This window comes from Anopheles ziemanni, chromosome 3 (genome assembly GCF_943734765.1).
Source record: "Anopheles ziemanni chromosome 3, idAnoZiCoDA_A2_x.2, whole genome shotgun sequence".
Taxonomy (NCBI): Eukaryota; Metazoa; Arthropoda; class Insecta; order Diptera; family Culicidae; genus Anopheles; species Anopheles ziemanni.
In genome coordinates, this window is record NC_080706.1 from 15,270,382 (window position 1) to 15,403,115 (window position 132,734).

Genomic DNA, 132,734 nt, shown 5'->3' on the forward strand with positions numbered 1-132,734 from the left:
AGGGGAAAAGGAAACGATGTTGCTGCTGTTGCTTTCGAAAACGGGCGACCAAACAGCAATAGAAAATAATTTCCCGTCAGATCTGAACGACTTACGACGGTAGGGTCGGGTGGAAAGTGGGCAGGAACAAATATGAAACTTCTGAGCAGTCGAGAGTACAGCGAACAGGGTATATTTGGCGAAGCACGTCTCCACGGGGTATCAGGAGTTGGTTCAGTGAACAAGTGTGCCAGGAACGATACGAACGATCACTCACGAACGTGTCTGATGGGGATGCACCCACCATGCAGTTGATGCACTTTTAGATTAAACTGTTCAATTGTTCCAATTTGTCTTTGTTTATGTTCACTCTTCAGTCGAAGAAGACTATTCAGTGTAAGAATTTTTCAATGGATTTCTTTGTGAATTACTTTCTAAAGAAAATTCTTTATGAAAAATTCTTATCGTACATGCATTTTTGAAAGTCATACAATGAAAAATGAAGCAATATTCAAATTTAAAATGCAAGGCATGATTCATATCAGATTGTGCTACATATTTGATGCACGTTGCTTCCCTCCACGGTCGTGTTTTTACTTATTCAATTATACTTCACTCACTCGGTGAGACAGTATCGGTGGAAAAACTGCCCTTTGTACTTGGTAGAGTTATATCCATCAAACAGACAGGCCTGTTTTCATATGGAAATTCCCCCATTGGAGCTCGCATTCAAATTCTTCGAAACAAATCTCTCCGATGGAATTTTTTCTCCCTCCTAATCCCTTGTGCACTCGGGAAAAGCACAATATCGCCAAACTCAAACGAACAAAAAAAAAAGAAATAGCCGCCGCCTTTCATCTTCCGACATCGTTCGAGGTGGCAACATTTTTGGAACAAAATGCAAATGGTGTACGCCCGGTTCGTTCTGATACATATTCGAAATCAGTGGCACTCATTTGATCATCATCATCACTTCCCGACGGCATCGTCGTCGTCGTCGTCGTCGTCGTCGGAAACAAGTTACGATAAGCCACACGGGAACGACGACCCCGTTGAGAAGGCGACCTGCCGATTAAGGATACGACCGGCACTGCTGGATATGGGGTATTTGAGGAAAATTCCCCAACCCATGCACCACCGAAAGCGCACGATACCAGATCACTTCCGTTCCGTAGGTTGGGCCATGGGGGAAAGTCGCACGACCGGATGTAGTCCGGACCGGATTTTGGAGCACCTTTTTGCGCACATTCCCCAGGCACATCTGATGAACGAGGGCTTTTGGGGGAAAGCGGTGGGGTAGGGGAAGGCAGGTAGGTGGCAAAGGAGACATGCAGTGGGAGCATATTAAAATATTCATATCAATATCGCTTTAGCTTATGCTTGTGTCCCTTCCGTTAGTTTTCCCGTCACCCGGGTAAGACATCCAGTATTCGTTGCGGTCCGTGGGTACGTGTGAGGGAAATGTGCTAAATTTTCATTTTATCCACCCGTTCGCTACCGGCCGGAGGTGCCTTTCGACGGAGAGGGAAGCGCGTGCTTACTTTTATTTGTGTGCAAATTTGATAGATACTTTCCGTCGGTGGTGGAATGTCTCCGAGGTACAGCTTGAACGTTCCCTAGTCCTAGAGTTTCCTCCTTTGGCGTTAGACGTGTCGTTTGGACAAAACTAGTTCGTGCCAATCTTCGTCGGCTCATTGCAACGATGATATGTTGTGCTGGTAGAGTTACCACTTGACACACTTGATAGGGGACACAGCAAACAAGCGGCTATCACTCCCCAAGACGATGCATTATTAAATTAATACTATTCATCGTGGGATTAGAACTTTGCACCAACCGCGCTCTGTTACAACGAAAACCAAAGATACTGTGGCAACATTGCGGATTAAATTTATACCACGTTTCTCAAAATTCACAGACATTACTCAGCGTTTGTCTTTCATCCGTTGATTTCTATCCATTAGCAAGAAACTCACGTTTGCTACTTCTAACCTATTTCTACCCTCTCCTTTATCAGTTCATTGAAAAATAGGTCAGTTTTGAAAAATAAACAAAACAAAAATGGTCTCCAATTAAAAAGTTCTCCCCGCTTCCTTTTTTGTTTGCCCACTACAACAGTCCTGTTTCCGATGGAAAAGCATCTTCGAGTGCCTCGATTGCCGTTTTTATTTCCTGCACTACAGTGTTGGCAACATACCACCCCTTTCCCCTCTCGTCTCCTTTCCTCATCTCAGCGCTTCCCGAAACAAGTTGACGGTAGTATACATTTTTCATTATGCTATCGATCCGTTGTCAGTCTTGCATTAAATATAACCCATTCTTTTCCGCTCCGAGTGGATCAGTTGTAATGAGATTAAGCAGCGGAAGGGGCGTCAGGATCCGTGGAGTAGTTTTCTCCGAAGTTGTGCGAGTTGATAAAACATTTACGTCCGAAAGCAGTCTGTTGTGATTTAGTTCGTTCGTTCGTTCGTTTTTAAACGGTAGACGATGGTTATGATCCGTTCAAAAGACTATTTAATATTTGTTTTCTTAAAAGTAAACTAACGATGAAAATAATTGTGTTTAAATCATATTACCAGCATCAATTGCTCACCTGTGGCTCTTGGGAAATCATGGCTTCGTTTGTAGGTGTGCCATCAACGTTGAGATCGAACCTTTCCTGCGATACGTTGTATCGTTCACTAGCGACCGTTGTTCCCAGCGCGACTCCACCGGAAGGACTTGGCATGGTCGAAATTAATGCTACTATAAGCAGTGCACCGTATGTCTTCATGTTGTTGCTGTGCCGATAGTGGTAATCAGTCCGAGGCGGTGCCGTTGGTTTTCCAATCATGTTTTGCACTGTTTTAAACTTAGGCTGCAGAAATGGTCTGTTATTGTCGTCTGTTGGCTGTCCGTCTAGCTAACTTTCTCACTTTCCCTTCAGTAAGATCCCCTAAATCATTTCATTTTTAACTTTTTTCACACTTTTCACTAATCACTGGAAAAAAATGTTTACCTTTTATCACACTTTTATTTTAAATTTCTGTTCTTTTTCACCTCCAAAGTAACGTGCTGTTCTTTTAGTGATTTGTTTTATTGTATATTTTAACTTGAGCAGTTTTTTTTTTCTTTCATCCGCAAGCGGTGTTGGTTCCCTATTTCCCTTGCATGATAAAACATGATTTACATAAATCGCTCATGTTACCCTTTTTTCGCCATTAAACAGTTTCGAACACGCTCGCTCATGCATCTCCATTGGTCGATAAACAATAATTTGTTCCAGCATCACTTCTTGCGTGCATTTTCACTTGTCGCTACCCATGGCAACCGATTGTTAACACGTTTATTCATCTGCTTTTTGCTCGCACACGATTTTTCCTTTTTTACTACCAATCCTTCCCAGCCGGACGAGGGAAAACGTATGCAATGTTGGAAGGAAAAAAACTGAGCTTGAAGCAAATTAACCGAGTGTTTTTGCAACTCCTAGGCATCGAAACGCCTCAACCACGTGCTAAGGAATATGAATTCGTTTAACAGACGCACACACAAAACGTCACACTTTGTTGAATTAGACCGGCACTGGGCCGGATGCAGTCCCACAATGATTAATACCGCCAACGATGCCTTACACTTCCATTTGGTTCATCGGAGATACAAATTCACAATAGAAATTTGGTTGGAAACGAAAAAAGATCTGATTGTGAGTTCGAAAGATTTTCTCGGTTCTTCTCCGAAGTTCAGTGCATTGAAAGGATCAATTGAAACTTGAATACAATTCTAGAGAAAACCTCGTACCGGTTGCTAAAAAAAACCCGCACCAAAAGCTCCAGCACAAAACCATTGAATTCAAATAAAGTTTTCCTTGATTTGTCAACCTTTTTGAAAGGATTTTCACCGAAATTTAAGCTGACGCCGGCTTCCAATGGCGCTCGGCTTAAGTGCGGCTAGGCCGTTCCTGGAAAAAGAGTTTCCACCGTTCCTTCGTTTAGAGTCGCGGTAACGTGATAAGGTGGGAAAAACGGGGTGGGAAAAAAGAAAAGCGTTTGCGAAGCTCGACACCACACTGTGGAAATCAAATAAAAAATTAAACATCTCGCAAAAAAAAAGGTTCCGGAAGGAAAACTTTCCGTTTGATGTACAGTGCCTTTGGGAGGGGTCAATCTGTGGGGTTCGAGACTGGTGATGTTGTAGCGTGTCGAAGGTGACGACGGGGAAAAGATTAAACTATTTTCGGTACACACGGACACTTGAGCTTCGGTCAAGAGGGATTAGACTTGGGCAGCCAACTTTTAACGGCGGATTATTTCACTATTGTTCTTTGGAGTGAGCTATGGTTTTTATTTTCTCGGTCTTTGACATCTAGCTGTCACGAAGAAATACAAAGCTAGCAGCTATTGGATCTACTGCCTTGATTGTACCGCGTGTTTTGGGTGGCTTTCGTAAAGATATCTTAAAAGCACATACCGACAGCGAAACTGAACTGTTCACTTTCGACGTCCGAGTGCAACTGACTGATTTCGCGTCCACGTAAAAGACCTCCACAGGCGGATCTGCAGACCGCCTCGCAAGAGATGAAAAGCGTGTTTACCATCGCGAACGCGTGCAGCAACCGAACCGGGCTCGGCTTTTGGGGCTTCGGGCTTGGTTCATTTTGCTAAAGTAGCCCCCCCCTTTTACTCTCTTCGCGATGAACGTAGCGGGAGAAAGCTCTCCATGATGAAAATTGCCCCAACAACCGGCACGAAAGTATGGACCGATGGATGCTGCGTTCGTTGGCGTCTCGTCTGTTGTCATGGCTGCAACGAATGAACGACGTTCGTGAACGAATGAACAGACTCGACAGACTGTTTATCCTGCTGGATGCTGGCGTGCGACTTTCGCTTCTTCGCCCGATGGCTTGGATGTGTTTCGTTGCGGTTCCAGTTTTATCCCCTCGTCTTTTCGAGGACGTGTTTGTAGCAAAACAGTTTTTGCTTCCTTTTTTGCAACAGTTTAAATCAGCACTCCACAAGCCAAGGAAGCACGTTCGATGTTCGGTAGAAACAGAAGGGAAAAAAAAAATCCCAAAGTTTGTTGATCCCCACCCGAATAGCTTAGGGACACGCTCAGACCGCCAAAGGTGAAATAAACCCGCCGGTGCGGAATGACAGGCCCGGCAAGCGGGGAGGAAATGTGTGACTCCCGGTACCACGCGTTCCACAAACTGTCATTAGCGGTGTCAGCTGATTTTCCACTCAAAAAGAGCTTAGCAAATATGTTTCCCCTGGCGGTGTGCGTGTTTTTTCGGCAGTGTTTTTTGTTTCTCCCGCTTCAGGAAAAACTTTATCCAGTGGATTTTCGTTGGATTTCATCTGGATCACCTACGCAACCGGCGCGGATATAAAGCATTTTTATGACAAACAAAATAGACAACAATCTCACAATGCATATTTCCATTCCGGGGCCCATTTGAGCAGATTTAATTGCAGAGAAATATCCACCCAGCGACGCAACGATAAGCAAATCTACCCGTCATTCATAGGACCCTTGAAGAGGCTAAAATTAGAAAACAATTTAGCAAGCGTAATGGAAACTTCAAACGACCTTTTACTAGAGGCTAACATTATCGTGGCAGTACGGGTTGGAAAAAGCAAAACAAAAAATCGCGAAAACCGAAGAGGTTCATTTAAATTCACCTAACACAGCAAATCGCTTCAAACAGATCTCTTCCTGCTAAACTAAATTTGTATCATGTCCTTTTTTGCCGCCCTTCTCGAAAGAAAAGCTTTACCCGTCAGCCCGTTATCAACTGAACCACAGAGCCGAGCAGGGATTTTCCACCGAAGAAATATGAAGAGGGAAGTATTAATGCAAAACTCAGTCAGCAGACCGTTACCCAAACCCAAAGGCCCCGTCTTAGAAAGGATGCGAAAGTTACCGGGAAGGAAAACAAAAATAAAACAAACGTTTCAGTCGGCCCAAACCAATGGAATAAAGAACAACAAGATTAAGAAATCCCTTTGCAAGGCTCTCGACGGAACTAGAACTGCTGGGCTACAAAAACATCGACAGGACCAACTCTGCGGGGGCAGATAATTGATGAAACGTTCGAGTTTTGTGGCTTGCTCCGCTTAATTCTGTTTAAACTTTACTTTGCGTCGACTTTTATGCTGAAGAGAAAAAGGCAGCACCAACCTCGAGGAAAACTTTCGCTGGGTTTGTTGTTATATGAATGTTTTTTTATAAATCTGACGCTTAGAAACTCACTATTGCCCTAAAATAAACATTATTTATTTAATTTTTTGGTGGTTTGTTCTAATAGGAATACAATGTGCAGAACAGAATTACAATGTTGCCATTAAGTTAAGGTGGAGATATAACTGCATCTATGTACGTGTGAAAATTGTAATACACGATCGCTTTTTAATCGACAGCAACCAACCGATGCGTGGTAGTTATTCAATTAAATCTTAATCTACCTATCAAAAAGTAATACGAACCACAATCGTTTGTCCAATAATAAATTTAATTTTAAATAACCCCCCACGCATTCCCAATCCCAGGACGATTTCATTCGTTTTACCATTTTCACAAAAATAAATCATCATCACGACGATCGTCGGGATTTTCTTATCGTTTTGGGGATTTATAAATGCAGCCCAATTCTCTGCCTCGTCATCGTTTAAATAATTGTTTTCATGAATCGTCCGGATGGAGAACCAAAACGGATAACAACAAATAAAAAAAATAAAATATCACACTCAACCGAACGCATTTTCCCGGAAAAACGTTCGCACCTTGGAAATGTTTAATAAATACAGCGATATTTAAATTGCAACACCACGAGAACGGCAACCAACCGTGGTGCGGTGAGTGTATCGGAAAAATTAACATTCCAAACTCCATTGCTGCAACCCTTCTTCCCTGGTCTTTTGCGACCGCGTCATTATGAAAACCCCTTCTGCGAGCGAACGGCGGACCGACAAGCATCATAACGAACATTTTTCCTTCCCACAAGGATATGTTGACGAAGCGAGGACGCGTGATGGGAACGTCGGCAACAATAGGACACTAAATGCGTTCCATGTGTGGTCATTTTCCATTTTCCGATCACGCTCTCGTTAGCGGTGGTGATGTGAAACGAAGGGGGGAGAGAGACAATGCACACGCATCTGCATGATTCCGTTCAGCAGAGCTGACGAAGCCGGAACATGGGATTCATCGGGTCATCAGAATGGCATAAATAACAATCGCTCATTCTCACTTCTATTGGATCCGCGACATTGGGTCCGCGACCTCACATTGGGTCCGCGACAGCCGAGCGGTAGCGCCGGTTAGAAAATCGGCCCATGAGCCGACCACCTCGACGGCGTGGGTTCGAATCCCAACCGAGACCGGACCCTCCCCTGTACGAGAGGACTGACTATCCACGTACAACAGGGAAACAAGTCTCGTAAGCCCTTAACGGGCAGGCATGACCAAGAGGTCGTTACGCCAAGAAGAAGAAGTCATTCTCACTTCGGTTGTCCATGCAACCAGCGAATCCATTATTAATGCTGAGCATTTATGTTTATTTCTCTCCGGTTTCGGTATCAAATGAAAATTTGATGATTATTTTCCCTATCAATAAATGTTTTATTTATCTGGATTTTTGTCAATTTCGGTTTATATTCTCTCAATATTATTTTGAAGATGGGTTTGAATAAATGAATAAAACACATATGAAATTTGAAAATTTTTGAAACAACAATACAACAAAAGAAATTGATTTAAAAAAGTTAGAGGTTTGTAAAAGTGAAAAAGTTAGAAGAAATGTTTCCACCTTATGCTTCGACTGTGACTGAAAAATTCTACCTACTGAAACTCGTCCTACCTCGATCGGAATTCGACTCCGTTGCATGTTGCAATTTGCACCGTCGCCTTAATCAAACCATCGTCGCCCATTACGGACATCAACTCATCGTTCGAAATTTCTCCCCTGGGATGTGGGATCCCTGCTCTCCCCTAGCCGGGGTCGCTGACCGGGCCCCGTTTTTCCAGTGGCGATGAAAATTGGAAACGACGCCGGGCGACGACCAACAACAGTGCCCGATTGCTTATCGATTAAGGGATCGAACGCTTTCGGAAATGAAAATTTATCACCACCCTCGGAGGAGGTTCGTTTCGCAGAAAACTTCTTGAAAACCGGCCCCAGGTAGCGACCGCCTCCAAACTCCAAACTCCGCCGAACCTTCGTCCAACTCGCGTAAAACAATAAAGGTGCATTCCCATAAATTAGTCCGATTTAAGTTGAATCTTGTGCTGCCGCTGCTGCTGTGTTGCTGTTTTCTTCGCTTCCGTTTTTTTGTTTCGGAAAACTATCTCACGAGTGCAGCGCGATTACCAACTACTAAAAGCTTCACCGCGCGCGACTAGTTTTCCGCACTGCTGCAGGATACCAACGAGGACGTTCTTATCCATGGAGGATTTATGCAGCACCTTGTGGCAACTTTTGTCTCTCGAAGGAAATGGCACCGAACACGAACGATCGTCCTGCTCGGTTAGGTATGTTTTTTTTCCACCGTGGGGCATAACGTCCACAAGTTTCAAGCGGTGGTGTAGCGAATTTTCCTTCAGCCGGAAAACTTTCCAGCCACTTTCCCTCCCTTTCGGTCGGTTAGGACGAATTTTGGAGTTCTTTTGTTAACAAATTTTACGTCACCTTGGGAAAGGTGTGCAGTACATCAAGCCACACACACCTCCCATGGACCTTCCTTGTTCCTTCGAATGGTTCCCTCGAAGGAAGGACATGGACTGGCTTTCATCGTCACCGGTTGAACAAAGGAACTTTGTTTTGTCTCTGAAGAAGCCGAGAAAAGTGTGTAGGTGCAAAGTCGTTTCAAGTGGGAAATAATTGTATCGCCAGCTCAGCAGTTTTAACTGCCCTCTTTAATCACCTAGCTCACAAGTATGCCGCCGGGAAACGTTGGAATGGATCTTTGACAATGTAATCACATTTTGTTAAATTTTTCTTCAAACGATTTTTATCGTCTCAAGTTTAAGTTTGATTATACGTTGAGGAAAAAATTCTCTTTTAGTGTAATATCGTCCGCCCACTTTACCGCCGACATAAATCAACGTAATCCTGGGCTTATTAAGCCCTAACTAATCTAATCAACCTACATCCAGCTGGAGGTTGTCCCAGCGGTCACACTTTTAGTAATTAGATGTTTTCTGGCAGCAAATTGCTTTTTTTACAAAAGCTTACCGGTTGCGCTGCCTAAATTAAAAGGAAATTAAACCCATTCCCAGCCCGAGAGATAACCGGGTCGCCAGTTACATGTTGAAAACGGCAATACCCTGGCACCCGCTCGCTGTTACTTTAAGCTTTTTAATTCACCCTCAACAGTGCTGACGTCAGGTTTCCGTTTAGATTACCGAAAGTATCACCGGCAAATCAAAACAGCAAACCTAAATTATAGGAGTAAAAAATGCCAGCCGGAAGAAAATTTGAGGTAATTAGATGAAGCAAAAGTTTAGCCGGCGGTTAGCTGACTGAACCCCAACTTCCCGTTGCGTCATCGGGGAGGGAAAAATGGGTGGGAGTTGACAATAGGGGGGAAATTATTATGACTTTCCTTTTAATATCACACCCTGACCCGGCTGAACTCGGCCCTTCAGCAATCAGAGTGAGGATAATATTTTAATGTTTAATTTCCTGAAGCTCCGGATGAGGCGGATGACTCGAGAAATAAACCAAGAGAAGGAGAGTTGAGGTATTAAAAAACATATCGCTTAACGCTATCTAGAGTACGAGCACTTACCACAACCAGATAACTGTTTTAATGTGATGAATATTCATTAGTCAAGAAAAACCAGTAATATAATCCGTTTTTCAGTGTAATTTTTGTCGATACAAATAAAATTTCAACGACATTTTATAGCAAATTATTGAACAAGAAAATAGATAAATTGTAATATACCATATAAATTGTAATATATATTCAAACCAATTATGAACACAAATAAAACAAAACACTCGCTAAACTTTCGCTATCGTTTAGCGAATCCGACCGGTGCATCATCAAAACCGGTACAAGGAGTCCCCCTTATTGGACGCCCAACCTGGGTTAGGTCGGAACCACTTTCTCCGCAGATTTTTCCAAGTTTTTCCTGTTTATCGTACGCAACCGCATGCCTTCAGCGTGTCGCGTGTCCATTGCGGGTGGCTGGGTGGATGCTCGGGTGACTTCCCCGGCTGCTGCGAAATAAATCCACACACACACACACACACACCCACAGAAAGTACGCCCAGCTGGAACGAGGTTCCGGTTTGCCGTTTCATGCGCGGAATCGAAAGTGCAGCGATCGATCGCGATACTTTGCGGGACGATGTAAGCGACAACCTTTTCTCCACATGTGTGAAGTTGAATTAAAAGACGAGTCATGTTTTGATCCGGTTGGGGACGGAAACCCACCGAGATTGGAGCTGATCCGAGGAGGATTAGTATCCGAAACCAAATGTCACGATCAGGAAACATAAGACTTCGTTATCGTGACATGCAGCAATTGCTTTCTTCGATACATTGACCTTTCGTGCATTCAAATTTCCCTCAATTATCACTTTAAAACAACTCTTAAATACTTTCCCAATACCCCTACCGTCGCACCCTTACCCTTAGTGCAACCGCGGAAGTAAGCAAATATGTCCTCAAATATAGCAAACCACCGCTCGACGGTTCGACGTAAGCAGATTTCAGCAAACGGGCGGTTAAAATCGCAACCGTGCAAGGAAAAGCATCACCATGTTGGCCGACAACCCATTACGCACGGTGCTCATCGGAATGACACGAATCTCACGACGAAGACGGCGAAGACGATTACGCAACGTTGATCGATTATTATTGCCCAGCTCGAGCCTTTTGGGCCGAAGCAAACGAAAGAAAACCCCCACTTGGCCTGGCTTTAAAAGACCCTCTAAAAAGAAGATGGGGGCTCTTGGGCTGCCTGAAGGGGGAAAGCACATACTCAACAACCGTATGTGCGAAGAACCGGCAACCAAAACCCGCCATAAACGATCGCATTAGGTTTAAGTGTTTTCCGATCGTTTGCGGTTGGGTGAGTTTAAATCTGCCCGCCCCGCGCGTGGCCAACTCCAACGGGAAGAGGAACCCATTTCGAAGATGTCCAACCCGGGAGCGTCGGTGTCGATCGAGCCAAACTTTGAAGACCGCTGGACGGCCGTAGTGAATGCGGAAAATTGCGAACTAGCCTAAACAAACGCGGTCCACCTCGGTTGGAACCTCTCCGATTTTCACGCTCGCACACCTCACCCCCCCGGTGGGGGTTGGATTAGCTGGATGTTGGTGAAGTTTGCTTTAGCCGTACTCTGCGGAGTGCACCGCGGAAACCAACTTAGGGGGATCGTGAACGAAAAGGTCTGCTTGAAACGCTGAACGTAATCGGCATTGTTTGGTGGACGCATGCTCAGCGGGTGCTCCAGTCTTGGCTGCTTTCCCGAAGGGAAAAGCCGCCTACGGGGTGGATGCTTTTCTTATGATTGCATAAGCATTTTGTGGGCTTATATCAATTGCAAATTTGTGTTCGAGATGAGCTTTGGGCGGGAAAATTGTGTCAATAAAGTGTCCAACTTATAGCTCAACATCATCCATCGGTAAATAAAATAAACTGTACCGGCAGGTTTCTTTGTGTGTTCGTTTTTGCTTTCATAATAAACCGGGCGTTTTCTTAATTACTTATTCAATCAATTTATTTTGTACACATACAGTAGTTCAAATAATATATTGAGTATAACAAACGTTTTGCTGCTTTAAAAAACTGCTCGCTGTTGTTTTGTGTTCCTATTTTTCAGGTTTTTATTTAAATATCTCTATCGTTTTCATTCTATTTGAAATGTTATCATTTTATCATCAAAAGTCACTAAAAGACACAACCCAACCTTGCATTAGAAGCACTTTAATCTGCCAAAAAAGTGCAACGCAATGGCGTCTAGATTGGACGGCCCCGAAGATGCATCCCGCATGATGCATCAGCACCACCGGATGATGCAATCATAAACCATTTTTTTCCTGCCACTTTCTACACCAGCGATGCAGTTCCTGCTCTCCGTAGGCATCTAATGCAAAACTGCAATGCATTTCCGCGTGCCGGAAGAAGATTTCGAGCATCATTCTGCACCAAGCTCCCCCCACGTGTGAGAAACGAGCGCGATCTGTCTCGTGCCTGTCTGTACAATCATTTTATGCATTGTTTTCCAGCCCACCACCCACCGCCAAGGGTTGGTGGTTAGTGGTATGCAGCTGGGCGTAAGTATGGTGGAAGGTCCCGGAAACGCTGAAAACGCTTTAAAACCAACCAACCCAAGGTGGGCGTGAGGGAGAATCAAAGCTGGAACACCAACAAAAAGGAAAAAAAACCCCGGAACGCTAACACTCCCACTGGTTAAAAAGGGAAACTTGCCTTTCCTGCATCCCATTTCTACCACCTACCAGTTATGCACTTTCCCTGCAAGTGCTGCACTGTCGGTTGGTGCGCTTCCGCTGATGCTGGATGCATTGTCGGAGCACGTGTCGCCCGTTGGCGGGTGAGGAACCGGGTGTATGGTGGTTGGGGGCATTATAAACCACATAACCACCTTACTTCATATTCGCGCGTCGAGTACATATCCCCCATCGAGGGACGAGCATAATGAGGGGTTTTGTTTAACAAATACACCCTCGGTTGCATGGTGGGATGCAATGGGGAATATCTCGGTGGTTAAAAAATCCACACCCACTGACATTACTAAAACAAAACTGTCTTAAAAAATAAACAAAAGGGAATGGCAGTCATAAATGACCTTGTTGTTCTATGTTAAATGATATTGCAGAAACATAGACTCACTGATGTTTAAACGAAGACTTTAAAACTTATTATTATTGTGTTTCCCTCTCCCATTTACTCTGTTATTTGACGTTTATTTGAGCAGACATTGCACTATGCCAATAAATACTAATAAACTTTTATCCAAACAAAAGAAAAGCGTAAACCAACCGGAAATGGATCCTTTGGCGAAAATCTCCGCCGGCGTTACTGGTACCATTTTTCAAACCTTCCCGTTGGGGTTGAACAAAAAGCAATCACAAAACCTGTACATGAAACGTCAGCAAACGAAGGAAAAAAGGAAGACGAGAAAGGCGAAGGTGTCGGAAACGATTTCGGCAATAACATTGCCCTATTTTCATTCATGAAAAAGCGGTTCACACCGCAGCGTTCCGCTTCCGCCGACACATGGCCGTGACAAACGGTTATGGTGCATGAAGTTTATCATCTTCAGATGATGATATTTGTACAGCAGTTTTTAAGCACGTGTAAACTACCCGTCCGCAGCAGCGGAAGTCCCAGCACGAAGGAATCCCTTCCGTCGTTGCTTCCTTTCGAGGCTTTCTTTTGCTGTCCGACAGGGCCGAGAAGGAAGCGAATCCGAAGCATTCATTCTCAGTCCCAAAAACACACAAACATTTACCCCATCTCTCCATGTCCGTGGTTTGTGCCTTCCGAATCGGGGTTGAACAAACGGAAGCTGCCCATGTAAGGGGTAAGTCCATCATTATTATACGCTTCCCTTCCGCATTTGCCCATCTTACCTCGTTCCAGTACCTTTCAGAACGGTCTGAAATCTCTCCACGAGGCGAATTTAGCTTCCGGCCACCCCCAGGAAACAAGGAAAGTAGTTGCCTTTTTTATTTCTGAGAAGAAACCCCCTTCTTATCAGTCGACCGCACAAGCATCGGCCAAAAGGACCGTCGGTAGCCTGCAGTCGTTAAAATTTCATTATACACCTTTAAATGCTGGTCCCAAAACACACTCGCAAACGTTGGCCTACATCCTCCTTGGAGTTTCGCTGGTGCAGGAAAAAAGAAAACACCAACGACCCCCAGGCTGCGGTATATACGGGCGTGCGGTCGCATACGGTCGCCATTTTAATCGCTTACGTGGAAAACAGGCAACGACGTGGCAACGGCATCAGGCGGCAACGAAAATCACCACTAATGAAACATTGTGCACAGGACCGCGATGGCCCACTGACCGTGGTTAAGTCTGCACTTTCAATCCTTTCGTAGCAGACGGATCTGTGTTTGAAATTCATGCACCACACTTTACACTCTTCCGACAGAATACGAATCGATGGAAGGCTGGCTCTACCACGTGGGAGTCTCCACGTGCGCTCAGGAGTTGAATTTGCTACGGGGGTTGTTTTTCAAGTAATTTACACCACATATCTGTTGACATTATGTTTTGTTTAATTTGTAATATCACCGAAATAACTCATAAAAACACAACTAGTTTCATTTTATTAAATTTCGTTCATTTCATTGTGAAATTTAAGCTGTCTCGGATCGTATCGTTTTTTTTATTTTAGTCATTTTGGAACAACAACAGGTTTTTGAGAAAAGCTAGGACTCAACACAATGTATTTAAAAAAGTTATTTTAAATATACTCACCGCTAAACAGACAAAATAAGCTGGAGTAATAAGCTCTAACATAATTATTACCACCTTTCTAGTAACGGTGCCAAAAACAAATCCGACAGCATCACACGCTCTTTGCGGTGGATTCGAACGATGGATACCTAACCTACCACAACACGCTCAGGCAGACCGGAAAAGCCTAACACCGTGCGTCGACGCGAGCCCTCCGGATGATTTAAATGAACCTTTCCACGAATTGCGAGCACTGCATCAGACTTAACTTTTGCTTTCATCCCAGCATCCAATTCGCACCAGCCGAAGAGTGTTGGGTTACGGCTTACTTCCACAAAACATCATGGCGTGGAAATAATTGCCTGAAGTTTTGCGCTGCGCCAATAACCGTTACATAAGCCGGATGAAAGCCAACTCTTTGGGAAATAAACTTGAACGAAAATATTTGCATACTACGCAGAAGAAACACACTGCACTGTTTAATTGGAGCATACTAACAAATAATTCAACGATCTTTTCTATCCGCTGACGTCAAGTACATTGTTTGTTATTTTGAAGCGTAGGATGCATTTAACTTCTTTTAGCAACTGGGCCACTTTTGACTCTACTAACTTGAAACTAAATCCGTCTGCAGCTTCCGGCAGACTGCATTGTAGTAAGATAACTTCGATGCACTTTCCATTAAAAATGACAGCTGCCCTGGGCATTTGATTGTTATTTCCATATAGCCGTCAGTAGTGCTGGATGGCGCTACCAGTTTGATTAATGGCTATTTTTCCCCACACACACAAAAAACAACCAACAGTAGCACTCCAGCTCCAGCTGGAAAATAAAAATGTTACACTCATCGTGAAACAACAGCGTCAGTTGCTGGCGAGCGAAATGTGCTTTTCTTGTCCTATTCCTTTTCCGCCCGATTGCTCCAGGTCAGTTCGTGCATTAAATTAAATTTGGAACTCGGCTGGAATGGTGTATGGATTTTCGCTGTGTATTTACAAACGGTTTACAGCACTCCAACGGAAGGCAAGATAGAACGAGTGAGTGTACGTTCGAAGGACGAAGGAAAGCGGTGCGAAAATAATCAATATCGTTTTCAGAAAACTCTATCGTTGGTTGGTTATTTAGGCAAATGGTTTTACATTCCAATAAATAACGTTTAAGAAGGGAATGTTTTATACACAATGTTTTTAAATATGTGAATTCGTGTTGGGGTGGATTAAGGGTTTAGAAGGCAAATTTAGTAAAATTTCATTCAAATGCCAAAGTCCACCCAGGAAATAAGGCTTTAAAAAATCATGGAAAAGGGCCATTTAAATGTTTTATTTCAAAACCCCTTTCCTACTTCCTGGGGCAATTTTTCCCTCGCGGTGATTCACTTTTCTTGCTCTTGCCTGCCCAACCGACTCTGAAGTGCGAAGCCAGACAGCCACGATGGACGTTTTAAATTTGAATAATTGATTTATCTCCAATTTTCTCTGCGTTTCCTAATTTGTTAACTTTACACTTGCGTTCAGCTGGCCAAACCACTTCGGTGCCCTTATCAAAACCAAAGGTTCCGCTTTCTCTGGCTGCCCCGGGAAAAAGGGCCTATGTCGGCCGGTGATACCCGCATATTTTCGACCCGAGTGTTTGTGTGTGTGTGTGTGACATGCCAAAGAAAACTTTTAATCTGCACCAGAAAGATCCGATGGACACGTGGATGTATATTTAATTTGAATACCAAAACAGTCAACTTCATGCCAGGGATGCGATGAGGTGACAATTTGCAGATTGGCCTCAATTCTCAACCCCGACCACAATGAAGAAACGCTGTCGTTTAATTTTCATTCCCAAATCACAACTTTGAAAACCAAATATTCATATGTTTGCAGAAAATTCAACTGTAATGATTGAAAGGTACGTCACGTCTGTCGTGAACATCTTTCGGCTAAAAACTAAATATGAATTTAAAGTCAAAATGAAATTCACTAAACCTCCCTGCTTCCGATTCATTCGACCACCATGGAAGCAAATTTCATGGCACATTAGCAGCATCGCCTTCCATCTTGAATTCAGTTGGTAATGAATATTTCAAGCACCTGCCGGCACGCGAATGATGTCTCAACCGTTTCCTCTTTCCTTTTTCTCTCGTTTGCACCCCGGCCGGGGCTTTATCGTTTTCTTTCGCGCGGGTCAAGGGAGCAAGTGGCCGCCCGAGATGACCAATTTCCCACCACAGTTAATTGGCCATCTAGCGGCAGGCGTGACTGAAATTTACTGATAAGTGAATCGCTGAAGCGCGCTCATATCATCGTGTGTCGAATGGTTTTTCACACATTCGTTAGCAGATCCATGTCCATTTGCCGGCGAAACATTTCTGTGTCTATGGCGTCTCGCTTTCCAAGTTGCACCTACGACCTACGGCGGACCGAATCACTTAATTCGCAGTGTTTAACAAGCGGAAAAATCAACAGCTTTTAAGAAAGAAACTTGAGAAAGGTGAAGCTCGAATGAGAAATAATCTATCTCATAGAAGGGATGATATGATTTACTTATATTCTTCCAGTAAAATATAATAAATTATCAATTATCCAAATTATCAATTATCCAAATGAGAAAATCTTAGATTAATCCCATGAAATATAATTTCTTCGTCAAATATACAACTCACTCTGCAGACGCACGTGACTGTTAGCACAGTGAAAGCTATTTCCCGGCGAGAAATACCCCGCAGGGCGACAGTTTTCCGCTTCTCGTGAGCCGACGCAAATATTAAACACCACAACAGCACGGAGCTCCCAAAAAGAAAGGAAACGATTATCGCGTGCCGTATTACCTAACAGGTGTACTTACAATGAAACATTCATTAGCAAACGAAAGGGGAAAAAAGACAAATGAAATAATCAAAGGGAAGGTTTACTTTAAATTGGATCACAAGTTGGTCGCTCAAAATCTGTTCCGTCTGTAATCCAGCCTTCCTTTCCTCCTCCAGTGGAACGCAAAGAGCTGACAACTCAGAAACCCCCCCCCCCCCCCCCCCTGGCGGCAACAGTTTCACTTTCAACCATTTTGCCAACGAAAGTAGTTGATATTGTCTCCCCACCGGACGACCTGCTGGTGGCTAATAGGAGAGTCCCCGTTTCCGGAGCCACCCCAAAGGGAACGGAGAGCACGACGCAACTGTTAGTGACACTTGGTCGCGAACATCTTGGCGATCTCCTATGGCGGCAAAATGCCTACGACTGACCACGCGGCAAACAACGAACACCGATGGCAAATAAAAAGAAAACAACAAGTGCGAGATGCGTGAGATTTCCTTTCTATGGACAGGCGGCCAACGACCTTCGGATCATTAGCGGTCTTGATCTTGTTTTCTGCTTTATGGCGCGGCTCGCGGGGTCTTGTTTTCACGTTTTCACTCTCGGCGGCTTTTCATCCGGGGACGACACCAACGAAGCCGGCACGCGAGACCCACCAGGAACTGGTTCCAGCAGAAGTCAAGGTGTTGAACGTGTTTGTCTTCTATCAATGCGATTCCGCGGAGGGCCATTAGCTAGCAAACTTCCATAACTAGGCCATCAGGCAGGTTTAGTTTTCTTCAATTTAATTGAAAATAGTTTACTTATCGACTGATGATACAAAAAGTTACATGATTAGGTCATAGAGCAAAATATTGCATTGGGATCGGGATAAATAAAAACGGGATATATGGTAAAATAGAACAGCAAAAAGCGTTAATTACTTTATTTAAAGCATTTATTAGATAATAATCAAGAAGAAAAACGTGTCCACAAACATAAGCGTAGAGAAAAGAAAGACTAATTTAATTATACCATTTTTTTCTATTGATTAATTCAAATTGCTTAATTAATTACCCTAGCAGACTGTTCCAATCATTATCCCTTTTTATTCAATCCCTTATTACCTTTTTTTCAACCAATATGTTAGTATTTAGGCATGTTTGTGAGTATAGGCCAAAACTACGTAATCGTTTTTTATGAAATAAAATCAAGCATTCTCTAGCATGATCTTACATCATCTTTAAGCCACTGTTATATACAACAGGCTGGTGAAATACCATACTATCAATTGCACAACTCTCAACATCTCTAAAACGGATATATGAACTTTACATCCTTCCACAATCGCAATCAATAAATGATTTCATTGGACCTGAGCCATCTTCCAATATAATTTCAGACGCTTTGGGGCAGTTTAAATTGCGATCTTTCGAGCCGCCCGCGGTTTTTTTATCTCCGCTGACGATCAAAGAAAATTCAACGGAGAAATTGATGCGTCGTTCGGTATATCACGCTTCACATTGGCTTTTCTTCTTTCGCTCACCCATTGACTGTATCATTCCCTTCCTTCGGTCTTTTATTACAACCAGAGGGTACCTTTAAACCATAAACCAAAAACTGTATACCGATCGAAAGCGCCAACGGTTGTATAGGCTATGGCAGCTAATTGCTAATCTGTCTCCAAGTCGTTGCTTTCTTTAGCCGAGCTTCGCAAACAACAGGCACAAAAGCTTCTATTGGTTTTTCCTACCGTCAATCAATTGTAAAGCAAAATGGGAACTGTTTTTATTTATTTCTTTTCTTATTCAAACAGACACTCCCAGCGAACCCCATCGGAACCGATCATCAACGAAATCGTAATGTCTCGCAAGATCTTAAACTAATGAAAGTGAAACCGTACCATCTTTCATGCTTTTTTTTCCTAATTTTGTTTGTTAGCGCTTCACAGTTGTAGTATTTTTCTTCAAATCACCAGACATTAATTAAGAGCTATAAAAGTTCGGTCAATAGCATTGAAAGTTATATATATATAATTGCAGTCTCACCGGTTGTTTGTACTTTCGTACAGAAACTTTTTTGAATGGATTAAGTTCGTACAGAAACTTTTTTGAATGGATAGTCTGTATAGTTGCGTAAGTTATTAAATTTAGAAAAAAATAATGATAAAAAGGTTCGCAGTGATTTCTTCGGATAATTTCAGATACGTTTAAGCAGTTCATTTACGATACCAAGCTTTTTATTACGTCACGCCAAGTTGAAATATTCTAAAACTATTGGGATCTTTAAAATTGATGTTGATATTTGTTACTTGCTTTTCGCGCATTACGATACTTTACACTTAATAGACCCTTTACGTATCGCTCTTCCAAAGCTTTATAGTTTTATCATTCTCGAGCGCGGCGGAGGCAATAATATTCTCCGTCGGGTGGCACGCAGTACACAGCACCGTGTCGGTATGGCCCTGGAGCGTCTGCACAATCTCCTTGCTCTGCAGGTTCCAGATGTACACCATATTGTCCTCACTTCCCGACACGATCCACTTGCCGCCGGTGACGGAAAAGTTGGCGAAAATGCAGTACTTCTCGTTCCGATGCCCGGTGTACGTCTTCAGACACTTGCCCTTCGAGTAGTCCCAAAGCTTGAGCGTGTTGTCGAGCGTGGCTGCCAGGATATACTTCCCGTTGGGCGAGAACTTTACGAACGAAACCGGTGGATTGTCGTCGTCGATCAGCGTCTTCAGACACTGGCCGCTGGCCGTGTCCCAAATTCGGCAAAGCCCATCATAGCTGGACGAAACGATCAGCGAACCATCGCGATTGAAATGAACCGCCGAAACCGGATCGGAATGGGCCGGTAGCGTTTTCAAGCACTTGCCCGTCCGGACGTCCCAGATGCGTACCGATTCGTCAAAGCTCCCGGATACGATCAAATTACTCTGCGGATTGAAGTTACAGCAGAACACGTAGTTGGTGTGCCCTTTGAGCGTCTTGAGACATTTGCCCGAGCTGAGCTCCCAAATTTTCAGCGTCTTATCATCACTAGCCGTCACTAGCAATCTGCTATCGCTCGACCAAGCAACATCACTGATCCCGAGCTTGTGGCCGGAGATCGTTTTCTCAAACTTGCCATCGTACGCACCCCAGATTTTGATCAGTTTATCGGCAGCTGTGGAGATATGGAAACACTTGATTTCAAAACGAACAACACCGGAACAATTCGATTCTACTTACACGAGCTTGCCAGCCATTCCCCGTTAGGGCTGAACTTAACTGCCGACACCGCCTTCGTGTGGCCGGCGAGAGTAAATTTTAGCGTATAGTTTGGTTTCTTTTGAAAGAACATAAGAAAACATTTCATTTATAAATCAAATTCAGCTGACCTTACACGGCATCATCATATTCTTACCACTGATAGCGACTGCCGGTTTTGGCTGGAAGGTGTATGCTGGCTTTGTGAAGGCGGAGGGGCATTTTGTATTGGAGTTGGTATGTGGATCGGGTGGCCACCGTGGCCCACGGGCCCACCGAGAGGAACCATGCCTGAGTACAGTCTCGAGCCTGGAAAGACCAACGAGGGTCGACTGTTTACGCTATTTTCGGTCACACAGCTTCTAACCCCCCGGGGAGAAGTTCAACCAGACGATGGTTGTCGATGAAGCGTCGGACTAGTCAAACTGCACGGGCTATTGGTAAAAATGCACTATCACTATGTGTGCACTCTTCGATTGCAATTTTTTCGATACTTTTTGGAAGTTTCTACGATAGCACACCAAAACTACACTATCCAAACATTTATTCACAAACAAAAGTCGCGTCTTTTTGTGAAGTAGTGTTGGCAAAATCAGGATTCGGAAGACCCGAAGATTCAATCTCTTGGCGGGTTCTAAAGGATTGGATCCGATTTGACGGATTCCGACCAGATTTGATCCGTTGGGGTATGAATCAAATGATTCTGATTTCATTTGATTCAGACTATATCCTAATTTATTTGGATTTGATGTGACTTGATGCAGGCACGCGGTGAATTGTTCGAAATCGGAGATCTGAATCTCAAACCGTATTTAAATCGAAAGATTCGATTCCATGCAGGGATTGGTTTTCCCACCACTAACGTTGATTTGTTTTTAGTACTAACGTTCATAGAACAAGATGTCAAAGCGTGTTCTAAAACATGACGATTGATGTTTATTTACAAAATATCAAATAAAAAATGCAATCACTTGTATAAAAAGTTAAAAACCAATTGTGTAACTTATTAATTTCTTGCTAAGACAAATTATACGCTTCCTTGGGCTTTGTAATTCCTTTTTTATTTACATAGCGCTTGTAACAATTGCTGCAATCTACGGTGTTGACCAGAACAGGATGATGGAAATTCGCCAGTTGTGAAGGATGGTTTTGTTTCACAGGCCTAGGCGGCTTTCAATTAAATTGTTCGTATTTGAACGAATTCCTCACTGCACCCACTGCCGCTCCGATTTTACGCTTTACTTCTGTTCGAACGTGTAGTGTTTCTTTCCTTCGTTCGGGTATTGTTTGGCGAGCACCGGTCGGAACATCTTGTAGTTTTCGAGCCAGTAGTACAGCACAAAGCAGCCAGTCATAACGCCCAAAAACGCCATCCAGTAGGTTTTCACCGGGTAGCGTGTCGGCTCTGCCGTACCATATCGATCCTCGGACCAGAAATCGGTTTCTGCATGAAGCTGAAAGAAAAACATACGTTCGAATTATCAAAAGTGACACAATTGGAAAATTAATCTGAAACTTACTGTATCGTGTAGATTTCTCTTCAGTTCCGGAAAATCGTATGGATAGTAGGGATCGCGAGCTTCCACTGGTACATCCGGAAGTTTAGGATAATCACCATAGCCGAGGCCATCGTCTGGATACGGCTGATACTCCGCTGGTACTAGTCCATACTTTTTAGCAGCTGCTTCGCGATCCTTTTCAGATTCCGGGAACTTGCCGGGCTTGAAGTCTTTATTCCAGCCATCTGCAATGTTGATAATAGGCAAACATTTAACTACAATTAATCCTTTGCTACCAAACCACCGAAACCGAAGAGAACGTAAACAAAACGGTGGAGTTCTGCTGCGCCACCAATGACAGCTTCTTCGTCGTCTGGTTCTTCCAGAAAGTTACGTAAAAACCGTGCAGCAAAAACACCGCAATGAACAGCGAAACACGGCAGTTTTCGGCATATTTGGATCGGCACTTCTTAACACTTACGGTTTCGGACGCTCATATACAGGAGCGCCGGGTTTCGATTTGTAATTTGAGCAGCAAATTTGATTCCCTTGATCAATGCTGCCATCTTCGAGGGAGCACTTGGTTGTCTTTTCCGCAGGCAAAGAAAACCTCGAAAACTTCAGGTAAAACCATGTGAAGTGATTTGACTTTTAACCGCACGACCAAGGTAGTTAAGGTAAAGTAAATTGCTCTTCACCAACGGTTTTGAAGCTTCGTTCTACTAGCCTTGGGCTACACGAAGCGCAAACTCGAACTGTCACGAAGTTCGTGACATACGTTTACCCGACGCGGGACGACGAGGACGTGTTGTGTGGCCGTGCGGAGTCCTTGCGCATCCTGTCGGTGGAAAAGCTGTTTCAGCTAAATTGAAGTGTGTATCGAAATGAGCAGTGCGACTTAACGTTGTGTATCCCAATAACATTCATAAGGATGCGTAAAACTCTTGCTTGTGCCTAAATGTGTGCATGTGGCGTACATGCAAAATTAAAGTGTTTGTCCTGAATTAACCCGGTGGAGTGTGTGGTAAAAGATAAATCAACAAAGAAAACAAACCAGTGACGCTTGGTTTGTGACTAACGCTTTCTTCCATTGCATCGAGCAACTGGACGAAAAAAATTGCGTTTTTCGTTGCAATCAGCCGTCTCGTCCTCATCGCTGTTGACGAACGGCGGTCTTTGGCCGAACGTGCCAAGTGATATTTAGCATCGAAGTGAAAAGCAAATTCCCGCACCAACATGATTTCGAACTACACGGAACTCTTTCTCATCTGTGCCATCATCCTGATGCCAATTTTCTACGAAACTTCGAGCCGCTTTCGGTACTACTTCAAATTTGTCGTCTACTATGGTGTGGTAATACTGAACTCCTTCATACTGATTCCCGTCTTCTGCCTGAGGCCGTGTAATGTACGGAACCTGGTGTAAGTACACGCGCAAACGAATCACTACTTTTAGGTTCTGGCAGGATTTCCTTTTTTTGTTGCGTTCGGGGACACAACAGTCGCCTTTCCCACAGCACCTGGTGAATAAATGTCAAGTTTGTCTCCCCGAGATTTTCACCCTCCCCCTCATTTAATGTTTTCCACGCTTTCCTCGCTCTCGCATGAAGGGGGCTCGACGGATCGTCAATAATATGACGCAGCACACCACCTACTAAGCAGGACAGTGAGTGAAGTGGCCGTCTGTGGAGTTACAATAATCGATATTCTGCTGGAGCGAAACAAGTGCTCATAATAAAAGTTTCTCGGGGTTTCTACATTGCCCAAGCAAGCAAGGAAACGCTCTCGACACATTACCTGTCCATGTAAAAAGTAGGCTTGGACGCAATACGCAAACACATTTTCCTAGCGTTCCCCAATCAGCTGTGGGTAACAATGTTCTTCCACACGTCGGCACATTAGAAAATTCTCATTTGAAGTAGGCAATGGACTATTTTTCCTTTCAAGAAACATTATCGATTAAACTTTCTGGTGTAGGAAAAGGCTTTCCCTCCATGGCATGCATCATCGAACGTCTTGAGACTGTCCTTACTAGCCTTGAGATATTTTTATAGTTCTGGCTAGCTTCTAGCTTTGGCATTTACTTTCTTTTTGTTTTAGTTTTGAAAGGTTGATTTTTATATCAGGAATAAGAACCTTGATCTTTATTCAAACACAAAATCAATAGTTGCAATGCTTACATAGTACCTTTTCTAGAAAACACTCGGCTAAAGACATTAATTTGTTGTGGCTGTTAACATCCAGGGTGTGTGTTTTCATGAACATTCTACCAAATGATAGAAAACAGGCTCAATTAGGTTAACATGTTTTAATTCCTGCTCTGGTTTGAGAGTACAAGACCATACACCGAGTGTTTGTCGAGACTTACCACAAATGTTTACACTAATGCCGGCGAGTTGGAGTTTATATATCGCGGAAAGGGAAGAACAAACCGTCGGTTTCTTGCGTGTTGCTACGGTTTACGGACGTACGCAGTCATCCGGCATTGAATGGAATGCGGTGCGGTAAAGAAGGCTATGCGTTTCAACGGTCACAAAAACCTTGTTCTCCCTAAAGTCTCTATGCATTTCCGAATAGCCTTGCAGTTTTGTTCAATGTCATATAGAATCCGGCCAATCGTACATTGCTGACCATTACCGTTCGATGGCCTTCGAACGGAAGTTTTAGATCAAACAAACGGAAATAGAGAGAAGGTACAGATCACGTTGCGGTGTCGGTGATATAATGTACCTGTTCGTTTATCTCCGTGCTCGCGGCCTGCTGCGACCAACATCTTATCATCATCTGCAAACGGGGACCGCACGGGAACGCAATGAATCAGCTTATTGGTACATCCGGGGGAGAACTGGCAGAAGAAGCTATCGGTAGACGGTAAAAAAAGAAGGCACTTGGGGAAATGATAAACGTATGCTCGACTCCCCATGGAGTGTTTATAGTGTGCCCTCCTTGCACATTGTATCGATGCGTCGCGATATTACAATCTTATGGGTACTCCATGGTCACCGCTTGCCTAGCAGACCATCGGGTTTAGTTATCAAAACGGTTCTCCCCCGTATTGGTTCAAGATAGGACGGTGGTGGTTTTCTAAGGAAAAAAAAAGAAAATGAACGAGATGCTATGCGGTGAGATGCGTGGAATTTTATTAAGAATTAAATAACGTGTATTTTATCTTTTTCTTATAAAAACTGATATTTTGAAAATATGACACTTTTTTAGCAAATGAAATTAATCTCACATTCCCATCAATGCGCGTAAAACGTACAATTGGGGATAAAAAACCCACGACGTAAGCATTTCATTCATTCAGTCAGTCTGTTTGTCTGCGCACACCAGATCACGTTGCCGAGAGCATTGCCTACTGAATCATGTGCAATTTCACTCCCAAACCACCGACGACCTCCGTCCCGGAGCGATGCTTCCGTTCGGACGCGGGACGTGTGCTCCTTGCTTTCGTTCTGATACCAAATGTTTTTTTTTATACTCCCAGCCAAAGCGCGCCCCTCGCGAAGCCGCACACGCGGTGAGGATCGTTACGCATCACGATCGCGCGCGCTCTTTTGCTCCCCAATGACAGCGTGGCGCGTTTGCTACTCGCGGACTCGCGGGAAAAAAGGCGCGATCTTCAACCGTACGGGAACACCGTTTGTGTTGGGGGGGTGTGTTTACTCAATTCAGTTCAATTAGGCCTCAAGTACCGCGGTGCACCGATCTTGCCGTTTGCTGATAACGAACGTCTCCCGCCGCCATGATGATGGGCGTCGTGTTGGAGCGAAGAAAGGAGGAAACCCTTGTCGGTGGAATTCACGAAGACTGACGAAGCTGTCGTTGAGATCATACTTTAATCCTTCCCCATAGGGCCCACCATAAAACCTCTCAACAATCTTACATGCAATTGGAAACGTGTCGTTCTCTCGGCTTAAAGGGAAACGTTTGCGGCGGACGTTAAAATAAAACATATGGGAATTGTGTTTAATTTTGCTGGTGAATCTGACAAACTAACTTGCACTGTGCCCCGTCCGTCTAGGTCATAGACTGACTATGTGTCCACAAACACAGAGAGTATTTTATTTTTTGTTGAGAAAATCATGCCGTAGCCAACCCATATGGGTTGGCATCATCATAATAAAACCTTCGCTCTGCCAAGGTTAATGTGGAGAAATTATGTACCATGGCAAAAAAGGTATAAACACGCTTGAAAAAATGCACACACTGCACAACGCAGGTCATAATGCTGTAATTGTATGTCAAGGCCATGTTTTGGTATAAACTCAGTAAGTTTATGTCCTAATTCGTCTAATTAGTAGAAAGCAATTTGTTTCGAAGCAAGCAGCTTACTCAATTCTCTTTGAGATACACGTGAAGTATTTCCCCAAATACACTTATTAGATAAAATAGAATTACTTGTAATACATCTACCAAAAATATCACTTCTCCCACTTAGAAACCAAATGCACTGCAACACAATTCTATTTCCACAATCAGCAACATCGGACTGCGATAAAATGCATTTGCGTCAGATGGCATTCCTTGGCCTCAGCGGGGGGACAACCACCGCCTAAATCTGGAATCTGCACGCGACGCATTATCGATGGCTTATCGTGTCTTAAAATGCAATCTCCAAAACCAAACCCCCAATGCACTTTAATCTGTCTGCGGCCAAACTGGAGGGCCGCTTTCTAGACCGCAACGCCAATGGATCGCATTGGAATCCATTCCATCTGAAAGTATTGGCGTCAGAGCACCCCGTCAAAGACGGAGCAGAATAAAATAATCCCACCAATCGAACCGACGAAGAAGAAACAACGTGATAAGGATGTTTGGGATAACGGAGATATCGTAATCGGTTGCGGTCGACGGTACTGAAAAATGGAACCGTTGTTGTTGTGCGCCCTACTGTCCACCCCCTCCCTGCGGACGTATTCGCTCGGCCACGGACTCTGGACCTTAGAACTACTCGTCATCTCGACCAGAAGGAGGTTTGGTATTTTTATGATCCCCGCAATTGAATGAGTTTTCCCTGCATGAAAATTGTCAAAATAAACTGACCAAAGGTTAAGCAGTAAAATTGACGTAGCGACCGCGTTGCGAAATTCCGTCCGCAAAACCGATAGTGCTAAAGGCATCCGTTTGAACTGCTTAACTCTATCTCTAATCCACGCACGTTTCTAAACTGGAGACGTAGGAACCGCTTTGATTTAGGCCAAAGTATTTGTGTGTAAAAAAAAAAGACGTATGACACGCTACCCTCGTGGCTTATCAGCGAGATTTGTTTGACCGGAAACCCCCCTGAAAATGGGACTCATCGCCAGCGAGCGTCTAGCTACGGCGGACATCATACAGACGCTTCTCGAAGCATTCCATACGACCCTCACCATGGGGTTCATTGAGACCTTGTTTCCTTTGGCTTCGAATAATCTCATGCGAAAGCTTACCGAAACGATGCTATTACGGTATCCACATTTGGATACGCAGCCTAATGGCTGATGTGTATTAAATCGCGAATACCTTTGCGGAATCCACTCCTCCCGCTTCTGACCGGAGCACGTTTGTCGGAACACGCCGGTAGTAAAGTGGTAATAAAAATGGTCCAAAATTAAATCCACATTAATGATGCATTATCACTTGTTTGGTAACGCACTACGAGGCGCACGGAAAAAGAAACGTTACCGATAACGATGTGAAACACGATAAAGACGGTGAGATAATAAGTTAAGATTGGTTATCGAAAGATTAACTAAGCGCATTTTTTTTTAAAGCACAATAATACGTTTTGGCAAAGTACAACCACATCGAGACCTTGGTTCTGACAATTAGCGTTAATTGAACGATTAGAATTATCGCACCGTGACACGAAAAATACGCATGGGGAACAACCGTGCGGGTCCTCGCATCACTTGTATGACCCGCTTTCAAACACCTACTCTGATCAACCGTCTCTGATCGTGTACGCGACTACCACCGTAATTTGCCGGTCCTGGGTCAAGGTAGGCTTCCGACTAGTAGCCGGTTTACTGAGATTTTTAATTATCTGCCGATGTTCTAGAGGTCCGTTTTTTTCGATCGGAGGTACATTTTAGTGTCTCAATACATGATCAAAGCAGGCTGATCATACTTTACGCAGTTTCGACAGTGCGTAGTAGGCGCTACGGAGTCAAATTTATTCCAATCTGCTGCAGCACTGCACCCCCAATGCCATTGGCGATGCTGGCAGGATTATAAACATGTAAACACACGTGCTTGGCCAAGATAACCCTGGCCTGGCCGGTATACGCTGTCAACAAGTTGTCAGTGCGTGCACTTGGACCGCAGCTCGCCATGTAGAGGGGTTTTGTTTAACCGATTGGCCATTGACCGCTTCCCTTATTAGGGAAACGATTGACGTTCTGAGCTGTTCGAGAACTTGCTACTGATAGATTTAAAAACGGACACTTTAATTATTTTTTCGTGTTTAAACTTTAAATGAAACACCATCGACGTAAACTGATTGATCGTCTACTTTGAGCTGTTTAAATAAATGGTTTAGTATTAAACGTTGCGATTTACTTATTTTCGTTCTCCCTCTCTCTCTCTAGGCTAGCTAGCAAATTCTGCCGAGTCGTGTCACCGATCATCAGCATGAAATGGGAAGTCCGTGGTGCGGAACATATGGGCGCCGACAGGGCGATGGTGATGGTGGCGAACCATCAAAGTTCATTGGACATATTGGGTAAGTGCGACGAGAACCGCCGAACCACATGTTAGACCCACATGTATTGACTTTTTCCCGCCTTGACCCGTTGTAGGAATGTTTGATTTCTGGCACCTGATGGACAAATGTACGGTGATCGCAAAGCGGGAGCTTTTCTTCGCCTGGCCGTTCGGGCTGGCCGCCTGGCTGTCCGGGCTGATCTTCATCGATCGCCGGCACACCCAGCGCGCCCAAACTTCCATGAACGAGTCGACCGATATGCTCATCCAGAAGCGCACCAAACTGTGGGTCTTTCCGGAAGGGACGCGTCGCACCACGAACGAAATACATCCCTTCAAGAAGGGTGCCTTCCACGTGGCGGTCCGGGCGCAGTTACCGATCCTGCCGGTCGTTTATAGCTCGTACCACACGTTCCTGGACGATCGGAGCAAAGTGATGAACCCGGGGCACGTGATCGTGACTGCGCTACCGGCGATCGAAACGAAAGGACTCACGAGCGATGACATACCGGAGCTGATCGAACGAACGCGCAACGCCATGATCGACACGTTCAAAGCTACTACAAAGGAGGTTGAGAATCGATTCAACTTGAGCGGTCACGCAAGTCCACCGCGGCTTACGGACACCGTGCCATCGATGGTAACTCAAAAGAAGTCCAACAGAGGGTCGGAAACCACCGTCCCCCGGCAGGAATCGGCAAATCTCATCGAACCGGGTGCGCGAAAGATCGGTTCACTGCTCGGTGGAGACGAGTCGCCCATCAAGGAACCGACCGCGTACCGACGGAAGGATGTCCAACGAGACTAGTGAGCGCTCCCGTGGACGCTCGCTTCTTCGTGCCATTAAAATAAGCCTGGCTAATTGGCATGGCCGGATTTTAAAAAGGAAGTGATTTAGCGCATGTGTCAATTTCCGTTATTTTATATTTTAATTATGATTTCTATTCAAGGAGTGACGCCAGCCGTCGCGCTTTTTACGGGGTGAAATGAGATTGAACAAAAAAACAAAAGATAGCTAAACACAAAGCATTTTCCAAAGGGTTTCATTTTTAATTTGTTTTCTATTGAAAATTCGTTTAGGCTTTAATGTGAAAGGAGTTCGCACACTACACACGCGCGCGTGTGTTAAAGATGTGCTCATTTGTAACATACTTTATTGAGTTTATCATTTTGAAAGCGATCAAAACGGAACGGCAGCCAAAGGTGCTATGTTAGATGTCGATAGGATAGTACGTTCACGGAAAGTGGTTAATACCTACAATTGATCTCGGTGGAAGAATGATCGTCGCCGTTGGCCTAAGAAAATGGCGAAAGGCAGCACGTTTCGCAGTAAGACTCACTAGAGCACGTGTTGAAAAACGTACCCTCTCTTTTCCGTATCCATTCCGGTTAGGTATTTCGATCTGTGAGATGAAAAAAATGGTTGAACGAGCAAAACTGAAAAGAAGGAAACCAGCAATCTAACACAACAATGTTTATATAAATGTTCCATCAGTGCTGTACACAACGACGCTTCACATTACGTCACGTCAGTATAATGTACTTGTAACCCGTACGCTTATGAATTAATATGAGCAGGTTTTCCTAAACTCTATTGTTTTTCTCTTCTTACAATCACTCCACAGTCCCGTCCACACACTACTGCTAGGGATAAAAAAAAAACACATGTATAAAAGAAGTTAACGGTGAACAGTATGATTTGTGTTAATAATATTCATTCCACCATTTTATTATTTTTTGTTTTTTTTTTCTGTTTTGTACATTATGTTGATACGCAATCGTAACGGCCTGGGATATATATATATATCGATAATAAACAACAATGCATAAAAATTTATCTAATCATCACGTCGTCCTTCGTCGTCAAAATCGAAAGAACGATTTCAGTTGGTTCGTTATCGAGATCGATCTTTAATCCAGATTCTGAAATTGGCGTGTCGTCAGAGACTAGTTCATTCTTGTTCAACAGTGTTAATAGTTCATAAGAAGATTAAGTAAGTCATTTGCAAATAAAGAAAGTGTTCGTTCAAAAAAGAGACATTTGATAAAAAAAGAAAAAAATAAAGAAATGGCTAGAAACAATCGACCTCATTTAGACGGTCTCTTGCTAGAACCGAGCGGGGGGAATGTATCAATCATCCATATGCCTTTGCCACGACCCGCACTCACCGGTTTAGAAGTAGTCGCGCAGGGATTAGCGTTCATCAGACGCCTAGTCCCTCGACCGCAACTACTTGCTACCGGTCGATCAGCAGAAGCCAGATCAGAACCTTTCGTTGTCTCCCACGGGTTACTTTTCGGAACGTCGCTGACACTTGCGCTTGCACTCACACACGTAATACGACTCATATTGTGGTCAAATGCATCGCTGACCGGCGTAGCAAATGAAAGGTTGTTCATTGCTATGGACAGGGTAGCATCAGCGTGCTCGGTGTCGGCATTCTCTGGCAGATGCTTTCCAGGCTCCATCGGTATGCGCAGATCCGTGCAGCAACTATCGGAGATAACGAACGCCCAGCGGATGCATTGGGAAAGGGCACAATATTTCCCATCTCCAATTCCCTCGTGGAAATCGCAGCTGATTTTGGGTGTATAATCATACACATCCTTCATGATTAAAATCTGTAACGCGTGCATCGTAGGAATGGGTCGATTTGCTTCATTCAGCATTTTTACAGACTGCTTCTTCAGGAGGTAGAACAACTCCTTCAACGAACAGACGAGCACTTCCGGGTTTTCAGGATCGTCATCCACAATTTTCGATAGCATTTGTTCTACCTTCGCCAGGTCATCCGAATTGGTGAACACTAGCGGCATTTCTCCTGCATTTTTGCCCATAAATTCTCGGAACTTGTTTGCAATCGTCTCGTAATTCTGCTCGCCGAGGGCATTCGGCGGAATCGGAAGCTTGTGGTGCATTTCTGAGTGTGCTTGCGCCGCATACGCATACCCTAGCGGGAGACTGCCAGGGTTGATGAGCGTATGGAACCTATCCATAACACCCTCTTTCAAACAGTAGCGGATGGCAGCTAACTCGGCGGGAACAAACGTTCCCTCAGACACCTCACAAAAGTATCCCATGGAAACGAAAACCAGTTCCAGCGTGTCCAGCGCTGTAAGATACAAAAATACGAGTGTTAAAATCAATGCCAAACTACGCATTCTCATTACACTAGCCGTGCTTACAGTTGTTCTTAGCGGCGTTTTCAACCATTGAGGCCATGCTATCGCGGATAAGTTTGCCTTTCTCCTCAAGGAAGTGTTTTTCTTGTGCCACCGTTGAATAAGGTGTGCCAACGCCGGTTAACTTGTCCTCACATGCTCGAGCCTGCAATTTCGCAACCTTTGCTTGTTCCACGTAAGGTGCACGCTGCTTGGTATCCATTTTCTACGATAAGAAACAATTTCACAACTATCAGGCCGAACACATTAGTCGCAGTAGATCAAAACTTACCTCCCATTGTTTGCCAGCATAGTCTTTAACTTCTTCCATTCCGCGAAATTTTCGACCTTTCGCTTCTTCTCGATTTCTAATTTCGAGCATGAACATGAGGAACGGATTTGGTGGATTTTTTTTAGGCATTTCTAATAATTTTGTTGCTACTTGCTGCAGAAACTAAGGGAGATTTTGTTGAAATGTGTATCGCACTGATTAGCGCTGTCAGCATCGGGATTCGGAAGACCCGAAGATTCGATCTCTTAGCAGATTCGAAAGGATTGATTCCAACTGGACGGACTCAGATTCAGATTTGATTCGCTTGGGATTTGAACCAGATTTAATTTGTTTGGTGCTCAACTTGATTCGATTCTCAGCTCCGACATTTTTACCATATTTGTCTTTAAAATAAGACTCTCCATTGACAATCTTCTTTGGACAGTGATGCTCTATTCCCAGACCAGCAATGATTGGTTCACGTCTCGCGACTCCCAATTCGTTTGATTGGGACTCAATTTTCCCACCACTAGGATTGATCTATTCATACTTCAATTAATTTCCCTAACCGCGTGACTACATTAAGCTGGCCGTAAACGTTGCGAACTTGTTCGTGCGAACAATTTGACAACCAGGCATTGGCTATGTTAAGGAAAGGAAGGGAAGATATCCTCTTATATCTTCCTTTCCTTTCCTTAACATAGGCAATGCCTGGTTGTCAAATTGTTCGCGCGAACAAGTTCGCAACGTTTACGGCCAGCTTTAGGCGTACCATACCAAAAAACTGGTGCGGCCCAGGTGGTAAAAACCGTTTTTTTTCTCTTTCTAGCGCACCATCGGCTCTGGTACGCTGTCACTCGACCGTACCAAGTTTTTGGTATGGTACGCCTAATGTGGTCACGCGGTAAAAACTAGATACGATGCATACATTTTAACTTCAACATAATTGTTGGCCTGTTAAAGCCCTTTCATTTGAGGGGTCTATTGCTAAAATAGGCTAAACCATCAAAAAGTTATTAACAAACAGCCAATAATTCAAATTGCGAATGGGGTTTTGAAGCTCAAACTGGTTTCAAACTGACGAGTGTTTGCTTTCCGCTGCTCTTTAAGAGTTAGAAACAATCGCCAGTGCATCTCATTCTTGCAAGAGAATTCGACGAGTGCAGAAGTCGGAGAAGACGAGCAAAACCGTTCCCGTCATAATAAATTCAATTCGTTCCAAGTGTTTGCCAAGCAAGTCGCCAGGAAATATCAGAAACTTTAATAAGCGGAAAACCCGGAACAAGTTAGAAAAAGTGTGTGAGAAAAGTTGAAACGTGGTCGCCTTTAGATACCCCGCGGTATAACAAACGGTGTGGAAAAAACACGGAAGTACGACAAGCGAAGAGAAAGTTCAATCTGGCATATTTTTCTCCATCGCGCCGGGTTGGCTATAATATCGTAAAGCGTAGTAGTAAAACGGGTCCAGGAGTACGGAATATCGATTTTTTCCGTTTGTGCGCGGTGTGGGAGGCAACAATACCATTTGAATACGTGACATCGACCACGACGCGCGTTTCGTAGGGTAAAAAAAACTCCCTTTTCCGTCGTCCTTCGTGTTACCCTGCGTTTGAAACGAGTTTGTTTTCCTTTTTCAACGTTTCGTGCGAGGAAATTTTCGCAGTGAGACAGTGGTGGACGGAACGAACAGAGAAGGCGAAACGACTGAGTGCAGTTTGACGAAACCAACGGCGCTTTTCCTCGTCGCGTGTAAATCGGATTTGGTGTTGAGGAAGAAGTTAAAAATAAAACTGCCGCAAACATGGCTTTCATGATGCCGGTGATGAAAAACGAGTTCGATATCTACAAAGGCCGGCAGCGGCGGATATCGGAGTGCTCGAACCAGAGCAACTGCCGGTCGCGCAAGGTGTCGGAAAGCTCGCGCTCCGATGGGCCCAGCAGCCTGTCCACTTCTCCCGGAACCGATGGAGGGTTCATGGCAGGTTCGCCGGCCCATCGCAGCCACCCAATGTACATGTCCCATCTGGCGTCCCGGTCGCAGTTCTCCCGCAATTCGTCGCGCACTTCCCAGAGTTCGCTGATCGCGTCCAGCCCTTCGAAGGCAAGCGCGGGCAGCAGTCCACCGAAGGCGACCAACGGGACGTCGGTGCCGGCGGCGGCGACCGTCGGTAGCCAAAACAGCCTGAACAAGTTCCACACGCGGCTCGTCGACAAGCTCCGGAAGTCGCTTCGCAAGAGCAAATCCTCCGATGGGCGATCATGAGCAGGGAGCGGTGGAGGTGGCCCCGAAGACGAGCAAGAAGTAGGAGATACAACACATCCTCCGGATGTGGACGATGACAACGACGACGATGACGCACCGGTGGCTAGGCGAAAGGAAGCGCGTAGAAGCCGGGCGACGAACCGCCGGCCAGACGCAGCAGTGCTGGGAGTTTGTTCGGACAGTGTTCTTCACTGTGTGCACCACCGGAAACCTCCCATACCTCTGTACAGCAACACCACTCCCACGGCCACCACAACGACGACGACAACGAAGATGACAACGATGACGGCAGTGGGACAAAGGAAGGTCCGATCCAGGCGGGGTACATTCAGCGCTCCAAGGTAACTTGCCGCTCCCCGTGCAGCGGGTGCACCGCCACTATCCTGTGCACCCTTTTTGCTTCACGGCCCTCGTCGGGATCAACGGCTCCCAAAGACCCAAACTCAAGACAACACCGAAAGCGACGGGTCGACCATAGCGAAGGCGGGTGGTTATAATGTAATCAATATTATCTCTAGTAGAACGGCCACTCGCAGCAGCTACACTGGCAGCGCCAACAGCAGAAGTAGCAGAAACAGCATCGTAAGCGTAAGACAAGATACCTTTAAGAATATATTGAAAACGGGTGCGCAGCATAAACAAAATATACACCATAATTTAATCAGTAACTACGTTCTCTACGGCTAGCTATCGTTATCAGCATCGATCATATACACAAAGTTTTGTTTTACGTCACACAATATTGCAAATTGTTCGCCTTCGCTTAGGAATGTCTATCATGCTAGGATCGTAAGGATCTTTTCGCAACTATCATACCGTTTCCCGGTAACCGTTCCCGTCTCTCTAACCTGTAAGCAGCAGCGGTATATTTTGTAGTAAACATTATTTTGGCTTTTTATGCTGGAAACGTTAGACGTTAGGTGTACAGTAGGAGGAGAGTCCTACATCTACCTAGCTATCTCTCCTGATGGATGAATCTGTCATTCACACCACGTACTACAGTGTAGTGGTTCCTATATGTTCCTTTACTTTTACCGTAACAATCTGATCCGGTTGCTATGTTGGAATTTTTTCCTTTCTCTATCGGTTTTTCTAACGGTCTCTAACTCAACCACCGAGGATGAGTCTTCGTTTCTTCCGACGAATCGTACGACAAACTATTTTGCTTTTGGATCCACTTTGTCAGTAAATTACATAAAAAGAAAGAGGTGGGAGTCGAGAGCTCAAAAAACGAAAAGGATGCATGAAAAGTATGTTCAATACCTTGATCCAAACCTGTGATACACGTTCGGAACTGTACAGATTTTGTTTGTTTATTACATCGATCACTGTCCAAGGACGCAAGCCGGGGACAGCTGGGCTTTCCCTTCAACGGCAATGGCAATCGGAAGTGCATCGTGCATTAGTAGTAGGCGGCTTTTTTTGCCAAGTAGTAGAACACACCGGCCAGGGAACGACGGCAAACGCTACTGTTCCCATTGGCAAATTGCAAAGACCACAAACAACGAAGTGAGAAAAGGTAGAACCAAGTTAGTGAAACTTCTAAAAAAAAAAAACACGAAACAGGACCGTTTTGGACGACGCACATTTGCGATCGGTTTCGGTATTCTTGAGCATTTTCTGCACACAAATTTCCCTCATGTTAAACTATTTACTCTCAACACTGGTCCTAACTATTTGTTTTCCTTGCTCTGGTCCATTTTGCAAATGTCCATAGCGACAAGGTGTTTTAGACACATTTAATTAGCTGTGATTTATCGAATGAAATGATATTGTTAAATGCTTTTAAGAAAATGGATAAACATATACACAACATGCACATTCGTACTATTTTAGTGCCCACTCCGCAGTTCAAGCGTGCTTTTGCGTGCTGTATAGTTTTACATTGGCATGCAAACGTGGCTTGGGAGACAGGCAGAGTTAAAAAGTAAATATATATTTTGATTGAATGAATTCGTCCGTGGAATTGAGCATTCTAAAATACGTAATAAGGTGCAGTATTGAGATGAGAAAAAAGAACTCTAAACAAGCTTTTTCGATCCAACACGCCACAAAACGCAACCACCACAAGCAACGTAACGTGCATTAGTGTAGAGCAGGAGCTTGGGCGAGAGAAACACAGTATAGTATATTTAAAAAAAACTTATGTATACTGTTACGCTTACAAAAAAAAACTAAACACTCATCGATACTATGCTACTTCTACCAAGGGGCCGCAACACTGGAAAAATATAGTTCACTATGAACGGTGTCACAGGAAAATGGATATCTAACGCAGCACGAGTGCTATAAAATAACCACTTAGTGTTACTAAGTGTTATGAAAATAGGGGTTCCCAGGCTTTTCCTACCATTCTTTGGACGGATGGTATCGATTTTAATTTGCACCGATTCAATTAAAAAATGGTCTTACATTGTGCACCATTTTATTTATTTTTAAATAAGACAACGGAGAAACTGTCAACTACTTAACTTGTGTGACTGGCGTTTCCGTTGGCAAGCTCTGACGTTCGCGTTGGCGTATTCCAAGTTTATGGCCGTAGTGGGGCCTTTGGGGGTGGGGTGGACTGGCGTTGTTGATGATTCAGTCAGTCGAGGGTGCAATTTTTCTACCGCTTGTTTCTCGCAAACACCGCGATCTCTGCATCAGACGGATTCAAAGCAGTACGCCGCAAATGTACGCCACAACCGGCTCAAACCGGAAAGTGAGTTTTCAAACTCGCTGCCGGCGGCGGATTCGTTTAGATGGGCACGGCGCTGTATGACGACGTCAACGACGACGATGTGTGTGCGATTATCATCGCTGACCATATTGTTGTGGAACGGCGTATCTGGTTTGTACTCGGTCCCGGTTAAAACTGGAACTAATGCGATGCCATAACACACCCTGGGATCATCGCTCTTTTGCCGGCTGATACATGAAGGCATTTTAAATCAAAATACAGATGATTACAAAATGATGGTACAGTAGTAAGTTTGGAAGAATCCTCATCATTACCCTTCCCGTCCCACTGTCCACCCTGTGTCCGGAAACCCCTGAGAGAGCAGAGATGAGATGGCATACCGTTACGAAGAGTGCTGGAAAATTGTTATTGCCGGAAATTTGAGACGAAAAGTAATGGAACACGGCACGACTGCAAGTGCGTCCTTTTTGGAAGCGACGGATTGGAATAGATCTTTATTGATTTTTCGCTCACTATCAATCGAAAAAGACTGCTGCTGAATTTAAAAAACAAAAAAAAAACAAAAAAAAAAAACACATAAATCAATTTATTATTGTGTAGATGATTATTAAGTTCATATTTCGTACGTATTTAAGGAGACAAGTAGATTTTATTCAGAGAGACGCGTGGAGGAGAACGGCAGCGGCGAAAAGTTCACGCTTGCAACGAACAGATAAGGGATTGAGATTCTAAATGAAGCATTCTCGTGTGACCTTGCTTGCTTAATGGGAGCTACAGCTTGACCCGAGGTAGATTGGATTTATAAAATCAACAGATCCCACACATCCATCATTTCGTTACGACGCATTCGAGAACACCAAAATGGTTTGTACATACAAAACAACTGCTACCGACCGAGGTGCAGGTGCGCATAATTAATTCAACCAGGCAATCGAAACATGAAATAAAACCGGTACATCTCCTCAAAGCACCACTTAGAGCTAGAACGGTTTAGTGAAACACATTCCACTTTTGCCAAATTGTCAATCGCGCACCAAGCAATGGCACCGTGGAAGGAAAGTTCGTTTTCGGCTGTGGTCGGAAAGTAATTTTGGCAAATTTTACCATCCCCTACAAATTTGTTAAACCCGTCCTTCCCCATCACATATCTTCCGCAACATGACAGGTTAGTTCTAAATCATTAGTTCTTATAATTAGTTCAAAACACACAGGAAACGTTAGTCACGGGTGAAAATTATACCTGTCCTTTATGGAGAAGCGAGAAAAATGTTATTGAAAAATAAACTCCTATCTGCCTACCAATACAATACTGGACGCCCCGAGGCAAGGTGTAGCCATATACAAGCATATTAAAAGTGAAATATCATTATTGTATGACTATAACTCAATAAAGTTGAACGAGCAGGTTCACGATTTATAAACTAACTAAACTCGAAACTTGTTTATCATCGCTTCCTTCGATTCTGTTATGGATGCGCTCTACTAAGACCACAGTGAAACAATAAAAGAAAGAAACAATCAATCACATGTGCTGCATGTTCCGACGTGCGCGAATGGACGTCAGATCAAATCGGGCGTTAAAAAAGGACAATAAAACAGGCGAAAACAAGACTCTGCAATGGAATTCTCTGCCGCCTGCGTCAATCGGCTAATTTTAGGAAGGCGCTTTAAAAATACGATTGTGGTGTGCCTCTCAATATACAATCTTTGCACCGTGTTCGAAAAGATCGACCGCGTCTCGACGGCCGAAACGGTTCTACGGGTGTGCGCGAGAAAAAAACTGACCAACACTCTCGGGTCACCGTTGCATTTGGGGTTTTTTTTTTCATTTCTAGTTGTTTTCATCATTCTCGAGATTTTTGCAAAAGTCGGCGGACGAAAAAACGTGAGCATGTGCGCGCCGTAAATTACTTGTCCCGAATTCTTCTGCGAGTGGAGCGGAAGAAAACCGGGACGCCGGTCCCTTGTGGTTCAAATTGCTCAATTCAGTCCCGGATGGTTTTTTCCTCCTTCTTGTTGTCGTCGTTGATCGAATTTTAATTGTTTATTTTTAGAACGTGTGCTTGTCTGCATCTATCGAGAAGTGGAAATCCCGTGCAGAACGCCATTGCAAACCGTGCAAATTGAAATGCATCACTTCTCACGTCCCCTCAGTCCATATAGCCCCGGTGGCACACAGTGTAGGTTGCTGATGACCACGGCACGTTCTGGGTGGTAAATATTTGTTTCATTAAACCTGCCCCACAATGTAACTTCTATTTAATTAAGCATCGCTGATGACACTCCTTGCTGTCCCCAGACCGTGAATAAAATAGAAAAGAAAGATAATTTGTCGTTTTAGTTGTGGAAATTGTTTGCTCTAGATTATTGAAATACCTGTTTTGGTGTGAAACGCGTGCTTCCCATACAAGCGAACTATTCGTTACTCGTTAAAGCAACAAACTGAAATTCTAACCCTATACGAATGAACTACGGTGCATGGGAGTTCGTTTAGAAGGAAACTAATGATCCATTTTTAAGCATTTGTTATGTGACCAAACAGAATATAAGAAACTGGTTTTCCTTAAAGTTTCCTCCGTCAGTCTCGTGCCAATAGAGTTGCCTCTTACCAGCACAACGTCTGTTGAAAAATGTTAGAGGAGGGCACGTCTTACTGCAAGCAAGCAGAAACATTTAGAAAAAACCCGACCCAACTGGCCGTCCACAAACCGTGTGCTCACTTCTAGCTCCTCTAGAAGGAGGCAACCGATGGACAACCGGTTTCTAGCACATTCCGTCCGGTCGAGAAGTTGAATGGCCCGCCGGAGCAAAAATCTCCAACGATTCGAAACACAGCTTCCCCCAGCGCCAACCGTGGGTTGATGGACGCAACACTATACATACGCCGGCTTAACCAAAACCAGCGCAAAAACCTGTTCGGAGTGCATTAGGTGTAAGTTATGGATGTAATATGAGTAACTAATAAAAATGCCCAACAGAAATGGCGGCGATAGCTTGCAGCAAATCCGCATTGGACGCAGGCTATATCGTACTTTAATTTGCAACGAGGCAAATAAACTCTGCCATGTAATGGAGGTAAAGTTTCTCTCCGGGAAATCTCCTTTAAGCACGGGATTAAGTAGGTTGATCTCACAGCACCCTTCCCTTTATAAGAGAAACAGCTGCCAAATGGATGCCACAAATTGCAAACTTCTTCTAACTTGATGCAACAAGTGGAAAATTATTCAAACTATCCCACACCTCAACAGTTGTGTCCTTGATGCTTTTATCTTAGGAAATCAGAAAAAAAACCGTGTAATACAAATATTATTTTATCTATACCGATAAGACGATATCTAACGCTGCTATTTATTTAAAAACAAGCAATAAAGATAGCGCTTACTAATATTTGCCACTGTGAGCGTCGACAGATGACACGGTATTGATTCCGAATGATAGTGGAAATGATCATATTGGAAATATGTTATTACTAATATGATAACGAATGTCGAGGACGTGAATGAAGCAATCACAAAGTATAGAAATCGAATGATGACTCACAGACCTCATAGCGATCGGGATCGAACAGATACATGCACAAAGAACTGATAAATGGCTCTAGAAAACTGATCAACTATTCAATGTCCACCATTTTTATACAAATTCCTTCTTCAATACGTCAGGCAGGGATTCTCCCTCAACTCTGGTTTGTAATAAAATCAAAGAGGTATATTCTACGGGATAGAGCAAGTTATTCTCGGCCTCACCTACACACCTGGCAGTAAAGTACGGGCCGTGATTCACGAGATCTTGGCGATACCATGTGCGCTTCCCTTCGGGTGTGACCGAGTTGCGCGTGCTGTTTATAGCAACATGACCACTATTCCAATCCTAACCTACCAGACTTAGACGAATGTCGTGGCTTAAGGCACACACGCACAGAGAGGCACCTCGGCACAAGACAACACGTGACCTAAACCACAGTGAGATTGAATTACTATTTGTTCCCTTGTGAACGATGGTGGCAATAAGCAGTGCGATTGTTTACCCTTGGGAGCGTGTTTGGCTTCCCGGCTGAAGAAGAAGGATCAGCTTCTATTAATTCACGGTTCCAAGTGGGAACGTTTACATAACGGATCACACTCCATATCACCAGGAACGCCTACCCTCCTGTAGGCACAATTCGACAGCCAAGTGACAGGTGGTGGACGTTGGTTGTTGTTTTCAGTTTAGTTCAAACCTTTTGATGCTAATTACAGCTGGGAAAATTATACCCCACCGTGTAGGAGAGCCTCCTTCCCGGTGCACCCCAGTACCGTACCGATCTGGTTGGTAATTGAGCGATCGATGCGCCACTCGCGGAAAACGGATGGAAAAATTAACCCATTACGGTAAGATCACTCGTTAGGCACGTGCATTGGTTAGTTCGTCAGAACGTAGGCAAGCTCTAGCGGGGCGGGGGAGCACGGATGTTTTCGTGTCGTGCGAGCAGACAGGTGGTACAACCGGCCATTTTTAATGATGCACATAAGATTGCTGGCGGCGAGCGATTTGGCAACCCTTAAAGATGCCGGGTTGTGGGGGGGGGGGGGGGGGGGGGAAAAAATTTTTCACTCACAAAACGAAATGAGCCAACGGAGACGCACCGATGAAGGGGTGGGGGATTGCAGGGTGATACGTTGCAATTTTTAATGGCCCATAGAGAAGACCGCGCACGTTCTCGAAAAAACACGCGGTAGGGGAAAACTAAAAAGGGGTTGCATGCAACGACTTCAACACGCCGCCGAATGCGCGGGCGAATAGTTAAAAATAATAAAACAAACCAGATGGTTTCATGCACAGTGGAAAATTCCACTGCCGTGCGACGAGTCACTGCTGAAGTGAGGGTGAGTTTGAGTTTAGAAAGGCTAGGGCTAGAATTTTGATAAAACAATAATACAAAAATTTAGTTCCAAGCTCATGACGCATTTTGTACTATTACAAGTATGGTAAGAAAAGCGAAAAAGAGAGATTGTTTCTAACTATTGAACAAAGTGTCTCAAAGTATCATGATATTAAAACATCAAGGTCATGGTCTAGTACATAAAACCGCAAAGCAAAGAGCGGAAGTTTTATCACTCCACATGTTTCAGCCCCCTTTTCTTAGCATGAATTTGAGATGAACCTCCTTCACGATGGAAGAGTCGAAGAGACTCGGAATGACGTTGTGCATTTGTCATCCTTTGCGCTACGGCTGAAAGTTACACCCTGCACCCCGAACCCTACAATCAACGGTCGACCGACGGGGATCATTATGACCGGGTCAACATCTACTGTAACCACCACTCCTGGGGGGAGGCACTGGGAGTGTTCTCTAGTGGCGCCAGACGTCGTCCGTCGCCGAACGTAAAACGCATACGTTGCAGGGTGCAGTCGTGGATAAAACACCCCCCCACACACACACACACACGATTACGAGGGGATGGAAATGCCAGAACGAGAAGCTACGGAGCGGTGGGGATACTATTTTTAGCCCATAGACCCCAACGAAAGCTACACCTTTCACAAGGCAACCGACGTTGGGTGAGGAATAAGGAAGACAAGGGAAACGGTGCATGTCGTAAAAATGGTGAGCCAAGACGCCACAAGACCCGCCGTTAAATGAACCGATGCCCTCAAAACTGGATCATTTCTAACGCACAACACGCGATACAAATTCCAGAACGGAAACAAAACGGACAACAGCAACAGCAGCAGCAGCAAAGGTTCCTCAGAAAACCGAAATCAACATTTATTCCGATGCGTAAAACTCAATTGAAAGATGACCCTGGACTTGAAGGGACTGCGTTGGTCTGCGCCGTATATACGGTATCCCATTTGGATGTCAACAACTACCGAAGGTTAGAGAAGCATGTACTTATCATTTGAACCCCCCTCCCTTCTTTTGCCCATCGTCAAACGATAGCCAGTAGTAATGATAATGGTTAACCATTTGTCCTTCAAGGACACGACCTACTAGCTAACAGTTCTTTACGGGTTCTGGCTTAAGTAGCACGTACGTGCGTAGTATTTTTGTTATTTACATCATATTGCATCAAATAAAAAAACCATCACACGTTCTACTCTAATTCACATGATGTAATAAATCCCACGAAAGAGATAATTTAGAGATCTCTACATTGGACATCAGGTACGGTTGTCACACGTGCCTCATAACTATTACGAAACGCACATGTGTTGACAATGAACAACCCCAGCTTTGTTGTTTACGTTGACATATCCAATTGGCAGTTCCGGAAGAAGCGTGCCTCATAAACAAACCTTTGCAAGGTCAGTTACATTCGGATGAGGCTGATAACGGTGCGCACGATGGAAAAATTTAGGCTTTCTTTATCGCCATCAGGAACGATGTTTCTTAGATGGTAGGTCAGTGATAAATCGGTTATTTCTTACCCTTTGCTCTAGGGATGGGAATTTTCCACCAACGATCGAGCTTACTAATGCATGTTTATTTGCTGGGTAAGTTTTGGAAAAAGTTTTCAATTCCCATTCCGAGAAACAATACCGTCGTGGTGCATCGCGGAGGACGTACATCATCCTCTGGTGAATCATCAGCCACTTGAGGGTTCCAGCGAACATTCTAGGTCGCCATGGGCGAGTGCGTTGTACAGGACACCAACTTTTCGATATGACGCAGACCTCTATGATCTATCCGGCATCCTGGAGTGGCCGGGTGCCTATGGGGCGGATATTTTGCGTATCATTCCACTCGACCGAAGCTCGGCTCAATTGATCACAATTGATATCGTTTGTGTCGTCTTGTTGCGAAATGGCCAAATGCTGCGACATCGCCTCCGGTTGGCACACTGTTCGAGGGGCCAAAGGAGGCCATAATCCATTAGTGACGCCAAAGAAGTGGAGCCACATGGACCAAGTGGAGCTTGTATTTGCTTTAGTAAATTGCGCCCATTTGCGTGTCGACCGGAATGCGTCTGCATCCGCGTATAGGTTCAGGCTGGAATCAAGCTTGAGAGCTAGCAGCAAAAAGTGACCAATTTAAATTGATACAGCGAGCAGGGTGCGTACATCAATCGATCGCCATACAGTGATCGGTGGCGATCGATTTGCGATCGTTTCGTTGCGCCAATTACCGCGTCGCCAGGAAACTGATTGAAACTGGTTTCGGTGGAAAGCTGGGTGTGGCCATAGACGGTGGCATTGAGCTTGAATTCTTCAATGAAAACATTCGCTTCCCCCCCGGGACTGCCAATTGAAGCGACGCTAACGATTAGGTATAGGGATTTTTGTTTCATTTATGCGAACTGCGTCGTGGTGAAGATAGTGAAGCAAAAACATTTCAATGGATCCGAACTGACAAAAACATTTGAGATGAATTGGAAAAACGGTAATCTCAATTACCTCATAAAATATAACAATAAGTTATTTCATAAACAAAATCGCACTACTCGCGTAATACGATCTGTCCAAGAAAATATTCTCATCGCTTACATAATTTAATAAGCTCTAACGTTCAAAATATTGATTGTTTGGCATCAACTGCGTAATAAATGTAGTTCCAATAACCAACTCATATTGCACCATCCAACCCAGACTTACTGCCCCGATGGCGTCGGTAATCCAGAACTAACACAACCCCTCGGCCGGTATGGGCGGAAACTCCCTCATCACGTCACCCAGAGTACACTCGACGCTGCGTTGAATCCTTATCAGTCGGTTATCATCATAATTGCGAATGATTGCATCAAGCCGGTATTGTTTTTCCATCTACAGCTCCCCGACGGTCCGTTGGACAGAACTTAATTGTCGGAACACGCCACTCGGGATGATGAATGGAGGATGTCATTGTACTACGAAGGTTGGTTTAAAAATATGTGGGACTAGGTTACACACGCCCGCGGTCCGCGTGAAGGTGTCATTGTGAAACTTATCTCCCATGAATCATGTCTTACCCCTAGCAGGTGCAGATAAGGACATCAACAGGGTGAAGAAGAACCGCTCAAAGATGCCTCGGTTTTTTTAGTTATTCCAGCCACGTTAGTTGATGTTTGAGCATTCCACAAGCAACATTACATCAGCGCGAGAAGTTATATATAGTTCCCGGAAGTTCAGTGCTGGTAATGCACAATATACCCTTTTCCATAGAATGAGGTTCTTCCCATTAAACAAACTCATTACATTACATTCATACTTATAAGGGATTTCGTCTCAATGTGGAAATGGTTGGCAATTAAAGATGCAATGATCGTTCAATCCAGTAATATCCAGTATCCCGCTTCAGGTCGCTTTCAACCTGCTTAGCTATAGTCGGTCTACAATTAATCCATGGCACTCGCGGACCAAGACATCAAATTACGTCTCTCCACCCGGGCATTGTTATGAAATATACCCCTCGAGCTCACACAAATACATCTAGTAGCCAGGTATCTCGAGCAGGTTTGTTTTCCATGCGTTACAATAGACTCTAGAACTGTTGAGACAGCGCATGCTACCATTGCACACGAGCGTCAAACACGTGTACACATGAACCGAGTGATACCGGGTACCGGGAATTCGCCACAGCTATGGTGGCCTTTTGCTTTTCAGTATTTTTTTTTTCTCCATCGGTTTAGTTTTACAATTTCGAACGATCGAATGACAGCCGGCAAGCGTCGGCCGTAAAACCGGTTCGGTCGATATACTGTTTACTAAGCACTTGGGCGCCTCCATCCGCACCAGATAAGTAAGCCGTACCGTGTTAAATTGCTCAACAACCGATAAAGCCACGGTTCGGAAAAGTCATTTTGAGACGAAAAAGAAGGGAGGTAAAGGTGGCAAAGTGCGAGCCGTCTGTCGGGTTGTGTTTTATCGTTTGTGACACTCGTTTGCGGTTTCCCTTCGTGCGTCGGAGTTGGGAATTTTCCATTACAAGGTTTCCCGGGAAACGAAGCGCAGGAAATGAATTGAGATAAATCTTGGTTCTGGAATTTTACCCGTTTGAGGAGATTTTTTAGTACTCTAGTTAGATAAACAAACTACAATTTAGGGCTGAAAACCAACCATGTGCTTCCGGGCTGCAGTTATAGCGTATCTCGGTTATAGCGTATCTACGAATACCAGTTCGAGCCATTCGATGACCGAGCGGAACATGATGACGGTTGCAAAACCGGTTCTAAGCAGTATCGCGCGAACCTTATGCTAATCGTAAATGGGTTTGCGGAAGAGTTCAGGGAAGATTTCTTGGTGCGAATCTCTTAACTTTGAGATACGCCGGGAATTCCCGGAAGGGTACGTGTTTTCTAGTAATTTGAAGAATGCACAAACCGGTTCTGTAGAGGGATGAATTTATCATTTTAAATCACAATGTTGAAGTGCATCAAATGAGCAAGTAACAATGAAATGGCGAAAGTGAGTTTACTTCAAATATTTTATCACACTTTTTGTCTCATACTTCCAGCACTTGAGAATGTATCCAGGATCACGATTCCGATTGCGCAGCGCACAGGAATTGTGCAATCAGTTGAGGGGCTACTTGAACAAACCTAGCCGGCAGCTGCATACACGGCAAATAAAGTGCAGTGTCAACAAGACTGCAACTTTTCCCTTCCCTTTTCTACTCAACCTATCCCGGAAAGAATAGGCCGTACCTACGTAACTGACTAATACTTTCCAGCTCGTTGCGCAATCGTACACCGTTTTTTTCCGCTTACGCGTGTACGAACACAAGCCGCATGATATTTGAAAGTGCGAAGTTTTAAGGTTTACCCTCAGGCTTGGCATAAGCCCAAGACCGTGTTTCACATTTCCTTTTGCAAAATAGTTACGCGAAAGGGACCAATCTATTACTCATCTTGGACTTGTGTTGTTTGATGTTTCCACTTAACGAAATATCTCCTCTCTGTGTAAAACCAGGGCGCGGAGTTCGTAGTAACGACGGCACTCTCGAGTCATTTATACCGATCAACGTCAGCATCAACGTGCCCATCTCGTGCGCGCATAAACTTCCGCTATTTCATAAATACTAGGTAAAACGGCCCGGTTACACGGCCCCGTTACAGGACCCAGTTACAGGACTCGGCTACAATGCCCGTTTACAGGGCCCGGTAAACCGCGGTAACATGGCCCGTTTACAGGGCCCAGTAACACGGCCCGTTTACAGGGCCCGGTAACACGGCCCGTTTACATGGCCCGGTAACACGGCCCGTTTACAGGGCCCGGTAAACGGCGGTAACATGGTCCGTTTACAGGGCCCAGTAACGCGGCCTGTTTATAGGGCCCGTTGACAGGTCCCGGTTACAGGGCCGGTAACACGGCCAATTTACAGGGCCCGTTTACAGGGCCCGGTTACATTGCCCATTTACAGGACCCGTTTACAAGACCCGTTTACATGGCCCGGTGACACGACCCGTTACAGGGCCGGTAACACGGCCAATTTACAGGGCCCGTTTACAGGGCCCGGTTACATTGCCCATTTACAGGACCCGTTTACAAGACCCGTTTACGTGGCCCGGTAACACGGCCAATTTACAGGACCTCGTTACACGGCCCGGTAACACGGCCCGGTAACACGGCCCGTTTGCAGGGCCCGGTAAAAGGCCCGTTTACTGGGCTCAAACTTATGGATGTAGTTTTATTGTTGATTTTATTCTGCGTAGGTTATTTTCATCACGTTGCAGCACCACCTTTCCCAAGAGTAACTGCAATTTTCGAAAAAAATCGAAAATTTCGAAAAAAAAGTCTATTACAAACTATGAATGAAACTGTGTAGCTGTAAACTGTAAACTTTCCGATTTGCTTTGTTTTATTTTACGGCAAAGTAACCATCGATAATCAATGTAACCATCGATTACCAAAAATCAGAGCGCAAGGAAAATTTCCCCTTCCATCCTGCATCCTTGGTATCCTTAGCAACACAGTATAGCGTTATAGGGGAAACTAACGCGTTAGCAGAGTGCATCTCACTTTCGCCCTCCTTACGCTCGCTTTCCATGCTATTGCTATCTAATAACAACGTCACGTCTAACTGTAATTTAAGAGGGCGACTAGGTAAAACGGCCCGGTTACACGGCCCACTTGCAGAACCCGTTTACAGGGCCCGTTTACAGGGCCCGGTACCAGGGCTCGTTTACAGGGCCCGTTTACATGGCCCGGTTACATGGCCCGGTAACACGGCCCGTTTGCAGGGCCCGGTAAACGGCGGTAACACGGCCCGTTTACAGGGCCCGGTAACACGTCCCGTTTACATGGCCCGGTTACAGGGCCCGGTAACACGGCCCGGTTACAGGGCCCGGTTACATTGCCCATTTACAGGACCCGTTTACAGGACCCGTTTACATGGCCCGGTTACATTGCCCATTTACAGGACCCGTTTACAGAGGCAGGTAACCCGGCCAATTTACAGGACACCGTTAGATGGCCTGGTAACACGGCCCGGTAACACGGCCCGTTTTCTGGGCCCGGTAATACGGCCCGTTAACAGGACCCCGTTACACGGCCCGGTAACAGGGCCCAACCTTATGGAAGTAGTTTTATTAATAATTTTATTCTGCGTTGGTTATTTTCATCTCGTTGCCACCTTTCCCAAGAGTAAATGCAATGTTCGATTCGAAATTGTCCCCAAAATCACGAAAACGTTTCATTTCCTTTTGTATGCCCAGAGAAAACGGAAACTATTTTACTACGATGGTGCAAACATTATTACGCATACGGTAAATGGGGGTACACGGTGGTGCAAACATTTTTGCGCATACGGTATTTGGTTTCCCTTAGCAACAGCATAGCGGTTAAGGGGAAATTTCTACGCTGTAAAGGGGAACCTAACGCGTCAGCACAGTCCATCTCACTTTCGCCCTCCCATCGCTCGCTCACTTCTCGCTATTGCTATCTAATGCCAACGTTACGGCTAACTGTAATTTTAGAGTGGATTTACATCCATCGGTGACAGTTCTCAGTAGACATTTTAATTGCACACGAGCTGCATCGGCTGACGCCAGATAAATATTTTTTTTTTACTCAAACGTTTACCTTCTATGTAACCGGCCGGGTAAACCGATGCCGGGTTGACGGCCTTGGCTCGTGAGAATTTTTGCGCACACGACTTGGGCGCCCCCGAGATTGGCGCCAACGGCTCGGAATAACAGACGCCCGAATCGAAGACCCGCACTTTCCGTTGCCAATGGCAACATTAATCGGTTTCGGTTTCGGTTCGCTCTGTTAAGCACATGGTTTAGCACGTGGACGGGAAGTGGTTTCTATCGTCTTCAGATGCATGCACTACTCAAATGCATGGGAGGATTTTTCATTTAATCTACTGCAAATACTGCAACATTATTGATAAATTACATACTTCTCAACTGAAACTAACCTTTTTGCACATTCAACATTCAGCATCTGAAACTGTTGCTACTATCCAACGGTCAACCAAACATGATTTTGCACCCTACATTCCACGGCTCGTGACGCCAATGAACCACGACAAACTGTGCGCGAATGCGGAACATTTGCGCACGTTGTCGACGCGGACGTTACCAGTTTTTGCCGCCAAAGTATCGAGCCTCCAATCCGAATGTTATGTGATACTCTCGAAATACCGGTTTTATTGCCATTTGCACGATCTTAAACATATTTCCATTAAGCCTTATCTTTTTCTTTTTTAAGAACTCCTTGATTTTCATTTAAAATTCATCGGTTTGTGCTAACACTGACTTTTTATTATACTTGTTTGTTCACTTTTTTTAAATCACAAATCAGTTTGCCATCTATACCATGTTGTTGTTCAACACAAATGCTAAAAATAATCTCGTTGTTGGCGTCCATCAATAACTGTCTCGGAATGCCAGCCCGGGTTTCGGTCCCGGGGCACTGTTTGTTTGGCGTCGTTCAGAGTTCGAAAGGGGTTTTTTATCTTTTTACATCACCCGTGCTACTCCCGTGTGCACGGGACTGTGGGCACATCATGTAAAAATAAATACGGTTTACTGTGGCCCGCTTCCACTGGCCTGCTCTCGGGTGGATGACAGTTTTCGGCTCACATGGTATACCCACATCTGACGGTTTAAGATCTCAAGAGAAGAAATGGACCAAAAAAAAAAAATGGCCCGCCTAAAAGGCGACGATCTCCCGGTCCAAAAGGTTTGTTGACTTAGACATATGCTACGACACACCCTCGACCGGATGCATTAGGATTATGCCAGATGCATGAAGATCAGCTAATGTCGTTGTTAGGAAACATTGGCGTCGCCAAATATCGTTACGTTGCTTCAATTTGTGCAATTTGGTCATGTTATTCTACTCCTTTGCAATACAAGAGCAATCATTACTGAGACTTTTGCGAGTTGACTAAATTGAATCAGGAATTTAGTTCATCTCTGAATGAAAGTACCATACACTTTATTTCAGAGGATTAAAATCATTATCTTCCTTTGGAGGCTGCCCATTGTTGGTATAATAAACCTAATACTTACATACCTTTGGCATTCCAAAGCACTACGACCGAGAGACGCTTGAAAAACAGAGACGGGACCTTTTCTCTATCCGGCACCATGTAGGTCAATGAAAATCCATCTGGATCTACAGGGTGGCTGGCTGTTCCGCGTTTGTAATTCCAATGTCAGGGTTTATCCGGCTTTGTCAGGTCTTTTTTCTCCGCCCGTCCTTGCACCGTTCCTAAATCGCATAAATAACGGAGCTGCGTGCGCTTCCGAGCAGCGTGTCGGCTGACGAGCAGAGCATGAAGTCCTATTTTAAAAATAACATTTAAGGAAAGAAAAAGGTAGCTGCAGTAACGTTCGGGCGGCTTTAGACGGGTGACATAACACGTTGTGCACGAAACCCGTCGAATGGTTTATACGAAAAGTTTCGAACGAAAAAGACGATAACAGTTGACCACCTTCTCAGTTTCGGGATACCGCTTTGGTCATTAGAAGCGCACACCACCACCAGCATCACTGTTCGTTAAATGGCGTTGTTTACAACGAAAAGCATCGGCACATTTGGTTTACTCCCACACCATGGACACCGGCGATCTTCGTGTCGGCGATCCTGCTAAAAATAATTTCTTCAACAATTTCACGCACGATCGTCGCTGCAGGCGAGCAAAATGAGGGGTTTGAAAAATCGCTCCCTGGTCAAGCGCATTCCGCACTTGCCATCCTGCCCAGCGTCCTCGGCCACTCTCGTGTCTCCGATCCTTGGTGTGGAAGCTTGTTGACACGACCGTTAAAATAACCGGATGAAGCCAGATCGTGCAAGATATCCGAGAATTGTTGTTAAGATTTACTTTGTTCGATGTGACTCGCTATAAAAAAAACAACGCATCTTGATGGGGCTAACCTTTAGCTGTTCGTAAAACCAACGACGTTGGCTAGCCCCCGGCATATGGTTCCTTTTTAACGGGAATCGCACCTCCATACAGAGCGGAGGGAGAAGGAGTGATCTAACCTCCAATGGTAATTTATCGTGGGCAGGTGTGAGTCAACATCTTCCTTCCGGAATGTGACCGAAGTGAACATCTTGGACCTGTTTTTGTTCGCGCCCACTGGTGGAGGTATTATCTGATGATTAATGGACACTAGTATTGAACTCAATAGTAAATAGAAAACGCCGAATGGGCATGTGCATCCATGGTGAAAGTGACTATAATTAGGGTAAATTCACCTCGGTTTGAATTGCCTTATAAGGAAAACTCATGTAATTAACGAATATGTGCGCACGTTTGAAGGTAAAAAACCAAGATCTACTTCAAACAAATTAAATGTTAAAAAAAAATGTCAATTCGTTCGATCTTAATATGATACCGAACATTTTGTTCTTATTTTATCGACAATCATTTTTGATCAATTTTATGACGTTCAACCAAATATTTTACTATTAAATTCATCCAAACCCTCTTTCATGTTTCATCGTTTTACACTTATTTCTTAACGTACTTTTCAAATACACAAGTTTGAGAAACCTTGTGCGTATCGCTAAATACCGACGGAGCACAACTTTCATCTATCAACCTCGCTCTTGTTGCACCGACTGTCAAATGTGCGGTGCGGTAAAACCGCGAACGTTGATCCGGTTCTCAAAACTAAAAGGAAAATTTGCAATTTTATCTGCGGTACAAACCCGAAGCCTTGTATCCAACACGTGTAAAAGTTGAACGCTTGAGACTTCCATATTCTGCCGGTGGAGTGAAATGAAACAGCAATAATTCTTAGCTGAAGTGACCTCGACACGAGATTCACACCTGTGTGTCTGCGAGTATATTGCATTGCATGGTCAATCGATTCACCGTCTCGGGAAGGTGATCGCCTAGCGAAAGCCGCATCATGAGTGGGAATTGGCTTATGACGCTTGGGACAATTGTCGTACCGTCGGTTGTGATTTGTTTCGTTTGCGTGGTTTCGTTTGTTAACTTTTATTTAAACATCAGGTAAGTAGTGAGGTGTGCTCGGAGTTCCGGATGTGGGTAACATGGCTCTCCTATCCCTTCCGCAGGAGGCGCTTCCCGGCGAAAGTGAACTGTTGGTTTTGTAGTACCGACACACGCGTCCCGTACGATCAATCGAATTCGTTCGTTTGTCCGACGTGCCGGCAGTACAATGGCTTCACTGCGGACGGAGACTACAACCGGGAAATACCGGAACAGTATCAGCAGCGGCTGAACAATTATTACTATCATCAGCCGGCGAACATCACCGATGACGACAAGTGGGGTCATTCTGCGCGATCGATCGCCAACAGCAGCGAGACCTCCCGCAATGGTCTTTGCTTTGGTTGCAATCGTAATCAAGAGCTGAAAATACATCAGCTGGCGTCGTTTGTGCCGGATGATGAAGACAACTACGACGCCGAGGTGGAAGAATATCGGTAAGTTAGTGCTTTGTCATTCGCGGATGTCACCACAGACGATGAAATGCTTTTTATTCGATTTCTTCAATGCAGCAAACAACTGGAACAGGCGTACAAACTCTGTGGCCGCTGTGAGCGCATTGTAAAACGCACTCTGAATGATGTCAAGCGCAATATTTTGGGCTCGAAGCTGGCACAAATTGGTAGCAAGGGGTTAAAGGCGCTCGACATGCATATGAAAGCCTCCACGAAGCAGCTGGCGTACCTGAAGCGCCAACGGTGGGCAAAGATTAGCATTTACGCCATCACGGGTTTGCTGCTGATGAAACTATGGCAAGATGTGTCGGAGACCGGTTGGACTTTGGCAGACCTGATGCTTCTCTGCCCGGCATCTCTCCTTGCAACCATCACGAGGGTTGTATCCTATGTACTGGCAATGAAACAGCTGGTTTGGCAACAGTTTGAAAAACTCCTCTCCGAACCGGCCGTCCAGAGTACGACGGAACGCATGGAAACGATCGGCCATGAGCTCCTCCAGCGCTACGCCCCACAACTTATGCAATGTTCAGCGCCTCTGCTCGAGTCCTTTACGGAGCATGTTCCGAATGAACGAATATCGTCCTTTCTACTCAACGGTGCCATCATGGCGCTGGGTGCGTTGCTCGCTTCGCTAGGTAACCAGCGGACGACCATTAAACAGATGCTTATCTTTGGCCTATGCACTATCGATTGCGTTTTAAAGTATTTGCAGTATGAAAATACGAAGCTACATCCTGCTTTGTTGCTGACACTGGCCGCACTTTGCCTCGCAATTAGTTGCATTGGCAAGCGCATCATCCGGACCGATGTGACAAACGGAGGTGATATGAACTCTAGTTTCCACAAAATTTACTCTCAACAGTGCACCGAAAGTGATTACTCCGACGTGGACACTACGGTAAACGGCGATCAAACTCCTGCTGCATCTTTCCAACATAAGTACTCCCCTAGACTCTCCACGGGAAACAACATACTACGCCCCAGCAACAATGTGTCCTTACTAGAGCCAAAACTCTTCCCTGCCAACGACACCGGAGCAAATGTCAGCAGAAAATCCCTCGATACGACCAAATCGGGGAGTCCTTCTTCTTTATCAATATCGCCAACCAGCTCGTTTTTCATGAACTCGTTTGCCGCCAACACCCCAAAGATCAGTGGATCATTATTTAACGTTGCGGAAGCTGGCCAGCGACCAGCGTTGGACGAAAGCAGATCCGTGTTTAGTTCGGCTATAGCTCCACCACCTGGATCGCTGCTCAAAACGCCTTCATTTTCGGTGGACGATTTTCAGGCAACATCCAAACTCAGTTGGAACAATCGGAAGAGTGGCCCACCGTCAACGGCCTCCACTCGTGCAAAGCCATTCCGGTACTCCATGAGCACGATAACGCAAGAGGCGGATGCATTTCGGGAAACCGATGATCCACTGATCGAGGACGATATCGACCGACTTTCGATCAGTGGACGGGTTTCGATGAACAGCTCACTCCTCCGTCCCGCCGCCGGTGGTGGAAGTCGTGTATCACTGGGAAACGGCAATCCCTTCGCCCAGGTAAATCCCTCAACCGGGGATTTGGATTATGACGAGATTTCCTCCGTAAGCCTGCGACAACGACGCCTTACCAAACCTCGACCTGCCGAAACGCTCGCTTCGACAAGAGAGTCGCTTTGGTCCGGCTTTTTGGCGACCGGGGCGGGCAGTGCACAGCAGCAGGCACACATGTCCCGCACGTCATCGCAGAGCTCCGGTTTTGAGTCGCAGGTGGGAACGACTCGACGAAACACACCGACAGAAACGGAGGTCTTATCGGTGTACACCGTCGTGCCAGAGGAAACATCGAAACCGCCACCGTCGCCCGTCCCATCTTCGGCGTCCGTGTTTCACAGTCAGCGAAAGGGCACTCCCAGCATCAACTCTCCTCATACTCGTTCGTTATTTGGCGAGCAAAACCTCTTCAACCATACGCTCCATCAGCAAACACCGCGCGAAAGATCGTCTGCGTTATTTTTCCCAAAAGTTAATCACTACGCGATGCCCGGTAACGGTGGGCCGGCCACTATTGGAGGAAGTCCGATGAATCGGTACATCTTCCCCCCGCAACAATCGCAGACACCGTCCTCCTATCATCATCATCATCCGCATCACCAACCTCATCATACGCAACAACACCAGAACCATCACACACTTGCCGGAATCGGAGGCAGTGGCTCTACTCTTTCGCTGCATTCGTTCCCTACAACTGGATCCACGCTCAGCCTTGCTACCGGCAGGGACTTATCACCACCGGAAACACCATCCTATCCAGCGCCATCGATGGCGGGGACCAGTTTCTATACCTCCTCAAACAAATCCATGGCAAGCGGCAGAGCGAGTCTTCTCAACTTAAGTAAATTAACCAACGAACATACTGGTGGCACACTGCCCACAGTTTAGCTGGTTCGTGTATCGTTCACAATATTAGTAGTTAGGTCAATTGTTTGCCGATGCGTTCCCGGATTATGCTTTCTACCCGACCCACTACTACTACTGCCGAAAGCATTATCCTGGTGCGCATCAATGTGTGATTATAAATAAAACCAATATTGCTTTTTTTACATGAAATCAATACTCACCAATGAAAAACAGGAAGGATATTCGGGTTTTGTTTGATATTCCCCTTTTTCGGGAGGCTCAAGGCGCGTGTTAAATTCGGATAGAACAGTGAAGAAAGAAATATCTATACGTGTGAATATTCCTTATGACTTTCTCCTTATTTTCTTGCTGTGATGCTTCGTTTCATCCACCATTGCGACGCTAGCTACACTAGGGGTGTACTAGGGGTACCACCACGGTCGGGGAACGGAAATATCAATCAATATATTCGATACTGTTCACGAACTTTACCGTACAGTTTATACTTCAGACTAAACTAAACAGAGTAGTAACAGAGACAATTACCGAGTGCACACTATCATTCGTGTTTAACATCAATTTGGATGCCAACTTTTACTTGACAATTGTGAGTAACGACGATCTCTTGCTCTTGCTGTTAACTTTGCAGTTGTGGCCCTCTAGAAGGTGTATCTTTTGCCTTTACGCGGCTACATTGCGGTGCGGTTAGTTCGTATGCCCTCTTCTCTCTTCCAAGTAAGGTAATAAGTATTCATAATGAGGATGTGCAACGAACAACACGCTTACTTTTCTAACACAAATGCATGGCCTATGTGATCGTTACGTTAAAAGCAGTTGAACTTGGTCCAATGTACTAAAAGTGGGAAATTTCAACTGATGTTTAAGGTAGAAAGCAATGAACTAAAGCGGGCCGATTAGCCTCACGGCCACGAGAGGCGAAAAACTTTTTCGGCACTCACTTTTTCGCGACTGTGAGTGCCGAAAAAGTTTTTCAAAATCTGTGGATGGACCACGAAAATGGTAGCGAAAAAAGGGTGAAAATGTTTTGACAGCTCAAATCTAAGCAAACTGTTCTACCGTGGTGCGTATTATCACCGAGTCTACCGAATATTGAACGTTTATTTGATATATTAATCAAAGAATTATCAATTTTATCCAAAATCTTCTGATAAAAGACAGTGTTGTGAGTGCCCTACGATAAAGAGCCCGGCCATGGTGAACGTCGTGAAAACGGTGTTGAAGCGAAAAAAAACCGGTTTTTTTCGGGTGAAAATTATTTTTCAGCTGTCGTGGCCGTGAGGCTATTGGGTTTGAATTTGAAAAAAGCTCATTTTTCCCTTTCAATAAACAATTCCCTGCATGAAGGCGAAAACGAGGAATGATTTTTTTTAAACTGTCCATATTACGTTTCCCTCACAATCTTCACTTTCATTTGCGCCTAGTTTGGAAATTTATTTTCATTCAATTTTTCGTTAAGTCAAACAGTGTTGATAATTGCCTAGTTCAGTATTTTTCCTTCCCGCTTATATTAATAGTCGATATTCGGGAGGTGTGAGTGTTGAATGCTTCGTTTTCAAATACATTGAAAAAGTTTGATTTCGATAGTTCAAACAATGTATGGTTTTAGAAAAAAAACAATGTCTTTCCTAGCCTACACTTGGATACATAAGGATTTTCTGAACGATTCACCTTCACCGTATTTTCCTAACGACTGGACAGTTGCCTTTGCCTGCTTCGCTTGGCTTCTTTACTCCTCCCAACAAACTTTCCCAAAAGCATACAACATACTGTAGCGAACGTTGGAGCAAATATTAAAGTTCAATACGCGACTGGCGTGGAGTTCGAAATTCGGGAAAAAAGGTGTGATGAGTATTTAGTAAACGTGTGCCAAGAAAAGCAGGTTCAAAGCTAAGCTAATCTTACCATTGCAATCGTCTATAAACCTGCTTTGGTTTACCTTATTTTCCATATCTATGCTACACTCTGTGATGCTTTTTGATCGGCGAGTGCCAGTATACGACCAACTAACATGGAATTCACTTAAAGCGTTACACTTGAAAAGCAACAACAATAATATAATGTTCTAAACGCTTGACCGGGAAATGTCCGGGGTTGTAGGAATGTCTCCAAACGCCCCATTTCTCCCTTGTGATTTGGACCTATTAGCAGACTAAAAGTAGAAGTAAATAAGTAAACAAGGGGCACGGTGGAAAAAAGGGGTATGCATGAAAATAACATCCGCAAGGTCCACTAGAAGCCGTGTTACGAGCACGACCCGACGAACCTGCGACGGTTTGCACTGAAGGAAGGCACCAGATACCTAACCATGCAAAGTGGTACTAATAGTTATAATAATAGTAATAATAATGATAACTCCTACTGACCATCGGGTGGGATGAGATGATGGCAATCGGTTTTGTCGCTTTTGAATCCCTTCTCAACATCCCTACCATATTTTTCTAGCCGTCTATTCCGTTCCGAATCATAACATGTGCTCCTTCTTCTTTCTTTCGTCTACTCTTTTACCGGACAATAAAATGTTACCAATTATTCCCAGCTTCTCTTACCCACGTACAGTGTGTCCATCGTTTTTTAAGGGAACCGCAGGTGGACGGTGTGCCCCTACGTCGGCGGTCGAGACCCTACAATAGTCCGTGGTAACTTCCATTCAATTCGTTCACTGTATCTCACCAAAATGGCGGCCATATCTAGTAGTACAAAAATCGATACTATCCAGAGTTGCCACCCGACGAGGAGTTAGCCGATTTACTGCTTCCAAACGGGACGGGTGACATGACGCCCGACACATTCGGTGGGGTAGGTGTTTTAGCCGTCCTTATACCGTCCCCTTCGCAGATGTACTTGCCTGCAATGGTTAAGAGGATCCGTTTTTTTAAATGTGTCGTAAAAATCAATTTTCTAACAAATGCGTACCTGAGACAAACCGGCGTTTCACCAAAGACAACCGGTACCCCGTTCCAGCCAGTTCGAACTCAATCCCAGATAATGTCGTGCCTTCACAGTTGAACTGGGTAGCGATGATGGCCGGGGTCGAGGGTCCCGAGCCCACCTCGAGCCGTGCCCGAAGCGTATCAACACCACCGCTCTCCGAATGTTGCGATATGTCCGTAAAGTTCCACACCAATCTGTTCGATTCTCCTTGCCTTTTGTGTAGAGAAAGAGGGTAATAGGTTAGTGAATAAACTGCAATGGCACAGAGTGTACTAGAGGTTCTACTTACCAAGCGGAATGTGGCTTCGATTGTACATTTTTAACGCCTCCATCGACGGGAACGGAGATGGAGACGTTCAGCAGCGGCGAAGGTTGCGCCATCGCGTGACAATTGTACTTGTAATCAATCTTGATATCCGTGTGTCGCTGTTCGCACTTCCAATAGGACACGAGCTGGAATGGGCAGGAGGACGCACCCGGTTTTGCTTTGATCTGATACTTCAAAATGTCCACGTTGATGTGCGGCGCATTAGGGTTCTGTTCGGACTGACGCCTCAGGATCGCCGTCAGTGCCGGCATGTTAAATTCGAGCGTCGTACTAAAGCTGGTCGACTGTAGCCGATCGATCGATATGAGCTGCTTATTCGGCAGCACGTTGTCGAGATTCTGTAGATTCTTAATGCGGAAGCCCAGCTTGGCAGGGTTCGGATTGTTCGTCAGCACGTTCACAATACCGGCCGGGAAGGATATCATCATGTCGCCGGACATTTTCACCTGACACCGCGACTCGTCGGCACCCCTGTAGCGTAAGAAACAAAGAAAAATTACCGGTAAAAGGAGTGCTATGACTTGCGGTGATCTCCACTCACTTGAAATAGGCATGGATAATCTCGTGGAATGCGACTGCCAGTGGGATCGTATCGGACATTCCGATCGTCAAGGGAGACGGACCGCGGGAGGACCCAATTCCGACGCTCGGACTGCGGAACTCCAAACTGCCCACGCTGTCCGCACGAGCGATCTGTGACGCAGGGCTTACTCGATCGCGAGCTACTGCAAAGGCAATGAAGTAGATTAAATAAAAACTATGCACTATTTTTTAAATCAATGCTTTCTCCTTACCGGCAGCTTCAGATCTTCTGGACGGTGGCCTCGGTATTGCAATACTGCTGCCGCCGGTTGAGGTTGGCGTCGGAATCTGTCGTTGAGTGAGTTTGGTCAGATTCGCCGAGGCGGGTGCCGAAACACTGATGTCACCCACTTCCGAGAAGATGTCACCCAAATCTGCATATCGATTGCTGATGAGTAAAGAAAGAGATATTTAAAAAAAACCACACGAGGCAGCCATAAGTAGAACGAGATGTGTTAGTGACTTCCACTTACTTGGAGCTGGTAGACATCGATAGGGTGGGACTTTGCAGTGGAGCGTACGGATGCACCGTCGTCGGTGTGGACGCATTCGATGCATTCGGACTAGTAAGGTGGGTGGTGGCATTGTTCAACAGTGATGCATTGCCGACCGACATTTGGTGGTGCAGTTGCTGGCTTGCTGCCTGCTGCTGCTGCTGTTGTTGCTGCTGATGCAGCTGATGTTGTTGGTGGTGCTGTTGCTGCTGTTGCTGTTGAAAGATAGATTGGTTTAGTGAGCGCTGATCGTGGCACGGCTTGACGACGCCGCCATTATCGCCGATTTGCTGCGAAACCGACTTGGAGCGTTTCATGCGCAACAGTCGATCCTGGTGTTGCGGATCGAAGCTTGAACCCCGTCGTGCCTTCACCAATGCGAGTACCGCGCCAAACGGGCAAACATTTTTAAAGTTTATACGCCAGTGGGGTTAGTAGTGAGACGGAAACAAGTAGAGTACACCGAAAGAATTACCGAGACCCAGCATTGCCAGGAATATTTTGTTTTATGAATGACGGTGATGATGTTACGATCAAAGGTGAGACGAAAACAAGGCACACGCGTCACCAATGGATGATCCAACAAGTTAGACCCATAATCGACACCGATAGGTACAGAAACAAAGTGCCAGTTTTGAATGAGTTTGGTGAGAACGGATGAAAGAAAAAAAGAGATACAGTCAAGAATATGTTAGAAAAATAAGACCAGAAGAAATGTATGAATATCTAGCATTACAACGTGGCACACACACACACACACACACACATATGAAAGAGCACTCTACTTTCCAAAAATCGGCAGTAACATTTACTGCTGCATATTATTGATTGAGAAAAGGTTTTAAAACGTTAATTTACAAAGCATCACTGTGATAAAAACTAGACCTAAAAATGAACTTAAATAAAAAGTAATGTTAAATAAACTACGAAATCCAACCACTATCATTGTATTCAAACAACCTCCCAACAGGATAAGCACACTAAACAAAAGAAGTTGCACTCTTCTCTAAGGACAAAAATGTCATTTACCGATGTCAGGATGCCGATGGGCGATAGAGACAAATTTTCCACCGTAGCCCGGAGCTCGTCGACGCTGGCCGAAATCGGTGCGGCCCCATTATTAAGAGGCTTAATTTCCACATGTATCTTTCGCTCTTCGCGCTCATCCTCGCTGTCGCTGTCCGAGCTCGAGTAAAAGTTATCTGCAAACAAAAAAAAAGGAGAAACAGAATTGGAACAATCCACCAGACAGGTTCGGACCGGGATGTGGCGGCCGGAATATTGCTTACTGCTCTTTTCCGTGATGGTCCCGCTGTCCCACGTGGTTTCACGCGGCTGTATACTGTAGCCATCCTCGTCCACCTCGGGCGTTGCCGTCGGGGCCACATTGGACGCGCTCACGGCGGAAGTAGTCTGCAGATTCGTGGCGCTGTCCGCGTTTGCCGCGTCACCCTTGCCTTCACTACGAATGGAAAAAAGAAAAGCATTCAATGCATGTCCGTACAAATGAAGCACAGCAGTATAACACCAACCCGTCCAGAATGTTTTCCTCTTTGGCACTGGAGTTTTCCGTGGAATCCTTCTTCTTTTTGGCTTTTTTCGATTTGGCCTTCTCGCGTCGGCTGCGCAAAAATCCAGAAACTGCTTGTGGACACATGAGAATGATGAAGAAAGTAGACAGATGTAGCAATTAATTATGTCGACAAAATCAAACAAAAACCCTTCATCCAAATGTGTCACAATTTGTAAAATGAAAAAAGTGATGGTAAAATAAAAAGCCGAAAAAACTGTTCTCAACTGTGTGTCTATTACATCGAAGGAAATTTGTCAAAAAATAAAGAAAAGAGCACAACCCGTTTGCCAAAATTATTTTCAATTAAATTAGAAGAATGTCTAAACCATCAACCAAGGATGAGGTTTGTCCCGAAGGGAAATGTTAATAACTAACAAAAATTTAAACGTTAATTTCATCACATTTTTTGTCAGTACGGAAGATGTGCTAGAGTAATTAAAAAAGGATAAACTGGGTAAACGGAATTTTGAAATGAAAATTATGTGTGTTGTAGGTATGGAGGTATGAAGATAAACGGGGAAAACAATGTATCGGAAACTGTAAATTAGTGAATCTGAAATGAACGACAAATTAAAATAATCATAATCAACAACAGAAACAACAAATCTTGCCATTAAAATGAAACAGCCAACATCAGCATACAGTAAAAGCACGCACTAGTGAACAATTAATAAACTATGTAGAAAATAAGGTGTAGCATAGCACTAGTTATCGTATTATGCAACTGCTAGAGAATAAAAAGCCAAATTGCAGCCAAAACTACTAATCGAAAGATCAGGTTGATTTAAGGTAGCAGAGTTCTCCCTGTCGTCCTTATCGCTTTTAGTTTCTTCATGGGATCAACTTGAAAGTATCGGCCACGAACACACTAGAACCACGCGCAGTCATATGATGCATTTTGTTCCGGCTAGCGAGAATTACTGAACACTTACCCAGAAAGATGTAAAACTTTACCAGAACTTCGATTGCGGTTATCTTGAAACTCATTGTGAACATAGCGAGGTTTTTGCTTAACATTGCAGATGGCAAATTTAAATTGTTACTCCAGAAAGTATTTCATTTTTTTATGAAAAATTATCTCACAATGACACCATTAGTATTAATAAAAAAACAAAACTGGCGACAAATTATCAAATTAAATAGCACAATCAATGAAGTTGTACATTAGCTTCAATCACAATAAACGTGACATTTCTAATCTATGAATGTTTCTTTACACTTTTAACTGGTGTACAAATAATGCCGGAAATCATACACCGTACTCAATATCGGCCCGACCGACGTCATTGATATCAGGTTTGATTTTCAACAAGAACAAATCTTCCCGCCCACTGGAAAGGTGATAGTGAAAGTTGTTTGTTAGAAAAAATCTGGGACGTAACATAGTAAACATAAAAGATACAGAAAGAAAAGGGTTTCCGAGAGGAAAGGTGGCAAATCGATTTGAAAACAGTAGAAAAGAAGAAAGTATGTGATGGTATACTAAAAGCAAGAAGCGCATAGTCTAAAGCTAGGAAAAGAATTAACTTACTTAATATGCAATATAAAACTATTATTTACATACTCTTGTTATACAAAAACAGTTACATAAAAACCAATATATCAACAAATTCATAAAGCCAAAGTCTTTTCTTAAGAATGCAAATATTTTGGATGCTTAAGGATACAAAAAAAACTTCCTGGAGAGCAACCTATCTTTTTCGATCGTGCTATTGAAGAAGAGGAAGGAGAAAAAGAATGATCAAGAATATGAAGTAAGAACCAAACGAAACCATCACTCACGCTGCAAAAGAAAATTATTTGTACAGACAAATTACACTAGAAATACATAACAATAAAACCGATTGATAAAAAAAAAATCCGAATGTAGCCCAGAGCAAACTCAACAAGATCGAACCTAAAAAACCAAAGAAAACTTCCTTCAACCAAAGAGAATATGAACAGCCAATCAATTCATAGGTAGAAAAAGAAAACTTAATAAAACCAGGAGATAAAGAGATCCATAACACCACAAGATGTACGAGATGAAGATGTATGATTTACATTTGGAGCCGCGCAACAATGGATTCCGCCCGATAAAGGAAGTGCCCGAGGTCTGCTGCTGCTGCTGCTGTTGATGATCGGTGACTTCACCGCCTCGGTTATGGTCGGGATCATTGGGACTGGTAGGGGCTGAGACGGTGGCACCGGTAGACGACACGGAGCCCCTACCGACGTCCACGTTGGCACCAGCCACATTTCGACGAGCGCCAACTCCTGCACTTGCGGTAGAGTCACGACTGTCACGGCTCCCTTTTGAGCCCACCGCCCGTGGTGTGGTTTACAGTTTCGAAATTCCGGTGGCGATCGTCGCCGAAGCGAAGCATAATGTACACATGCGTACACACATACGGGGAAAATGATGATGTTGGATGGCGAATTTGCACGTGTCGGGTATTATTTATTTAAATATGTTTAAATAATGTAACACCGCACAAGGGCACCGAATTGATGGGTTGAGTAACACAGGGAGAAAACAGAGAGGGAGAGAGACAAGAATGTGTCATGAGAATAATTTGGAGCCAAATTTTTATTTGTTCAAAATGCGTTATTGACGCCCCTTTCTGGAAGGTCAATTGGAAGGGCAAAAACGGAAATGTACGACAAGAGAAAAACACAACCAGTTAATGCAGGCCGCAGTAAAAGAAGAATCTGTGAGAACTATTAGTGGAAGGAATCGTAGCACCGAAAAGAAGAGTAAAATGTATTTTTTTTCAGGAGATAGACTAGAACTAATCTGGGAGGAGGTTGACTAAAATTATTAGAGTTAATAAGAAATTTATAAGGGCAGATAAACTTCATTTTCCTTTAGATATCAACAGTTACCTAACAGGAGCAGTCCAAAATAGATAAGACATTGGGTAATGTCTACATGACTGGTTCTATGGAGGCAACTATTAACCATTAATTGAGAAAAAGGCTCTATAATAAAGGCTTGCTTTACATGAGGGTATAATTAATAGCCCCAATTTGGCTAAATGTATCGTAGATTGCCGTTAAACAACAATTTAGAAAACCATTAGAAAGAAAATCGCTTATCGAAAGACCAGATAATGGCTCCATAGTGAAGCCGGTGTACAACTCGGACCATAGCCGGAAGGATTCTGTGCAAGCTTCTTTTATGGCTTCCAACAAAAAAAAGTACACTCATAAACAGACCAGCAAAAGAAGCATACGAACGTGAGAGTCTGAAAATAGTAGCGCAAATGATATCGTTTTTGAACCCTTGACGACCCTGCAATTAGGGTAAGTAGTCGCATTTCCTTTCGTAACCCGTGTATGATGACACTTTTATAGCTGGGGCGGGGACATGGAGTTATGTGTATCAAACGGCAATTAGATGCATTCTATTGTGTGGTGCTGTTTAGGCTTAGTGCAAACGTTTCACTAACAGATTAAGATTTTTACCAACATAATATACACAGGAACCTTGGGTATCCTTTAACCACAACGTTGAATACGTGGAACACATTTTACTACGCTTTCCCTGGGCAACACGAAAATATCGACCGCTCAACATACTAGTGCATAGCGGTATGGAACACACCGAGTTCCCAAAGGAGCATAATAGACGAGATCATTATAACATCACTTTCACTCTCCGTGAGCGTGATTGTAGCCAAGAAAAACGCACTAATAAACCTACTGGGTCGATTTTTACAAAGAAACAATCACAATAGCATTGAAGAATTAAACATCTAAAGTTTATAACTTCAGCAAAAGACTTCACAAAATTTGGTCAGTGAGTGGTTAATGGATAGGAACAGAGGTCGAAGCACAGATGATAGGATAGTTAAAATGAAACAAGAAAAGAAACCTTTTTCTAACGTAAAGTGCAACGAAAGGACCAACACAATAATGAAAAGAGCATAAAGTGATGAAGAAAAAAAATAGAAACAGATCGACCTACTATGATAGTTAGCAACTGAAAATGTCAACAATAGAGAAATAAAAGAAAACGTCAACAACCAAAACCAGAAAACAATTAAACACCCTTCGAAATGTACAAACTTAAGAGAAAAAAAAACTACAAAGAGATAAAGGGAAAAAATAGACAAATAGACAATAGTATAGAAGAAGGACGAGTTAAAGGTATTTGTAAAGAAAAAGTGTCGTGAGAAAGAACCATACTTTGGTGTTTGTGTGAATTGGTGTGAGTAGCAAGAAAAGAAGAAGAGAGAGACAAAAAGTGTGTGTGTGTTGTGTGTTTTTTGCAAACTGCAGAGAAATTCAAAATGCGAGAAAAATCAAGAAGATAAATTTACCCTGGGAGTTAGACATGAAGAGATTGAGAAGGGAAGTAGTGCGACGGGAAGATTTTTGTTGCTGTGTTGTTGGTGGCGGCGAGGAAGATTGTTGCTGCTGCTGTTGCTGCTGTTGCTGTAAAGAATCTTGCTGTTGCTGTTGCTTTTCCTGCTGCTGTTTCATTTGCGGCGATTGGTTGCTGTTGTTGCCACCGTTGCCATTATGGCCGTTAGAGGGAAGGTTGGGCGAGTGTGGCTGGTTGTGATTAGTGGAGGGGGTGGTGGTGTTGGCGGTACTGTGATGCTTGAAGGAAAACAGATCGCCGTAGAACGGTTTACTTGATTGCTTGCTCGTACTTTGTGCGGATCCGCCGGACACGGTGCTATCGTTGGGGCCCGTCGGTCCCGGGGACATCGCGCGCAAGGACAATTGCTGCTGCTGCTGCTGCTGCTGGGATTGCCCAGGAAGATACTGATGATCACCACCGCCGCCGAGCCCGTCATAACGGAGCCCACTGCCCACCGAGATGGCAGTGGGTGAGGTGGACAGATTGACCGGCGAGTTGGTCGGGACGGCTGCGGTCGAGCTCGAACTGAACCACGACCGGAGATGGCTTTCCTTCTTTGTCGGTCCACCGCCGATGGCGATCGGTTGCGAGGAGCTCGTGGCCGAGAGGGTGGGAGATTCGAGTAGGCCACCGGCCAGGGACGATGGCGCCGGCGAGATACTACTGCCCGGCACCGTCGACGAGGTGTTCACCAACACCTGCTGGTGGGTGTTAGTGCCACCAGCGCCGGACCCGGTGCCACCATCGAAATCAAGCTCAATAAGCTCTAAGGGAATGAAAAAAGGAAGTTAAACGAATACGCGGGACATACAGAGCAACACACCGGGATTTCGCGGGAAGAGAGAAGAAACATTTAAAATCGAACGATAACGTATCGGACAAACAAACCGACAACTGTGACCGGACGGACGAAGGACATAGCGTACGCGTTTGTTTTATCCGGCGCTCACAACAGGAAAGGGTCGCACGGAAAACAAGAATCCATAGGTCGCAATAAGACACATTTCCTGTGCCGTAACATAGTTTACTCTAGAACTGTACAAACAATGAGAAAATATGCTTGGCAAAGTATACCATTTTTAACATGCAAAATTTACATCCCTGCTAATTTGTGCCAACAGAAAGAACGTCTAATGGAAAGACTCCTCCTCGAAATGGAAGTCTTGCAAAACAAAACAAAAATCTTCGTGCCGTTTTGTTGGGTGGCCAGGATCAGGAGTTCTACACATCTAAACAAAACTAGGCATGCATGCGGTAAGCACATGTTCACTTTAAGCAAAATCGAACCGAAAAAAAAACACAAATAAAAATGCAAAAGAAGAAAAACAACGAAAGACACATTATAAAACATTTCAAAACAAGCGTAAGGCACGATTCTGGTGGAAGAATAAAAACTCAAAACGAGCTGAAATGATTTGCAAATAATTGAACCCACTTAACTGTAGCAAATTTGCAATTTTGCAATGACCTTTCACAATCGTTAACAATAACTCACAAATTAAACGTTTGAAAACAAACAAAATTGCCTCGTGTAACATTAAAATCAGACTCAAACCATCATCAGACACACGAAAGAACGGACATTATATATCGGCGTTCTTCGGGAGCGCGAAACACAAATTTAGCTAAACAACGTGAGGTTCGTGTAAAACTGTGTTGAGTACAATGGGAAACAATACGGGAAACAAGAGATTTCCCTTGATTGAGATCTACCACGTGCGAAGTTGTGAAACGATTTTGGTTTTTTTTCCGTTCCGATGAAGAGTCACTCAGTCGCCCCCTCTACTTACCTGGTTTTTCAAGCCCGGTGTACTTGTTGAGTACGAACTGCTCCAGCAACTTGTCGACAGTAAGTTCTAAAAATTGACGTTTCAAATCCGAATGAACCTGTCGAGGTGGAAATGTGAAAAAGGGTGTGGTAAAACAATCGTTTCCCATGGTGGCCGCCTTCCGTGCCCTGCCTAGCAACGGTATCGGGCACAACAACGCGGGCGGGAACACTAACCTGTCCAACCAGATCGAAATTGTTCTGCACAATGTCCATGTACGAGGAAAGGAACTCTTTCATTTGCTTCAGATGTGCTTCTTCCATCTCTTGAAAGCGCTGATGGAGGAGAAAGAAAACAGATTGATATTGGGTGGGTTTCCCTTTGCGTGTGTCAGCGGCGCAGTACGTTCGACACACGGTGGCAGTGTGAAAACGGATGAGTCATAAAACATTTTCCTCCCCCCAGATGACGCAGATGATGCACTCTCGTGAGGAATGGGGAAAACTGGCCATTCGCTCTGCGCTACTCACCCTACAGGTTATTGTCATTTTCTTCTCAAACTCCTGCTTGATGATGTTGTGCTTCTCCACCAGCGCCTTGTACTCGTCCTGATGCTTGCGTAGCTTCGCCTCCGACTTTTCGATCTCCTTGGTCGAATTATCCTTGCGCGCTTTCTCCACCTCGAGCAGGCGCGCATTGTGGACATCCTTCGCCTTGGCCACGGCCACCGTCGACTCTTTCATCGCCTGCACCGAATCCTGCGTGCCCGATTCCTCCTCCTTGACCGATTTGTGCTTCTTGTGCAGATCCTCCGCGTACTTGGTGACATTCTTCACCAGCTCCGTCAGCTTCTGGACCTTCTGCGCGTGCAGCTCCGACAGCCGCTCGGTGGTCGACTTGAGGATGATCCAGAGCGGCGAAAACGTGCCGCCCCCGCTCGATCCCGCCTTGTTGGCCAGCTTGGTCAGCAGCTTCGAGTTGTACTCCTCCAGGTTCGAGCGCTCGCGGAAGTACTCCGCCAGCTCCTTCGTCGCCGACAGGCCATACTTCATGTTCTGGTACAGCACCTCGTAGCCATTGTTTTTCTCGCCCTAAATGTAAAAAGTACACGTAAAAACCACCGTTAAAAATGTGTTACTTTTTTCATGAAACACACATCCAGCCACCGAAAACCTTAACGGAAACATGGTGCAATTCACAGGCTTATTTTATTACATTATTCTCTGGTAGCATTCGACGGCACCACGGCGAAAAAATGGGTTCGTACAAGCCCACCGGACCGGAACCGGCGTTTGAGTTTAAAAATGCCACAAACCATCATCAAAAGCGCCATCAATTTTCATCACTCTTGCCGCGGTGAGCCGTTTGCAATCCGTCTTACGATGAAAAGTGCCATAGGCATGTGAGTGAAATGAAGTAACGGTTTCTTTTTTCTCTTATTTGCAGAGAGAATGCATACTGAACGTTGCGAAAAGATATAAAACTATCAACCGAAGAAACTGAACACAGTTGTTTTCCAATGGAATTTTTCTATTTTAAAAACATACCGCGATATCGGTACGTGCCGAATCGATTAATAAACACATATGGCGCAACAAAACCGAATGTTGGATCCATGAGTTGAAGGTAAAAAAAAATCTGTGTTTGTGTTTAAAAACACACGCGATATGGGCGTTGCCCCTGAGGGACACGTTGGATGGTTTACATTCCTGACGCAAAATCGCGGCCCGACTCGCTAGCGAGCCAGCTACCAGTTTACTTCCCTCCCCTCAGTTAACGATCTCCTATTGATCCTTTCCAGACGCATAATACGGTTGAGCTGTAAAAATTCGCCTACCCCAAGTGGGGAGATGGCCACAATGAATATTTTCAATAGTTCCGCAGATGAAATTGGATTACCATCTTTTAACAATAATATGCTGTAGTACTAGTAGCGATCATTTTTAAACCGGATAGAAATCATGAAAATCCCAATGAAATATTGTAAAATGTTCATCAGGCTCAATGTGTCATCCATCGGTTGGTGTGCGTCTTTCTCACACAAACACTGTGAATCGCCGGGGTCGAGTGTTTGCTCTTACGGTTCATTCCGTCAATTGAATTAAATCAAATTATTATGTTCTGGTACCATCCGCAACCTCCAGAGTCCAGTGGAAGCCGTAGCAGCTAACCGAGTACAAGACCGGCGGACATTTTACTCTTATCATTAACCCTTCATATGGCGAATAGCATCAACACAGGAAAGACATGAACAACATGACGACGCTACCGTCGACACAAGATGACGTATTTCCCCGTACTCGCCCCGACGTCTTTTATCGATTGACTGGCGAAGACATCCGCAACAAACAAACGGGTTCGTCCTGCAAAAGACACCCCAACCGGTAAAAAGAAGCGAACGGAACGGAGTTTAGGACGGGTCACAGCCGGTTCACTTCTCGCGATCATTCGCCGAACTGGTTTGCAGTTTCTGGCCCCCCTTTATGGTAGGTGGTTGTGGGCTTGGGTTGGCCATTTTTGATGCCAATATTGGGCCAATAAAACAAAATTGCAGTGCGTTCGAGATATTTTTCCCACCCTTGAGATTTTGGTTGTCGTCCACATAAAGTAGAAGTTGGTAAATCGACAACGAACGTGCGTATGAAGAACCTTCCACTTGAGACTACTCCTCGCCGGCCAGCCAGGCCACCGAAGATAATCCCCATCCCTTGCTATCTGCGTTAAATGCTCCATGGCGTTAGGTCATCGTTGCGTTTCCTTTCACATTCGCTATTTGTTTCCCCCCGTGTTAGTATTTTTAGCCCTTCGGACAAATCGAAGCCATTGAACGAGCAATGTTTTCCATGTGGTCAAACACAGCTGGTGAAGACATCAAAAGCAAACGTCTAATTGATTACTTCATTAGTTTTCTTTTCCACTCGATTGAGCAACGATTGGGAACGTCTCCGTTTCTACAGAAGTACTAAGAAGCGAAAAGGCTTCAGTCAATTCAAATAGCTTCCAGAGCAAACGATACGTTTTGCTGCAGATTGCAAGCAGATGAAATACATTAGACAATACGGAGTGTATTAAACATGCCCTCAACTCTTGGTATATCACACTAAAAGCACTGACCCATGCCACCATCGCTCGTTGATCAGGCACAACAAGCTAACATCCGACTAGGAACAGCCATACAACAGAAAAGCAATTAGAGTGACTATAGCTAATCAAAAGAGGAGTTAAATTGTCTTCTTACCATGTCGTAGGTTAACATCACAAGGATTAATATTTCTACTACCTTATATTCCGTTTCGTGTAGATATTTCCACATTCCAAACTCTGGTCTGCTCATTGTACCAAAGCAAAACATAATGTTCCGCACAATTTGCACCGCCTGGGTAGCTTCAAATTGACGACAACGAGGTATGCCCTTTTTAATATGCATACCACGGCGTTGCGTAGCTTCATTCTTTTACATCAACATTCAGAGACCGTAACAGGTTGTTCCTACCCACCTTTGGTTCGACATGGTGAAGTAGTTTCGATTGGACAGTACTTTCTTTGACATTTTTGCCAACTATATTTTATTTAACTTAACTTAAACAAAGGAGAAAACAATTATGACTAGTCTGGAGCAATTCAAATGGATTTACCAAAGTCTACCATCGTTAGCAGAGACAAAATTCTTAAGGGAAACGTGAGCGTCAGCATGTAGGTTATCAGGGACAACTTCTTCAGGTTAGTAGACTCACGAAACAAAACAACTTCAAAGCTAAAAAATGGAATATATTTCAACACAACCCTCTTACAGCTGTTGAAGAGGAAATACGAAAAAAAACCAGTCCAATGAGTAACGGTACACGGAAACATGAGTGGGTAAAGAATAAACAAGCGCCATACACGTGATCAACAGCCGTCCGGGTCCGGGGTTATCTCATATCTGGCGTGGCAGAATGTACACACAAAAAAATAAAACTTGAAAAAATCACGACACGGTGGAGCTTAGAGTAGGGAATTCATCCCCGACGTTACGACAAAATAACCCCCGACTGGCTTCCAGAAGGTTGCTTCTGGCTCAGCACAAAACCAGATGGATCGTTCTACGCCAAATCCGGTAACGATTCGCTAAAACGTGTGTCGACTAACTCCATTTTGCAGTATTTATGCTATCATTCTAATACGGGGAGAACAGATGCCCTTATGTCTGGGTTTCAGTTACTCAATGACGATGAGTAACAGTATTTCTGTGCCTTAAATCAACTAGAATACCAGAGAAATAAATTATTCAGCCAAAACGTTTTAAACAGAAATGAGCATTTTTTGTGGGCGTAAAATATGATGTCGGTTGCACGATGGTACGATTTGCATTTCTTTAAGTATTCAAAAGTGCTATGCTTATCTTGCATTCTCGCCTTTCTCTTGCTTGCCACTTGAATGCGGCAAGTTAAACGTTATCATCATGCCCTGCAGGATGGTGTTTTCAATGCTACTATCACAACTGGATAGATTAAACACAGCACAAGGAAAAAAAAACAAAAGTACTCAGACAGGAAGCGTCCGAGAACTGTTGGGCTCGCCCTTTCTCGCTGTTCGCGCAAAGGCGAAGGAGTTCAAGTTCGGTGCGACATTGAGATAAAGTCTGCAGTTGTAATTCTGTTCCAAGACGGGCAGAAAAAGTCGACCAAAGCTTATCAGCATGTATGTGGGGTGCTCCCTTTGCCCGAAGAAGCAGTAAACGACCAAGCGGGGTATCTTCCCGTTTAAATTTGGGTACTCGGCGTAAAAGTTGTGATACATTTTTCCTAACCTTCATCTTGCTTGCGAGACTTTTTATCGTGTGATACTACCATATACCAAATTGCAAGTAATTAGGTCTCTAGTGTTTTCTGTAAACTCATGTTAACGTCGTTTGCCTCACGAAGAAGGGATTACGATTTTACATTGAAGTAATTGGAACAATTCGAAATTAACATACCAGACAAGATATAAAGAGCATCCAGAAAACTTGACGGACTTTACCGCATCGTTACACCCAAAAAACGTAATGAAAGTAAATTTTTAATAGGAATCATACCAGTGTACGAAAATATAACTTACCCAAAAATAATCGTTGAAGTCGACGGTCATTTTGGCTATCGGCGGTCAACGGTGCGGGGGGCGTGTAAAATTAAATGGCCAACAGGTTATCCTCGCTACACTTGTCGGGCGGGTCGCGGTTTTGTCGACCCGTTGATTGCAGTAAACCGTTCTCGGTGATTTTTAAACGGGAACACAACGCTTCTCCCTTTTCTAATCGACTATCCTGAGTTCCTCCTTGAGATGAGACGCAATTGTGTGTGCTTTTGTGTATGTGTGAATGTGGGGCGTGTGTGTGTGTGTGTGTGTGTGTGTGTGTGTATGTTTATGTTGTGTACTAGACACTACTACCGCGTCACCAGCGAGTGCATTTTCGCTCGTTCACTAAAGTCGTCGGTGGTCGACGTCCCGATCGACGATAACATGACCAGAACATGGCCTCATTGTACTCGGTGGCGTCGCACGTGGACGGATGCCAGATTGGTCTTCTATTTTGCTTCACTTTGAGCTGCTGTTCTTTAGACAAACGCCCTCTAATTAGCGCTCTGGTCACAGCACAACAGTTCACTTTTACACCATCCAGCTTCCGACGATAGAACAACTAGCTCGACATTCGTTTAATTGTGGTCTGTGTGCGGATGTCGGAAATTGACCGGTCTGGAAGATCCGGGAAGCTTATTGCTACACGTCACTTGCACTCAACACTTTTTCTTTGATTCATCTTTTGAGTAAGGAATTTGTTTCAGGAGTTTTTCTGGAATGTAATGGAGATTGAAATTGTGAAGGACACAAAACATCTGTGATGTTTATTCTGATCACAAATAGACTTTACCGTTGCCCATTCTATTTTATCCACGTCCTGAAATTATTTTCAAAAGTCCCCAACGTGCAGCAATGGAATGTTATCGTTTGTAGTGAATGAACAAAAATGTTTAAAAGGACGTTTTTGCATTAATGCACTGTCTCTATCGCATCTCCTGATGGCCCCAACGTTGCCCGACATGAAACGTGCCCAAAGCATTGGAGTTATACACGTGGGTCAACAAAAAAAAAATCGGCACAGAAGAGGCACCAATTTCATGTTTCGAACCCGGTAGACTAATCCCGGCTGACGATGGTGGTTTCAATTCGTGCCGTATCTCAATATCCGTAGGGTTGGGGGTAAGGTTCGTCAAGAGGACTTTTTGGTCGCCGTAACGTATAAAACTACCTGCCGGTGGTTCCAAGGGACACAGTTACTACCGTCCCCTTCGTTCCAGCAAGTGTGTAATTTAGGCAGTTAACAAATCGACGGTGGCCAAAATGAGCAAGGCATTCGTCAGCTTGGTTTTTGTGGGAGCCCTGGTGGCCATTGCCAGCGCCAACCCCTATTTTGCGCATAACACTCCCTGTCCGCATAAGACCTGCAACAAATTGCAACCGCTAGTGCCGGTGGAGCGCCTTCCGGTGCCGACGGTTCCGGTGCAGGTGGAGGTGGTCAACACCAGCCCGAGCTACCGTCCCGCCTCCTTCCTCGAGCTGGTCGAGATCGTGCTCGACTGCTTCAACACCCTGCGCATTCCGCTGCACCGGTTCCCATCCTACCTGACCGGTATCTTCCCGGACGATCCGGAAACCAAGTGCTTCCTGCGTTGTATGGCCATCAAGCTTGGCGTGTACTGCGACGAAACCGGTGCGGATCTCGACCGCCATTGCCTGCAGTTCGGTCTGGGCGAGTGCTGCGATAACTTCGTCAACCGGCATTTGACCTGCCTGCAGCAGAACTCCGGTCCCTGCCCGGACCGGTGCACGGCGGCGTACAAGCAGGAGCTGTGCTTCCAGGAGCCGATCGCCAAGTATCTGGACTACCACTTCCAGCAGCTCGTCGGACTGCTCCACCAGGCCAAGTGTAGCCACAACCTGCCAATGCTGCATCCTTAAGCAGGACGATGATGCATAAACCCACACCATCCATATCCCATCCTTCCTTCGACATCGTAATTATGCTGTACGCTACTAATTGCCGTGCGTGTTCCAACGAACATGACGGGTATTTACGAGTGTGCGCGCGTGTGATTAGCTTTCTAACACAGGTGTACAACAAATGCACCACCAAGTCCTACCAACGCCGCTTTTCACCATCGTACTCGGAAATAATGTCTAGCCCTAAAGTAGGCTAATAAAAATCGATAGCACAGAAATATTCCATCGATGGTTGCTGTTTTTCGTTTGCTTCCTCATTCCGGTGCTTTCCTAAGCTCCTGTCTTACGAATCGTACGGAATTCCTGGTTCCGCTCCTTTAGCCCCAATTCGTTTTTTTTATAGCAATTACCCAAGGTTACTAAACACTAGACAGGTTGCGACAGAGCAGTTTTGCTCGGAACCATTTTGAATATCTTGTTTACAATTTGTCTGTCAAAATAACGGTGGTGTTGTTGCGGTTTGCAGGAACGATGAAGATTATTTAGTGGCACGCATAAAAATTCTTCTCTTTTAATATTCTTTTGGTTTGCTTGTACCATGGCCGTATAGGTTGTGATATGCGTAAGATGTGAGAAACAACATTGCTCTAAATCGTAGAATCGGAGGAAGGATCCAATGTGTACAATGAGTTGATCTTGAAGAATGATATGAACTTCAAAATCGTTTACGAAGTTTATCGAGGATTTAGCCCGGCTACAGGCACACCGGTACTCAAAGATTGTGTTCAATAAATTTCGAGTTCTCTTAACGTCTGCTCTCGTGGAACTGTGAATATGTCCCTCCGCTAACTTCAATAATCTGGTTAAAGCCTTCTTTGATTGAAAATAGCAGCGCAACAAACCATTCCAACTTGTTTGTCAAATTTTTCTTTCATTTTTTTATCGTAAAGCGGTAAAAATGTTCTGCTTGTCGCAACCTGTCTAGTGTTTAATAATCTTGGCAATTACCTAACTCTTTGCAAAGAGTTGATGCAATTCAATCCAGTGTTTAAAAAATAGCGAACCGCCCAATTAGGCGTCGATTAGGTCAAGCACGAGTATGAAGAAGTGTGAATTTTTAAGTAGGTAGACTTTTCTTACAGTTGCCATATGACGATTTCCGGTACGTAAATAACTGAAAAAAACAGTAAACTTTTATCGGATAAACCTTTGCTTTTTCGGTCACGTCTGCATTGATAGAAACAACGTTGGCAGCCTGCGTGTGTGCGTGTGCAGTTATTTGTAGCTTTACATATCACTTCCCCCACCTCGTTACACCTCGTGGATGGAAAATTATACAACATCCCTCCCATAATGAACAATCGCTACAAGTCGTTGTTTTACTTTATGAAGGTGATATACTCGGAAAAATTGTATTCTTTTGTAACTAACCCACGAAGGAGTTGCATTCACACGTCGAGTGAAACCCGCTTTTCCCATTCGAAAACCCTACGCATGCTACACTTATGCTGATCGCGCGCACAATCGGTCATTTTCCGATAATTAAATATTCATATTTCAAACGCACTCGTTACACAACACATCGCAAAGACGTATAAGACCGCAGCTGAATTTGCCGTGCATGCTGCAGTTCCGCCCGTTAGTAATTTTTGTGCTTTTTTTAGCTCTTTACTCCCATTACGATAAAAGCATCAGACACGGGACGTGCATGGGGGGTCGACAAGATTCAATGAAGCGTAGCGACGAACGAAGATCGTTGAACTTTTTGTTGATTTTACAGGTTACACCTGCAATACGCATAATGCGACCGACGCAACGATTTGCAGCCTTGCATTATTTTACAACAGTGGCACTCGGATGGTGCGAAACATTCCGCAATGACACTGAGCCGGAACATAGATGAGGGGAGGACACAACACTATACCTCGCTGGTACAGGCCCTTTCGAGAACACTACCGCAATTCAAGGGGTGGCTACCATTTGCTGGTAACAGATACACACACTTGGGGCCACCGATACGATGCATTGGAGAAAAACAGCACCACTGTCGTCACTGTGCAACTAGATACACTGTCGTCACAAGAGTCGCCATTTGCTATCGCTTAAAGAAGCATAATGTGTATCCCGTGGGAGAAAATTGGCCTTCTCGGTAACGTGGGGGCGTATGTGAAGGTTTTTCTACGCTGTTGCGACTTATAGCCGAACGCCACACTTTTTTTTGCACCAGACAGTAGCGAAGAAATGTGAATGAAGAGCTGCTGGGTGTATTCGGGTACCCTTTTCTATGACCCGGTATTCGAGGACAGTGAACAATAGAAAAGCAGCTAAAAATGACTTTCCATCTTGACTCACGTAATCACCGCACGCATCATGGACGATATTTTGCCCTTTCAGAACTTTTCTTGCCTTTCTCCAAGCAACAACAACAGTGAACAGAAACAAACGAAACGAAACTCTGCCCGAACGAAATTACGGAATTCAGCGACTGACAGACCGCAACGATGACGCGACGATCGATTGTCTGTGTCAAGATTGGTGAAACAGACAGGTCGACGCAAAAAATTTTCCTGCGCCGCCATGGTTTTGACAGTTCGGTCAAATAGTATAATCGAAACTGCAGAATGCTTCTTTCATGGTTACGTTGAACGCCTTTTCCACGATGTGATGAGTGACCGAGTGAAATACTCGGTAGAAGAAAATTTTTGCAAATTGTCAACCACACTCCCACCGGTTTCAGCCAGCTCATTATGTAAAATGCTTGACCTCCTCTTTCACTCATCTTGGTCCGTGTTGTGCCTGAGCATCTGACAGTTCCAACCGTCCTACAGTTTACATCCGCTGGTGTTGTACTGCAGATCAAAAGTAAATAACGCAAGGAAACGCTATCTATCGAAAATCTCTGTACAACAATGGAAAAATCACGCTCCACTGGCTTAAAAAAGCTCTGCAGCTACCATGGATGCTTGAATAACTCAGTGGACAATACTAATTTAACGTTTTTCGCCTTTCCAAAAGACGAAGCAAGGCGCGGTGTGTGGCTACAAAATGCGGGAATAACACTTGCTGCAGGAGATACCAAAACCGCTCGTTTTCTGTGTGAGGTCCACTTTTCCGACATCTACTTATGTCGCAGTCAAAGGCGTACTTTGCTGTTGCAGACCGCTACACCTTTTGTATGGACCAGTACGCTGGAGAGTACGGCAGACAATTTCGACCCAATAGAGTCGATGGCTTCTAACAATGATCATGAGCAAGAAGATGACAACAAGGAACACTTTGAAACCATTCCAGTATTGGACGATTCTCTTGAAGAAGATGGTAAGTTCTGGCAAATTAATGGTAGCAATCCAAGTAATCCTCTTGATCGTATCGTCCAACTTACAGAACCATTGGACGAAGTCAATTCAGCGAACGACGAGTGGACAATGGAATCTCAGCCAGTGAAATTGGTTCCGGTGACGATAGCCCGCAAGCGAAAGAATACTATCGCCAAAATTGTCGAAATGCAAGCGAAAGTAAAGAAAACTGTTTCTCCATTGTCTAGTATCGACAAGCAACCCATAACAATACAAATGAGCGATGGGACAATTTTACGCAAAGCACGATTGGTTTGTGCCAAAATCGGGCAAACCCAGATACAGATCCCAACTGCCAGTGTTGAAGAACATAACTCATCGGTGGTCTTTAGTCCAGCATCCAAATCAGTTGCTAAAATCCGTCAAAACCATACACAAAGCCCAATTATCAGTGTTGCAGATAATAAACCATCAGGAACCATCCCAGCTTCCAAACCAGCTGCTCAAAAGTCTCCAGCAACATCTTCAACAAAGTCTACCGAATTAAAGGCCGATACCTACGCGGAGATAAAGAGCAACGACGAACTGCCAGTGAAACAAGAGCAAATAAGCGAATTCATATTCAAAGGGGAAGAATACGTGCAAATGCCCAAAGCCGTGTACAACAAGAAACTGGAAGTATTAAACCGGAAAGTAGCCCATTACGAAACGATCATACAAATGATGCGTGACGTTATGGGTCAAGCAAATGATTACAATCTCCTCGACAGCTAATTGTTAAATTAGTAAACTGTAATATATAATACCTTTAAGTTTTTAAAATCGTGTTTTTCATGCTTTTAATTCATAAATAAGCGAAAGCTTGCGGAATCGGAAAGCAGTGATCTGTGGGTGTTCCATTACTTCATGCCTTCCTATAGCCATCCAATACGAGAGTCAATAGAATCATCTTTGGTTTTTTAAGTCTATACTTGAGATATAACTGCCGCTTTTTGCATGAGAGATACGATTAAATAGCACAATAAATTTATTTTTCTGGAGCTTGAAACTGTGTAATGTTCCAAAACTGATCTTTGGAACGCAAAAATTGTTTCAAAATAAATTTTGGATCATTCATTCTGAAACGTCAAACGTTTACGCGAGCTGTCAAGTGGAAATTGTCGAAGCAAAAACAGCCGAATCGCGCAAGGAATCTTTCAACCACTAACGACGAAGAAAGATGGCTGCATCTGGAAAATTTACTGTGCTAGTGAGTATTAACCGGAAGATTTATTCCACGGACAACCAATTCGAAACTGGAACACCAGTCGAAGGCAGCGACACGGTATTCATGCATCAAGTGTCGCCGCTACCGATTGCGTGAAGGTTATGAAGGAAGGCAAAAACACGGTTATGTAATTTATCATCCGGAACATTTACAGGCTCGTCAACTGAGCACCAGCTCGGTCGCCGCTCAGCTGGTCAAGCCCCCGGTGCAGGTGTTTGGCTTGGAGGGTCGCTATGCTTGCGCCCTCTACTCGGCCGCCTCCAAGAACAAGGTGCTCGATGTGGTTGAGAAAGACCTGAAGGCGCTCCAGACCCAGCTGCGAACGGATTCGAAAGTACGCGATCTTCTGCGCGATCCAACGACGAAGCGTAGCGTTAAGGCGACCGCCCTCAAGGATGTGTCGGACAAGGTGAAATACAATGCGGCCACCGGAAATCTGCTGCAGCTGTTGGCCGAAAATGGACGTCTTGCTCGCCTGGACGGTATTATTAATGCGTTCCGACTGATCATGGCCGCCGAACGTGGTGAGGTGGTGTGCGAGGTTAAGACCGCGAAACCGCTGGACGATGGACAACGCAAGCAACTGGAAAACGCTCTCAAGGTATGGAAGTGCGGTAGACTGGCCCCTTTATTGTTGCATTTTTTAACATATGCCAAACTCATCCTCCTCTGATAGGCATTCCTGAAACCGAACGAAACCATTCAACTCACTGCCAAGGTTGATCCGGCGTTGATTGGTGGTATGGTCGTTTCGATTGGTGACAAGTATGTGGACATGAGCGTTGCCAGCAAAATCAAGAAGTACACCGAGATCATTGCCGCGCCTGTCTAAAACGCCAGCAATCGGCAAGGAACTGTATGTAGCGAGTTTTCAGGGTGCTTCACGATGGTTTCGTGGACTGCTTGGTTCATAGCGGACGGCCACGGATCGACGCGGATCGAGGTACACAAAACACCTGTCTCGTTCACTCAATCCTGGCCATATAGAAGTATGAAATTGAATACAGTCGATAAGAAAAATAAAAAACCGGACCTATAAGGGCCATACAAAACAAGTATTGTAATAATGTTTCGGAAAATTAAATAATTCCCTCGAGGATCTTGATATTCGGATCCGTCATACACAGTATATTTACGACATTCTACAGAACACGAAAATTTTCATCCCTACCTCGGGGACATAATGGATAAAGATACTAACAATATCACCGGCTATCCTTTTACCGTTTGTTTTAGATTATATTTCTTTCAATCGGTACCACTACGAAAATTACGAAGAAAGCTCAAACGAAAATTGAACAGCTATGTATGGGAACTAAAGTTTCAATTATTCTTAGCGCGATTAGTGTAACCGTTGCAGTGCTTGTTGTTTAGATGTGGAGTTCATTCAAGATCCTGTTTGCCTACTTGAATAACGTGTGTAGTTCCAATTGAATGCAGAGTGAAAACAGTTCCGATTATCGGCACCGAGACGAGAAAACTGTACTTTTCAGCTTTCGGTAGAAATTGAGAGGGATCCGCTTCCATCGGTTTAGGGGGAATAAGATCATCCGTCTAGGATGCCTTTTCTTCTTCGTCCTCCACCTCATCCACTTCTTCCTCGTCGGCTTCTTCGCCGAATTCTTCGCAGCCTTCCCCATCATCGTCGTCTTCTGGTTCGACTTCGATGTCCGGCACCAGATAGTACTGCAGCGGGTTGGGCCATAGATCATCTTTGATCAGCTCGGCAATGTCATCATTGATTGGATCATTATTGTCGGTGAACCAGTCGAAAAACGTGCGATATTCCAGATTGCGTTTTCGGCGTGTGTTGGCCGTTTTCTTTGGGAGCATTGTTGTCAGATCGCGATCTGGTTTCCATTTTATTGTGGTGCTCGTCGATGAGGGACTGTCTGTAAAAGGAGAGGTAATGGTAATGTGTCAGCGCGTTTACTATGCATCTCCTGTGATGCCTGCTTCCTACGTACCTCCATTAGAACCTAGATTAAACTCTTTCGTAAGCAGCTTGTTTTCAAAATAAGGATTCTCATCGAAGTAAAACTGAATCCGATACCCGCTCTTGATGTCATCAAACTCTTCTACCACCAGTTTCTCGAGGAACTGTAGGCATTCTTCCTCTTCCTCCTCCAAGATGCCCGAGATTTGCGGGTGGTTTAAAATGGCCGTCACCCAGAACGTTGGAATGCGTTTGATAATTTCGTTGCGCTTCTGGTAGTACGGCTTTCGAAGTGCATTATACTTCTGCTCGACCTTCAGAATTTCCTCGCTGGCCTTTTCGTTCAGCGCGTCTATTTCGTTCTGGCAACTGTCCACTGCTTCCAGTGCCTCGGACTCGTCGTCCAAAGCTTCGGACGACTTTTTAACCTTTTTAGCCGTTGAAGCCATTGAGACCGCTTTCTGCCTGCAGTAAACGCCTGGTTCACCGTCGAACGCGATTTGTTTTCGCCTAGCAGGCGCGCTTACACACAAACAACACACGCACGTACAAGGGAACAACGCCGCAATGAAAGAATCTGCAATGTACGGCTTTCTACGAGCAAATAGAATCGATCGGGTGTGTTCAAAGTACGATGAAACAAGTTTACTAGCGAGTAATAGTGATTACCAGATGTTATTTTATGCTTCTTCAATCCTTATCTAGGTAAACGGTAAGCGTACCTTGATCGCACCGCTTCGTTTTTTCGCAGACTGACGTTTAAATGGTTCGCGAAAAATGCCGGTACAGTGTTGCCATTATCCGTATTGATTTTTACTTAACTTATTCCTCCGGCGCACTCGAGAAAATGTACGAGAAATGGTGAAAATCTAGTATTTGAATGTTTTCACTATTTGAAATTATGATTGGTGTTTGTTTAAGGTACTACAGGGACGATCGTTTTCAATTGCAAAACTTTTCAAAATTGTTGCTATAAATTTTACGTTGGAAACACTGCAGTAGTAGAGCTGTAAGCATGATCCGGACCCATATGAAAAACATGATGATTTCTTAAGTTCTATGCACTTTTAAATATATTTATGAACCTCTATCGCCAAGTTATCATTTTCTATCTGGAATTAAATATTACAAAATTACCTGTGCCATCAAACCAATCAAATGAAATTTAAATCCCAACCGAAACAAATCCGTCAAATGGAATCTACTCCTTTGAGTTCCGTCAAGGGATCCAATCTCCGAGTCTTCCACATCCCGATTCTGCCAACACTAGTCTTGTGCCAAACGCCAATAGCGCTTCCCATTCTGCTGCTCGTGAGATTCGCTTTCGGAAAGACCGATTTTGTCTATTCTCAGAAGTGTGTGATTAAATTCGCAGACGATGTCCTCTGCCGACCAGCAATCTTCCACTGCCACTACAGGGCAACCGCATCTACAGCAGCAGGACTTGTCGAAACTGGTGAGACTTTGTGAAAGTTGTAATTTTAACCATTCCCCATCCATCGAGACTGGTAGGAACTTTTCAACGCCGTATGATGAGATGCCAACAAGACATTTCCATGCTGGTTTTAAGGACGTTTTGGTGGAATAAAACGTTGTCTATTCATTATCATCACCACCAATTTTCATCGTGAATACTGGGTGATCGATGCTAGCAGTGATTCTAGTGATAGGATAGATACTTTGCAAGCTGATGCAATGGTGTTATGCCCTCAGGAATTTATAGGTTATGTTAACTCCGGCCGTCAAAAACACAGGAGCAAAGTAGGACGAAGAAGAAATATCTATACTAAATGCAGGACAATTTACGACACACTCATTTCCGAAATGGAGATGTGAACAAACTTATCAACAACCTTCTTCTCTTTGGCCATTTGTTTTAGCTAATGTAAATTTTTTCGCTGTTTTAGGACATTACCAAGTTAACGCCGCTTTCACCGGAGGTAATTTCACGACAAGCTACGATCAATATTGGGACGATCGGACACGTAGCCCACGGCAAGTCGACAGTCGTAAAAGCCATCTCAGGTGTGCAGACGGTTCGATTCAAGAACGAATTAGAACGAAACATTACTATTAAGCTGGGTAAGTAGCCTCACTTTGTACATACATGATTACACATAATTGCACTGTAGCTACAATCACGCCACTTCCACACTGTTCCATCCGTTTGGAAAATCCATCTTCCGTGGTATTTTAGGTACAACTGTCAATATTTCGCGGCTGTTATGCGTTCACTTTCCGGTATACTTTCTGTCCAGTGTTTTCTTATTGCTTTCTACCTCGCTTACGTTTGCTCACGAAAAAATTGTGTGCCAACAGAAGCAGCGCTCCGTTTCGTGGTTGCCTCCCATCCGATGCCTAAGACTGTGAAGGTCCTATCGAACATTCCCGTCACAACATTCCATGATTGGAAAATTTAAGTGCTCTGATCCTGCCTCGTGTTGACTCAACATTATGGAGAAGCCTACTTAGTTGGTTCCCGAATGATTCGTACTGTGTGCGTGTGTATGTGCGTAAGAGAGATGAGAGAAAGCAAGAGGAAATACAGAATTGTGTAGCTAGTAGCAACGAACGACAGGAATCCTTCCAGGAGGTTCAATAAAAGCAAGGAAGGAATCTGTGATAGTAAATCTATTGAAATTTACAAATAGAACTGTTATAACAAATAGAAATAGTTTTAGCTCTTACAACGTGTTACTATACATAAAAATGTATTTTCTCTTTCTATTCTCTCTATCTCTCCCAAACCATCGTACGTCGTTCGTGATACACCGCGAATTTCCTGCACTCGGTACTACCGGTTTCTGACTCCACCGTGCACGCACTCAGAATGTTTGTCCAAGGAGCAGATCGACAGACTGACGACCGATCCCAATGCGTTTAACATGTATCTGCAAAAGATACACGAACGCTTTAAGCCGCTATACAAACATGCTACCGTGAAGCAAGAAGTCGATACAGTTGAGGCTTCACCAGTAGAACAAGTGGAAGCACAAATCTCGAAGGATACTACCGACCGAAAGCGTAAACTATCGCTCGACACGAGTGCATCGGAAACGGCACAAGAAAGTCCATCCAAGGGTGAACTGAACAGAATGAAGCAGGCAAAAATTATGGACTTTTTCAAAATGTCCCCACCGGAGCCTACTTTGATGATGACAAATGGTGGAAACAAAGAGGCTTCCCCCACGCGCGTTAACGGAATGGCAACCCCACGGAAAGTTGGACCGGATCGCCATTCATTGCCCATTTATCTTCCTACAGATAACAACGAGCGGGAACTGCCGGACGACATGCAGGACGAAACGAACGCGCCGAAGCGTTCCAACCGAAGAAAACAAACGTCACTGGGAGGAGGAAGTACAAGTGCTTCCACCGCCAGGACAAAACCCAGGCCGGCTAGCCAGAACCGTGTTAGAAGCGTGATTCGGCAGAAAACGTCAACATCGGAAGAATACAAGGTTGAGGCCATCTTGGACGTTCAGCTGGTGGCAAATTTGCCTTTCTTTCAAATCAAATGGTTGGGCTATCCATCAGAGTCCAACACATGGGAACCACTAAAAAACGTGGCCGACTGTACCATACTGGATGAGTTTTTGATTCGCGAACTTGCCACGTTGGAGGCAATAGTGGTTAAAATACAAGCGGAGGTAAAGGCAACCCCTGCCTATCAGCAGGCGATCGAAGCTCACGAAAAGGGAGCAAAAACAATGAAAGAAATATTGAGTGAGTACAAAGAGTACGACTGGAATCAGTTACGAGCGGATCTAATTGTGATGGCGAAGGTGCGGATAAATAAGTGTAAAAGTAAATACACCTGGGATCGAATCGTGCACAACATGCGCTGCGAGTTATCATTCGTCAAGCGTCGCGATCAGCTCAAGGAGTTGAAACGATTCGAGGAGGAAATTCTTCGTCATGAGCCGACGTACAAAATAATCGTCGAGAACGAACAAGATCTGGATGCCCCACCGAACAATTTTACGTACCTGCAGACAAACATTCCCGGCGAAGGGATCTCGATCCCGAACGATCCACCGTGGGGTTGTGAGTGTAATCCGTGTAGCATCCGAAGTAACTGCTGCGGCAAGATGTCCGACGGTCGGTTCGCCTACAGCGTCAAAAAACGACTGCTCCTGCAGGCCGGTGCACCGATTTTTGAGTGCAACTCCAAGTGCTCCTGCGGCCCCGACTGTCACAATCGGGTGGTGCAGAAAGGTGGCAAGTGTAATCTGACCGTGTTCAAAACGTCCAATGGGCGTGGCTGGGGTGTGCGAACAAACAGCGTCATTTACGAGGGCCAGTACATCGCAGAGTATTGCGGAGAAGTCATCTCGTATGACGAGGCGGAAAAGCGGGGCCGCGAGTATGATGCGGTCGGTCGCACCTATCTTTTTGACTTGGACTTCAACGGTACTGACAATCCGTTCACGCTGGATGCTGCTCGGTATGGGAATGTGACGCGTTTCTTTAACCATTCTTGTGACCCAAATTGCGGCATCTGGTCGGTGTGGATCGACTGCCTTGATCCGTATCTGCCGCGTTTGGCATTCTTTGCCCGCCGACGGATTGAGGTCGGTGAAGAACTCACCTTCAATTATCACTCGCAGCTTGGGATGAACAACAGTTCCTTAAACAGCTCGAATGGCGGAGATTGCTTTAATGGAATTGCCAATGCTAACGTCAGTACGGGTAGTAACACCAGCAACAGTAATGTACGGAATGATCAACCGCAAACCGAGTGCCTTTGCGGTAGTGCCAACTGTCGCAAAATTATATTTTAGTATTCAAGCTAACGCTTTTACTCTACGAACGAGAGACGTGAGCCAACGGATGATTCTGTAGAATTAACCCCGTATTTACAGAATTTTTCGTTCCTCTGTTATGACATTTTTCTATTGAAAATTATGAATCTTTTTTTACTATAAAATCATCAAACTGTTAATGTGGAACTACCCGAAGTGACAATTTCGTACGAGAACGGTAAAACGGCCGCATTATCACATCCTGTTATAACAAACGGTTTAAAAGAGGAAACGTTTGAATAAACATGACAAAACCAAAGTGTTCAGCGTGTCGTCTTTATTTTCTCTTATGAATACACATGCGGAGGTGTATCCGGTGTGAAAATCATTTTCTCGTATCGCACTCAAGAATTAAACAAAACATAATATTACGGTAGACTTCCAAGCATCCGTGGTAGTGGAAGGTATTGTAACAAACGCAATTTTTACAGTCCTGCGAGAAATAATTCTCCAGCTTTAATTGAAAATAATCAAACCACTAGATGAGCGTTTCAAAATGAAGTAGATAGAAACTAAAACCGGGAGTCTACTGAAATATAATTTGTGTGAGTTCTGGAATTGTATGGGTGTATCATTACATAAAGATGAGGTATTTCGTGAGTTTTTGCTGCTTTTACAAATATTCGATACCAAGGACTACATTATGCTATGTTTCTTACGATAGGTTATGCGAATGCAAAGATATATAAATGTGACAACCCGAAATGCTTGCGACCGACGTGCTTTACGTCGGGTGGTTCGAGCAAGGACGACAGCTTCCCGTGCTACCGTCCGGCTTGTACCGGACGCTTCCAGCTGGTGCGCCACGTCAGCTTCGTCGATTGCCCCGGTCACGACATCCTTATGGCAACGATGTTGAACGGTGCAGCCGTCATGGACGCCGCCCTGCTGCTGATCGCCGGCAACGAATCTTGTCCGCAGCCCCAGACGTCCGAGCATTTGGCCGCCATCGAGATCATGAAGCTGAAGCACATCATCATCTTGCAGAATAAGATAGACCTCGTCAAGGACACGCAGGCGAAGGAGCAGTACGATCAGATCGTGAAGTTCGTGCAGGGCACGGTGGCGGAGGGTGCTCCGATCATTCCGATTTCGGCCCAGCTCAAGTACAACATCGAGGTGCTGTGCGAGTACATTACGAAGAAGATTCCCATCCCGCCTCGCAACTTTATTGATCCACCGCGACTGATCGTAATCCGCTCGTTCGACGTCAATAAGCCGGGTTGCGAGGTGAACGACCTGAAGGGTGGTGTTGCGGGTGGTTCGATTCTGCGCGGTGTCCTCACCGTCGGCCAGGAGATCGAGGTCCGGCCCGGACTGGTCAGCAAGGACGCGGAGGGACGGTTGACCTGCAAACCGATCTTCTCGAAGATTGTCTCGCTGTACACCGAGCAGAACGAGCTGCAGTTTGCCGTCCCTGGAGGGCTTATCGGTGTCGGTACCAAGATCGAACCGACACTGTGTCGTGCGGATCGTCTGGTCGGTCAGGTGCTCGGTGCCGTTGGTGCGCTACCGAACATCTTCATCGAGCTGGAAGTGTCGTATTATCTGCTGAAGCGTCTGCTCGGTGTGCGCACGGAGGGTGACAAGAAGGGCGCCAAGGTGCAGAAGCTCGTCCGGCATGAAATGCTGCTGGTCAACATCGGTTCACTGAGTACCGGCGGTCGGGTCGTTGCTACGCGTGCCGATTTGGCTAAGATTGCCCTCACCAACCCGGTGTGCACAGAGAAGAACGAAAAGATTGCTCTCAGCCGACGTGTGGAAAACCATTGGCGGTAAGTTCGATCAACCTATTATAGGCAAATTTATCATTACTTTACTTTATCGATTCATTACTTTTCTTTATCTTCACAGTTTGATTGGATGGGGACAAATTCGTGGTGGTACCGTTATCGAGCCATTGAAGGAAAATTAAGAAAAGAAAGCAACACCAATATTTTCAATCAAATAAATCAAATCAACATCAACATCCCGTATAAACATAAACAAACAGACGGATGCGATCGGGCGTTTCTCTGCGACGTTCATCTTCGAGCGTGATGGTTTTAGGTTACACGCCGCTCAACCCGTTAGAAGTGTCTGCTGGAAGAGTAACATTAGGCCATGAAGTGTTGCTTGATTCCGGTAAATCCTGCCACGATACTGCAAGTGATTCAACGATGCGCCCGGTCACTACAACGTATTTAAAAGATGCTATTGTATGGATGAATGATCATACGCACGACGAAATGTGGGTAAGAATCACCATTCGCAGGGCAGGGAATAACACCGTTGGCACTATACATATAATTGTACGACAGAAAATACATAACCATAGAAAAAGAAGAAAGACAGAAGCCTACCCGTGTTGAACAAATTTTTCATCATACAATGAAAGAAAGTACTGTCGATTCAGGATAAGATTTCTTATGCAAGCAGATGTAAATCCTGATATTCTTCTTCTTCTTCACTTCGGCGAGGATTTACTCCAGTACGGCTATTGAATCCAGCTTCCTGGGCCTTCGCAAGCTAACCTGGAGACATAGACCTCTTTTGGTTAAGGACTGGCTACTAAAGGCCATATGTCCTGGTTTTCTGTGGTTTTCGATTTTCTGTAGGCATCGCCTTTTGACTGCCACCATGCGGCCAGGAGCACTGCTAGCCAACCACGCTAGTGCGCAGTCAAAATGTGGCTGCTCACCCGCCGTCACGAAAGGAATATTTCCTTCCGTTTGTCAGATCGCACGAAACTCGTGATCCGCTTGATTACTCAAACAGCACGAGATGTACGTCGGCTAGGATTTCTCTGACTTGAGCTCCAGCTCGGCGACACCACGCGGCCGTGCCTAAGATAACCTTACTTTTCAGCTAACCCTTTCAGGAACCTCGTGCACTGCTAACCATCCGCTCTGATGCGACGCCGAACTGGGACTGGAATCCTGGTATCAAATATGATTCATCTCTATGGCAAACTGACATGCTTACTGCATGCTCCCAATAACCATTTTTTTCGTAGTGTTCGATGATTCAAATTGTAGTAGAACAGAACGGGATTGCTTTCTTTCACTTAATTTTTTGGACGATTTGAAAATAATTCTTTCTCTTAAGAAAAAATCGAAAAAAAATTCTTAGGAATTAAATGTTTGGTTTTTAGTATTCATTTCTTACAAATAGACAAGGAATTTGCTTGCCATGCTTAAGTTTAATACTCAATTACAAAAGAAAATCATCAAACTGGTAATTCCAGCAGGGTACGAACCGTGTTCGTAGAAATAAATTCTCACAACGCTTAGCGTATTTCCTCCGAGTAACAGAATCGAGATTTTAAAGGTGAGCTAAACGCTGGTTTGATTAATTTCAAAAATTAAAGCTAACAACTAATAATGAGTTCGGTTTTCGCTTCTAGCGTTCTAGTTGTGCATTTAAAGTTCCTACTACTTTCCCTGTTATATTTTTCATGAAGTTAGAAATCATTGCATCAAATAAACTGTTTCCAAATGGGAGTGATAGCTCCAACGTTTAATCTTCAGTATAATTCGAGATCATTCACCCTACCTAAAACAAATGGCGAGTTTCATAACACTCATAAGCTTTACACACATACACTCACACACGTAGGTACATTTATGAAAAAGTGGCTTAACCCTTTACCCGGTCTATGGTGTCCCTGACTTCTAGAGGCCTGACTTCCAGAGTTCAAGCTTCGCACGCCACCCCTTTTGAACGTCGGGGAAGGACGCGCGAAAGAAAGGGGATGAATTGTTGTTAACACTACTTTGCAAATCGTCGGCGGTCGCTGGCACCGGTTTTTGCTAGGATCGATCGTCGATCCAAGATGATATTTCAAAAAACAGGAGGAAGTATATGGGTTAAGTATAATGAATTTGGGCGCAGTAATACTGCCGTTACTCTTATGCAATGGAGACACCATCGTATTGCCTAGCTCTATATAACAGATATATGTACAACAACTTTTCGCAGCCGATGGGGGGTGACCCGTAGGAAAAAGGGAGAAAGTAAGGAACTTCCTCGACTCTAGATTCTGTAAATGCTCTGCCATAGTTCAATCAGTCAGCAGGGTCGTTTTACGTTGTATAAGTCCCAACGTTCAGGATCAGGGGCCACTCTCCGTACTTCTCGATCCTCAACGTTCAATGGCTATCCTTGCAGTAGCAAAATTTGCGCATCTCCGGATCCCGGTCGTAGATACAGTTGGCCTGCTCTCCGTACTTGTTAATGCGTGAGATATCCCCTAGCTTCACCCGGAACCGGTTGTTTAAGCGATCGTGCAATACGCTCGCCTCGTAGATCGCCTTGCTGGGATTGGTGACTAGTTTCACCTGATACATGTCGTGTGCGACGCGGATCGCGTCGGAGGAAAAGTCACCGAGAAAACCGTCGGTGTCGCGGTTCTGCTTGAACCGCACCAAACCCTCGTGCGGCTGCAATCGCGCAGCCCATCGGATCTCGTCGAGCGTCAGCAGGGTGCAAATGCCCCGATGACGCTCGGTATGATGGTTGATCGTATCAACGATGGTTTTCGCCGACCGGAACACCTCCTCCGAGGAGGCAGTGTCGTTGATCGTTTGCCAGTTTAGACAGGCGCACCAGTGTGGCTCGATGTAGGCATCGGCACAGGACCGATTTTGCGGTATCACATCGAACAGCGATATGGCACGTGTAACGGCTGGTTTTTGTTTTGTCTTGAGGGTCTGCAATGCTGAAAAAGAAGAAAAAGTGGTAATCAGCGAAACCTTCCTTCGTTAATACAAATCCATTCTTCTGTATTCTTACTTAGTATGTCCTGCAGAGTCTCGTGTATATCGAACGGTGTAACGAGTCGATCGAGATTTTGACGGAAGTTGTCGTACTGGTCGCGATACTGCACCTTAAACCAATCGGGAAACGTGAAGCTAAAGAACGGTAGACGTTCCTCTTGCTTGCCCTGCAGCGTGTTGCGTACTTCGGCGAACCGATTCCCGTGGTCGGACATAAGCACCAAAATCGTGCTGTTTAAGATGCCCGATTTTTTCAGATCCACCAGCCAGTTGGTGAGGTCGGTGTCGGCAACCCCTACCAGATTTATCGAATCGTGGGACAGTTCGCCGTGAAAACTGAAAACGAACCGTGGCATGGCCGTGCGGTAGCTCTCCATGAAGTCGCGCGTATAGTCCAGCATCACCTTGTGGCGCGGTTTCGACCCGATGCATAACCGCTTGTAGTAGCTGAGGTAGGCTTCGATAGCGACATAGTAGGTGCGCATGTAGTGATCGGTCGGTTGCTCATCGAACCCGTTCAACCGATAGGAGAAGGTACCGATGTTTGGTACGTCTTCGTTGAATGCCGTCACGTAGCCATACTTCTCGTACTCCTTCCAGATCAGCGGATACACGTTCACGTACTCGGTGTTTTTCATTCGCCGGCGGGTGTCGGGCAACTCAAGCTCGGTGAACCCGGTCAGCAGGGGAATGAGGGCTTGGGGCGTCCCATCACCGACAATGTTGTATCCCTGGAGCACATCCCCACCAAGGTACTTCGTGAGATACTTGTATGCCTTTGGGAGCTTGCGCTGGAAAGCGTTTCGGCTGAGCGAATCAAAGCCAAGCATGAGGACGTTTAGGGCGGATTCCTTGTTCCAGCTAGGCCGTGATCGCAACGTTTCATCCTGCCGGATGCCTATCAGCACTCCCTGCCAACGCTCCGTTCGGCTTTCGGTCCAGCACTTGGCACGTACAAAATCACTCGCCCGCAACGTGTAACTATTGCTTGTGCGTGTCGTTTCTCCAAACGAAAGCTTGTAGTCGCTTTTCCGCAGTATATCCGCGTAATCACAGGTAACCTTTCCCTTCTCCTTGATTACCTCCGGCTTGATACTACAGATAGATTTCTAAAAACAGTCGGAATATAAAGAAATTATTGAGAGTGACAAAAATTACGCCAAAAACTACCTTACCTCACATTTCACCCAATCCTGAAGTTCTGTTCCACACTCGACCGGCTGTTCGTCCCTGAGAAAGCTCAGCATTTCTGGCGAGTCCACCGGAAGGCTTGGCATTTTGCAAGCACCCTGATTAGCGAGCGATTTAATCGACTCTTCGATGAGTACACTGGTACATGAAAGTGAAAAACAACAACGAATTACGCACCTTCGTTCCCAGCAGCAACGTATGAACTAAATTTTTTCGGTAACTTACAGTTTCTCCCTATTGTCGCCATACTCTTCCGCGGTGAAGTAATGATCGAGCAGAAGATAAATCACCCCTATCATTAGTAGGAAGAGTAGATTCCTGCGAGTAAACTTGCGGCACTGATACATGGTTACGGTGGTCCTTTTCCGATCTTCAACACTGAAACATTCTATAATCTACTCCGATCAACGAAGGCCACACTTTTTGGCCTTTTTTTACACTCCAGCCGACAACGAATCCAAGGCATACCTAGAGTTTTAGGACAGAAAATGGCTATCTTAGTTACAGGATTGCATTGCTAATTGAATAAGTTTTAACCACTCGTTTTGTACCACAGTAGGCCGGGTACTAGGATAAAATAGCCGTGGAAAACAGTGAAACCATGCAGCTTCCTAAGGTATAAGGTAACACCACTATACGGTTGAGTATAGAGACTTTGACCTTCCGGGTCACTCGTCTACGTGACTAGTATAAACAAACGTAATAGTTTTTATGCCTCACTTAACCTTTTTAGCCGTATACTATTTTTAAAGCCGGTAATACGCATGATCAACACAGTTCTATACTGAAAGCTAGACGAGTCGAGTCAAGCAATCGTTCGTTTTATCAGAGTAATTTTGCTCTCGGCACATTAGCTTCCATCGTATGCAATTGCAACTCTATCATGCTATCAGAATGTAGAGTGTTAGTGAGCATTATCATTAACAAGCAGAGCAGAGATGTTGCTTCGCTCGAGTTAAAAAAAGAGTTTTTTCGTAGAGTCGCCAATTTTTTTAAACACGTGGCCCAGTGTCTGACAATTGAACGAACAATTATATTTTGGAATTTCCCACCTAGCATTATAAATGGTTCTTATACAATATACCAACATTTAATTGGCCAATGACATTGAGATAACCGCCCAACAATCTTCTACTAAGCATAGATAGTGTAAGAGATGCTGTTTCCTCCCAGGCGCCACGGTTCCATGCTAACGTAATCGTGCCACTCATCCGTGACCGAGTTTATCCATTCGTAGCCGTGAGCTGCGTACTCAAAACTATTAGCGATCACGTGTATTACAACCGGTGGGCCTTGCAACGTACATCACGAGTAGGAAACGCAGCATTACGGCTTGAAGATGAAAATTGACTCGGTTCCTCTTTTTTGCCGGTAATGTTGATCTGTATTATGAGAAATTTGTATGACTATTGTTACCAGTTTGCGAAGCAGTTACCAACATATTGGGGTTGATGGGAACAGTGAATACCGAATGGTTGTTTCTGTTCTTACTCACTGCCATATCCGAAAGTTCAACGCGATCATTTTCCCTTCAAAAAGCATAGGCCCCCAACACACACAGGGGCAACTAGCTTTGAAGTTTAGAAAAAAGATACTTCGGCAATTAGCCGGCAAAAAAATCTTATCTTTCCATTACACACGGATGACCAAGAGAGAGTCCTCCTCTTCTTCGCGGGACATTTTTGGTTAGACGAGCAGTAACAGTAAATGTCAATGTTTACCGAAGCAGGCGTATCTTAATTGATTAGCATCTACACATTGATTGCTTCCAATTGAGATCACTTTTAGATAAGCGGTAAAATTCTGTGAAACTATGACGTGTTGATCGCTATGTCATTCGGTACATTGGCAAACGATCGTCGGACCAGTTTTTTTTATCGATACTTTAACATAGTCATAGTTTGTACAGTAACGAAATTTTCCAGGCGAACAGTGTTAGTTTTTTGATAAGGCACGTTTTAAAATTTTCTTTTTCTTATCGGTTATATGTTTATCCATAGCTCCAGACGACCAAGAAGGTAGATGAGACTTATTCTTGAAGTAATGAAGTTCTAGGCATGCATGTTCTAGGTTTATAGCCCTGGCATGTTTATTCTTGTTTTTAATGAAAGAGATGGAATTGTTTTAAAATTGAACAAATGCACGTACAATCACATTTAAGGAACAATGTGATAACATGATAAAAAGTATTTTTCAAAGGCGCCTATAATCAATTAGCGATTGTGTTCAATTTACAGCAAAAGCTATAAGACTAGAATGTATCTGCAACAGATAATTAAAAATCAGACCACTCAAGTCGACTCGTAAGGAATACTACAAAGTTGTTCATTCGAAATACTTCTATGTTGCACAAGCATCGAGACGGGCACACTCGGTCGGAAGTCTTAAATAGTAAGAATCCCATAAAAACATTCTTACTAGGAGTAAGAGAGACGAAGCGGAAGAACGGTCATGCGAAGTTAAAGGCATGGTCGGATAGCATATGTTTGTTAAAGTGTAGCACTTGCATTTGAGATTCGAAAACTCTCAAACTCAGAAGAGCAAGTCCAGCTGGAGTTTCGAACAGTTGAGTTACACAATTTTCTAACCGCTTTGAAGCGTTTTATGAAATTCAGACATACAACTCAAATCATTATTAATTTATAAATAGATTTTTTTATCGCAAGTCAGACCAACAAATTCTATACTAGTGGCAAAAAGAAGATGAGTTAGAAATCAAATTAATGAAGTTGATATGGTCCAACGCGCAGGCATTTTTAGCTCCCACCCAAAAATGTTTAATTTATTCAAATCTATTCTATTCTTTTTCATTGAACTACCTTCTTCCTGAAAACCACAAGCTGTGCATCAGACCCAAGATTTTTTAAGCTTCTACATTGCTGCGTTCAAAATAGAGGAAAAAGGAAATATCCAACCCGAATCGAAACTACCCCCACTGATCGGTGTAAGCGCCCGTACATGGCATCGATGTTAGGTTGCTTTTTAGTTTTTCGTTTTACGTTTGCTTTTTGTTAACACGTAGTTCTTATACTGACTATTTGTTGAATGCCGACCGAAACAGCTCAGCTGATGATGGACCGGTTTGCTACGCCTTCCCTTTTTGGCCCGAAGTCAAGCGCAACCACATGTGCATAACACAAGTGTGGTGATATCTTTTCTATGGTAACCATCAGAGGTCGAATCTTCTCATTTGCATACAGTCCATTCGAAAGGGTTCTTGTGATATTAGTGCACGTCCCTAGGGACAACATAGGACTCATAGGTCCTTCGCTACACACCTTGTGGCTTCATCATTACCGGCAGCATACTTTCCCCCATACCAGCAAATATCCTGCCAAACAACAAAACTCCTCCCCACGGTTACTTTTTGTCGTCCTGCGTTTTGCCTAACCGTGTTGTCCTTTGGTTTACAGCTGCGCTTTCATCGTACACACTCAAGCCCGACAAGGACTAGTGCAAAATCGATAGTCTCACCACCCTGCTGGGACGTGCTGGGGATGTCCCACTCTGTTCCATAGGGCTCACTTCATTACGGCCAAAGGAAATGTTTCTGTCCGGTTATACCACTACCCTCGGTGTCATTACATAAGAAATTAACTTTGTGGGAAATTTCGCAAAACTTTCATTATAAAACCCTCCATAAGCATTTATGGGTCGGTGCAATGAATTAGTTTAGAAATGTTTTACTATGTGTTTCCATTGTTTTCTGGTATATCAGTCCTCAACACGGCAAATACGGGTTTCATAATGTATTTCTTTTGGCCGTATATATGCTTAAGGTCCTTGATTCACTTTAACTTTTCGTTGGAAATGTAACACACCGGTAGTAAACAACTACTACAAACCGTTTTGTAATTCTACTGTAACTTCGCAAACCAGATTTTCTTTACATCCTTTTGAAACAAAAAAAAATCCTTTCAGTTTTCCGGATGCGTCACGCCTCTCAAACCGGATGCCCGGGTGTAACTATTCACTCACATTACCGTATCGAAGCGAACGCACGTCTTCACGATACGGTCGTTAGACCCGTTGGTTAGTTGAAGGTTTTAGCATAGTACACACTATCGGCCATCATCCAGCGGATGAGGAGTTGGCGGAAAACGCGTGGCTTCCCGTTAAAGCAGTACTAGTATACCGTGACCGCGAGTTGCAAACTGTCGGTATCGACTGCCCGATTCTCGATAGAACAACTTGCCTTTGCCAAGCACGGCGTAACAGTCAGAGAGAGTAAGAAAATAATGCATGAGGGAGCGAGTTCGCAAATCGGACTATCATAAAATTGCGCGGAGAGAAAACCACGAAGATATCTCGCGTCGTGGCACACTGTTCATCTCATCAGTGTTTAGGAAAACTCTTGATTGTAAATAAATTTTAAACAAACACAAATGTCTGCTCGTGCAGAATATTTTCGTTATTAATAATAAACGCCAAATTATTTTTAAATTTTAACATTTGATTCCAACCCCACGTGCTCCAGCGTGTCTGGTTGGCAGCATTTTGTGGAAACTTTCTTTCTGCTATTTACTACGCAATGACGTCCATCGTTACATTTGCTTAAGAACACACTCTCGGCGTTTTCTATAAATATACAGTCACGTCGGTGGATTGTTCACCGCATCGCATCATTTTCGGTCTATGCAAATTAACGCGAATATCCACGACCGTCATACGGTATTTTTTTCTTTCCTTGCTGTTCTTCGCGCATTACGCGCTTGTGACAAAACCCGTTACATTCCCAAACCAAACGAACATTATGGCATAGCATTTTATACAACTTTTATTTCTGCAGTTGCATACGATATCCGTTGTTAAAGAATAAAAATATAAAATGTTATAACATTTTTGAAAAAAAGTTTTGCCGATGTTTGTATATGATGTTTTGTTTTATTATTCACATAAACATATCAAAACTCTCTCTCTCTTTCCTTGCATCGAATTGGCGATTAAGCATTACTTGCTTACGATGCCCGCATGGTTCAGTTGCCCTTGAACGTAGTCTGTGGCCATCTGCTTTACCCGTCGCACGCTGTCGCGATTACCGTGTTTCTCCTCAAAGTTAACGTACTTTGTGTAGAGTGTCTTCATGTTTTTCATCGGCAGACGCTGCACGACGGCGCGCTCCAGTATTTGGCGCGCATTCTCCACCAGCTCGTCTTTCACCAGCATGTCCACGTACTGTGACCAGATGTCCGTACGCTTCGGGTACGAGGTGAGGATCTGCTCGAACAGCAGATGCGCTTCGTCGCGGTTCCCGTGGCGATTGTGGAGGAAGGCAAACTTAACTATCAAAGGAATATCTGCGAACGAGCAGGAAACAAGTTAGAGGAACTCCCGCATCGGCTGGCGAAAAATAAGGGGTACGATGAATACTACTTACGATCCCTGTTCGGCAGCGACTTGAGCGCTTGACTAAGCAACGGTTTTGCTTTGCCAATCTGTCCAATGCGGTACCACGCATCCGCCGCTAGGTACCACATGTCGTTCTGCTTGCGGAACTTTTTCTGCAGCAGTTCCAGCAGCTCCCGCACTTCCGTGTGCTTGTTACAGTCGATCAGAATGTCCAACACCCGCGAATACACCTTGAACGCATCGTTGTATTGAATCGCCTCCTGCAGGACCTCCTTGAAGCTGTCTACCGTCTCGTAGCGTATCTCCAGATTGAGTAGCGCCATCCACACGTTCAGTAGTTCCGCTTCCTCGCGGAAGTTTATTGTCTTCAGTGCCTTCCGCGCTACCGCCCGCGCTTTGTCCAGCTCGGCTGACTCCATGTGGAATGCCATGTAGCGAATCCACAGCATGCTGTTGTTGGGCTGCGCCAGTACCAACCGCTCGAACTGATCGGGCGTGTGCGGATCGGTAGAAGGATTCGCTAGCTCTTCCTCAATCTTTCGCAGGCGTTCCTCCTCTAGTTTTATGATCTCGAAGCGTTCCTTTGCGGTTAGCCGCTTTTTGGAAACGACCTTCTGCTCATCGTCACTGTTTTCGTCTTCGCTGGAATCAGATTGTGGTTGCTTGTAAACAGGCGTACTGTCCCAGAAGTTTGTTGTACCGGGGAGTCTTTTACCGTCCCTGCGGTTAGAAGATGCTTTCCGTTTTGTGGCAGCCTTCCCCTCCGTTTGAATGTCCGTTGCGGCACCATCCAACTGTTCAATCGCAAACAAATCGGAGTCACACCCATCGAGTTGATCAATAGTTGGAAATGATGGCGATTTCTTCTGCTTCTTCTTTTTCTTATTCAACTTTACAAGCGTGTTGACTTTTTTCTCGTTCTTTTCAAGGGATGCCATTTGATTTAATGTTTTCTTGCCATTTGTTTTCCCTTTTTTGTTCTGTTTGTCCAGCGAAGGTAGTTGTTTTTTTGCATTAACAGATTTTTTCTTTTTTATAGGTTTTGTTTTCGATTTAGCATCACTTTGGGCTAACTTTTTACCACCGCTCTCCTCTGCTTCATCATCCTTCAAAACGGGTTTCTTATTTCCGGTTTGGATGTTAATTTTCAGTGGTTGTTTGGCGAAGGAATTGAATAACAATAAATCTTTTTTTTCCAAACCAACAAGAAACGGACCAAACTGTTTCGCCACGTGCACCGAGATTTTATCGGACGGCGGTTGCTGCTTTCGCATATCATTGTAGTGACATCGATTTGGAACCAGCAACGGTGGGAACTTATCTTGGGGACCGTTGGTGCAGCACACTTTTATGTAATCGTTTTGGAATAGCACATCGACACTTCGATATTGTATCGGCTGATCAGAAAAGTTCCATTGATTTTCAGTTCCGATTCGTTGAAGTATCGGTGGATCGATGCAAACGTGCAGAAGCTTTTGTTGCACATCAATCCACAACACACGACCGGGCACTCTATCTCCGACGTTGTATCGAATGGGAGCTTCTTGCATTGGCATTCTAGCTTTCATTGCAATACCTTTGGCGGTGCATTCCAAGTTTGATGGGTCGTGTACTCGAACGATCATTTCGCGTTCCTCGCTCACCTCCTCCACCGTACAGTCTACTATTTGGGCGATATTAAATTTTGCAAACGACATGCCCTCCTGCTTGAACCTAGGGATCGTAATTAAGACAAAAAAAAAAGAAATGGTTATTACTACCCGGCTCCAATGGAGTCAAAATTAATCTTTGCCACTTACCTTTCGACCAAACCGATCCATTCCTCCAAATAGTCTGTCATGTACAACAAAACACTTTCTATCCCCAGTTTGCAGACGTCGTTCAAACGGTAAGAGTGCACAAATCTGCTGCCCCACGATTCATGTTGAATTTCTTTTATTCCTACCATCATAATAGACCCATTGGGGACGTTCCGTTTGATGTCCTCTGGTAGACCAATTTTAAATCGATGTTCATAATCGATTAACAGTAAATTCATGTAGAGTTCGCTATTCTCCGTATAGCAGGATGCGCGCAGAATATCCCCCTTCTTCACCTGTTCAGCCAGGAATGGTTTGTACTGGAAGTAACGGACGTCACGAACACTGTATATTCCTTTACATAGCTTAACCGTGTTCAACTCTTGACCTTCTTTGAGTAGATTCAAGTACGGCAGTGCGTGCTCGTGGAAAACAGACAATAATTCCAGCGGTATTATGCCCTTCTGCTTGTTCGTTGTGTTCACAACTTCTACCTTAGTCGGATGAATGGCTGTAACGGTGACAGTCACCATTTCAATCCATTTCATGTTATCTGGCAAAGATAATATCAGCGTTTTGCTGGTTTTATCGTACTGGTGTACGGTGAATCGTTCGATGGATCCGCAACAAAGTTGGCGTAGTTTCTCTTCATTCTGTTTAGCTTCATATTTTTGTTGTGATTTGTACATTATTCCTCGCACGTCGTTGAAAAACGCCACGACGAAATGATCCGGCAGCTCTTCTACCACCAGACCGTCGAACGCTAGAGGTTTATCAGCGGCAGGCTGAATCTGAGACCAGAAGCGAAGAATTTTTGCATCTTTTCTCGTGAGCTTTACATGATTGGTAAAAGTTGAACTAGTAACGGCCATCAAGCGTATGGTTGCTCCTTCCTTGACGACTGTTTTGGGGTCTAGGTATTGTTTGGGGATGAAACCTTCTACATCACCCACGTTCACGTGCAGTCTACCATTTTCCATTTTTATTATCTTGCCAATATACTTCTGCCCGGCATTGATATCGTTTGAGGATTTCGTCTCCTCGCTAGCATTCTCCATTTTGTCGCACACAATGTACGATCGATCGAGCACATCATAGCGAATGACGTAAAGCGTGTGAACCGATCCCTCATGGTACTTGCCTGAAACAACGGTATCTTCGTAGTTACAGCCGGGCGCAAGACCTTTCACAATGATGCTCTTCGACAGAAAGGCTCGACGACAGTTGAGGAAGCGAAACCATACGCCGTATTTCGTAACGCTCACGACGTACGCTTTTTCAATAATGGATCCCTGTGGCATAGTTTTGCCGTCCGGTATCTTATTGCCCGTATACTGCACCATTGACACGAATACTTGCTTCGTCACGGGAAACACGTACAGCAAGGTCACATTCATTTGCTTGAACAAGGTGTAGTCTTCCGGTTTGCAGATTGGCGTTTTGAACATGTTCTGGTTCACAAACGCTGATACTGTATCGTCAAACAGCGTTCCACGAAGCCCATTGCGTACGGGCGGCCCCACGGTGAACGGAATAGTACAGCCCGGTACGAGCTGATCAATATTAACCATCCCAACATCCAACGTACGACGTTCGGATTCTTTGAACGCTCGCAGAATTAGCAACGCTCCTTGCTCGCTACGCTGAGTAACTTTTTGTACCGAACAGAAAAGGTTTTTCCCGATTGCGGTTGAATTGCCATTCAGGTTACCTTGCGGTAGAAAGGCACGCACGTTGCGAATGCCCGTTTCCATTGAATAACCATGATCTTCTTCTGCGGTGATTGTAGCTGCCAAGACTATTCCGGGGACGACCTGACTTGCGACGAACTCACTGTGCAAGTCGGTTGGGTTCAGGGAGCATATAGCTTTGCCCTTACATTTGCTCATTACTTTCACGTACAGCAGGTCTCCTTTACTGTAAAAATCGCTCAGTGGCTTACAGTTACGCGTTGTTCCTTTGCGCTGTTCCATATTTTTCAATTGCTCCGAATACACAACGGATACGGCCGAAATTGGCACTTCACCATGCAATCGGCCGGGCATTGTAATTTCCAGCGAGGTCTTTAAAACTCGGCTCACACACGCCAGCACCAGCATGCCTTCCTGTAACGTTCTGTAGGAAAGATTGTCCGCCCGAAGTGACTGCTCTATTTCTTCTTCTTCTTCTTCTTTCTCATTAAATATCGCTCGTCTGCGTTCTCTAGGACGAGGTTGTCTTTCCTTTTCGTCATCTTGTGTCCAAACACCATAATTCTGCAAACCAAAAAGCGGAACACAACACTTTTAAGGGATACCGATGCTTGTACGGCTAGCAACCCCTCTACTTACGTTATGCCTTTCACGTTTTCGCAATGGCCCATCGTCCTCCTCGGTTTCTACATTTCTTCCACGTGGAAAAGCAGGCTCAACAAACATGTTGTGTTTATTTGTAATATAATTTCTTCAATCTTTCACCAACAAGTACACGAACGAAAATAATTGCCGAAACCACAGGAAAACCGCATGGTTTTGATAAACGTCAAACGAGAGCCCGTCCAGTGTTGCCAGTCCCTCAACAGCTGTCAAAGTAGGTCCAGCAGAAACAACAACAAAAAGCACGTGCGCACTGCGGTGGTTTCACACTGTTTCGTGCCGTCTGTGACCACAGTCGTGTCTTCAATCAATTTTATCTTTTCACTCTGTTATCTGCATTGTCTCCTGTGTACCTTTTTTAAAATTTTACAACTTTTCCAAATCTATCAGCCAGATAGTTTAATCGAACAGAGTACAGGTTGCAACTGCTCAGCTGAATCAAACAAAGTGATTTTGGTGTACCATTGCTTGCCAGTAGTTCTAACGCTTCCCCCTTCCTGTCCGCAGCATTCATAGACGGGCCATGAGTGACGAAGATGGTATGTAGCTATCCCACCGGGTATGTCTGGGTTTGTAGCGGGTGATTAAAGTTGCTTTGTTTTATCTTTCATAAGATTGTCCCCCACTTTGCGAGATGGATACCGTTGACTCGAATGGGGAAGACGACGAATGGGAAGTCGCCGAAGAGCAAAACGAGCCGGTGAAATGTCTATTTTGCGACAGCATCTCACCCACTATGACCGTTGCAATACGGCACGCAAAACAGCAGCATGACTTTGATCTCGCCGGAGTACGCCGACGGTATCATTTAGACGAATACTCTTACATCAAGATGATCAACTATATCAGGAGGGAGAAACCAGGTGCGGAGCAGTTTAAGATTGTCCACGCCGGCAGCAGCCTTCCGTGGGCGGACGATCGCTACCTGAAGCCCGTCGAGAACGAAACATGGTTGATGTTTGATTTGGATGAGCTGGACGAGATAATGCTCAACAACGGAGGCAGCAATGGCGGGAATGGATCGTTGGGGGAAAAAGAGAACGGTGCCGACATTGGGGAAACGATGACGCTTACAACCGACCAGTATCGCAAACTGCAAGGAATTATCAATGACCTGACCGCTCAACTGCGGGAAAAGGAAAATCTCCTCCAGCACGCTGCCAGCAGTATGGAAAAAATGAAGCAAAGTTTTCGGAACATAATGGAAGAGCCAACGCCATCGAAGGAAAAAGTCAAAGGTGTTGGAGGTGACCAAAAGTTACAGCAGATTAAAAAGAAGCTCGAGCATTGCGTGAGCAGCGTGTCGGTAGATGACGACCAGGGATACTTCAACACATATTCTCACTTTGGCATCCATCATGATATGCTAAGCGTGAGTAGAAACTACGGGAACTGGGGAATTCGTAAGTGTTTACACGATTTTCCTTCCATTTTTAGGATGAAGTGCGCACTTCGAGCTATCGCGACGCGATTCTTCGCAATGCTGACATAATCAAGGACAAGGTTGTCCTGGATTTAGGCTGTGGTACAGCCATTCTGTCGATGTTTGCATCGAAGGCGGGAGCGAAAGAGGTCATATCGGTCGATCAGTCCGATATCATCTACCAGGCTATGGATATCGTACGCAGCAATGACATCGACAACATCCGATTCGTTAAGGGACGCCTCGAAGACACGGAACTACCCGTTGAAAAGGTAGACATCATCGTGTCGGAATGGATGGGTTACTTTTTGCTGTTCGAAGGCATGATGGATAGCGTAATCTATGCACGAAAACAGTATCTTAGAGAAGGTGGATTAATTCTACCAAATCGCTGCAACATTAGCATCGCCGGGTACGGCGATCTCGAGCGACACAACGAATTTATTGGATTCTGGAAGAACGTGTACGGGTTTGATATGTCGTGCATGAAGAAAGAAGTTCTCCGGGAAGCAACGGTAGAGGAGTGCAAGCCAGAGCACGTCATTACCAATGCGAACATCATTGCCAACTTCGACCTCATGGAGGTGGATGTTGATTGTCCAAACTTCAGCTACGAGTTTTCACTGAGCGTCAAAAGGGATTCGAATCTTACGGCGCTGGTTGGTTACTTTGACACATTCTTCGAGCTGCCGGAGCACATTGAATTTTCCACCTCACCGTACACACGACCAACGCACTGGAAGCAAACCATTTTCTACCTAGAGGAACCGGTCCCGGTGAGCGAGGGACAATCAATCGTCGGAAAGTTCATCTGCCGTCGCGACCCGAAAGACGTGCGATCGTTGTTTATTACAATAGAGGTTTTGAATAAGGTTCTTAAGTATACACTAGACTAGCAGGTAGGAATACTGATTCTGATCAGTTAAAAAGCATGCAGCGTAAATTTAAATGGTAATCTACAGTCAACAAACGAAAACTGGTCAGGAAGGTATCCGAGAACGAAAACCCTGGACATGGATAATCAAGGATGCACATGAAAGCTTTAAATTTTCGAAGATATATATACAACAATTCTGTCGGTGCTTATACGTACTCATACATATATCTACCTAATTATGTTGTGACCAAACGGTTGGGAATCGTTTCTTGAAAAGGAAATACCAAATTTCGAGCTTCTCAAGTTACGGGAGTTTCTAGTAGATAACCGTCAAATACAGCTTTCATCCTATGAAGAAGGTAGCACCGAATGGTTGTGAAGCATAACAACGCAAACTACAGCTAAACTGTGAGTCATATAGGGCGAACAATGTAATTTTTGTGTTCTTAGTCATTTAAATCGCATTCCTAGAGCGGTAGCGTTGAAGAAAAACAACAAACCACGGAAAGATGGATTTGAACACATTTTTATACAGGCAACTTTTTACCTTACTTTCAGACCTTACGACCAACGGGAACATATTCAAAACCATTTATCATTTAACTTTACAACACATAAGCCACCTTCCAAATACTAATCAACCAACTGAGTAAGTCCAACTCCAGATAATAAGACAATCCTTTGGATCATAGAAGGTTACATCGGTTCGAGATTTGCCAGCGGTTGGATCCTCTACAGGACCATCTATGGCATACGATAGACGTTTGTTGAGAATCTAAAAACTATCATATTTCCCGAAAATAAAATTTAAAAAAAAGCACAATATACAGTACCAACGCACTCCACGTGTACAGGGTTCTTTGGAAAATCAAAGCTTTATTTTTTAAACAGTTAAACGCTTATGCTCCTTTAAGATCGAGGTGAGAATGGTAGTAAAAAGTGAAATGTATAATCATCTCTAAACGGAAGCAAAAAGCAACATAATTGGCTCACATTGATCTCAGAATGATGAGCTCTCTGCTGTCGTAGTCGATGGAAGACAAAACCAACTACGATTTATCGAAATAGATTATAGAAAGAATGCGGGAATTCAAAGTTACAGACTTAAAGGTAGGCATAGCTTAAGTCTGCATGTAACAAGAAAAGAATGTCCTACAGTACACGAAACTGTTAATTAAAATTAGAACGTTGCATAGGCAGTGTTGCTTGTTATGAAAAATAACAAAGCTAACCAAATCGATAAACTAAATTGTTGTTCAAGTTGTTTGCGTAACGCAAAGATTGCCAAGAGTAGCTTAGCATTAACTAAATCCTGTTTAAACGGTCTTATCGTCGGTTCACTGTCAGCGTTAAGCACATTTATATCAATCAAAAAGACAATTTCCATTTCGTTAAGACGCTTTTGCTAAAATTAGCAGCGACCTTATAGGATTGAAAGCATTTAAAAATTACTGCGGGTGCAAAGGTAACTCGTTTTGAAAAATGGCCATGCCAAGTGTAGTGTTGTTAGATACCCTGCAAAGGCAAATTTTGAAATTGAATAAAATATCAATGCTTATTAATTCTTGCAACTGTGGTACATACTATGTATTGCGCTTAGGTCATACCATTCTGAAGATGGTTTTAAACAGTTGATTTAAAACTACATTTTAAATAAAATTTTAAATAATGACAGCTGTTCCTAGGAAAAGACTTTTCTATTTCACCGGGAGTGACAAAGTATTTCCACCGGGGCTCAGTGCTGAAAGCCACAAAAAATCTGTCAACTCGTTCATTACGTCCGTGAACGCAGTTGAGTCCACATAGCTCCTCTTTGGTAAGCGAAATTTCAACACATTTTTCCGGTTGAAATGAAGAATTTTAGCTACCCGTAACACTTATGTTGCCTTCAAAAGCCCTACAATTATGCTGTAGTGAAGTAAGATGAAAGAAATGTATGTGATACGGGCCTAAAACGTAGTCATTTCTGTTGCAAGCTTCCACGTGGTGGAAACAAGATGGTGTCCGATGTATGACCGGAGTACTCACGAAAGTACATTTTTTTATCATTTTCAGTTCTTAAATTTCGGTTTCGAAGTCCCTATTATCACACTACGATGGGTAGGGAGAACAAAGAATCCTGGAAAGCCGGTTATTTCGTTAAAGTCGTGGTAAGTACAAATTCACTTGTGATGATGATGCGTTGTTGATCGTGTGTAAAATGTGTTCGGCAAATTGGCACTAAAATGATGATTAATCCTCGTAATATGCGTGCGGTCGGTTTCCTTGCTTGAATAAAGCTGAACCCAGGAAATGATGGCTGCACGATAAATGCTTCAACATTCACGTCTGAGCCATTTGCTGATTTTACAACGCAAGGATCTGTCAACATAACCTCAATCTTGGCTGCCGTATTAATTCTGTGGTTATTTGCTTTTTCTCTCCCTTATAGCAACTGCTCGACGAATACCCGAAATGTTTCATCGTCGGTGCCGACAATGTTGGTTCCCGGCAGATGCAAACAATTCGTATGTCGCTCCGCGGCTCGGCCGTTGTGCTGATGGGTAAGAATACCATGATGCGCAAGGCCATCCGTGGACATCTGGAGAACAACCAGAACCTGGAAAAGTTGCTCAACCACATCAAGGGCAACGTTGGCTTCGTGTTCACCAAGGGTGATCTGGCCGAGGTCCGTGACAAGCTGACCGAGAGCAAGGTGCGTGCTCCAGCTCGTGCCGGTGCTATCGCTCCGCTGCACGTCGTCATTCCGGCCCAGAACACTGGTCTCGGTCCGGAGAAGACCTCCTTCTTCCAGGCACTGTCGATCCCGACCAAGATTTCCAAGGGAACGATTGAAATCATCAACGATGTGCCCATCCTGAAGCCTGGAGATAAGGTCGGCGCTTCGGAAGCTACGCTTCTGAACATGCTGAACATTTCGCCGTTCTCGTACGGCCTGCAGATCCAGCAGGTGTACGATTCCGGTTCGATCTTCTCGCCGGACATCCTTGACATCAAGCCGGAGGATTTGCGCGCCAAGTTCCAGGCTGGAGTCGCCAATCTGGCCGCGGTGTCGCTCCAGATCGGATATCCGACGCTTGCTTCGGTCCCGCACAGCATTGCCAACGGTTTCCGCAACCTCCTGGCCATCGCTGCCGTTACCGAGGTTGAGTTCAAGGAAGCTGAAACGGTCAAGGAGTTCATCAAGGATCCGAGCAAGTTTGCCGCTGTTAGCGCTGCTGCCGCTCCTGCTGCTGCTTCGGCCGCCCCAGCTGCCAAGGTCGAGGAGAAGAAGGAAGAGTCCGAATCCGAGGATGATGATATGGGCTTCGGTCTGTTCGATTAATTTCGTCCGATCCGCTCTCCAAAAACCCCATATGACACAACGCCGGGCACCATCAACATCTTTGCCAGTATTGGTCATTGGGGGAGTAATGGTTGTTTTTCATCGTGGTTTCTGAGCTATATCTAATTTGGCACGGACCTGCTCGCTGCCGTATATACTCGCCAAGGCTGGGGACGGCCCTATGGTGACATACGGCGAATGATGTACGTACCAAAATACGTATTTTTCTTGAAACCCTGTTCAGATGAGAAGTAAATAAAATGGCACAAAAGCCACTGTTGATTCGCTAGGATCAGTAGTGGGACTAAAAAAATGCTTTCAAGTGCAACTCTAGTGTAAAATGAAAGAATTTCAGAAGGACAAAAAACTAGTTTAATTAAAGAGAACGACACAAATAATTTATTAAACTAAACTTTACGTAAACATTTCTGGCTACAAAAAACACAATCCGCAAATGCTCGTTGGTTCATGTTGAGAATCGTCTGGATGCAGTTCAAGACTATCACCTTGGCGCGTTCATAGACCTTCGACGCGAAGCACGGTTTACCGCAACCACAAAGCGGCGTTCGGTGCAGGGTTTCCAGCACGGTGAACGGAACACATGCTGGGTATGCGTATGGCAGCTTCTTGCTGATGACTACACGAGCTGCCAGCTGGAACAACGAGGACGGCTGCAAGTGTTGCGTTGCTTGTTCATCGGCCAACCGGAGATCCGGCACCGTTGCTTCATTTTCAAAAAGCTGGTTGTCCGAAAGATCCAACTTCTCCAGTCTCATCCGCCGCATGGTTTCCGGGATCCCATTGATGTGGTTCTTCGCCAGTGATATCACACGTAGCCGGTACAGTTTCCATATCGCAAAGGGAAGCTTTCGAATCGAATTGTTTTCGGCCGTTAGTGTAACCAACGATTGGGCGTACACGACGTTTATCGGCAGGTAGGATAATCCATTGTGAGATATATTGAGACTCTGGAGTGATGATTGAATATTTGACTCCAACAACCATTCCCAGCCATCATCGGATAGATTATTGCTCGATACATCTAGCTCAACCAATCGCAGCTGGCCAAGGCTCTTCGGAAGCGTTTTGATACAGTTGTTAGACAAGTTGAGTGATTGTAGCTTTTGTAGTAACAAAATTTGACTATCGAAGCGGGACAGTTGAACATCAGAGATTTGCAGGGACACCAACAGTCGGGAAAACCCCTTCAGCGGGTAGTCCTTACGATTACGGATCACGCACTTCGTGGACAGGACATTTTTAGAATTCAGAAACGACGTCTTTTTATTGTTGATCGTCAGACACGGTAATCGTAGCGCTGGTGGTTCCGAGGTGCTTTTTGTTGACGCCCCCGACTCACTAGGCCGCCCTCCGGTTAGCACCAGTTTAAGCACCTTCAAGAACGCCGTTAGTTGAATTTTATCACTTTTAATCTGCACATCGTGCTCGGGTACTATAAATGAAATGGTGGCCTTGCCTTCGTCGAGACACCGGGTGAATATTTTCGCAATGTTCTTGACTGCCCCGTATTTGGTGCCGGTTTTGTTGGCCGTCGTAATGAGCATGATCTTGGTCTCGTCTGACTTTTTCTCCGACCCCTTGCCGATCGCCAGTATCGTTTTGAGGAACACTCGTTTTCCACCGGGGACGTAACGATTGATGGTACATGTTTCACAGACTAGTTTCATCGTAAAACTCAAATCACTAAAACTGCTTTTATGCTAGAGTGAATGGCTAGGAAATTCATGTCAAACACGATTTGCGCCAAATTGTCCACAGCTGGTTCAGTCATTTTTCCAAACTTCAAAACCTACGTCAGGCAGTCATTTTTATCGTAAACAACGCAACACAGAAATTCCAGCGTTTGATTTAGTTTACTACGAACAAATTCAAGGGTTTTTGGAAACTGGCCAAAATGAAGCTAACTTTACCGCTACAGGGATACTTTGAATTGTTGAGACATCAACCAGGGGAACAAAAGTACGTCTGCATAAACTGTGGCCGGCCCGTGTCTGGATTGTATCGGAGGATCAGCTCAACAGTACTGAAAATTATAGACTGTGTACGTATGGAAATGAAAAGTTGCTCAGAATGTGTGGAAATATTTGTTGATTTTCTTTTTGTAGGAAAAATGCAACCAACCGGCAGATAAGTACATCGAATTTGAGGTTCTTATCATACTGATTGATTTGATACTGCTTTCAAAGCCTGCATATCGACACATTTTGTACAATTCCAATTGCAAGGTACGTTAAACCGAGTGGGCATTACAAGAACGGTGGCATACAAGATACGCATTATTTTTTTCCAGAACCTATGGAAAATAGGATGTATTCTCATTCTGTTGGAAGCTTATTGCTTCTGGACTGACTCATTCCGTGGTATCACAAGCATTAGCTATCGGTCGCATGTAAATGATCCGTTTCTTTCCGAAAAAGGATTCTACCTCTCGACGGTACACTTTCTAACCGGATTCGCTTTGCTGTTTGGATTCATTTACCTTTTTACTCGATTGTTGCATCGTGGTGTTCCTTTAGTGTCTGGTAATGGCACCAGCTACCCTTACATGCTGCTACACGGCGTCATTCTGGCCAGCATAGGGAAGTTTCTATTCATACCGATCATAATCTGGAGAGAGAATTCCACCGAAACTAGTATGGCCGTTCACATCGTGCTCGTCCTCGTGTACTTTGTGATATCGATCGTACAGATACATTCGGTTATAAGTGACTGTTCGCGATCGCGTTCCTGTTTAATTGTCCTTCTAGCGTTTATTGTAAAAGCATATTTCCTAACGAGGGTCAGTGGGCTTTTACAGGAGTTTGTCTAATAAATGGTGTATTATATTTGCGTTTCTACTTTCATTTTTAAGTACCCATGATCTTTTTCTGGATCCGATAAAACCGCGCTAATTGAGGCCAAACTATCCGCAAATGAAAGGGTTCGCTCTGTTCCGTCGATGAGGTTGTGGACCTCGAAAGCCTCTTCTCCTATCGTGGTTGCCTTTGAACCAACTATCACTATGAGAGGGTAACCAAGTTTTCGTGCATCCAGCAGCCGCTTTCCGATCGTGAGCTGATCGCGGTCGTCGACAATAATGTCTCCTTCACAACCTTTCACTGTTTGCAGGCTGTTATACATACGATGAACCCAGGGAGCGGCTGCAAGTTCTTCTTTGCTACCAGCCTTTGGCGTTATTATACACACACGGTAGGGTACTAGCGGAAGAGGCCATCGTATTTCCTTCTCACCCGATAGAACCTCTATACCAGCCGCAATCAGGCGTGTGACTCCAATTCCGTAGCACCCCATTTGCAGTGGCGCAGGTTTACCATTCGGATGTAGGCAAGTTGCCCCGAGAGCTTTCGTGTAACGGTCTTCCAGGATGAATGCATGTGCCACTTCGATCCCAGCTTGGCGTTCAAAGTCTTCCGACTTTCCGTTGCAAGTTTTGCACTGTTGGCTTAGATTTTCAAACAGTTCCGAATTTGAACGAACCCCACAGCGCACACATTGCACCAACTGGTCTTCGCCAACTTCACTGGGAAAGTGGTATTCATGAGACAACGAGCCTCCCATGGTGCCACAGTCACCGGAAACCTTAACAAATGGAACGCCTATTTTGGAAAACAACCGATCGTATGCTTCATTTACTTCCTCATATGTTTGCCGGCATTTGATTCGATCTACGTCAAACGTATACAGATCCTTCATAAGAAACTCTTTGGCTCGCATCAGCCCAAATCTTGGTTTCATTTCATCCCGAAATTTGGTTGAAATTTGATACAACCTAATTGGAAACTGACGGTAGCTGACCGGAGCGATTGCCGCCAAGAGAGCTGTAATTGATTCTTCGTGAGTCTGCAACCAATAAAAACAAACATATAACTCTATAGCTGTGACGAAATCTTTCATTTTCTACCAGAATCTACATACCGGGCCTAAGATGTGCATCTTTCCGTGCCGGTCGGTGGTTTGTAGAAGTTCCGTCGGTGGGCTGTTGGAGCTGTGTGCATCTCCTAAACGACCACTTTTCTTCCAAAGTTCTGCAGATGTTAACAAGGGAAGCGTTAGCTTTTGAGCGCCAATCGAGTGCATGTGAACATCAATAAGGTTGACTGCTTTTTCGACAGCCCGTTGCAGCAGAGGCAGTACGTGAAATGTACCATTGCCGGCCTGTCGGATCAGACCTTGTTCCAGCATCAGCTGAAATAAAGCGATTGTTATAGTTTGCGGTTTGTACAATAGATAGAACAGTATACCTTTTGACTCTTGGAAGTGATATCTTGATTTTTAACTGTTGCATTTTTCGGTATAATCAACGCAGGCTGGAAAATCTTGGATAACCTGTGCATCGTGTTAGCACTCGCGTAAACACAGTGCGCACCATAGAAAATACACAATGTAAACAAAAACAGTCTTGTTATGTCGCTTGTGAAGGATGGATTAAATTTTGTGGAAGAAAAATATTCTTCAGCAAAAGATCTTCGGGGAAAGGAAGACTTCAAATCATATTATTCATGTTGATAATTAAACCACCCACCTTATGGTCGATATTTCTTTCATTGGTGCATTTCTACAATTTACATCAACAAGCATCAATTACACTGTTGGTGTGTTGGCTATTTTATTTTGTAAAATAACACATCTTGGGTAAACAATAACAGCAGAAAAACAAAACGCAACCAACAGCGATTTTCGATCGACGAAAGGGATTTAGTGCCCCAAATGGAAATACAAATACTGTATCACGCTGGAACCGCATGACCTTCAGAACAGAACATTCAATGCATCTGAGGGGCTGGTCTAGTGTTGATGGCATCCAATAGTGTGGGTTTTCTGGTTGAAATTATGAGCAGTACTGCCGGGATAGTTGGTGGCATTGTAAGAACAAACTCGCTGCGATGTAGATGGGAATGTGTTCTGCGGGTTTATGTAAGTGAAACACTTTCCGCGAATGATTTATGTCGAATGCTCCTCTGGGGTGTACCCATCCATATCCGGCAAGGCGTTTCCCCATTCGCGGGCCATGATCAAGATCGTGTTTTGGTGCAGTTTCGGGCCAATCAGCGGATTCATCTGTGCCATATAGCAGCACAGCCAGCTGTTGGGAAAGATAGGAAAAGGCCCATTAACAATAATTGACGAGTAGCTTTTAAAGATCCACTACTCCTACTCCTACTTACAACAACCAGCAGGTAGCCGCTGTTAGTATCAGGACACACTGCACAATTCTGTGTGGAAAGAATGATTATCAATAATATTGGTCACGGGATTCCACCTTGAGTGAGGACTTACCCACGGTTCGGGCCCTTCGGAGCGACGATAGGCAGCACAATGCCAATCACACCGAAAATGGCGGAGAATATGATGATCGGTAGCGCGGATGCACCCATTGTAGACTTCTGCTGGTTGGATCTGGTCGATTTTTACCTTTAAATCGCGCTTTTGCTGACCCGATGGGACCGATCGATTTTCGTTGCTCGTACCAAGTCGAGTGAGCGATGAGAAAATATCACATGACAGCTTTGTTTTTCTTGTCGTCGGAAGGGAAGCAGTGACGTCATGTGGTGCGGGGTGTTTATTTCGCTGTGGCTGTCAAAAACGTGCCTCTCTGGTAGAGAGAACAGTCAAATTATGCCAGATGGGCATTGTTGATCAGTTTCAGTTCGGCAGTGAATCAGAGCGGAGGTTAGCAGTGCAGTTCCTGAAAGGGTTAGCGGAAAAGTAAGGTTACGGCACGACCGCGTGGTCACGCCGAGCTGGAGCTCAGGTCAGAAAAATCCTAGCTGCCGCACATCTCGTTCTGTTTGAGTCAATCAAGCGGACCACGAGTTCTTGTGTCCTGACAACGGAAGGAATTATCCCTCCCGTGGCCGGCGGGTGGACATATGGCTATTATTAGCCGGTCCTAAAGGACGAGCCCCTTCATAGGAGTTCGGACAGAGTCGGTACGCCTCTGATTACGAGTAAGGGAACAAACGTTCGACTTAGCGTAGGAGGATATACCCCGACTCGCATAGCGAAAGAAGAAGAAGAAGGCATTGTTGATGTCAACAAAAGTGGAAATGTTTGTTGACGCGGTCAGTGGAAGTAAAATACCGGAGAATGGAACCGATCAGTGATCGTACAATAATATCATCGTTGCGGACTGCTGCACATCGATTTGTGTTTGTAAAATACGGCTTTGCATATATTTCCTTCGCATAGAATGTGTCCCTCGTATGAAAAGGATTTGGTTGGGAAGAATAGAACACTCCACATTGGGCGATCATTCGCTTCCGTGGTTTGATGATCATCAAACGTGCGAAACAGGTCAACCACCGGTGTTGCAATGGGGAATAAATTATGTCCTATTAAGAATCACAAAAGCCAACAACAAACAGGAAGTGCTGATGCCACAAAAACGGAGCGAATGTCGTCGAACTACAACGATCGCCCTAGTTTACTTTCTTACAATTAGGCCTAATGGTCTCGAAATTGTGTATACGACGGGGCAAAGCAAAAGGTGTCAACTTTCACGGGTTTTCTTTCTGTTTTATCAATAGTATACTACTTGATGCAGAAAGAATAGTGCGCAGTACAAGGCAAACTAATAAACCTGTTGAGCTTTCGAATAAGATTATCTCCACTTCAAGTTCCCGTGGAGCGTGGATGCAGTTTCATTCATTGAAAATTACGCAATCGAATACTATAAATCAATGCTTGATCAGTCTATAAACTGATCGCACGTTGACCCGATGCGAGATCCACTGTGTGAGTGATCGTATGCAGAAACGGTGTGGCGCATTTTTACACGCGACCGGTCGCGAGACAACATCGTACGGAATTCCTTACTGAGCGGGGTAATAAGAAGTTTGGAAGCTGGTGGAGCGGAGACTACCGAGACCATACAAGACGTTTTGTTTACTTTTTTCTCCTTACAAGACGTCGTCGGACTAAAAGGATGAACGACGACAACGAAATATCCAGTTCCTCTCGCACCACCTGTGTTTGCCTTTGGATGCCTGCTGCACCAAACCGCGCGTCGCTTTCGCGATCCTTCCCTCGAACTCGATTCGGGACTATTTGTTACCAAACCAAAACGAGGGTCCAACGCGACGACGTTAGTATCGCTTGGGTCGTAGTGGCGAATGGATACAAGGAGTTCATCTTATTATAGAGATCGCGCCGCGGACAACGTGTTTTTGAAAGATTCGTAAACACTCACCGCGATTTTGTTCTAGAAATCGCTCTAAAAGAATTCATCCCGTTTAAAGCATAGTGATAGCAAAAAACGCAAAGCAAAAATTCGAATGATCTGGCTGCTGTGGTGGTGACGCACGAGCCACGGTGGCACAAACGATTTGGCGCGCGCAATTTACTCTTCAATGAGCACGCGGTCCATATTATTATTCCTTGTTGTTGTCCAAACTGTTTAAGTAATTAGAGTTAAAAGAAATTATACATAACCGTTAGACGTTCAGCGGTGGCGGAAAATAGTTTCGGTCCTTAGTAGTCACCCGAAGGCCACCCCGGTAAGTGATGGGAGGTTGCCATGCCGGCATGAGGTTCAAACGTGTTTAACTATTAGTGTGTACTCCTGAGCTTAGTTCGATAATTTTTCACAGTTATTTCATAGCAAGTGCAATAAAAGAAAGCTCAATTGGAATGCATGGAAAAGGTTGATAGAAGCAACAAACATGAGTTTCTATTAGAGGTACAAATGGTTCACGGTTAACCAGGCATTAGTCCTTGGCATCGATGAAGAATTTTACACGCCGTTACACCTTTACGCGATGGTCATTTTGTACAAGTGTATGACAAATTTATCCAACGACCGTGACCGATTATAAGGCAACTTTGTACAGAGAACTGATGAACTAAATACTCTAATCGTGCAGTTTGGAAGACGTGAAGTGAGACAAATCTCGTCGGTATTGATGTTTGTGTTATCTGGAAAGGGAGGCCTGTGTCAATATTTTGCCTCCCATGGAAGCCGTTTGCCAATGTGTCCGTTTCAAAAGTGCACGTGCTATCGTCGCCGGCTTTCCACATGGAGGGTTAACAAAGAGTTCTGTTTTAAAGTTCGTTTCGGGTTTGATAAATCGTTGTTGGGAAAGATGCAAGAAGTTCGATGATACATGCTGCTCCCCGTGTATGTGTTAAACAGTACTATTTTTTTTTCGCTAGCTTTGGACTCAATCTATTGGACACTGGATGTTCTCGAACGCAATAGTTTCATTCCTATGGACAACTATGAGAGTAAATCATGCATACACAAACCGACCTACCCTGATCTCAAGGTTAACGCAAACGAGAGGTCAAGACGTAGATGGTAGAGGATTTTTTTCTTTAACTTTTTTTCTATTCATCCCTAAACGTGTGCTGGTTCGATCTGGACTGGACTGGTTTTATGCGGACTCGATGTACACATTCTCATCCATCCCTGCGAGGGTGAGGTTATTGAAGGAGGTGTTTGAGCGATCGTTAGGCGATTGAACCATGAGGTCCAAAAAGGATTGAATACGAGCGCGAAATTCAAAAACCCCTCGCGTCTCCCGCAGAGCTCAAGGGGTTTGCTGTGAGGTATGAAAACAGTTCTGTGACGATGTTATCCCAGACCGGTTAAAGGATCGCAAAGAATATAAAAAAATTGAAAAAAAAAATTTAAAACAAGTTTTAGCTGAATCACGATCACAAGATCAATACACAAACGTGCGTCCATGGGACGTCACGCTACTTTCAATAGTCTGCCGGTCAGTAGGAGTTATGAGAATTCTTCAGACACGTTTTTCATACAATCTCTTCCACTCTCTACGCATCGGCCGGTTTTAGGCTCGTTTACGGTTCCTTTTTTGCATAACGATCGCAAACACAAGAAACATCATGGACAGAAGGATATAATTTACAATAAAACAACTTTCCTCGTGTCGAATCGATAACTGTATTACTTCTCGTTAAAAATGGTGGGTTTTTTACTACCTAAACAAGGAAACTGAACCGGAAAAAGATACTTCTGCTTACGTTCTTCTGGAGATTATTTTTGTTACATTTGAGTAGGAAATACTGATAACAAGATGTCTGGTTGCTACCATGGAAACCACACTTGTTTCCTTTTGGATTCTGTGTAATTAATGGTATTGTTGACGGGAGCAGCTTAACATCGGGTAGATAAAAGATGACGATACAACAGTAATAAAACTATCGCTATGTAAGTTGCATTTGTATCTTGCTTCTGTTTCATCGTCCAGAGATTTTTGTGACGAGGCACCTACTACTACCGTTGTCTGTAAATACTATGCAGTTGAATTATCCACTTTGCACTATAGTTGCAGTATGTTTTTTTAACTGAACCATTAGTCCATTACATGCCCTGGACTAGTGTAGAGTTACTAGAGTGTACTAGACTATCAAGTATTTTAGCTTTCAAACAGAGGTGTTTTTTCGTAATCTAACGACCATGTGTTTTTTCTAACGAAAGTTCTCCCTGCAAACAGCAATGATAATGGTTTTATTTTTTTTTAATTCTTTCCAGTTAGCACTGATCAACGAACGTAGTTTAACGCCTACTCCGCCATGGGTTTATCGCGAGTAGAACGGGTCCTACCGGGCACTCGATGGCTGCGAGGATACACTGGGGAGTTTATGGTAGCTGATTTGATCGCAGGTATTACCGTTGGATTGACAGTGCTTCCACAAGGACTCGCCTACGCGACACTTGCAGGACTAGAGCCACAGGTGAGAACTTGTTGTATGCGCGAATGTCCTTTTTCCTTTACAACCCACAACGTTTATTTCTTTCCACAGTATGGACTCTATTCAGCATTTGTCGGTGGAGTCGTGTATGCCCTTATGGGAGGTTGTCGGGAGGTTACCATTGGCCCCACCGCCCTACTGTCTCTCATGACCAGCCGCCACACGGGGTATGGAGGAAACTCCGGACCACAGTTGGCCATTCTGTTGTGCTTTTTGTCTGGCATAGTGGAGCTATTGATGGCCGTCCTACGGCTCGGGGCACTCGTAGATCTCATTTCCCTACCAGTGACGGTAGGATTTACCTCGGCCACGGCGCTGATTATTGGTGCATCGCAGCTGAAGGCGTTACTTGGAATTCGTGGTGGTTCTGGATCAGGATTTGCTAGCACCGTGCAAACAGTTATCGCAAACATCCCCGAAGCACGTGTTGCTGATAGTATACTTGGAATCGTCTCTATTGCTATCCTATTGGCGCTTAGGGTAAATCAAATGTTTGGACGAGACATTCATGTACCAAGGATAGTTTATTTAATGGCCTTCGTTTTTGTTTTACAGAAATTAAAGGACATCAAAACACCGCCGGATGCTACAGGAGGTCGAAAGGCTTTTGGACTCTTCTGTTGGCTGGTGGCAACGGCACGAAACGCGCTCGTTGTGCTGGTGACAAGTTTCATCGCATTCTATTTCGATAAGCGTGGGGAACGCCCGTTTATTCTCACCGGCACCGTGAAGAGTGGCATACCAGATTTCCAGCTGCCTCCCTTCAGCACCGTCCTACCGTCCGGTGGAGGTCCTAATGGCACCAGCCCATTGGAGCTCGGCTTTACCGGAATGATCGAGGAACTGGGTGCATCGATCGCACTGGTTCCAATCATAGCGGTGCTGGGAAATGTCGCTATCTCAAAAGCATTCGGTGGTAGCGGAATCAACCCGACGCGCGAACTCGTTGCCCTTTCGTTGAGCAACATTTGTGGATCTTTTTTCAGCTCATTTCCGGTCACGGGATCTTTCTCGCGCAGCGCCGTCAATCATGCGAGTGGCGTGAAAACTCCTATCGGAGGTATATACACGGGCGCGCTGGTGCTGTTGGCTTTGGGCGTCCTAACGCCTTACTTCCAATACATTCCGAAGGCTGCCCTCAGCGCGGTGATTATTTCTGCCGTCATATTTATGATCGAGTACGAAGTCATTCGACCACTATGGCGCTGTAGCAAGCGGGAGCTTATCCCGGGAGCAGTGACATTTGTGCTCAGTCTGATCGTGGGTGTGGAGCTGGGACTTCTCGCTGGCGTGCTGACCGATCTGGCGTTCGTAGTTTATCGAACTGCTCGTCCACTGCTGACGGTAACCGTGGCTAACACGGCAGTCGGGATGGAGTACATTCTTATTCGTCCAAATCATAGCCTTATCTACTTTCCTGCCGTCGAATGGGTACGCAACGTTACGTCGAAGGCGATCAAACAGCACGGTAACATACCGGTCGTGTTTGATTGTCGATTAGTGAACGGTAAGGTTCAAGGAACACACCAAGGATTGTACATGTTCTACCTTTGAATTGGTTTGATATGCCTATTTCTCTCTTCATAGAATTCGATTATACTGCCGCAACGGGGCTGCAAATGTTGCGCAAGGAGCTGGAGAAAAAACAAATTCCCCTTATTGTGTACGGATCATCTAGCGAAGTTCGCAAGCTACTGCAGGAAACACTAAAAAGCAGTTTGCTTGAGGTAACAACCGACGACGAGCTGGAGACTCTACTCAGAGATATATCCACCGATGGAGGTAAGCATGAGCTGCGGGAAATCGCCGCACCACTTCTCACGACAGCATCTGAACGTTCGCCGTCCATTGTCGAAATAGACGATTCCTAAAAGTGTGCTTTGTTCCCGATGTTGTTTTGTCCTGTATTGTGTTGTTCCAATTATTAAGCTTTTTATAAATGTTTCGCAATGTAATCATCACATTTCATCGAAAAAATGTGTAGAAAAAGTTAGTTCCTCCGTGTTTAATGTATCTCGTCAATCGTTTATAGGTGTAAGATTATGAAACAAAAGTTTTGGACGTAAAAATCTACTTCACGAATGTACAAACCCATTGGCGACTGACAAAGAATTGAAGGAATTTATTTCAAACTTTTCCATGTAACAAGTATTGCTGAAATAAAAATATATGCATTTACCAAATGAAAGTCTTGTCTATCGCTTGTTGAACTATTTCAACCGATTCTTTGAAAAAATAATTTAAATCGGTTCTGAGTGCCGAAGCATTCAAGAGCTGTCAAACGTAAAGCTTCCATTATGAGTTCCATTAGCGAGCTTTTTCCAGTGTTCCAGTGTTCCAGTTTCGGAAAAAATTGTCCATCACTTTGCAGTACGATCTTGTCCGCAGCTCAAAGAGCAGGTAAAGAAGTTCTTCCAGACCGATTGTTTTAGTGTGGTAGTTTTGTGCAAATTATGTCGATAAAATCGTCTGCGCTTGATTGCTGGAACAGTGCTGGATGCTAATTGAGCGCAGTTTTCGTGCTTCAAACCTTGTTTTAGTCGCTGCAGTGCTTAACAAATTGGTGACGCACGGGCTTCCACGTGACATAAGATCATGAATCCTGCGGGTCATAATCTCTGTCCCACCCTAGTCCAGCAGTAATTTACGCTACATTTACCATCCGCACGACAGCGGGAAGTGTGAATTGCGATAATATTGGCATATCAGTGCGTGGACAATCACGCCGGGTGTGAATGTTCTGCCTTTTCCCCGCCGCCAACCTACCCTTCTGGCTTAGCTTTACCTCGAGCAAATTAGTTTACAGTCATGAGTAAGATACTTAGGACATTGAACGAGCTTTCCGAATGGTGGTTATATAACAAGGTTGACGACTTCACCGTTAAGCTAGGTAGTTTTAAAAAATATCGTTTTGAATCGTTGTATGGCCTAGTAGGCCGGTGGATGGATGTTTTTCTCATTCCATTCTACCAATCCAATTAGTGAAAAGTACTTACGAGCAGCAGAAGTCACGCAATTTAAACTTATAAAGTTACTATTTTATGTAACCCGTTGAACACATCATCCAGTTCTAAACGTTTTCGCTTTATCTTATCGCAAAAAGTCTCGTCGGTGGCTTCGTGCCAACTTTTGCCGTGATGACAATCGATTCTAGCTCCAGCTGATGTCGTAATGTCTCACTGAAAAAGTTGGATCGATAAAGCAAACTTGTGAAAGAAGTCCTAATATAACCCGTTTCACATTCTTCTTTCTCGTTCGCCAGGAATCGCCAGCGTGGAACTAGGATAAGAGTTACCTTCCCAGATCCAAGCAGCAACGATCCATTCCAAAATGTTCACCGCTCTACTGGATGCCGCCCGGAACTCGCCCTTCCGCACACCGTTCACCCGCGTGCAGTGCGACGATGGTACCGTGGCACCGACCGAAAAGGCCGTAGTAACGGGCCGCTCGGTTCAGGCTGCGTCCACCCGCGAGGTCGAGTTCGGCTCGAACGAATTCTTTGGCCTGTGCGCGGTCGGTGGTATCCTGTCGTGCGGTATCACGCACACGGCTGTCGTACCGCTCGATCTGGTCAAGTGCCGGCTGCAGGTCGACCAGGCCAAGTACAAGAATCTTTTCCACGGATTCAAGGTCACCATCGCTGAGGAGGGTGCTCGCGGTCTAGCCAAGGGATGGGCGCCGACCTTCTTCGGCTACTCGGCACAGGTAAGTCGCGCATTGACGATAAGAAAAAGTAGCAGGGGGAGTGGGAGGGGGGGGGGGGGGGGGAATCTATCTTTTCGGCTTATCGTTTTTGTCCATCCTCACGTGAGACATAATTGTTAGCGTCACTGCCTTGACCTTCGGATCAGGGTTGGCCTCGTCTGTTTTAGAAAGAATTTAGAACTTTTCTGATAATGAATCCTCAATGCAAAAGCATCAGAACCGTCGAACAAGTCACGAACCCGAAAGTTATGCGAAAATGCATCTCTCATGGTGATTTCTCGTACGGAATCGGTTCCAATAACTGAGTAATTGAGGTGGCCTTGAATCTACTGGGTCGTTCCGTAGAAACCCGCCATGGGCGCTTACGTAATGGCATGAGTATAGTAGCACTGCGTACAACCTAGTATGCTTGCGCGCTGTGTGTAGTTTGCAAAACGCGCTTCGGGAGGGGTAGTTCAATACATTTATGCATGTGGGTTGCACTTATGCCATTTTTAGATATAAACAACGAATAAGCTGAGGTCATACTACGTAAAACCTTTCTATAGGTTTAAATTAAAACAAATCGAAATGCTACTTATCTTAATCGTTAAGTTTGTCTTGTATAAAGTTGTACCAATTAAGTAATAATAAAATGTTTGTTGTAAACAGTTAATGGTCACCGTACCATTGGAAATTTCATATTTTGATTAATGAAATGTTATTATGTTTCTATTCTAGGGAGCTTTCAAGTTCGGACTGTACGAAGTGTTCAAAATTCAGTATGCTAACATGATCGGTGAAGAGAATGCGTACCTCTACCGCACATGGGTATACTTGGGCGCTTCGGCATCCGCTGAATTCTTCGCCGACATTGCCCTGGCTCCGCTAGAAGCCGCCAAGGTGAAGATCCAGACCATGCCCGGTTACGCCAACACCATGCGCCAGGCCATGCCGAAGATGATGGGCGAGGAAGGCATTACCGCTTTCTACAAGGGTCTCGTGCCACTGTGGTGCCGTCAAATCCCGTACACCATGATGAAGTTTGCCTGCTTCGAGAAGACGGTCGAACTGCTGTACAAGTATGTATCTCTACGCAGATCAAGTACAACTCTGAATTAATGCTAATCGCGATGTGCTTCCGCTTTGTTTTGTGCTCCTTTCCCCGCAGAAATGTGGTTCCGAAGCCTCGCGACCAGTGCACGAAGGGTGAGCAGCTGCTGGTCACATTCGCCGCCGGTTATATTGCCGGTGTGTTCTGTGCCGTAGTATCGCATCCGGCCGATGTGGTCGTGTCGAAGCTGAACCAGGCCAAGGGATCGTCCGCCTTCGACGTTGCCAAGCAGCTCGGATTCATGGGAATGTGGAACGGTCTGACGCCGCGTATCATCATGATCGGTACCCTGACTGCCCTGCAGTGGTTCATCTACGACGGTGTAAAGGTCGCCCTCTCCATTCCCCGCCCGCCCCCACCAGAGATGCCGGAGTCGCTCAAAAAGAAGCTAAACGTTGAATAATTCCCCCGGAAGCAGGATAATAGCCGTGAAGTGGTGCTGATGGTGATGGTGGTGCAGTTTTTTCGTGTGCTCAGCAGTGCAGAAGGGGCAGCGTTTTGATCGGCCGGTGTACCCACCGGATGTTGTATGCGTGCGTGTGTTGTTGCGAATGCGAATCAAGTGTTGTAAGAGTGCAGTTGAACAAAAATAATGTTGCCTGCAGTGAACTGTTGATATTTGACCCGAAGCAATGCATGAAAATGATGAAATGTATGTGAAAAGATCAGGGTATGCGGTTGAAAATAGCAAATAAGTTTTTATGTATGTGACACGGGCAGCATGGCAGGAAAGAAAACAGCCTAACACGGGTAGCTTGCGCCACGTGCTGCTCCTGAGCACTTCCAACGCACAGCTGTGCGTCATTCAACATCATCATCTGCATCGCGAATAAAATCCCTAACCGTGTGAATTGCGATACGATTAGTAAACATACACCTCTTTCGTGTGTGCGTGTTATTTATGCTGTGTGAGAAATGTCCTGCTGTTGTTCTCGGTTGTGTTTTGCTTTTAGCTATGGGTTGAGATTTTCCTTCTGCGAGACGGAAGGGTTTTCACTCGCTGGTGTGACGTCATCATTAGAAATGGTAGATTTTCGCTCTCTTAGTTGAATGGAAGGTGAGGAATGCGCGCGCAAACGTAGCTCCGCCACGACGAGGACAGCCCCAACTAATGTAGTGTTGTAATGAAACTGATGCCGGGTCTGTTACTGAAGGGTTTGTTGGCCAGATGTGGTATAATTCTTTGCATTTTTCTGCTTACGCGAAACTCGCTCACTCACTTCTCTATCTTTCTCTCCTCCGAAGGTTAATCCCACAGATCTGCTCTCCCGTGAACATCGTGAAAACGCAAACCCACACTCCCTGCTCACGGGCTTTCCCCGGGAGGTGGAAAGTGTAAAGCCAATACCAACAAGAGGAAATCCACGGCTTCGCTCGTGTGTTGACCGAAGTTCGAGGAGCACACGCAAACGTACACGTTTTTCACGGACCGGATGCATAGCAGGCAACATTGGACTAGCCTCACCTCAACTAACTAGACCGCGGCTCAGAGCGACCGTAGCACAGAAAGATCTCGCATCGCAGAAGGCGACGGACAAGAAGGTAATGCACAAATCTACTAAGCGCGTTGGATCGTCTAGTGTGAAACTGTGAGGAAAATATCGAGCAAACGTTCTGGTGCAAGACGAAACGGAGTAGAACTGTACGAATACGAGTTTAGACAGAATCGCTTGTTTAGAATTTATTTTGCTTGCTTTGAAAGATATCATAGTGCAATCAACTGGTGGAAAAAATGTGTCTAATATGTGATGTATGGTCAGGAAATCGATATTATATCGCTTGAAACCAAGTTCGTATAATTGGATCGATCATTTGTTTGGTGTTTGCGAGCATACGCAGGACGAACGGTCAATGAAAAGTATTCCATCGCAGCAGACCGAGCACCAAGTTATGTAACACGTGGAAAAGTTTGTACAGCGTATAGCGAAGACAGCATACCAATGGATGTATCATCCCGGGCACAGTAATTCTAATGTAGTGAAAACGCCTTTTAATTAACTTTAGTTTAGATTCTGAGACCATGACCTAATGATTGCAATCAACTTACGTTGAGAGGTTTGTAGAGCATGACGTAGAGTCAATGCTGACTGTGATTGTCGTCTTGGATGGAGATAATTTTAGCTACGGTTCAATTTCTTAATAGACACCAGCGCCAAACCGGGGTGGGGAAGAGAAAGGGTAAAGTTTTCAGTCGGTCTGTTCTTGAACTTGGAAAACCCATAGGTTTGGTGGTCTTTAGTTTCCCTTTCTTGCTGCCACCTGCCTTGAGTAGCTCATTTCTCGTCGTCTGGTTGGTGATAGCGAAAGTTTTTATCTTTGGCATCAGTCAATCGACTCGCGTTCTCTGCACACACAAAATATAGCGCAACAGCATGCTCTTTGGTTTCGGTTGTTCGATCCTTCGTACAAGTCAAGTTGGCATTGCTTTCCGATGCGCTCGCGTGTGTTACGGCAATGGAGGGGGTTACATTTTTAACTATTTTTACAAACACTGAGAGGAGGCGGGTTAGATAAACGAAATGAAAAAGAAATAAGGAGGTCATTATGCAACATTGAACCTTGAGCACGCTTTAAACCACCTTTACTAGTGTGTATTTAGTCTTTTTGGTGACTGAATGAAACGGTAGTGGAATTGTTTATCCTTCTTCCTCCACACGCTCCACTGGGTGTTACTTGTGCCACACGTGTGTCACGCGGTTTGATGACGAGGTGGCAAAAGGATAGCAAATAGCCTTACATAATTGGTATGGCGGAGATTGAAATTGACCATTATGTTCTTCTTCCTTTGTTTAGAACAGCGAGCAGCCCATCGATCGAATCCGGTTCCGAAGAGGAATAACTAGCCGACACCATGTTTTCCGCACTGATTGACGCCGCTCGCAACTCGCCCTTCAAAACTCCCTTCACCAAGGCACAGTGCGACAGTGGTGCCATCGCTCCGGTGCAGGGACGCAGCATTGCGGCCGCCTCAACCGACGAGGTTGAGTTCGGTTCGACCAAGTTCTTCCTGCTGTGCGGTCTCGGAGGTATCATCTCTTGCGGCTCCACGCACACCTTCGTCGTGCCGCTCGATCTGGTCAAGTGTCGCCTGCAGGTCGACCAGGCCAAGTACAAGAACGTGTTCCATGGATTCAAGTTGACGCTGGCCGAGGACGGTGCCCGTGGTCTGGCGAAGGGATGGGCCCCAACGTTCTTCGGATACTCGGCACAGGTAAGGTAATCGAAGCACGATGTGATCAATTTTCAACGTGACAAAGCTAGATGGTTGCCATAGCTTTTATATTCATGGTGCTAATGCATTCGGTACACACGTACAATGGCGCGTCACACAGTTGTGCTTTTGTAAACTAAGTGTGAACTTGCGATGACATTCTGATTTGCGAATGCGTTTCCACTAGTGTTGTGCTTAATGAATCTTTTGGCGAGATTCATTCATATGAATCTTTCACCTATGATTCATTCAGATGGATTCATGAATCTTTGCGGATTCGAATCTTCAAAGCTTAATGAATCTTTCGAAACCTTAATGAATCTTCATGAATCTTTCACGGATCTGTCACGAATCTCCCCGATTCTTTCATAGACGTGGACAATGCAACCAAAAAAAAAAAAAAAAAAAAAGGGGTCCCTCAGCCCATTTTTGGCTGGTGACTTTTCATTAGTTGGTGTGTCTTTAGGATTCATGAATCTCTCGACGAAAGATTCATGAATCCCTTATAAGGCAGAGATTCATTCAGATTCATGAATCTGAATCAGATTTACACAACTCTAGTTTCCACCTTATCGTTGATAACATCCGCAGTATTTACACTCCTCTCGGACTCATGAACTTTTCCATATGCTTGTCTATTGTAGGGTGCCTTCAAGTTCGGCCTGTACGAAGTGTTCAAGGTGCAGTACGCCAACATGCTGGGTGAGGAAAATGCCTACCTCTACCGTACCTGGCTGTACCTGGGTGCTTCGGCATCGGCTGAATTCTTCGCCGATATGGCTCTGTCGCCGTTCGAGGCCGCCAAGGTCAAGATCCAGACCATGCCCGGCTTCGCTAGCACGATGCGTGAAGCTATGCCCAAGATGATGGGTGAGGAGGGTATCATGGCGTTCTACAAGGGTCTCGTGCCACTGTGGTGCCGTCAAATCCCATACACCATGATGAAGTTTGCCTGCTTCGAAAAGACTGTTGAGCTGCTCTATGCGTAAGTGGTCACATAGCGAGTGAGCCATTTTTAGTTGCTTTATTGTTGGTTCTACGGATATTTTCCTTCATTTCCAGCTACGTCGTCCCGAAACCACGAGAACAATGCTCGAAGGGTGAGCAGCTGCTGGTTACATTCGCCGCCGGTTACATTGCCGGTGTGTTCTGTGCCATCGTTTCGCATCCGGCTGATGTGGTCGTGTCGAAGCTGAACCAGGCCAAGGGATCGTCCGCCTTCGACGTTGCCAAGCAGCTCGGATTCATGGGAATGTGGAACGGTCTGATGCCGCGTATCATTATGATCGGTACTCTGACTGCCCTGCAGTGGTTCATCTACGACGGTGTGAAGGTCGCCCTCTCCATTCCCCGCCCGCCCCCACCAGAGATGCCGGAGTCGCTCAAAAAGAAGCTGGGAGTGCAGTAAACCAAAACTACCGATACCAGAGACTCCCTCCCTAACTCTTCTTTCACCGTATCTTCCCTCTGTATCCATCTGTACTATCTTCTGTTGAGGATTTCTTCTTTCTGTAGTGCAAGTTGTTATTGAAAAATTCAGTCCATTTAGCAAATTGTTCCGAGGACAACAGTTACTGCAATGTAACGAACGACTTTAGAGCTACATCCAATGCTAATAATTTTAAGAGCGATTGCGAAACACTGGACATGTCGACCATCGCTTCGGGCATGCTTCCGGATGCCTATGTTTTGGCAGTAAGGTGAAGCCTAAAATTGAAACAAGCCTTGCGATGGTCGTAGTTTTGGCATCGACATTTTTTTCTCAGTATTTCAGAATCTTTTATACTCAATTCTGCACCGATGGTTGCAAAGAGTATTTTTCACTGTCATCGATCGCACAATGTTCGGGATACGAGAAATCCAAAGAAAATACACACCAAAGCGTTAAAATAAATCAGAAAAAATAACTAGACGTAAAAGAAGTACCAAATTTATATGCGGAAGTTTTGATTTGATCTTCAAAATATCCGAATAACTAGATTTTTAGTAAAATTCATGAGAGACAGGAGCTAGCTGGTAATGACGACGAGCTGGCTGAGCTTAATTTATTGCTGTCTTACTTTTTGTTTTTGTTAGGTCGCATTCGATTTTGAGTTTTGGTAACAATATTTTTTAATTTGTTGTTGTAATCGTTAATCGTAGAATATTCGTTCTTCCAGATGTCTGCAAATATCAAGGCATTTTGTAGGTACATTTAGTTTTCTTAGTAAGATACATGAATGTACAAACGCTTACCGTATAACAACTGGTTAAATATGTAGAACGATAGCATTGATTCTTTTGTAGTGCTGTAGCCAAGCTCGTTGATCAGTGATTCCGAAATGAAGTCCTTGAGAACAAGCTCCAAATTCCTGTTGTGTTTCTGCACTGTGGCACTGATGAAATTCACCTGTAAGATAGTTTAAATTAATGTCGTACAGTAAGCAAAAGCGATAGCTACTCTGGTCAACCTACAAAGGATACGAAAGATTCCTGATCACTCATGATTGACTCCTCCAGCTCCTTCAGCTCCTCGATTCGGTTGATGGGAAACTCGACCAGCTTCAGCTCGTCCTGCTCGATGAATTCCCCGATAAGCTCACTGTCCGAGTCCAGTTCCAGTTTCAGTTCCAGTCCATCGTCCCCAGTGCTTCCAACCACGACTCCGCTGGACGATGAGGGCAAATTGGCAAGACTTTGCTGCTGGTTTATCGCGGATGAGAGTGCTTCGGCTTGTTGATTTAGGTGAATAATATTTTCCAACTTTTTCTCTATATCGTCCAATCGGGCGATGATGGATTTTAGGGTAGCAGAGTCGTAGGTAGTGCTGTGGGGATCAGCAAACGTTTTGTGTATCTTTTGAATGACGGCTAAACGATTAAAGAAAATTCGATTATTTGTAAGAGATTCTTCGGAGCGGCGTAGATGGACTTACAAATGTCGTCCTCATCTTCCTCGATGTCGACCTCATCGATGCTGGCGTTCGTGCGGAACTTTTTCACCTCTATTCTAATATCATCCGATATGTTGAAGCTTCTGATGGTGGTTGAAATATTGGATTGTACCACATTCATTTTATTCTCCGTTCGTTAGCAACCAAAAAATGTTGTGCTTCGATTTGTAAACACATTTGTGAACAACATGTCACTTTTTTAGTGCCTAATGGTGCTGTAAGTGGTAAACACTTTGACAGCTATCATTCAAATTACAAATGTTTGTTCAATGCACACATTTGCTTTATCGTTTCGTGCCTATTAGAGAATAATATAAAAATTTGAGTTGTGGAGGATGACCTCTTATTCCTTATGCAATAAATAACAACCATCATATCCATAATCAACCATAGCTACGAATCTTTTACAATAATGAAATGTTGAATCTTGTTTATTGATCGCATTATTTTATTCATTACACTGTATCTGATCTATTTCGGGTTGTTCTTATCCTTTGGTTGGACATGAATCATTACCTTAATTGCCCCACCGAGCCCGTGACGCGTAGTGTTGAATGCTTCAGCCGTCTCCTCGATATTAAAATGGTGGGTGATAAGTCGCTTCACGTCGATCTTCCCGCTTGATACCAGGCTCAGTGCAATCGGGTAGCTAAGTTGAAATGAAGCAATTCAGTATCTTTTTTCTTTGCTTTTTAGTATGTAAGTTAATTTTAAATTACTTACTCATTGCAGTAGCGGAACACACCCCTTATATCGACCTCGCGGGCAAGCGCATTTATCAGTGGTACTTTCACCTCTGGGGCGCCCATGCCGACCAGGACACCTACACCACCGGATTTTGTGGACAAAATCGCCAGCCTAGCCGTGGCTTCTGCTCCACTACAATCGATCGTTTTGTCCGGTGCGCCACCCATACGATCGTGGATTAGCTTAACCAAATCCTCTTCTGATACACCCTTCGGAATCACTATCGTTTCATCGGCACCCAATTCCTTCGCCACATCTAGACGATTTTGGAGCAAATCGGTAACCACTACCTTCCCTGCACCCATCGATTTCGCTACAATCAGCGTCACCAAACCGATCGGTCCGGCACCAAGAATCAACACTTTCGAGCCAAGTCCGACGTCAGCACGCCGGCATGCATGGACACCGACCGACAGTGGTTCCAGCAGAGCACCCTCTTCCATCGTCACGTGATCTGGCAGTTTGTAACAGAAATCGGCCGGGTGTGCGAAATACCGGGTGAGATTGCCATCGTACGGTGGTGTCGCACAGAAAATCATATCCTGGCAGAGGTTGTACGATCCTCCCTTGCAGTACTCACACACTCGGCAACCATATCCGGGCTCGATCGCAACACGATCACCTACTTTGAGGGTTTTCACTTTGGCACCCACCTTCGATACGATGCCTGACGCTTCATGGCCGATGACCATTGGTTTCTTTACGATAAAATCACCGATTCTTCCTTTCACCAGATAGTGTACATCCGAGCCACAAATTCCCACGCTGTCCATTTCCAGCAGTACCTCTACATGTATGAAATAATTTGTTAATTTTAAACAATAGTTAATTCTTGCGGCAAGCATCTATCATACCATCATCTTTCGGAACAGGAATCGGACGCTGCTCCAGTCGAAGATCCTCGATACCGTACAGAACGGCGGTTAGATTGTCGGATTTGCTAGCCATCTTATGCTGCTTTTAAACGAATGCTGCTAACGATCGCTTTCACACTTGCTCTCGTTCTTGCCGCCACCAGTTATGAAACGCTACTGCTAGCAGTATGCTTGGAACCGTCTAACTTTATCTATAGCAGCTCTGTTTGAGTTAAAAGTTTTTATTGCTGCCAGTTTCAATGTTTGCCCGTTGTCGTAGCCGTGTGGTATGGGTGAGTTTGTCCTGATAGTGAACCAGCCCCAGCAGTTATCGATAGCTTTTCAACTCAACTCCGATGGACCTGTAGGAGGAGAAAGCTTTACTGTCAATAGAAGAATAACATACATTTTCCACGATGCCATATGGGGGACCATGAAGCGTAAATCGAGATCAAACGAACTGTAGAACACATGCGAGACATTCGTTTGACCTTGCCTTTTCATTGGGCATCAATGTGGTTTCAAGGCTCGAAGCAGCGATAAGCGGTGACTTCACAGTTTGCTCATTCGATTTGTTGTTTATTTTCTCTTACTAAACTGGTTTGTTCAAGTAGTATGGTGAGATATTTACGCTTACTCTGCGAAATTGTACAAATACGTTTTATGTTGTTATTATTAGATGCACCATCGAAGACGTGCTGTTTTGGGGTTGATCGACTATAGACTGTTGTGTTTGTTTACACAACTTTAAGGATCAGCTGTTTTACGTGGAAGTGCCTAGTGAGCTAAGCGCGAGTAAAATGTACCGTTTTTTTAAATATAAAAAAGAACATACATTTCATCAATAGCGTTCGGTTTCGGTATTTTATAGGAGAAAATGTGTTTTTCTTTTGCAAAAACTGATAATTGTCAGCCTTTTACATTTTAAGTTTATAAACATTAAAAGTAGACACAACACGTTTCGTCAACCGTCACACGTGTTTATTTGAATCATATTTTATGGTTATGATCGCGACGAGAAAAGACTTGAAAGAAACGTCTCCCACAAAAGAGCTAGAATGTGAACCCAATCCCCTTTGATTACCATTTCACGTGACCCGCCAGCATTGGCCTGCTGCTATTGACCAGAAGCTTTACGTAAATTGATGGCTATGATGATCGATTGCACTAATGTGCAAGCTGCAGCTTGCCTCTAGCTTGGAAGCCTCTGGTAGACGTTTATACATAAACTGCTGCAAAACTATCGTCCAATGTTAGTCGAAGACCGAGCGAACGTTCGAGTGCTAAACAAGAGTGCGCGGGTATCTGCGATCGCATCTTGAATCTGATAAAGTTGTTCATTCTTAGCGATGGCTCAGCGAAAATTGAAAAACCTTGCTGGTGTGGTACACGGGGTAGAGGATTTTCGAGTGGTAAGCGGACAGTGCACCGTGGAGCGCTGTTTTTCTTTTATTCAAATGGTACCTCTGTCTGGGTTTTCTTCGATTTCTAGGAGGAAATTCCCATCCCCAAACCCCAAGACCATGAGGTCCTGCTGGAGATGGATTGCGTTGGAATTTGTGGTTCCGACGTGCACTACATCACGCATGGTGGATTCGGTGATTACAAGCTAAAGGAACCGCTCGTACTCGGCCATGAGTCATCCGGTGTGGTGGTGGATGTTGGTCGAAACGTGAAGGCACTCAAGGTGGGCGATCGGGTAGCAATAGAACCGGCGATCGGTTGCCGTACCTGCCGGTATTGTAAGGCCGGCCGGTACAATCTCTGTCCGGAAGGAGCCTATTGCGCCACGACGTCCCATGGAAACCTGTGCAACTACTACACCCATGCTGCCGATTGCTGCTTCAAGCTGCCACCGCATGTCTCGATGGAAGAGGGCGCTCTACTGGAACCGTTGGCAGTCGCGGTACACTGTTGCCGGCGGGCCGGAGTACGGCTGGGCAATACGGTGCTCGTGCTAGGGGCCGGACCAATCGGTTTGGCTACGATGATGGTCGCCAAAGCGATGGGTGCGGCGAGGATATGTGTGATCGATCTCATGGAAAGCAAACTACAGCTGGCAAAAAGTCTTGGGGCCGATGCAACACTTGCCGTCAGCGGACATGACGCCCAGGAGGAGATCGTTAAGAGGATACATGTGCTACTTGGTGACGCACCGGATATCAGCATCGAGTGTACCGGGGCGGAAGTGTGTGTTCAGCTCGGTATAGCTGCCACCGTAGCCGGTGGTGTACTGACGCTGGTAGGCATTGGGGCCATCCACCAGCGCATCCCATTGACGACGGCTCTGGTTCGGGAGATAGACATTCGTACTGCCTTCCGGTACGCGAACTGTTACCCAGCGGCCCTGGCAATGGTTGCCAATGGGACCATTGATGCCCGCAAGCTAATAACCCATCATTACGAGCTGAAAGACTCGGTGCAAGCGTTCAAAACGTCCCGATACGGATTGGACGGCGCCATCAAGGTGATGATCCATTGTCAGCCGATGAACAAAAACAATCCACAGTAAAAGATTTAAGAAAATTGTTAATCCATTGGTGGAGGGTATGCATTCAATTGCCTCAATTGTAAAACGACACGTGACATTAATAAACGCGTGCTTCCGCATCACGTGGCAGTGGTGTTCGTTATTCGTTGTAGGAACGTTGCTGCTGCACTTGCTGGACGTCCTGCTTGACATTGGCCTATCGCAGCATTCCCCCATAAAAATCTCAAATACCTATGGCAATTGCGTCACATTGATCGTTTGTTATTGGTCAGCTTTACGGTAAAGTGACGATCTGTTTGTTTTTATTTCTTAAACAGATTAGCATCAATGAAGAATCATGGGGGTGGCATTTAAATAGCATCGTGTTGTATCTCGTATCGCAATAAACAAACCTTATCTAGCGACACACTCAGTTCCAGGCGTCCTCCAATTAACGGCACACGGCACCAACAACAGTCGGTTGACCCGGTCACCATCTTTCGCGAGACGTTGTCGGGATGTTCGATTATGCTCTGTTCCAATACCCATACCGGAGGCTTGACTTTCCATTGCTGTTTGGTCAATTCGTCAATCTCGCTGGGGGGGTGCTGTCGATAGGAATTGTGGATGGAGCGAACTTTTATGGGAAAGTAGATTAGATAACCTTTCAAACGGAACGAAGGTATATGGGGCCAGGCGATTGCCGGTTGGTGGCTGGATGTTGTTATGTCACAGGAGCTGCAAGAAGTGAGTTATAAAGTTTACCAACACAGCGGAGAAAATATATATTTGACCCTATGACACGGTCGATGGAAGCGCATTCGTTATTTGAGTAATAAAGATTTGAAAGCAAAATCTACCGCATACACTAATAAATGATAACTACAACCTATCCGCAAGCGATAATTATTGGCGAACTTTTGTCGTCGGTTATTTTTACACTCCTTACTTTCCTGTAGGTACCTACAAACAATCCTTGCATAAGGAGGTTCGTTACGTGCGCAAACCTACCCACATCTGTATCTGGGCCTTCTCTATCAATATCAACAAACGCCTTATATTGGAACTCGCGTCTAAACTGCTACTTTAATTAAGATTGCGATGACATTGGCAAACATTGGTGAGGAGCATCCCGTAGAACGGGGAGACCTTACCAATACTGTTCGAATGACCTCTGACATCGGCAGGATTGAGTGGAAGAAAGTTTGGAATATGGCACCCTCCCGGGAGCGTATAAAAGATTGCAACCAGCACCATTAATGCGACAGACTGGAACAACCGTTTGGTGCTAACCCTCGCTCAGATATTGTGCGAACGAAATAGAGTTTGTAAAATGGCTCCCACTCAGAAGAATATGGCCGCCGTTTGCTACGGGCAA

The 132,734-nt window shown here is 44.7% G+C and overlaps 27 protein-coding genes across 28 annotated transcripts in view; 15 read left to right on the top strand and 12 right to left on the bottom strand.

Annotated features, from left to right (window-relative positions):
* Nucleotides 1–19,399: 19,399 nt before the first annotated feature.
* LOC131285171 (WD repeat-containing protein 5) lies at nt 19,400–20,878 on the bottom strand. Of its 2 annotated transcripts, none has more exons than XM_058314033.1 (3): nt 20,592–20,878; nt 20,414–20,510; nt 19,400–20,348 (listed from the first exon to the last, which is right to left on the bottom strand). In XM_058314033.1, exons 1-3 carry the CDS (start codon nt 20,718–20,720, stop codon nt 19,534–19,536), a joined length of 1,041 nt encoding a protein of 346 aa, XP_058170016.1. In that variant the 5' UTR covers nt 20,721–20,878; the 3' UTR covers nt 19,400–19,533. The 2 variants fall into 2 exon arrangements, with proteins under 2 accessions (XP_058170016.1, XP_058170015.1); XM_058314032.1 differs by having other exon boundaries at nt 20,589–20,878.
* Nucleotides 20,879–21,555: 677 nt separating this feature from the next.
* Nucleotides 21,556–22,535, bottom strand: LOC131287646 (NADH dehydrogenase [ubiquinone] 1 beta subcomplex subunit 8, mitochondrial). Its single transcript, XM_058316716.1, has 3 exons — nt 22,412–22,535; nt 21,952–22,175; nt 21,556–21,885 (listed from the first exon to the last, which is right to left on the bottom strand). Exons 1-3 carry the CDS (start codon nt 22,494–22,496, stop codon nt 21,670–21,672), a joined length of 525 nt encoding a protein of 174 aa, XP_058172699.1. The 5' UTR covers nt 22,497–22,535; the 3' UTR covers nt 21,556–21,669.
* Nucleotides 22,536–23,070: 535 nt separating this feature from the next.
* On the top strand, nt 23,071–29,556 carry LOC131286778 (1-acyl-sn-glycerol-3-phosphate acyltransferase alpha-like). The gene is made up of 3 exons (XM_058315777.1): nt 23,071–23,351; nt 28,502–28,635; nt 28,712–29,556. The coding sequence occupies exons 1-3, from the start codon at nt 23,167–23,169 to the stop codon at nt 29,422–29,424; spliced, it is 1,032 nt and encodes a 343-aa protein (XP_058171760.1). The 5' UTR covers nt 23,071–23,166; the 3' UTR covers nt 29,425–29,556.
* Nucleotides 29,557–30,704: 1,148 nt separating this feature from the next.
* LOC131284192 (protein maelstrom homolog) lies at nt 30,705–32,259 on the bottom strand. The gene is made up of 3 exons (XM_058313047.1): nt 32,071–32,259; nt 31,803–32,004; nt 30,705–31,729 (listed from the first exon to the last, which is right to left on the bottom strand). Exons 1-3 carry the CDS (start codon nt 32,197–32,199, stop codon nt 30,705–30,707), a joined length of 1,356 nt encoding a protein of 451 aa, XP_058169030.1. The 5' UTR covers nt 32,200–32,259.
* Nucleotides 32,260–33,372: 1,113 nt separating this feature from the next.
* Nucleotides 33,373–34,877, top strand: LOC131286839 (uncharacterized). Its single transcript, XM_058315843.1, has one exon. It carries the CDS (start codon nt 33,851–33,853, stop codon nt 34,310–34,312), a length of 462 nt encoding a protein of 153 aa, XP_058171826.1. The 5' UTR covers nt 33,373–33,850; the 3' UTR covers nt 34,313–34,877.
* Nucleotides 34,878–52,132: 17,255 nt separating this feature from the next.
* Nucleotides 52,133–55,384, top strand: LOC131289875 (uncharacterized). Its single transcript, XM_058319214.1, has 3 exons — nt 52,133–52,368; nt 52,434–52,805; nt 52,881–55,384. Exons 1-3 carry the CDS (start codon nt 52,265–52,267, stop codon nt 55,258–55,260), a joined length of 2,856 nt encoding a protein of 951 aa, XP_058175197.1. The 5' UTR covers nt 52,133–52,264; the 3' UTR covers nt 55,261–55,384.
* Nucleotides 55,385–57,780: 2,396 nt separating this feature from the next.
* On the bottom strand, nt 57,781–72,405 carry LOC131289874 (F-BAR domain only protein 2). The gene is made up of 16 exons (XM_058319213.1): nt 72,347–72,405; nt 67,798–68,358; nt 67,504–67,602; nt 67,289–67,385; nt 65,688–66,264; nt 65,452–65,630; nt 63,191–63,439; nt 61,107–61,215; nt 60,864–61,036; nt 60,604–60,776; nt 59,554–59,780; nt 59,293–59,468; nt 59,040–59,220; nt 58,460–58,969; nt 58,153–58,382; nt 57,781–58,084 (listed from the first exon to the last, which is right to left on the bottom strand). The coding sequence occupies exons 1-16, from the start codon at nt 72,374–72,376 to the stop codon at nt 57,948–57,950; spliced, it is 3,708 nt and encodes a 1,235-aa protein (XP_058175196.1). The 5' UTR covers nt 72,377–72,405; the 3' UTR covers nt 57,781–57,947.
* Nucleotides 72,406–73,627: 1,222 nt separating this feature from the next.
* Nucleotides 73,628–74,245, top strand: LOC131284194 (uncharacterized). The gene has a single exon (XM_058313048.1). It carries the CDS (start codon nt 73,628–73,630, stop codon nt 74,243–74,245), a length of 618 nt encoding a protein of 205 aa, XP_058169031.1.
* Nucleotides 74,246–77,428: 3,183 nt separating this feature from the next.
* On the top strand, nt 77,429–78,329 carry LOC131289881 (uncharacterized). Its single transcript, XM_058319220.1, has 2 exons — nt 77,429–77,545; nt 77,612–78,329. Exons 1-2 carry the CDS (start codon nt 77,455–77,457, stop codon nt 78,295–78,297), a joined length of 777 nt encoding a protein of 258 aa, XP_058175203.1. The 5' UTR covers nt 77,429–77,454; the 3' UTR covers nt 78,298–78,329.
* A 333-nt stretch (nt 78,330–78,662) lies between these two features.
* On the top strand, nt 78,663–79,840 carry LOC131289883 (ATP synthase subunit O, mitochondrial). Its single transcript, XM_058319222.1, has 3 exons — nt 78,663–78,772; nt 78,945–79,391; nt 79,467–79,840. The coding sequence occupies exons 1-3, from the start codon at nt 78,743–78,745 to the stop codon at nt 79,620–79,622; spliced, it is 633 nt and encodes a 210-aa protein (XP_058175205.1). The 5' UTR covers nt 78,663–78,742; the 3' UTR covers nt 79,623–79,840.
* Nucleotides 79,841–79,897: 57 nt separating this feature from the next.
* Nucleotides 79,898–81,345, bottom strand: LOC131289882 (protein SET). Its single transcript, XM_058319221.1, has 2 exons — nt 80,758–81,345; nt 79,898–80,682 (listed from the first exon to the last, which is right to left on the bottom strand). The coding sequence occupies exons 1-2, from the start codon at nt 81,173–81,175 to the stop codon at nt 80,345–80,347; spliced, it is 756 nt and encodes a 251-aa protein (XP_058175204.1). The 5' UTR covers nt 81,176–81,345; the 3' UTR covers nt 79,898–80,344.
* Nucleotides 81,346–82,010: 665 nt separating this feature from the next.
* On the top strand, nt 82,011–87,650 carry LOC131289879 (eukaryotic translation initiation factor 2 subunit 3-like). Its single transcript, XM_058319217.1, has 4 exons — nt 82,011–82,182; nt 82,634–82,808; nt 86,196–87,306; nt 87,386–87,650. Exons 1-4 carry the CDS (start codon nt 82,105–82,107, stop codon nt 87,444–87,446), a joined length of 1,425 nt encoding a protein of 474 aa, XP_058175200.1. The 5' UTR covers nt 82,011–82,104; the 3' UTR covers nt 87,447–87,650.
* Nucleotides 87,651–89,661: 2,011 nt separating this feature from the next.
* LOC131289877 (uncharacterized) lies at nt 89,662–91,941 on the bottom strand. Its single transcript, XM_058319215.1, has 4 exons — nt 91,705–91,941; nt 91,464–91,617; nt 90,305–91,397; nt 89,662–90,230 (listed from the first exon to the last, which is right to left on the bottom strand). Exons 1-4 carry the CDS (start codon nt 91,824–91,826, stop codon nt 89,662–89,664), a joined length of 1,938 nt encoding a protein of 645 aa, XP_058175198.1. The 5' UTR covers nt 91,827–91,941.
* A 4,412-nt stretch (nt 91,942–96,353) lies between these two features.
* LOC131284195 (protein RRP5 homolog) lies at nt 96,354–101,111 on the bottom strand. The gene is made up of 5 exons (XM_058313049.1): nt 100,958–101,111; nt 98,628–100,882; nt 97,910–98,541; nt 96,857–97,825; nt 96,354–96,776 (listed from the first exon to the last, which is right to left on the bottom strand). Exons 1-5 carry the CDS (start codon nt 101,042–101,044, stop codon nt 96,430–96,432), a joined length of 4,290 nt encoding a protein of 1,429 aa, XP_058169032.1. The 5' UTR covers nt 101,045–101,111; the 3' UTR covers nt 96,354–96,429.
* Nucleotides 101,112–101,466: 355 nt separating this feature from the next.
* Nucleotides 101,467–104,074, top strand: LOC131289878 (uncharacterized). Its single transcript, XM_058319216.1, has 3 exons — nt 101,467–101,520; nt 101,596–102,353; nt 102,419–104,074. Exons 1-3 carry the CDS (start codon nt 101,505–101,507, stop codon nt 103,298–103,300), a joined length of 1,656 nt encoding a protein of 551 aa, XP_058175199.1. The 5' UTR covers nt 101,467–101,504; the 3' UTR covers nt 103,301–104,074.
* A 1,002-nt stretch (nt 104,075–105,076) lies between these two features.
* Nucleotides 105,077–106,621, top strand: LOC131289880 (large ribosomal subunit protein uL10). Its single transcript, XM_058319219.1, has 3 exons — nt 105,077–105,097; nt 105,337–105,431; nt 105,713–106,621. Exons 2-3 carry the CDS (start codon nt 105,378–105,380, stop codon nt 106,604–106,606), a joined length of 948 nt encoding a protein of 315 aa, XP_058175202.1. The 5' UTR covers nt 105,077–105,097; nt 105,337–105,377; the 3' UTR covers nt 106,607–106,621.
* A 381-nt stretch (nt 106,622–107,002) lies between these two features.
* On the bottom strand, nt 107,003–108,461 carry LOC131286281 (leucine-rich repeat protein 1). Its single transcript, XM_058315213.1, has one exon. It carries the CDS (start codon nt 108,292–108,294, stop codon nt 107,014–107,016), a length of 1,281 nt encoding a protein of 426 aa, XP_058171196.1. The 5' UTR covers nt 108,295–108,461; the 3' UTR covers nt 107,003–107,013.
* A 60-nt stretch (nt 108,462–108,521) lies between these two features.
* LOC131286443 (protein ARV1) lies at nt 108,522–109,462 on the top strand. Its single transcript, XM_058315390.1, has 3 exons — nt 108,522–108,668; nt 108,733–108,852; nt 108,918–109,462. The coding sequence occupies exons 1-3, from the start codon at nt 108,522–108,524 to the stop codon at nt 109,434–109,436; spliced, it is 786 nt and encodes a 261-aa protein (XP_058171373.1). The 3' UTR covers nt 109,437–109,462.
* Nucleotides 109,362–110,982, bottom strand: LOC131286442 (probable proline--tRNA ligase, mitochondrial). Its single transcript, XM_058315389.1, has 3 exons — nt 110,869–110,982; nt 110,543–110,812; nt 109,362–110,467 (listed from the first exon to the last, which is right to left on the bottom strand). Exons 1-3 carry the CDS (start codon nt 110,959–110,961, stop codon nt 109,448–109,450), a joined length of 1,383 nt encoding a protein of 460 aa, XP_058171372.1. The 5' UTR covers nt 110,962–110,982; the 3' UTR covers nt 109,362–109,447.
* Nucleotides 110,983–111,472: 490 nt separating this feature from the next.
* Nucleotides 111,473–112,129, bottom strand: LOC131287346 (V-type proton ATPase subunit e 2-like). Its single transcript, XM_058316388.1, has 3 exons — nt 111,905–112,129; nt 111,793–111,840; nt 111,473–111,710 (listed from the first exon to the last, which is right to left on the bottom strand). The coding sequence occupies exons 1-3, from the start codon at nt 112,000–112,002 to the stop codon at nt 111,569–111,571; spliced, it is 288 nt and encodes a 95-aa protein (XP_058172371.1). The 5' UTR covers nt 112,003–112,129; the 3' UTR covers nt 111,473–111,568.
* Nucleotides 112,130–116,140: 4,011 nt separating this feature from the next.
* On the top strand, nt 116,141–118,498 carry LOC131286962 (sodium-independent sulfate anion transporter). The gene is made up of 4 exons (XM_058315972.1): nt 116,141–116,326; nt 116,396–116,824; nt 116,900–117,851; nt 117,932–118,498. Exons 1-4 carry the CDS (start codon nt 116,165–116,167, stop codon nt 118,213–118,215), a joined length of 1,827 nt encoding a protein of 608 aa, XP_058171955.1. The 5' UTR covers nt 116,141–116,164; the 3' UTR covers nt 118,216–118,498.
* Nucleotides 118,499–118,717: 219 nt separating this feature from the next.
* On the top strand, nt 118,718–122,016 carry LOC131288337 (solute carrier family 25 member 3-like). Its single transcript, XM_058317460.1, has 4 exons — nt 118,718–118,744; nt 119,607–120,049; nt 120,770–121,110; nt 121,200–122,016. Exons 2-4 carry the CDS (start codon nt 119,675–119,677, stop codon nt 121,543–121,545), a joined length of 1,062 nt encoding a protein of 353 aa, XP_058173443.1. The 5' UTR covers nt 118,718–118,744; nt 119,607–119,674; the 3' UTR covers nt 121,546–122,016.
* A 1,977-nt stretch (nt 122,017–123,993) lies between these two features.
* On the top strand, nt 123,994–125,761 carry LOC131289356 (solute carrier family 25 member 3-like). Its single transcript, XM_058318592.1, has 3 exons — nt 123,994–124,353; nt 124,998–125,338; nt 125,416–125,761. Exons 1-3 carry the CDS (start codon nt 123,994–123,996, stop codon nt 125,759–125,761), a joined length of 1,047 nt encoding a protein of 348 aa, XP_058174575.1.
* Nucleotides 125,762–126,409: 648 nt separating this feature from the next.
* LOC131288159 (uncharacterized) lies at nt 126,410–127,432 on the bottom strand. Its single transcript, XM_058317272.1, has 4 exons — nt 127,268–127,432; nt 126,808–127,202; nt 126,589–126,742; nt 126,410–126,516 (listed from the first exon to the last, which is right to left on the bottom strand). Exons 1-4 carry the CDS (start codon nt 127,404–127,406, stop codon nt 126,410–126,412), a joined length of 795 nt encoding a protein of 264 aa, XP_058173255.1. The 5' UTR covers nt 127,407–127,432.
* A 273-nt stretch (nt 127,433–127,705) lies between these two features.
* LOC131289196 (sorbitol dehydrogenase-like) lies at nt 127,706–129,005 on the bottom strand. The gene is made up of 3 exons (XM_058318405.1): nt 128,887–129,005; nt 128,009–128,819; nt 127,706–127,934 (listed from the first exon to the last, which is right to left on the bottom strand). The coding sequence occupies exons 1-3, from the start codon at nt 128,978–128,980 to the stop codon at nt 127,757–127,759; spliced, it is 1,083 nt and encodes a 360-aa protein (XP_058174388.1). The 5' UTR covers nt 128,981–129,005; the 3' UTR covers nt 127,706–127,756.
* A 1,230-nt stretch (nt 129,006–130,235) lies between these two features.
* On the top strand, nt 130,236–131,398 carry LOC131288196 (sorbitol dehydrogenase-like). Its single transcript, XM_058317308.1, has 2 exons — nt 130,236–130,298; nt 130,379–131,398. The coding sequence occupies exons 1-2, from the start codon at nt 130,236–130,238 to the stop codon at nt 131,396–131,398; spliced, it is 1,083 nt and encodes a 360-aa protein (XP_058173291.1).
* A 1,248-nt stretch (nt 131,399–132,646) lies between these two features.
* Nucleotides 132,647–132,734, top strand: part of LOC131287490 (sorbitol dehydrogenase-like) — a 1,233-nt gene continuing 1,145 nt past the window's right edge. Inside the window, exon 1 of the mRNA XM_058316543.1 lies at nt 132,647–132,734. This exon is cut by the window's right edge and continues 866 nt beyond it. Coding sequence (XP_058172526.1) covers nt 132,690–132,734 — 45 coding nt within the window. The 5' untranslated portion in view covers nt 132,647–132,689.

Excerpts from the sequence above, each read along its gene's own strand:
- LOC131289879 (XM_058319217.1), top strand. The coding sequence starts at position 82,105 with ATGTCCTCTGCCGACCAGCAATCTTCCACTGCCACTACAGGGCAACCG. Across the intron at positions 82,183-82,633 it reads AGCAGGACTTGTCGAAACTG|GACATTACCAAGTTAACGCC; the intron begins GTGAGACTTTGT and ends TCGCTGTTTTAG. Across the intron at positions 87,307-87,385 it reads CGTGTGGAAAACCATTGGCG|TTTGATTGGATGGGGACAAA; the intron begins GTAAGTTCGATC and ends TTATCTTCACAG.
- LOC131285171 (XM_058314032.1), bottom strand. The coding sequence starts at position 20,720 with ATGGTTCCTCTCGGTGGGCCCGTGGGCCACGGTGGCCACCCGATCCAC. Across the intron at positions 20,511-20,588 it reads ACCGGCAGTCGCTATCAGTG|AAACCAAACTATACGCTAAA; the intron begins GTAAGAATATGA and ends TTCTTTCAAAAG. Across the intron at positions 20,349-20,413 it reads GGAATGGCTGGCAAGCTCGT|CTGCCGATAAACTGATCAAA; the intron begins GTAAGTAGAATC and ends ATATCTCCACAG.
- LOC131289878 (XM_058319216.1), top strand. Across the intron at positions 102,354-102,418 it reads TCCATCATGATATGCTAAGC|GATGAAGTGCGCACTTCGAG; the intron begins GTGAGTAGAAAC and ends TTCCATTTTTAG.
- LOC131286442 (XM_058315389.1), bottom strand. The coding sequence starts at position 110,961 with ATGCACAGGTTATCCAAGATTTTCCAGCCTGCGTTGATTATACCGAAA. Across the intron at positions 110,813-110,868 it reads TCACTTCCAAGAGTCAAAAG|CTGATGCTGGAACAAGGTCT; the intron begins GTATACTGTTCT and ends GCTTTATTTCAG. Across the intron at positions 110,468-110,542 it reads AGATGCACATCTTAGGCCCG|ACTCACGAAGAATCAATTAC; the intron begins GTATGTAGATTC and ends TATTGGTTGCAG.
- LOC131289877 (XM_058319215.1), bottom strand. The coding sequence starts at position 91,826 with ATGTATCAGTGCCGCAAGTTTACTCGCAGGAATCTACTCTTCCTACTA. Across the intron at positions 91,618-91,704 it reads GGCGACAATAGGGAGAAACT|TGTACTCATCGAAGAGTCGA; the intron begins GTAAGTTACCGA and ends TTCATGTACCAG. Across the intron at positions 90,231-90,304 it reads GACTCTGCAGGACATACTAA|CATTGCAGACCCTCAAGACA; the intron begins GTAAGAATACAG and ends CTTCTTTTTCAG.
- LOC131287346 (XM_058316388.1), bottom strand. The coding sequence starts at position 112,002 with ATGGGTGCATCCGCGCTACCGATCATCATATTCTCCGCCATTTTCGGT. Across the intron at positions 111,841-111,904 it reads CCGAAGGGCCCGAACCGTGG|AATTGTGCAGTGTGTCCTGA; the intron begins GTAAGTCCTCAC and ends CTTTCCACACAG. Across the intron at positions 111,711-111,792 it reads GCGGCTACCTGCTGGTTGTT|CTGGCTGTGCTGCTATATGG; the intron begins GTAAGTAGGAGT and ends CTTTCCCAACAG.
- LOC131289881 (XM_058319220.1), top strand. The coding sequence starts at position 77,455 with ATGGCTTCTAACAATGATCATGAGCAAGAAGATGACAACAAGGAACAC. Across the intron at positions 77,546-77,611 it reads CGATTCTCTTGAAGAAGATG|AACCATTGGACGAAGTCAAT; the intron begins GTAAGTTCTGGC and ends TCCAACTTACAG.
- LOC131287646 (XM_058316716.1), bottom strand. The coding sequence starts at position 22,496 with ATGGCAGCATTGATCAAGGGAATCAAATTTGCTGCTCAAATTACAAAT. Across the intron at positions 22,176-22,411 it reads GTATATGAGCGTCCGAAACC|ATGGCTGGAATAAAGACTTC; the intron begins GTAAGTGTTAAG and ends TCAACATTGCAG. Across the intron at positions 21,886-21,951 it reads AGAGAAATCTACACGATACA|CTTCATGCAGAAACCGATTT; the intron begins GTAAGTTTCAGA and ends TTTTTCTTTCAG.
- LOC131289880 (XM_058319219.1), top strand. The coding sequence starts at position 105,378 with ATGGGTAGGGAGAACAAAGAATCCTGGAAAGCCGGTTATTTCGTTAAA. Across the intron at positions 105,432-105,712 it reads GTTATTTCGTTAAAGTCGTG|CAACTGCTCGACGAATACCC; the intron begins GTAAGTACAAAT and ends TCTCCCTTATAG.
- LOC131289875 (XM_058319214.1), top strand. The coding sequence starts at position 52,265 with ATGAGTGGGAATTGGCTTATGACGCTTGGGACAATTGTCGTACCGTCG. Across the intron at positions 52,369-52,433 it reads AACTTTTATTTAAACATCAG|GAGGCGCTTCCCGGCGAAAG; the intron begins GTAAGTAGTGAG and ends TCCCTTCCGCAG. Across the intron at positions 52,806-52,880 it reads GCCGAGGTGGAAGAATATCG|CAAACAACTGGAACAGGCGT; the intron begins GTAAGTTAGTGC and ends TCTTCAATGCAG.
- LOC131286839 (XM_058315843.1), top strand. The coding sequence starts at position 33,851 with ATGGCTTTCATGATGCCGGTGATGAAAAACGAGTTCGATATCTACAAA.
- LOC131288159 (XM_058317272.1), bottom strand. The coding sequence starts at position 127,406 with ATGAATGTGGTACAATCCAATATTTCAACCACCATCAGAAGCTTCAAC. Across the intron at positions 127,203-127,267 it reads GGAAGATGAGGACGACATTT|CCGTCATTCAAAAGATACAC; the intron begins GTAAGTCCATCT and ends TTAATCGTTTAG. Across the intron at positions 126,743-126,807 it reads AGGAATCTTTCGTATCCTTT|GTGAATTTCATCAGTGCCAC; the intron begins GTAGGTTGACCA and ends ACTATCTTACAG.
- LOC131289882 (XM_058319221.1), bottom strand. The coding sequence starts at position 81,175 with ATGGCTTCAACGGCTAAAAAGGTTAAAAAGTCGTCCGAAGCTTTGGAC. Across the intron at positions 80,683-80,757 it reads TAATCTAGGTTCTAATGGAG|ACAGTCCCTCATCGACGAGC; the intron begins GTACGTAGGAAG and ends CTCCTTTTACAG.
- LOC131286281 (XM_058315213.1), bottom strand. The coding sequence starts at position 108,294 with ATGAAACTAGTCTGTGAAACATGTACCATCAATCGTTACGTCCCCGGT.
- LOC131289356 (XM_058318592.1), top strand. The coding sequence starts at position 123,994 with ATGTTTTCCGCACTGATTGACGCCGCTCGCAACTCGCCCTTCAAAACT. Across the intron at positions 124,354-124,997 it reads TCTTCGGATACTCGGCACAG|GGTGCCTTCAAGTTCGGCCT; the intron begins GTAAGGTAATCG and ends TGTCTATTGTAG. Across the intron at positions 125,339-125,415 it reads ACTGTTGAGCTGCTCTATGC|CTACGTCGTCCCGAAACCAC; the intron begins GTAAGTGGTCAC and ends CTTCATTTCCAG.
- LOC131289883 (XM_058319222.1), top strand. The coding sequence starts at position 78,743 with ATGGCTGCATCTGGAAAATTTACTGTGCTA. Across the intron at positions 78,773-78,944 it reads CTGGAAAATTTACTGTGCTA|GCTCGTCAACTGAGCACCAG; the intron begins GTGAGTATTAAC and ends GAACATTTACAG. Across the intron at positions 79,392-79,466 it reads AACTGGAAAACGCTCTCAAG|GCATTCCTGAAACCGAACGA; the intron begins GTATGGAAGTGC and ends CTCCTCTGATAG.
- LOC131289196 (XM_058318405.1), bottom strand. The coding sequence starts at position 128,980 with ATGGCTAGCAAATCCGACAATCTAACCGCCGTTCTGTACGGTATCGAG. Across the intron at positions 128,820-128,886 it reads TCCTGTTCCGAAAGATGATG|AGGTACTGCTGGAAATGGAC; the intron begins GTATGATAGATG and ends TCATACATGTAG. Across the intron at positions 127,935-128,008 it reads GTGTTCCGCTACTGCAATGA|CTACCCGATTGCACTGAGCC; the intron begins GTAAGTAATTTA and ends ATTTCAACTTAG.
- LOC131288196 (XM_058317308.1), top strand. The coding sequence starts at position 130,236 with ATGGCTCAGCGAAAATTGAAAAACCTTGCTGGTGTGGTACACGGGGTA. Across the intron at positions 130,299-130,378 it reads GGGTAGAGGATTTTCGAGTG|GAGGAAATTCCCATCCCCAA; the intron begins GTAAGCGGACAG and ends TTCGATTTCTAG.
- LOC131289874 (XM_058319213.1), bottom strand. The coding sequence starts at position 72,376 with ATGACCGTCGACTTCAACGATTATTTTTGG. Across the intron at positions 66,265-67,288 it reads CACCGGGCTTGAAAAACCAG|AGCTTATTGAGCTTGATTTC; the intron begins GTAAGTAGAGGG and ends TCATTCCCTTAG. Across the intron at positions 59,469-59,553 it reads TCGATGTCTACCAGCTCCAA|CAATCGATATGCAGATTTGG; the intron begins GTAAGTGGAAGT and ends TTTACTCATCAG.
- LOC131286778 (XM_058315777.1), top strand. The coding sequence starts at position 23,167 with ATGATTTCGAACTACACGGAACTCTTTCTCATCTGTGCCATCATCCTG. Across the intron at positions 23,352-28,501 it reads TGTAATGTACGGAACCTGGT|GCTAGCTAGCAAATTCTGCC; the intron begins GTAAGTACACGC and ends CTCTCTCTCTAG. Across the intron at positions 28,636-28,711 it reads AAGTTCATTGGACATATTGG|GAATGTTTGATTTCTGGCAC; the intron begins GTAAGTGCGACG and ends GACCCGTTGTAG.
- LOC131284195 (XM_058313049.1), bottom strand. The coding sequence starts at position 101,044 with ATGTTTGTTGAGCCTGCTTTTCCACGTGGAAGAAATGTAGAAACCGAG. Across the intron at positions 100,883-100,957 it reads GAAAACGTGAAAGGCATAAC|AATTATGGTGTTTGGACACA; the intron begins GTAAGTAGAGGG and ends TTTGGTTTGCAG. Across the intron at positions 96,777-96,856 it reads GTCGCTGCCGAACAGGGATC|ATATTCCTTTGATAGTTAAG; the intron begins GTAAGTAGTATT and ends GCTCGTTCGCAG.
- LOC131284194 (XM_058313048.1), top strand. The coding sequence starts at position 73,628 with ATGAGCAAGGCATTCGTCAGCTTGGTTTTTGTGGGAGCCCTGGTGGCC.
- LOC131286443 (XM_058315390.1), top strand. The coding sequence starts at position 108,522 with ATGAAGCTAACTTTACCGCTACAGGGATACTTTGAATTGTTGAGACAT. Across the intron at positions 108,669-108,732 it reads TACTGAAAATTATAGACTGT|GAAAAATGCAACCAACCGGC; the intron begins GTACGTATGGAA and ends TTCTTTTTGTAG. Across the intron at positions 108,853-108,917 it reads TGTACAATTCCAATTGCAAG|AACCTATGGAAAATAGGATG; the intron begins GTACGTTAAACC and ends ATTTTTTTCCAG.
- LOC131286962 (XM_058315972.1), top strand. The coding sequence starts at position 116,165 with ATGGGTTTATCGCGAGTAGAACGGGTCCTACCGGGCACTCGATGGCTG. Across the intron at positions 116,825-116,899 it reads CTATCCTATTGGCGCTTAGG|AAATTAAAGGACATCAAAAC; the intron begins GTAAATCAAATG and ends TTTGTTTTACAG. Across the intron at positions 117,852-117,931 it reads TGATTGTCGATTAGTGAACG|AATTCGATTATACTGCCGCA; the intron begins GTAAGGTTCAAG and ends CTCTCTTCATAG.
- LOC131284192 (XM_058313047.1), bottom strand. The coding sequence starts at position 32,199 with ATGCCTAAAAAAAATCCACCAAATCCGTTCCTCATGTTCATGCTCGAA. Across the intron at positions 32,005-32,070 it reads ATGCTGGCAAACAATGGGAG|AAAATGGATACCAAGCAGCG; the intron begins GTAAGTTTTGAT and ends TTCTTATCGTAG. Across the intron at positions 31,730-31,802 it reads AAACGCCGCTAAGAACAACT|CGCTGGACACGCTGGAACTG; the intron begins GTAAGCACGGCT and ends TGTATCTTACAG.
- LOC131288337 (XM_058317460.1), top strand. The coding sequence starts at position 119,675 with ATGTTCACCGCTCTACTGGATGCCGCCCGGAACTCGCCCTTCCGCACA. Across the intron at positions 120,050-120,769 it reads TCTTCGGCTACTCGGCACAG|GGAGCTTTCAAGTTCGGACT; the intron begins GTAAGTCGCGCA and ends TTTCTATTCTAG. Across the intron at positions 121,111-121,199 it reads ACGGTCGAACTGCTGTACAA|AAATGTGGTTCCGAAGCCTC; the intron begins GTATGTATCTCT and ends CTTTCCCCGCAG.